The sequence below is a fragment of the Eumetopias jubatus genome, unplaced genomic scaffold (assembly GCF_037043125.1).
Source record: "Eumetopias jubatus isolate StellerSeaLion01/CBP00866 unplaced genomic scaffold, mEumJub1_p1.0 scaffold_17, whole genome shotgun sequence".
Classification (NCBI taxonomy): Eukaryota; Metazoa; Chordata; class Mammalia; order Carnivora; family Otariidae; genus Eumetopias; species Eumetopias jubatus.
Window position 1 is genome coordinate 38,192,740 of NW_028274823.1, and position 128,669 is coordinate 38,321,408.

Here is a 128,669-nt window from a genome sequence, read left to right on the forward strand (position 1 = left end):
AAGTGTTTTCCTGAGTTCCGTGAGCCGTTCTAGCAAGTTATCAAACCTGAGGAGGGGGTTGGGGGAACCCCAGTTTCTAGCTGATCGGTCAGGAGTACAGGTGACCCAGAACTTGAGATGGCATCTGGAGTGGGGGCAGTCTTGCAGACTATGCCCTTTAACTTGTGGGATCTGATGCTGACTCTGGGTTGATAGTGTCAGAATTGAAATGTGGACCTGCCATTGTGGAGGATTGTTGGAGAGTTTGAGAATCAGAGAATATTTTCTCATGTATAAGCCACTGCAATCTCTTTTGGACTTCAGGAATTGCCAGCAGGTTCTGAGATATGTTGAAGTCCAGATTCATCATACCTACTCATCATGATTTTGTAATATTCGAGCCCATCAACCTTTGATTTCTTTGCCTGTTGAAGAAGAGTCCTATTTTTAAATTCCTCTTCCTATGAAGACCCTTCATGTCTTGAGACACTGTAGTCATCTACCTCTGACCCTTCTGAAATTGTTGTCTTTTTCTTGGTTTTCAGATGAACAGAGCTGTAGCATTATGGATGCTGATGTTTGATAAAGGGGAATTATATTTTTTAGTTTGTTCCTATTTCCCCTTGATGATGACCAGCAATTATATTGACTCTCTTGATCATAGGAGCGCATTGAACTGAACCTTTCTAGTCAACAATAACTTTTACACCAATGACTAGTCAACAATTACTTTTACACCTTTTTTTCATCATTTCTGAAATAATAAACCTTATTATATGCTCACCTGTTTACATACATGCAATCCAATGTTGACTCAAAAGGAAATATATATCTGAATGATTAATATCATTTTCCTCTTAAAAGCAGCCACAGTAGGAATTTTTAAGGTCAACCTATCACTGTTCACAATATTTTGGAGCCACGTTTTTTGAAACTACTTTAAACCATTAGGATATTCTTTTGAATATCATCCACAGTGGCTATTCACTCTAAGAAAGTGACTGTGATTTTTGGGAACACCAAACATTCACTGGGAGCCACGTCTGGAGTGTGATATTGATGATCACATTGAGCAGTACTGTTTTGGTCAAAATAGTGTGTCTGTAAAAGGATGGGCCTGGTTTCTTTATTTAAATGAAAACAATACCAAGATTAATTTTAAGGGTTTTTTTGACAATGATAATGCCTCTGATATTAATATGCCCACATTTTCTAGAGATGACTATTTAAAAGTAAAAAGCACAATCATTCTTTCTTTCCTCATGAAAGACTCCTTCTGTGAGGCTGTACAGTATCCATGCTGACAGGGATGAAAGCCACACCCTAGTCACTTTTCTGACATGTCCATTTTCATTTTGACTCTTGTCACATCAGAGCTTCTACTTATCCTGATACTGTGCAGAATAATCTCAACCAGACCTTGCTGTCTCTGGGTAAAGCCTGTATCTTGGTTCCCCGTGAGCTCTCTGTGTCCTAGGCCGTAGCCTTCCTCCTTATTTCTTTTATAAGAGGGAGGTGGTCCTTTGGGAATCCATACTGCTCAGAGAAGAAGCATCTCTGGATTTCTAAGGCATCTGGTGGGAAACTGTCACTCTGGTCGGTTGGTTGGTACTCCTATCTGAGGCATATGCATTACAGTGACCAAATTAATTAAAACTAGATTATTTTATTTTATTATTTTTAAAGATATTTATTTATTTATTTATTTATTTATTTATTTATTTATTTATTTGACAGACAGAGAGAGTGCACAAGGAGGGGGAGTGGCAGAGGGAGAAGCAGGCTCCCCGAGGAGCAGAGAGCCCGATGTGGGGCTCGATCCCAAGGCCCCAGGATCATGACCAGAGCGGAAGGCAGCCACCTTACTGACTGAGCCACCCAGGTGTCCCAAAGCTAGATTATTTTAAAACTTCACTGAACCCGTCCCACAGTCTATCAGTTTGAGGGAGAGAGGGTTTCACTGCTAAGCTCTTATTAGCACTTCCATAGGCACAGAATCAATTCGGGAAGGAAAGTGAAATTCTGCTAACCAAAATCATGGTACCATGATGCCGAGCTCCACCAACAATGAAGAGCAGGTACCCAGATCCTCTTCTGAAAGACCACCACGTATGTGAGTCCCTGACCACAGTGCCTGGCCCGTAGATCAATGCTCACAAAACAGTAGTTGTTGCTATTATGATGATATTCATCTACAGAATTAAAATGTTGAGTTGTCTTTTTCTGCCCCACCGTTCTGGGCATTTCCTTTAAATACCCAGTTAGTCAAATGTTATTTCCCCTTAGAGAAGCCTGGTTGCCTTGCCTAGGACGGCCATGCTCGTTAGGAGGAATCTGACCCTTTGTACAGATCGCACAGAGCCCATGGCCTCCTTCCCAGCCAGCCGTGAAGGGGGTCCGTGGTGGCCCCCACCAGCTGTCCGAAGCACTGCCCACTGGCAGTAAAAGAGTCGGCACATCACCCCGTTCTTCCAGATTTCATCCTTGAGTGCCTTTTGCCCTGCAGGGGTCGATTCGCTACCAGCAAGCACACACATCTCTTCTGGAACACTGTGTATTTACTGTTTTCTGACCTAGGACCTTTGACCTACCAACTGCAAAAGTAACTTTTCCTCAGAGTCACATTATCCATATGAGAAGCAAAGCTGAGGAAAAGAGAGATAAGGGATCAAGGAGGCCTCTGTTTCCGTAACACTCATTTCCTTTTCTCTCTGTTTTTAGACTTGTTTCTACCTACGTCATGTCACAGTCACATAATTTACATATGTAAATCACAAATTGCATTTGACTCTGGCTTTGACAATTTTTCTTCCCCAGAAATGATTTTTCTTTTGAATCCTGAGCCTCCTTCTTTGACTGAGGTGAGGGGATGCCCATTTCTCAGTCTTTGTGGACTTTTTCTTTTTTCATATATAGAAGGAAACCGTATGGGGCTCTTACATGCAACCCCAGACACTCCTCGTTGCCAGGCCGTGAGGGGCTGCCCACCAGCCCTGCAAGACACGCATCATCCATCTTTGGAGACCCAAACAGCTCCTTAAGAACTCTTTCAGCTGATGGCCACAAATGCTAGAGATTTCAGCCTCTGCTCTGGTTTACTTAATAAAATGACTCCAAGCTTTTGAATTTTCTGGGTGTTTTCTTTATTTTTTTTATCTTTCTCTCTGTTCTTTATTTCTTTTTGTCTAGGTCATCTCTATTGCTCCTAGACCCATAGCAATGATCTCACCCTTGGTTACAGATCTGTCTGTGATACCATCCCCCCTGCCCTGCACTGTGACTACTGCTTATCATTGGTGGGCCTGAAACCCATAGCTTGTTCATGTAGAATGCACGGTAAAAATACACTGGCCTTTGGAATGTGGACTTCAGCCAATCATCAGCCTTTTTTTGCTGTTCGTAATTGGCTGTGTTTTTAAGAAATGAGAAGTCCAATAAATTGAATTTATATTATTTGACACTCAATTCTCAGTGAGAAATATTGGTTTAACACATGAGTGATTAAGTAGACACAAAGCTATAATTTTCAATCTTATAGATGATTGTTTTGTTGAAATCAAAATGTTTATTTTCTCTGTTCAGATTATTCTTGTTCCAAGATTCTAAAACTATCCAGTATAACTCAAGCCTTTATTTATTCTTATCCTGAAGACGTTAATTCCTTTTCCCCTTGCCCCCAGTGAGGACAATTTTGTCATAGTCAGCATTCTCTCAAAAAGTTTGTCAGGGGTGCCTGGGTGGCTCAGTTATTAAGCGTCTGCCTTCGGCTCAGGTCATGGTCCCAGGGTCCTGGGATCGAGCCCCACATCGGGCTCCCTGCTCCACGGGAAGCCTGCTTCTCCCTCTCCCACTCCCCCTGCTTGTGTTCCCTCTCTTGCTATGTCTCTCTCTGTCAAATAAATAAATAAAATCTTAAAAAGTTTATCAAAGAAGAGGGAATGATATTCTCATGTGAACCTAAAATGCCATATGAATGTCACATTCTCATTCCACCCAGTACAATTGTCCTAAGGTGGACTTTTTCATTCCCTGTTACTTACCCATAAAATATTACAACACTTTCTAAGAGGAAAACAAACTTGAAAATTGTAGTAAAAGACCATGCTGGAATAAATATCTTTATTTTACGCGCACACACACACACACACACACACACACACACACACACACTGTACCACACATATATGAAGAAAAAACAATAAAAACTAAATCCTGTCAATTGAATCTTTCTTTAGACAACCTTAAAATATGATTAGAAAGGTTTTCTTTCCATAGGTAGATTTCTTGTTTTCGCCCTGTTAGGAAGAAAAGACATGAGGGGTGGCCTTTAATTCATGTGTGAGGAGTGGTCCCAAAGCAAAGCCTCCTCAAAATCTTGACAAGTTGGAATAAAGACAGCAAGCATGACAAATATATTCAATGTGAAATGTCACCTCTGTCAACTACATAAGAAAGCCTGTATAAACTGATGGAAAATGGAAAAAAACCGCAAGTCCACACTTAGTTGCAAGTCTGTAAAAATGATTTTATTACTTTTTATAAGAATTCTTGAATCCTCCAAGAAATTCAGAAAAGAGCATTCATAATCCTACTTTCTTCACACAACTGCCTTCTATTTTTGTGCATTGCTTTCTCATCTTGTCTTTATGCATATGTATTTTCTGTAGTTGCACTCATAGCGCATACATTTTGTGTTCTGATTGTGAGTTAGCCCAGCATCAGTGTGGATTTGGTGCCGCTAGAGTCCTCATGACCATCCCTGGGAAGGGTTTTGTTGGAATCCATGGCTGGGATGTGCCATCCGTGTATCTCTTAGGAAAAGTCATCAAAAGGGAAGAGAATGTGGATACAGATATTCGGTGCACAGATAATTGCCTGCAAAGAATTTCGGTGTGCATTTCAGTGTGCACTGCAAAGAAGTGAAAATTGGTTTAAATGGTCAAAAACCATGGTATTTCTTGGAAGTTTTCTTTGTCATTTTCTCTGCCACTCTCTGCCCATTATTGACCTCTTTTGTATTGTCTCTAGATCATAAGAAAAAGTTGACATAGCAATATAAAGTCATTGGGTGTCTCCTGGCCTTTTTTCCCTTTGGTTGCTCTAGGAAGAGAAATATGGGTGCTTTCGTCTATGATGAAGATATTCATTTATTAATAATTTGATAATCGTGTCACTGTTTGAACTAGTAGCTGGCATAAGTTTAACTTAGGTAAGCATGGTTTTGAGTGTGGACTGTGTTAATACAAGAATCTTTAAATAGGAGGGAGGTGCTTTTACATATACTTTGCCCTTTACTCCTCATGAAAGCCCTATTAGAGAGGAACTATGAGCTCAGATGTCCACGGCAGGAGTCTGGGATTCAGAAAGCTAGGCCGTGAGTCAAGGTCATTCATCCAGTGGTTGTCTGAGCTGAGTTTCCAAGCCAGACATGTCTGAGCCACCACAAGTGCACTGTTGTGTGTGCTTAACAACGTAATGCAGTGTTCATACTTGTGGCAGGTTTTTTTTAAAGATTTTTATTTATTCATTTGTCAGAGAGAAAGGGAGCCCAAGCAGGGGGAACAGCAGGCAGAGGGAGAAGCAGGCTCCCCACTGAGCAAGGAGCCCGACATGGGGCTTGGTCCCAGGACCCTGGGATCATGACCTGAGCCAAAGGCAGATGCTTAACTGACTGAGCCACCCAGGCACCCCTCTTTTTTCTTTTAAAAATTTTTTTCTAGCTGGGTTATGTTACTATTTACAACAGCATCATGGCTTAAGGGCCTCTTGTTTTTTTTTTTAATACTTTATTTATTTATTTGACAGAGACACAGCGAGAGAGGGAATAGAAGCAGCATGAGAGGGAGAGGGAGAAGCAGGCTTCCTGCTGAGCAAGGAGCCCGATGTGGGGCCCGATGTGGGGCCCGATGTGGGGCCCGATCCCAGGACCCTGGGATCATGACCTGAGCCGAAGGCAGATGCTTAAAGGCTGAGCCACCCAGGCGCCCCTTAAGGGCCTCTTGTAAGCCTCCTTCTCAGAGAATTCCCCTCTCAGAACATTTTTCATACCCAGCCTCCGAACATACATACTGCTCCAGCGTGAAGTCCCTGGACAGGGAAATGTGATGTCTTCTTTTGCAGTTTATAAAGTTTTACCTGATATAACTGTTACTCTCCCATGCTACCTCGATATAAAAAATTATAATAATCATAGAATATTGAAATCTTAAATTCTTCACCCCTCTCCTAATGTTCACAGAGGCAGTCTATAACAACGAGAGTGATAATAGCTAACATTTATTTGAATGCTTGTGCTGTGGGGAGATCCTATGCTTCGTGATATAATATGGATTACCTCACTTCATTTTCCAGATAACTCCACAAGGCAGGAATGGGGATTTGAAAAGATCAATAAAAAACACTCATCTTTTCCCTAAGTTCAAAACCAATGTAGAGGCAGAAACAGGTATCCAACCAATGAAGATCAAAATGCCACCTTCAGTGCTTATGATACTGAGAATTGGGGAATGAGGCTTAGGACTACCAGCCAAGGAGGATTGCAATACTCTCCCCATAAAAAATACAGATTTACCTAATCACAATCCCTGCCACCCCCAAACAACCACAGGCTGACTTGCAAGGGCACCTGCCCCTATTTCATCTGTAGCATGGAAGACCTGAGAAGGATGAGCCTTCTCTACTAACAGGCAGATCCCAAGTTGGTGGGGGAGGGGGGTAACACAAGGAAGAGAAGGGCTGAACTGACCAAAAGTGCAGCCATATCTGTTTCTCCCAAAGTCACAAATCAGATAACCGCTTTCCTCCTATGGAGAAGCGTCAGCGAGGAGGGCAAGGAAGGCCAGCGGTGCCACATCTACCAAGGTGCCCGACACATGGAATCAATGCAAAGGAGGTCTTTGTCTCCAGGTGGAGGTATTGTCCACGGGTCTGTCCTGCAGATAAGGGAACCGAGGCACTGAGACACTCAATAAGAGCTTGCAGTTTGTGAGTAGCAGAGAAGTCTAAACAGGGTCACTGTCAGGGACGGATGGAGCTGGGCCCGCTGTGGCAGGCTCTGACTCGGGTCAGGTACAAGACAAAGGGAAATTAAAGCGGGAAAGCGGATATGAGAGGCACATGAGCGGAAGTGGTAAGAGTTGGCCTCGCTTGTTATGAGACCTGGGGAATTATCAAGGGGACTCAAGAGTGTTCTAGTATGCCTAGTTGGAAATGCTAAAAGCATTACACACACACACACACACACACACACACACACACACACACACATTTTGTTTCCAGGGGAGAAGAGCCTGTGCTTTTTTTTGGACATGTGAGTTTGAGGCACCTTGTAGGCTCTTGGAAACTTGAGGAAGGTTGGCAGCAGAAATACAGGTGTTGGCATTGTCCCTTTAAAAGTGATTGCTGCCTGAAATTAAGGGAGCACTAAAGCAAGAGCAGCAAAAGAGGAGGTCAGTGTCACAACTGAGTTTTGTATTTGAAATAAGCCAAAAGATTTGAGTTGGTAACCCTCTTGTGATTTGATCTTGTTCAAAGGCAAGCCCACAATGGCTCAGGAATTGACTTCATCTTTCAACCATAGCCCTGGTGCATGACACAAGCTTGCAGCCCACCTTGGTGTGCAGGATGCTTCCATCTGTCCCTCTATGTCCACTGTCCATCCATTTCTCCCCTGGGAGACTGACATGCAGGAGCTGCAGCTCCTGGGTCCCCCTTGGGTCCAGCCACCGAGAGGACTCAGAAGGCGTCAGGAGTGCGAGGCTGGTGTATTTATTTCCTTGGCTCTTTTACTGTCTGATCCTTGTGGCCTGACTGCTTTCCTTTGCCCAAGATTTTCTACGGTTAACTTTATAGAAGGTTCCAATAGTTGCTCTCTCCCTCTGCCCTTCAGGCCCAGAGGTGGTAATATCTTCCACTGTTCCTAGCCCCAGGGGACTCTACTGACCTTTGTTAGAGTTTATGAACACAGCTCACATCTTTATAAATGCCTTTGTTGAGGTCTCCCCAACTTCCTGGCCCCTACTAGGATAAATAATACACCTAATAAACCAGAAGGAATTTATGTTCTCTAAGGCACTAGCCCTACCCTTAATAAACAGAGGGGAGCTTCTAATCTGTGGGGTCTCTGACCTGGAAAGAGACGAGAGAATTAGTACAGGGTGTGCAAATCCACAGTACATGCAACACCGCCCATGAACAGAATAACATCTTACTCAGTTGTCAGGCTTTGTCAAATGTTTGTAAGTGCCTTAGGGTTTTATAAAATAAAATAAAATGTATTTGAAAATACCATGAAATTCATTTTAACAGATGTCTTTAAATATTTTTTTTCAAAAGATTTTATTTATTTCTCAGAGAGAGAGAGCACGAGCAGGGGGAGCTGCAGGCAGAAGGAGAAGGAGGTTCCTTGCTGAGCAGGGACCCGGATGCGGGACTCGATCCCAGGACCCTGGGATCATGACCTGAGCGGAAGGCAGACACTTAACTGACTGAGCCACCCAGGCGCCCCTTTATATATTTTCTTAATCAACAAATAACACTAAAAACATAACTGTTGCCATGTTTGGCTAAGGAAATATTTTATTTTATTTATTTACTTTTAGGAAATATTTTAAAATGTATAGAGTGAACTCACACGTGAAAAAGTTGGTTGAACACTACTTCCAAAGCTTTTGTTGTGAAAGTTCACCAGCCTTTTCTCTGGGTCCCAAACTAGGAGGGAGTGGAATGACTGGTTCAGTTCTAACTATTTCTATCAGGATGGAGACAAAGACGACTGCCCACATCTTGAAAGAATTTTTGTATAATCATTTCTAAGTTTTTCATTTCCAGAAAGAAATTCCGGTTCTCGGTCTTGCACTAAAGAGTACACCACATTCTCAGCCTTGGCAACACCTTGTCCTTTGTGTGACCTACCATGGCTCAAGCGGTGAGCAGAGTCTACAGAATGCAAAAATAAACATCTCTAAGGGCCTGTGGAATTTGATGGCTTGTGCAGTGTGGGGCAGACAGTGGGCCGAGTGCCAGGCTCTGTAGGTGAGCCCTCCAGCAACCCGCATGCATTTTTAGCCACTCTCTTGGTCACCAGAAAGGCCAAGCCATGATTAGAAGCTTGGGATTTTCAGCCCCGCGTCCCCCTCCCTTTTTCTGAGAGAGGGGAGGCGCTGAAAATGGAGTTAATAACTGATCACGTTTATGTGAGGAAGCCTCCATAAAATCTCAGTCGTGTGGGGCTCGGGGAGCTTCCAGGTTGGTGTACACGTGGAGGTGTGAGGAAAGTGTCATCCCTGGACAGGGCACGGAAGTCCTGTGGCCCTGCTCACATATCTTGCCCTACATGTCTCTGGCATCTAGATGTTCATCTGTATCTTTTATCATAGCCTTTTAGCGTAAACTGGTAAACAGGAGTAAGTGTTTCCCTGAGTTCTGTGAGCCGTTCTAGCAAATTAGTGGAACCCAAGGAAGAGGTCATTGGCACTGCTGAACTATTGTTTGTTGGTCAGAAGCTCAGATGATATCCTTGGCATGTGACTGCTGTCTGAAGGTGGGGGGTGAGGGACGGTCTTCTGGGACTGAGCCCTTAAACTGTGGGATCTGACACTTTCTCTGGGTAGAAGTCAGAATTGAGTTGAATTCTTGGACACCCTGCTGGTGCTCAAGAATGGCTTCTTGGTGTGCAGGGGACTAGAAGTGTCAGACGTGAAGTGTTTTGTGTGAGCAGTAAAGGAGACTCACGGGAGAGAAACACATAGTAGGGAAGAACTGGATTTTCCCTACACAGGAAGGAAAAATCTGAGTTTTTCCTTTACATTGGCAGTGGAGTTATGTTTGCAGGTTTGGCCTGGTCTGGGGGCAGGGCCCGACCATGCTGGTATACTCCGTGAGATATATTCACTTAAGACTCTGTTACCCAGATGCTGGGAAAGCTGGTTAATCTGGTTTGAGAGTGGATAAAAAGAACAAAGAACGGATGGGTAATTTCTTGCCCCCATCCCTCAAGCTCCCCGTACCCCTTCCCCATGTGATTTGAGAAAACGTCCAGAACTCGAGAATTGGGGATGTTCATTCCCTAAATGTCTAGTGAGTGCCTGTTCTCTTCCAGGCCGTGTCTGAGGCACTGAAGCATCAAGGGTCCCCCATTCTTAGGGAGCTCACACTCCAGGCAGATCTGAGTTCTGCCTGCGCTGGCTTTCAAACACTGGTTCTCCACAACGCTGCATAACTCGAGGGGTTAACTTCTAGCTAAGTCAGAAATATCTGACTGGTTGCCTCTCCCATTCCAACAACATAGCGGTAGCCGTGATTACAGAGTGTGGAAAATGTTGTGGTATAGACAGCCAGCACTGTTCTTCAATAAAAGGCTCTCTGTGAATGAACAGAAAGATTCTGTGTGATGCATCTCAAGCCCCAAGCTTCTCTCTGCAGCCAAGAGGCCTCTGATAGAACATATTCTGACCTAATAATTCCATACGCTGTAAGAGTGCAAAATTAGAATTCAAGACTTCTGCAAGCCCACAGAGTTAGACACAAGAATTTATTCACTGAGCCACACCAGCTTTATACCAGACACTGTTCCAGGCGCAGGCATCACTGACTGCATGTTATACTTTTTATCAGAGAGGGCTACAGCCCAGGCCTGTCGCTTCTTCTACGTGCACTTCCAAAGAGGAGAGACAAGAGCTCCATCACTGCAGAGGACGGTAATTGGGGGCAAGCTCCTGGTTTTGAATTGCACCGTCAACAAACTATTAGACGCAGAAGTAAGCATTTTTCTGATGTTGCCTAGAATCAGCAGCTCTGCGGGGTAGCAGCTGGGCAGGGAGGGAAAGAAGGTGCTTTCTATTCTCTGCATCTTACGTGAATCACAGGTTGTACCCTTTTCTCCCTCTCTGTAGACCAAATACCAGATAAATTGCTCTGCTGTTTATTCTAGGTCCTATGTAAAGTATTCCTGTCCCCCAAGTCTCACACCCAGTGTAGGAACTTGGGCAGCTTCATTACTGGAAGTCAGTGTTTCAGTTTAGTGCTCAAAGGTGCCCGACAGACACCCCCAAAATTTCTGGGTGAAGTCAGTAGTTAGTTATTCCCCTGTTACCAGGATCCGTGGGAGGACTAAGCAGAGAGAAGCAGAAAGGAGAGGGGGGAAAAGAAAATCACTAGTTTTTCTTTACTAAGAGCAATATTATTTTTCATAGCACACATGTAATACCATTGAGCAACAAAAATAAATAAATCCATATGCAGTAGAAGGCATCCCTAAGACCCAGAGACTCCAAATGGAAAAAATAGCTGGCTCCCTGGGCCAGAGACTGTGCAAACCCAAGCCGCCAGAGGAGTTTCTTTAACTTCCCTCCACACTGGATCCTTTTCAGATCGTGAGTTCGCCCCAGGCTACAAGTCTGTAAGAACACCACTCCGCTGCTCTGAAGGCTGTGCAGAAAAGTGTTGGAATCCTCCTAGCAGACTTGGAAGATGGCCCTGTGGCGCACATGGTGTCCTCTGTGATTCCCAGCCATTGAAAATATCAATCAACTTGGATAGATTCGATATCTTCCATGGAATGAACATGGTATCTCTCTCTCTCTCTCTCAGGCATTTATAAATTTCTCTTAGCACTGTCTTGTAGTTTTTAGTGGAAAAGTAATGCAAATATTAGGCTAAGTTTATTCCTGGGCATTTCATGGTTTGGGATGCTACCATAAAGTGGTATTTTTAAATTTTAATATGTAATCGCTCGCCACTAATATATAGAAATACATTTGATGGCTACACAAGAAAAAATAACAAATTCCAGTTTATCAAAATTAATAGCTTCTGCTCTTCAGAACATACCACTAAGAAATGAATGGGCAAGCCACAGAATGGGAGAAAATATTTGTAATACATATGTCTACAAAGGACTTGTATTGACAACATACAATGAATTTTTATATCTCAATAAAAAGACAACCCCCCAAAATGTGCATATTTGAATAGACAAAAGAAGATGTATGAATAGTTAATAAGTATATGAAAAAGATGGTGAACATTCTTAGTCATCAGGGAAACACAAATTAAAACTACAATGAAAATCCATTACACGCTGGAGCAACTGGACTTCTAATATATTACTCATAATATTGTGTAGCCATTTTGAAAAATAGTCTGGGAGTTTCTTCTAAAGTTAAATATATCCTTACAATATGACTCAGCAGTTTCATTCCTACATATTTACTCAAGAGAATGAAAACAGGTGTCCACGTAAAGAAACGTATATGGATTGTCACAGAAGCTTTGTTCATAATGGTCTGAAACTGGAAACGACCCTAATGTCCATCAACAGATGAATACATAAATAAATTGCAGTATATCCATAATACAGATTACTATTCAGCAATAAAAAGGAATCTACAGATACACACAACATCCTAGATGAATCTTAAAACATTACCATGAGTGAAAGAATCTGGAAACAAAATGGTCCATATTGTGTGATTCCATTTTTATGGAATTCTTGGCTGACAAAACTAATCTATATTGGATAGAAAGCAAACCAGTGGTAGCGTGGTGCTGAGGTTGGTGGAGATTGACTGCAAAGGAGGATGAGGGAGTATTTGGGGTGAGGAAAATATTCTCTATTTTGGTTGTGGTGGTTGCGGTTATGTGAGTGTATACATTGTCAAAAGTCATCAAAACATAAACTTAAAAAATGGGTGTGTATAAATTATATCTCAATTTTGAAAAGTTTCCAACAGTCTTTGCCAGTTTAAAGTACTTGCTTTCATCTTAGCTCAGTCGTTTTGGATCAATATTTAGTTAAATCCAAGGTTAATCTCTAAGTAAGTGTTGTTTCTCCTTTCTGTGGTGTTTATCCCTCCGTCTCCTTTTGCCTGTCTGGCTTAGGAGCGAACTCATGTGTCCTCATAGTAATGGTGGATGAGGTGGTTGCCATGTAGGTCCCTGAGTTCTCATTGGCCTAAGCAGAGCTTTCCTCAGTATTGGTGTCTAGGCATTCTGCGGGTGACACTCATCTTGCTGGTCTCCAGGTATTGGCTTCTGTCCTCACTGTGTCCTGTAGAAGCCTACCCAGAGAGGAAGGGCGAAAGGTTTTTTAAAAGGAAGAATGATGAGCTGCCTAGGTTTTTCAGGGCTGCACTTCCGATTCTCTTAAGTCTTGACCAGGGGTAGATAAGTGGTATGGTGAAGAATTAGGGAACTACTTTCCCTTTGTGCGGTAGAAACTTCCCCTTCAGCACAAGCCTATGATTCCTTATTTATGGATGAATTTTTTATGGATGGGACTGGTCTTCTTGTTTCTTACAGCAATAAACTTCTTGGCTTAGCCTTAATAAGAGAAGGGGGCCATGAGAGAAAACCAGCTTGCCAACAAAAGGGAATAAATACCTCAAGAGATATTCCAAAAATACTATCTAGAGTATAGGAATATTTTAGAAATGCCTCAAAAATGAGAGAGACTGGCAAATTTCATGATTCTTAAGTAAAAACAAAGAATAGAACCATCAGTTTACTGAGAAGTGCCTGGTTGACCAGGTAACTCACACATGAGGGAAGAGATACCTAATAATCAGTCACCTGGTTTGAAGGATAAACAGTAATTCAACTCCCTGGTTTTGGAGATTAGGAAATGGTAGGAGAGAGGAAGTGATTTGCACAGGGTCATACAACTACGTCGTGACACTTAGACCCAATGGTCTTAATTCTCGCCCTTGATATCTTTCTCCCACATACCTTTATCTGTTTTGTGGCTGCAAAGCAATTTATAAAGAAGGGTACAGCTAAAGGTTAAGGCACTGGAAGTAAAAGGGAATGGAGGGAGGAAAGAGCAAGAAAGATAGTGTTGGGAGCCCTAACAAAACAAGCGGTTCCGAGACCACTGTCAACTTTTCTGTAGCAGCACACTGACTGTAAGAGGTACGTAAGTCTTCTACTGACAGAAGAGATCATTTCAGAAAACTTTACCGAGGACAACATGAAGGATTTGCCCCACAAATGCAGTGCTTTCCTGGAAAGTTATTGACTGTTATCAAGAATTCTTTGCAAATGGTTAGATTTTTTAAAAAGATTTTATTATTTATTTGAGAGAGAGAGAGAGAAAGCATGAGCAGCGGGGAGGGACAGAGTGCAGAGAGAGAAGCAGACTCCCCACTGAACAGGGAGCCTGATCCCAGGACCTTGAGATCATAGACCTGAGCTGAGATCAAGAGTTGGATGCTTAGCCAACTGAGATACCCAGACACCCCAGAAATAATATCACATTTATAGAAAAGTTGTAAGAATAGTACAAAAACTTTTTTAAAGATTTCATTTATTTGAGAGAGAGTGAGAGAGAAAGCACAAATGGGGGGAGGGGCAGAGAGAGAGGGAGAAGCAGACTCCCCACTGAGTGGGTAGCCAACACAGGGCTTGATCTCAGGACCCCACGATCATTACCTGAACCCAAAGCACATGCTTAACCAACTGAGTCACTCAGGCACCCTTGCAAATGGTTAGATTTTTTTAAAGCAAGGAGGATGACGTGAAAATGAGCCTATGTCCTAATTTGTACTATTAAGGAGTAATCTTAGAGGAACATCATGATATAGAGTCTCTCTTGTTCCAAAAAGGTTTTTCTGAAACCAGAATGAGATGCAGAATGCAATTATACTTTAGTGGTTGGATGCCAAAATGAAATAAATTGGAGGCTGATTAGTAAAATGAAGAATCACCTGATGGTAACATGTTTCCTTTGCATGTAGTTTTAGGTATACTATTAACTCAGTAAAGGACTTTTTTCTTATATTTGTGCCATATCAGGGCAGTTAATTATTTATAAGAATGTGCACGCTAATATCCTAGGGGAAGTGCAGGCTGCTCCAAAGTCCCCATGAAACTACGTTAGCCTTCTCTAACCTGTGCGTTTCTTCTGAATACATAGAAATCTATTAACTGACCTGTTTTGAAAGAAACACGAGTGCTTTTTGGGCAGTATACCCTTGTGTTAGCCTGTGGGCTTCCTCCCCCTTTCTTCTGTCATGATCACTCACACGAATGGGTGTTCAAGCTTTACCATTGTTTGTATGGCTTGTTGACAGCAGTGCCCAATAGCCGTTTGGAAATCTGGAGGGTGGATGGGCAAGGGCACTGTCCAAAATCTGCCAGGGTCTCTCATCTCCACCTGTATGTTCATGTAGCATTGCCAGGTGAGTCCCTTCACTCCTCTGGGCTTCAGCTTCATCCTCATGAACGGGAGGAAACAGCGCCCGTCTCTGAGGCTTGTGAGGCTCAAGTGGGCCTGCTCATGAGGAATTATGAATCATGGTACCGTCTACTGATGCTTTCAAAGCTACTTCTCCCCACCCTGGAACCCTGTGAGAATGTTCCCGGTTCTGTGGTTTTACCCAGGTCGACTTTAACTTACAACAGACCTCTGTTCATGGTGCCGTCAGCCCAGCGCTGCTCGGGTGTGTTACTCACCTCGCTCATTTGGATTCTTGCAATTGAATTTTTTTGAGAGATCCACACAAATTGGTTCTTAATTCATAAAATGTGGGAATGCCAAAGAGCAGTTACTCAACTAAAACAAATGAAAATGGAATCATCTGGAGACACAAGAGACAAAGGAAAAGTTGATGATGCTTAAGATTTTTGTAACGAGATGGAACATTTCATTTTGCTGGGGGCTTGTTACGTACATCACGTCCTCTACTGAACAATCATCTAATTTTCACTGTGTTGTTTCAATAAGTGATACGGTTCTTTCTAGTCCTTGAGACACTATACGAAGGAAATGTCTGTGCTCATATTTTCATCACAGGAGTAGGCCTGAACTATCTAAGAAAACTACATACAAAATGGGATACAATTTTGAAAATGATTCCTAACAATTATACCAGCTGTATACCTTTTTGCATCATCTCTGCAACTGTATACCTTTTTTTGCATATCCTTCTATTCTTTGCGATAGTTGCAAATATACAACTTCTACATAAGTTTTACCTAGCTTCTCCTCACAATGTGCACACAGTTTTAGAGACTTCTTTTCACCTTAACATGACATCATAGATGTTTTCCCATATTACAATATTATCTTCTTGTTTATGGTTTTAAAAGATTGAATACTGTTCCATTTGTTCATGTGTCATAACTCTCGAAACACTTCCCAGTTGTTGAGCACTTAAGTTGTCTCTGTTTTATATATTATTCATAATGCAACTATTATTTTCCACCCCTAGTGTCCATCTTCTCTTAAATTGTTTTCTTAGGATAACTTCCCAGCAATGAGATTACTATTCAAAGAGTTTGAAAAACTTTCTAATTCTTGATCTATAGCAGTACATTTCACTGCCTGTTTCAGCATTCTTTTTTTTTTTAAGATTTTATTTATTTGACACACAGGGAAAGAGCACAAGCAGGGGGAGTGGCAGAGGCAGAGGGAGAAGCAGGCTCCCCACTGAGCAGGGATCCCCGTGGGGGACTCAGTCCCAGGACCCTGGGATCATGACCTGAGCCGAAGGCAGACGCTTAACCAACTGAGCCACCCAGCACCCCTGTTTCAGCATTCCTGAACAGCACTGGGCAGCTCTGACTGAGGATGGTCCGGATACTGGACATTTATATGTTGGTGGATTTACAGTCTTCAGTTGGAAAACAGCTTAACCTTGGGGTTATTTTAAAGGAAAAACTATGAAGAGGCTAGAACTAAACCAAGGCAGAGGTTTCTGAGCTTTGGCTGTTTTACTTGTACAATTGATTCTACCATTTCGTGACACTTGGCACCTATTTATGTCTAAGCAGTGAGTTATGTGTGTGTGTGTGTGTGTGTGTGCGCGCGCACGCGCGCACGCGTGCGTGCACATGCATGCAGATGTGGGTAGAACTTTGAAGGCTGGTCACGTTGAAATTGTGAGAGGGAGCGCAAGACGTAAAGCATCCCATGAATGTGCCTCACATCTGGCCGTTCAGGAAACTCTTGACTTACGGTAATGTGGTATCAGCAAAAGTAGAGAAGCTATTGCTTGCAGGGGCCCGTCAGGTGCTGTGTGTGAGTGAGAGCACGGGGTAGGACAGAACAGGAGGTCAGGGACAGGGTGAAGTGGGGAGGACAGGCCTTATCCAGGAATGTGCGTCTCCTTCACTCCCTCTGATAGCTGCCACAAAGGAATGCCTGACCGGGATCTCTAGCACTTACAATTTCTCAGGACAATTGGGAGATTTAAAGTTTTAGGTGTCTTAGTCCATTTAGGCTACTATAACGAAACTACTCTCGACTGAATGGTTTGGATAGCAAACCTTTATTTCTCACAGTTCTGGAGGTTGGGAAGTTCAAGATCAAGGTGCTGGCGGAATTGTATTGGGTGAGAGCCCATCTCCTTTCTCCTAGACAGCCATCTTTATGATGTGTCCTCATGTGGCAGAATAGGTAAAGGAGCTCTCGGGGCCTCTCTTATGAGGCAATGAATCCCATTCACTATCTTTGCTCTGTATTTGCTCTCTGAACTCACAGGCTGCCAGTTTGTTCTGGTGGCCTTAAAGATTGCAAGATTCGACTGTGAGCCTTTTCTTTAAAAAAAAATTGTATTCATGGGGCTCAGTCGGTTGGGCATCTGTCTTTGGCTCGGGTCATGATCTCCAGGTCCTGGGATCAAGCCCCGCATCGGGTTCCCTGCTCGGCAGAGAGCCTGCTTCTCCCTCTCCCTCTGCTTCTCCCCCTGCTTGTGCTCTCTCTCAAATGAATAAATAAAATCCTTAAAAATATTTAAAAATTTTTGTATTCATTTGGCTTGCCCATAATTTACCAAGTGGTACATAGGCTGTGTTCCAAATAATGCATGCTTTGTCATATTTGAAATGATGTTTCATTGAATTAATATTGCCTTGGATTTCGTCTGGTGATCATAATCAAATTATACCAACAACTGAGTAATTTGCTCCATCCAGTGGAAAAAGGATCTGTCAAACTCTTATTTTTGTCTCTCAAACAATTCATCCCTAACTATAATTCAGACGCCTGTTTGACATGCTAAAGAATACTTTAAGAAGCACCTTATATCACAGTTCCTTTGGGGCCAGAATCCAGGATGGCTTAACAGGGTGCTCGGCTCAGCATGTCACAGGCTACGGTCAAAATGTCGGCCAAGCTGTGTTCTCAACTGGAGGCTTACCAGGAAAAAATCTGCTTCCAAGCTCACTTGGGATGTTGTGGAAGAATTTGTTTCCTTTTTGTTGTAGGACTGAGAACTTCCGCTTTTTGCTATCTCCTGGAGGCTGTCCTTGGCTCCCACAAGCTGCCCACAGCCCCTTCCATATGGCCCCCTCCATAGGCAGTGTGCAATATGGCAGCTTGTTCTTCAAGGCCACCAGGAGAGTGAGAGCAAGTTTTCTGGCAAGACTGAGTCTTACATAACATGATATAATAATCGTGAGATTCACGTCCTATCACCTGTGCCCTACTCTGGTTAGTAGCAAGTTGCAGGTCCCACTCACACTCAAGGGGAGGGATTATATACAGTCAAGAACAACAGGAGGCACGGGTGGCTCAGCTGGTTGAGCATCTGCCTTCAGCTCAGGTCATGATCTCGGGGTCCTGGGATCAAGCCCCACATCGGGCTCCTTGCTCAGCGGGGAGTCTGCTTCTCCTTCTCCCTCTGCCCCACCTCCTCCCACTTGTGCATGCTCTCTCTCTCTCTCTCTCTCTGTCAAATAAATAAATAAATAAATCTTTAAAAAACAAAGAACAACAGGATGCGGGATAGGAGTGCCTTAGAGTCTGCCCACTGTAAGAATTCCCGGTGCCCTGAAATACCGCCTGGCCCCTAGTAGGCACTCAGTAAGTGTTGGTAGTTGAATGAATTAATGTTGCAGATATTACTTCTTTGAACCATGTATTGCTAATTTTTTTTGCAAGTCTATGGTTTATCATTTGGTTTTATTTATTACATCTTGTGATATGTAGAAATGTTAAATTTTAATTTAGACAAATCAACCAAAATTTCCTCTGCGTTTGTTATATTACATCTGGGTTTGTACATTTACGTCTCAGGGAGTCCTTCTTTTATCTAGATATCAGATAAATATTTGCCTATATTTTCACCTAGATTTTTAATGATTTTTTTTTTTTTTGCATTTAACACTGACCTATCTAGAAGGTTAAGAACTAGAGGGAGAGTTGTAACATGATATAGTGAGTAATCCTTTTATCTCCACCAATCTCTGCTACCTTATTTAGTTATATTGAATTATTATGGACTTGCTGCTGGGCTCTCTATTCTGGTTCATTTATTTGTCATTCTCTTCTTGCCTTAATTACACACTTAAAAAATAATAGCATTGAAGAAAAAATTTTATAAAAATAAAAATTATAGCATTGCTAGTCAGAAATGCCAAAGAAGTTACTATCAGACTCATTTGGTGTTATAAGTAGGACATGGTCTAAACTGTGGTAACAGAGAGACTCCAAAACATGGAGGCTCAAATAAAACAGAAGCTTTTTGGTATTTTGTGTCATGGTGTAGAGGTCTGTGAAGTCCAGAGCTGGAGAGGCAGCCCTTCTCCACCGTCATGTGGGGACCCAGGCTCCTTCTACCCTGTAGCTCTGCCAGCCCCCAGGGAGCCATCCTGGTCGCTGTGGGTGAAGCTGTCTCACCCCTACAACCATGCTCGTCTATGGGAAAGGGGGTGGTGGAAGTCCTAGGAAAGTGCCTTTGCCTTTGAGCTCATGAACTAGAAATGGTGCATCGCTTTTTCCTCCATCCCTTTTATTTAGACTAACTCTACCACAAGAGAAGCCACATCTACCTTCAAGAGAAGCTAGGAAATATGGTATCAAACTGGGTGGACATGGATTTGGCTAAATTTGGGGAGGATCTCTTAATAAAAAGAGGAAGAATGGGTACCAAGAACAACTAATGGTCTTTGCCTCAGTCCAGCATTCATAGTTACAAATAATCATATTTAACAGGAAAGTAATGATCATTTTTGTCAAGTGAAAAATCAACCTTTGGGTATGAAAATAAAATATAAATATATCCTAATTTTTGGTTTTAGATGGCCAATAACCTATGTGCCAGGTAACATTCCATGCCAATCTTGAATGCCAAGAGGAAGTCACTGGACAGCAAACCTCTTCCAGGATCAGAACTGGGCTATTGGAGTAACCCGAGAAAGAAGAAAAAATAACTGAAGCCATGGGAAAAGGAACTAGAGTTCGGTCTACCTCTCCTCCCGATGGAGGCTGGGGCTGGATGATCGTGGCTGGCTGTTTCCTTGTTACCATCTGCACCCGGGCAGTCACCAGGTAGGTGGGATTCTCTTCTTCATTGATTGAGATGATCTGGCTTGTCTTTTCTTCTAAGTCTGCTTCATTCTATTTCTGAACCTGTCATTGTGAAAATATCTGTGTGTGTGCATGGTGTGCGTGTGTGTGTGTGTGTGTGTGTGTGTGTGTGTGTGTGTTCCTTTGTTTGGATGTCTCTTTCTTTGCCAGGAATGGGATTTTCTGACACTTGCAAGTCCTGGATAGTGGTGTCTTTTGTAGTATCTGGCACAGAAACCTGGAGCATTAGGGCATTTTTAGACTAAATGTTATGGCTGTTTCAGCCATTTGTTTTCATAAACAGCTCATCCCAGAAAAGAAAAATACATAAGGTCCAAACAATCCATGAAAACCTCTTGACTCACCAGATACTGAGCCGTTGGAAGCTTCAAACCTAGAATTTAAATTCTTCTGCTTCATTTTACACTTGGCCGTGGTGCTGGAGGCTAAGTTCTAGATTGAAGGAAAGTAACAGTAGAAGTACATGCTTCTCTCATTCTCACTTGTTCATTTCTCCTCTCTTTCTCTTATCCAAGGGTGTAGTGTTGAATATGCTTAAGTTACACCTGTATATGTTGGGACTCATTCATCTCATCTTTATATTTGGAATAAGTGCATGCTTGAGATCTGCCTGTGCTGGCTCTTTCTTGTGCATGTGCTTTCATTCAAGTAGAACTCCTTGTTGCTCTTTTCTGACAATGCACCTTCAGCAGTGAAACAAAGTAATTTGCCCTAAAAGTTTTATTTGATGACATCCTTAATAAAAGCATCGGTGTTTCCCCCCATAACAATATATAATGCAGGAAAGAAGTAGGATATTTGTTTTTACTACAATAAAGGTTGGTTGATTATGTATCATTTAAAAAATTATAGATTCATTTAAAATGATGTGATTGGTATTGAGTCTGAATTTTCTTCCATCTATATCATGGATCTTGTGTTCTGAGTGTGAGGAGTCTGAGAGTTAAAAAGGAATCTCTTGGTTTTTACATGTGGAAGCTTCCATCATTTCCATGATGGGAAAGTTCTGGAAGTGAGTTCAGCGCTTTATAAGGAGGGCTCAGGTCGATATCTTTCGGGTAGTGGAGTCTTCATGACGCCATTTAGGCAGAAGAGGCTTATTTACGCCCGTGTCATAGATTAGGACCTTGGTGTTCAGAAAGGTTAAGTGGCTTACCTATAGTTTTGGTCTGCTGGGACAGAACTGGACTGGATTTCTAGTCTTTTTTTTTTTAACTTCTTATCTTGTGTATTTGCCATTGTATGTGCACACATAATCCATCGACTCCTTCCAGCACAAACCAGGTGTTTTCCTATCCTTCGATTTCTCATACGCACACCATACTTCTGCCTGATCTTCCATATGTGTGTGTATATCCACACCCATGTCCTTTCTTGGTGCCTTTGCATTTCGAGAAGTGACTTTGCTTCAATATTCACCCTCATTCTGCTCCAAGATGTAGGCACTTTGAGGAAGCTCCGTGGTCAGTTCCTTGCCCCCTCAAACACTCTGCACCTTCTCCTCTCAAACAGCACAGTCTTACCAGACATAGGTTTTTTCAAATTGCCTTGATGATGGCATCTTTGTCTTAAGGTAAGCTACTTCCTAATCTCCATAGGGTTGTCACATCCAGTAATGAGAAGTCATGGTGCCGGGGGGCAGTTGCTTCTAAATTCTTCTTACAGAGGCTCTCTACTCTCCCTGTCCTGTTGCTAACTAGTCATGAGAGTGGTCACTCTCAATTCATGTACAGACAACTACACATTAAGGCTGGGAGATATGTGGATTCTTTGAGTGTTGTCCTCTGGAACTATGGAAATAACTTGGGGTAGGTGTCTGTAGAAAACTGAGGACTTACAGCAAAGACACTAATTTATTGATGTTCTTTAATGCTCGTTTAGCATCTTGTGCAGCTTGTCTTGTTTGGCAGGACACTGAATCTCAGTTTTTTCTCAGTCACAGTGGATTTGCCAGTGGAACCCGTGACTATCACCAAGGGCTGAAAGTCTTGCATTTTTTTTTAGGTTGTACCCTTAAGTTTTCAACTTCAATTTAATAGAAATCAGGCTCACTAATATATAACTATACATTCGCTGAGGACAAGGCTCTATCTAGGCGCTTTCAAAAACACAAAGATGTTGGAACACCATCCCATAGACTCAGGCACAAATAACTGAAATACAAATCAAAATGTGCTAAATATACTTCAGGTAAAAACAGAGTGTAAAATAACACTGGTGAGAGAGGGGTTCACTCTGATGGGCAGTTCAGAGCAGGCTTTCTAGAGAAGTTGTCCCTGGAGTGAAGTCTTGAAGGATGGGTAGCATTTGGGCAGGAAGAAATGACAAGAGAAAGAGGTTTCCAGCTGCATCAGGTCCATGCACTTCATCTGCTACTCACTTTGTGATCACAGTGGGCAGCCCCTGTTCCTGACCTGCTACAGGTTTAGCTGGAAACCAGGAGAGGGTTGTGGCTGGTGGTGAAGACCTATTAAAAGACGTTAATGGGAGAGGCTGAGAGGGGCATAGCTCAGCAGAATTAAGCTGGGAGGAGAAAAGTGTGAAGACACAGCCAGCATTGGAACTCAATGTCATGAACACGCAGCAGCCAAGAGGACTGGCGATCGGGCCAAGGAAAGCAACCGCAAGGGTGATTTGTCAATGCAGAGGATCAGTGCCTGTTATGCAATTAAGTCTTTTTTGTTTCCTATTTAAACTGTATACTTAAAAATTAAACCATACGGGGGCGGGGAGGGAGGAACCTAGGTCGCTCAGCTGATTAAGCATCTGCCTTTGGCGCAGGTCATGATCTCGGGGTCCAGGGAATAAGGCTCTGAGCTCAGCGGGGAGTCTCCTTGTCCCTCTCCCTCCCCCTCTGCTCATCCCCTGGCTCTCTTTCTCTCTCTCCCTCTTTCTAAAATCAATGAATAAACCTTTTTTCTTAAAGATTTTATTCATTCATTTGACAGAGACAAAGCGAGAGAAGGAACACAAGCAGGGGGAGTGGGAGAGGGAGAAGCAGGCTTCCCGCTGCTCAGGGAGCCCACAGCGGGGCTCGATCCCAGGACCCCGGGATCGTGACCTGAGCCGAAGGCAGATGCTTAACGACTGAGCCACCCAGGTGCTCTAAAGCTTAAAAAAAAATTAAACTATACATCCAGATGGTAAAAATTTGAATACAGAGATGCATAAAATAGTCTTTTTCTCCTCACTTCCTGAATGCCAGTTTCACTGCCCAAAGTTAACCTTGTTAATAGTTTCTTCAGACCTGCCCCCCCAAAAGTTTTAAGGACTTATATCCATATATAAAGCATATTCTTTTCATATTATACATACTGTTTTGAACTATGTTTTGCTTAATAATATCTCTTGGAAATTTTCCGTATCAGCACATACAGTTCTACCTCACTGAAAAATAACTGCTTAAAATTCCATCACAAGGATGTGAGCATAATTTATTTAACACATTTTTATTGAAGGACTTTTGTATCATTCCCTGGTTTTTGCTTTACGAACAATGCTACCGTCATGACCCAGGCTACTTTAAAATGATATTTCAGCTCTTGCCTTATAACTGATGATGCTGCCTTACATGTGAAATTTACATAGAGCTTAAATTGTCCAGGCTATTAAAGCTGTCCTTCTTATTTCTTTTCTCTCTCTGTTCGTTAATGTGTGTTGATTACTTATTTTTTTCTTCAAGATATCTTATTAGCAAACACATTCTCTATTTTAAGAATCATGTTTCAAAAAAAAAGAATCATGTTTCATTGTGAAATTATATGACATTCTATTTGTAAACTGACAGCTTGAGTTGGAGTTGACTTGAAAAGCAATAGTTGATTTAAATGTTCAAAGAAAGCCTCCAGCTATAAGACCTATTATTTGCAATAGATTTCTACAGTCCTGTGGGATTGGGGAACTCTTAACAACAGCTGAATTCCTGTTAGTAATAGCTAATATTAGCTGAGTCCTTGCTCTGTGCTGGTTAATATTGTTCCAAGCACTCTTCATTCATTAAATCATTTAGTCCTTGGAAAAACACAGAGAGGTCGAATAATGTGCCAAAGTCACATGGTTTTCCTGAAGCCAACATTGCACTGTATGTTAACTAACTAAAATTTAAATAAAAATCAGAAGAAAACTGTACAAATAATACACATTGGCTTTAATAAGAAAAATTAAAGAGCTGCAAAAACAAAAAATAAAACAAGTCACATGGTGAGTGAGTAGTAATTCTTTTAACTATTAGGCTACACTGTCCAGTGGATCACTTCCTGCATTGATGTAGTGGACAACTTCATCCATCAGAGGAAAGTCTTGACCAAATACCAGATGTTGTCAGCATCCAGCTCTTCAGAAGCCAAAGAAGAATTTTATAGCAGAGTGGCAAGGTGGAGACAGTAGGCATGTTGGCCCCTTGAGAGAAAGTGTCTTTGAGAATGTTATTTCATACCAGATGACACTTGGGTGATATTTTGTGGGGGTTTTTTAAGATTTTATTTATTTATTTGAGAGAGAGAGTGATGGAGAGAGAAAGCACAAGCTGGGGAAGGGGCGGAGGGCGAGGGAGGAGCAAACTCCCCACTGAACAGAGAGTGGGACTCCATCCCAGGACCCTGAGATCATGACCTGAGCTGAAGACAGACACTTAACCAACTGAGCCATCCAGGCGCCCCAATATTTTTTTCCTCATTCTTAGGAATAGAGCCTATCAACCCCTGAAGGATGTTAGGAGTTGTTTGCTACTGCAGCCTGATTTAATGCATGGCTGATCCAGTTATGTTTATCAAACTGCTTATTTCATAGATGGGGAAGCATTATCAAAATTCTCAGTTACTCAGTGTGAGGATCAGAGATCAGGACCCAGCTTTCCTGACATGCCAGATGCACAAATTTTCCAAAGGACAATAAAAATTATTTCTGGAATGAAAAGCCCATGTGCTCCCGGTAACATTTGTTTTCTTTAAGGCCGCACCTATGTTTAGAAGCCATAAATCACGAAGCTTTACCATTTGAAAATTACTTTCCCTTTTGAGAACAAATAAGAAGTTACACAGTATTCTTCCCATATTTTATGAAAGTCACGGTGCATCAGAAACATGTTTGTGGTCACTAAATTTTACCTCTGGCAAACCAGCTGACATGTTTAGATAAGAATCTCAGGTGTTATTTTTGAATTTTACTTACCTAACATTTGACTGATAGGACTAGTCAAGTCAGTTAAGAAAACCCTCAAGCAGAAAACAAAACAGCAATAAAACAAGATAACAAAAAAACCACAAGAGACAAACAGAGTCACACAAATATTAAATCCCTCAGAATGATTTAGTGATGAGAAGAGACTCTGATTTACAATCCCAAAGTGTCATCATCATCTGGGACCCTTTCTTCTTAGGCTGCTTCTTCTCCAGCTTCTGCATTTCCCTCCTACTAATTCGTCATACGAACTCAGATTCTTCACATCTCTACTCTACCTTTTCTACCTGCACCTTCCTGGGTAGCCACCATCCAGTCTTCCTCCTCTCTTTCCCTCTTTTATGTCCCTGAAGTTGCTACTCAACCTTTTTTACTTCCTCAGCTTCCAGTCACTTCTTTACCAGTGCTAATCCTTCCTTCCTTCTTTCTTTCCTTCCTTCAATACCTCGAAACTTGAACAATATTTAATGAGTGCCCAGTACATGAAAGGGGGTGTACTGGGTATTTGGGATTAAGTGCAAGACAAGACAGACATGGCCTTTGCTGTCACAGAGCAGCAGTCTAGTGGAGAATGCAAACACATGCAAAGGGGACTGCTATATGCCTGTCATGTGGTAAGTGCCTCGCATGTCGTGTAAACATTTAAAAGAGGCATCAAACCCAGACTCAGGTAGTCAGGGAAGCCTTCCTGGAGGAGTTGACTGTTATCTTGAGACTAAAAGAATGAGGGAGGCTGAGAGAGCATCCTAGAAAAGAAGACAAATTTTGATGCTCAGAGGTGTGAAAGGGTACGGGTGGTGTGTTGAGAGTCATGGAAAGCATTCAATCTGACTGAGGTGAGTAATGCATAGTGGTGGGGGGCCGGGGGAGACACTAAGAAGGGCCAGCTCATGCAGGATCTCAGAAGTCGTGTTAAAAAGTTTGAAGCATCAGAATATATTTCGTGTTCCAGTAACTCTGACCATTGAGTGTAAAATGTACCCAAGGCAGCCATGTGGGTTCAGGGAGAATAGTTGGGAGGGTTTGGGCTGCAGTCCAGGAGAGAGGTATTGGCATGAATTATGAATGATAAGGGGAATGCAGAGATGTGGAGGCATTTGAGAGATATGTATAAAGTAGAATAAGTAAAACTTGACCATAGAGTAGATTCTCAGCCAGGCTGGTTTTGGTTTCCAAGGGACATTTGTCAATGTTTGGAGGCATTTGGGGTAGAGGCCAGGGATGCCACTAAACACTATATGATGCACAGGACAATGACTAAAATGTCAACAGTACTTGCACTGAGATGCCTGGGCTAAGGATGACTTAACAATTTTGATAATGAGGCTATATCCAAGAGGCACCTGAGTGGCTCAGTCAGTTGAGTTTCCAACTCTTGATTTTGGCTCAGATCATGATCTCAGGGTGTGGGATCGAGCCCTGCATTGGGCTCTACACTCAGCAGAGTCTGCTTGGGTTTCTGTCTCCTTCCCTCTGCCTATCCCTCCTGCCCCCCCTCACGCACACGCTCTCTCTCTCTCGCTCGCTCTCTAGGTAAATAAATAAAATCTTTTTTAAAAAATGAGGCTATATCCAAGAAGTTATTATTCTCTTTAATTGAAGTCCTTATGGTTAGGAGAAAATAATAGACTTTTTAGTGCTGGTCAGGCAATCTTTAAGATGTTAAGAAACAGGGCGCCTGGGTGGCTCAGTTGGTTAAGCGACTGCCTTCGGCTCAGGTCATGATCCTGGAGTCCCGGGATTGAGTCCCGCGTCGGGCTCCCTGCTCAGCAGGGAGTCTGCTTCTACCTCTGACCCTTTTCCCTCTCGTGCTCTCTATCTCTCATCCTCTCTCTCCCAAATAAATAAATAAATAAATAAATAAATCTTTAAAAAAAAAAAAAGATGTTAAGAAACATGGGGAGTCTGGGTGGCTGTCAGGTAAGTATCTGACTCTTGATTTTGGCTCAGGTCATGATCTCAGGGTAATGAAAATGAGCCCCACATAGGGCTCCATGCTCAGTGGGGAGTCTGCTTGAGATTCTCTCCCTCCACCCCACCCCCTCAGATGCCCTCTCTCTCTCAGATAAATACATCTTTTACAAAAAAGATTTTACGAAACATCACAGAGTTTTTTGTTGCTGTTGCACTGAATTAAACCTAGATTGAGGCTGTTGCAGTTAATTCATGCTTTTAAAAAAGCTCTGCAATATTTTAATTAAATTGAAATGCAAATAATCAGCCCAGTAATTTATGTCACTATTCCCCATATCATTGCCCATGACTGTGTTGCAGTGCTCCAAACTCTGATATAATGATTCATCTAGCATCAGATCCACTGCAGCATGTTGTCTGGCTTCTTAAATCAGTGGATGCAGAAGGGCTTCTTTTTATACCCCATGACAGATATCACCTACGGTACTCAGGGCGGGAAATGAGAACAGGGCTGTGGTGAACACAGAGGTGCGCCTCTCATACAGCCTCAGCAGCAGCGTGTCCATCAGCAGACCACCTGCGGCTGTCAGTCCCCGCGGGCTCCCCCTCACCCATGGGAGGGCCACCTCTCCCGAGAGTACGCCTTTCCAGGGACACCCACATACCGGGTTGGATCGAGGGAGATGCACAGAGCCTCCGGGATTGGGGAGGATTTGTCGGTCCTGCATCACAACTTAGCCTCTCCCTCTGCCTCATCCGGCTTCCATCCGCTCCTTCCACAAGTGTGGGCTACTCTGTACTCTGTGCATCAGACTCCAGTCCAGTGTTTGCTAGGACTTAGTACTTAGTACCCCATACTGCCCCCTTTCCCTTTCCCATCCCCAGGACCCGCAACATAACTGCAGGGCCCAGTGCAAAATGAAAATGCAGATCCCTTTGTTCAAAAGGTAAGAAAATAGTGCTGTTAAAAGTGCTGAAGTAGAGGGGCGCCTAGGTGGCTCAGTCGTTAAGGATCTGCCTTCAGCTCAGGTCATGATCCCAGGGTCCTGGGATTGAGCCCCGCATCGAGCCCCGCATCGAGCCCCGCATCGGGCTCCCAGCTCAGCAGGAAACGTGCTTCTGCCTCTCCCACTCCCCCTGCTTGTGTTCCTGTTCTCGTTGTGTGTCTCTATCAAATAAATAAATAAAATCTTTAAAAAAAAAAGGTGCTGGGTGCCTGGGTGGCTCAGTTGGTTAAGCGACTGCCTTCAGCTCAGGTCATGATCCCGGAGTCCTGGGATCAAGTCCCATGTCGGGCTCCCTGCTCAGCGGGGAGTCTGCTTCTCCCTCTGACTCTACCCCCTCTTGGGCTCTCTCCCTCACTCTCTCTCTTTCGCAAATAAATAAATAAAATCTTTAAAAAAAAGGAAAACCTTTTAAAAAATAAAAATTAAAATTAAAAAAAAGTGCTGAAGTAGAAAGTTTTTCCTTTCTTCATTGGTCTCCCTCAATTTTTCATGGAGTTCTTAATTTGCTATTCAAAGTTGTTCTTAGGAAAGAAAAATGGAAATATTAATTCGCTAGCATGAATTTACCATTCAGCTTTATATCCTGCCATACTATTTTTGAACGCAAATGTGAGTATTTAACTCCTGTGTGGAATCACTGGAGCTCGTGCCTGCATATGTAGTTCATTTTCACCAGAATAGGGGGAACCCTGCACAAAAAACTCTACTGATTTTATTTCACTTCTTGATGCATGTACTTTCTCCCCCCCCCCCAATTTTTATTTAAATTCTAGTTAGTTAATATGCAGTGCAATGTTGGTTTCAGGAGTAAAACTCAGTGATTCATCACTTACATACAACACCCCGTGCTCATCACAAGTGCCCTCCTTTTTGGGGGGGGGGGAAGAAGCAATTTTATTTTAATTTCATGCTTGAAATTCACGTATGTACATTAAGTACTATGTAAACTTGAATTTAGGATAGCATTATTTGACTTGAGCAATATCAATACCTCATCTAAGTTTACTTGGAGAAATACAACTTGGCCATTCTGCTTTAAAATGTCAAAAAGCTGCCAAATTAGAATAGGGCACTTAGAAATTTTAAATTGACTCGCCCGTACACATTTGTAATTTACTGTTGGGTTAGCTGTTATACTTAGGTAAAACATGGTATCAACAAGGTATTTTCTTAGAGCACCATTGCCTTCTTTCTGTATTTGAAGCAAGTTTTGGTTTGAAAAAAGCATGGCCTCTCTACCCCCACACTGACTCAGTGACAGATGTAACTTTCCCTATGCTCGCTCTGAGTCTCACCAAACTCCCACACATTGTGAGTCTACCAGAGTTTGTGTCTCTAATAGTACATGTGTCGATGGAAAGGCAAAGAATCGCAAACACACATTGTGTATCTCTTCTGGTCGTGTGCATGCCCCATCGTTCCTTTGGACTTTGCTTATAAACACAAATTCAAAGATAAAATTGTTAGGAATTTTAAGACCACGACAGCTGAAATTCTATACTTCTAAGTACCAGATTCTGTGCAAATGCAGAGGATGCACACTGGTAAAGCTGGACCTGCCTGACACAGTTGTCCTGGTTATACCTGATTCTCTTCCTTCTTCTTTTTCTCCATCACCCACCTTCATATCCAGCAGCAACTGGAGAGGGGAGGAAGAGTGAAATAACAGGTTACCGTGGGCGGCTGAAGCATGATGAGTTAGACTGTGGTCCTCCCTAAAGAGACTGATGACCTCCTATCTCATCCCCATCAAGGCCTGATTCACCCTTGCTGTCACCGAGTACTGAAACCTCCTGCCCTGAGTTAGGAAACTTGCTGATCTGTATGACATTCATTTCAAGTTGTATAGTGGTACAGACTCTCACTCCTGAATTGCTTATGTCTTTTTTCCCTAAGAAATGAACAATTTTTCCACATAAAGTTTCTCTGTCTCTGTATGTCTGTCTCTCTCTCTAGAGTGATCATTTCTAATCTCACCATTCACATATAATGACAGAGTACTTTTGGTTTATATGCTTTGGCCTTTTTCTATTTATATGAACTATGTTTTTTTAATCAAAATAAGCCTTATTATATAAACTACTTTGTAACTTACTTTTTTACTTAACATTGTATTATGAATTTATTCTCAAATCAATACATATCAAATCATCCTTTCTAACACTTAAAATATTTCATTTTATTGATAAGTCAAATTTATTTAGCCAGTCCCTTATTGATGGGCAAATAGGTTCGTTAGGATATTTGGCTATTACAAATAGTTCTCCAGCATACATCCTTTTATGTGTGTCTATTATTGCTATTATTATCATCATTTGATTATTACCTTTTGTTAAAACCTAGAACTGAAATTGCTGGGTGATGTATAACTCTTAATTGTCAAATTTTAACTTGTATAACAACCTCTTAGAAGTTACAGCTGTTAGGAAAATATTAAGATAAATGAGAACCCATGTTTTTGACCTGCCATCATTTCCATAAAACCTTTCCTACAGCAGTGATCCTCATATCCACTTGGCTTCAGAAGCCCTTCCAGTGCATGAACATTGGTTTTATCCTTTAGATGGCCCAACAGCTTCTGACTTCCCACTTACTATGGTCTGACAATGTACCACTGAAAACCAGTTAAAGTCGACGGAGATTCAAACAGCTGACCCAGAATTTGAAGCTGTGGTTTAGATCCATGTTCATTCATTTTTTTTTTTGTATAAAATGCTTGCATTGTATTTTTCAGATGTATTTCAATTTTTTTTGTGGAGTTCCAGACATACTTCACTCAGGATTATGCACAAACGGCTTGGATCCATTCCATTGTAGATTGTGTGACCATGCTCTGTGGTGAGTATCACTTACCAGGGATAGACTCGTTACTCTTGAACTGTACATGACAATGACCTTCCACTGCTTCTGCTCACCAATTTTTTTTCTGAGTAGGAAGGCTTTGCTAAAAATTGGCTAAGACTATTGCTTCTCGGCCTTTTGGCTAAGATCAAGTATAAAAATTGGCTAAGACTATATAAAAAGAAAAGACCGATCCTACTTTTAGCCAAACCCAACCAGACATGCTCTTGGAATTAATGGTCTTGGCTGATGGCAGATGGAACAGGTAGTTAATACTCCCAAAAAGACACATACTATTTGGTTCTCCCATAATGAGCTAGGGTGTTGGGCATCACAGGACTCCTCCTGATTTGGGAAGCAGTTAACCCTACAGTATGTGCTTGGCTTCCCTGTTCTAAATGCTATGGTCCCCTCATTCTCCAGTCATGTAAACAGTCATTGGATAGCACTGTGAGCCATTTCTATGCAGTCTCCTTAAACGAGTGCCAACAATATGTGCATCACATCTCAAGGCTTGTTTTCATTCTGTTCACTTCCCAAACATTCAAAATTTGGCTCATGGATTTCATTTTTCATGCATAAACCTTCATTCTTTGGAAAGTATGAGGGGAGGTAGGATGGTGCAGTCCTGAGAGAAGCACACTCACCATGGCTATAATTTCATTCAAGAAACCCCAAGGGTACAAATAGGGTGTATAGAGTAGTCTCAAAACTCATGGACTCTCTCAATCCCCCTATATAGTAGAGGAAAACTAACCTTGAGATTTTTCTTTTTGGAACATTTTAAACCAGTTATTATATTAATATCTTAGAGAGTTTCTGAGATTGGGATCAAGTTGAAATGATCTATTTGCAGTCTAGGCCCATTTAATCATTTAATTTAGATGAGTCCTTAGTATTAAAAAAAACACTGTTATCTCTTCAGGCCATGTCTTGGTGGCAAAAGGGAAATACTATATTATTCAATAACTCATAAATAAATCAACTGATTCATATTTATTTTTTAGAAAAAATGTACATACTCAGGAATCCGTTGAATTGCGCTGAAATGTATTTCCTTTGTTGGGAGGAGTTTGAGAGCAAGTCTGGGACTAAAAGCAGGTTTCATGAGAAGGCTAAGTTGACTCTGGCTACTGATAACACTGGAAGGTCTTAAGGGATCAAAAAATAATATCTTTGTGTTTTCTAGTCTTTTTCTTTTTTAATCAGTTAGACAGTCACTTTGTTTTCAGGGTCACATTATTAGTCACAGCCTTTGTATGAACATGCCAAGTGGGTGAGCCATGTTTATCCTTTTCAGGGGACACAGGTGACTCATTTCCCTCACTGTTATCTTTTGGAGAATATTTATAATCCCCAGAAGAGGAATAAATGCCCTTCGGTGACCAACATGATCACAGTGACTGTGTGATAAAGCAGGGTCATGTTAGATGTAGCATTTTTAAATTCAAGGACTTGAGGCCATGTGAGGAGTCAGGCCTGTTGTATCCAATTATCCTGTACCCACTTGCTCACCCGGCAACATTAGTTGAGTTCAGGAGATAGACAAAAGCCTGCAGAGTCATATAGAGGACACTTACTGGGGGCCCTTTGCCCTCTGATAAACAGAGAAGTAAACATTTTTCATTGAGTTTGGCCTAAATTTTGTTACTTTCCGATAGAATTATATATATTCTCAGGAGGTTCGCTCCTTCCTGTTTTCCAGAGGTTATATATACAGCCAGCCACTGTGTTAACTAGACAGAAGACATCAGGCTGATGACTGGTTCTATCACGTACATTTGAGTCAGGTCCCAGTTTCAACCTGATCAATACAAAATTATACTCCACAGATACCCAGAGAACTTGCTCTTCTGATCTTGTTACTAGGAGTACTGGTATCAGCATGTTCCATAGAAAGAATTCACATACTTTCCCCACCCACCCCCCCGCCATCAGTCTGGGAGGCCCAAGGAGACAGAGTAAGAGGGTGAAATAACCCTGCACTTGGTGTCAGGTACCCCAAGCGGTACTTCTTGGCGATCTTGGACATGTCATATTCCCCTGAACTTCAATTTCTCCTCAGTCTGTCCCAGCTTTACTTAATATTCTATAAGCCTGGCAGTCGGCACAGTTCTGACACATCGTTAAACCATAAGCGGAGTGAGGCCAACCAAAATATCACCATGGACGTGAAGCATTTGTTTTGATTTCTCATCCCCAGGGTTTCCTAAAGCCTGAAACCAGTGCCAGATTATGAAATTTGTCTGTGGTCTCTTTCCCTGGCCTTCCCTGCATAACGCTGCTGGCCACCCACTTTCCTTCCCCACCAGCTGTCATAATTATTGCTAACGGTACATGATCAATACCATATAAAACATACAAGGCACATCCCCCCAATGGAGGTGATCCTCCCAAGGCAAGCAATAAGTAATTTAAATAAGGAGCTGATTCACTGTTTAAAAAGCACCCCAGAGCCCTGGGATTATGACTGTAATAGAATGGAGAAGTGGAAGGGGCAGCGAAATGCAAGTCAGCGGACTCTATCCTAATTCCAGCTTTGCTACCTGTTCTCTGTGTGACCGCAGGCAAGTCATTTCCTTTCTCCTTAGTTTCCAAATCCGTAGAGTGAGCAGGACGGGCTTGATGCTGTAAATCAAGCTTCCTTCTCAGCTCTGTCAGTGCAACAGCACAGTTTTTTTCACAGTGCCCTCAAGGTGCTTCTATTGAACCTATTTATTATTGCTTTTGAAGCTCCGCTTGGGAGTGTTGTCAGTAACCACTTATCCTGTCAAGTGGGAATCATGCTGGGTGGCTTGCTTGCATCTACTGGTCTCATCCTGGGCTCATTTGCCACCAGTCTGAAGCATCTCTACCTCACTCTGGGAGTTCTTACAGGTAAGGGCACTTTGTACCCCTTGTCTCACCCCACCCCATTCAGGTTTTGTCAAGCACATCAACAGAATCATAATCCATAAAATATTCACCTCATTAGATGCATCATTTAGCTGACCTAGCTTATGCCTACCTACCTAGCAGTTAAAAGAGCTGGAAATACAATTGGTTATACTGCTGTAATAAAAATGTATCACCGCTTGAATTCGGCCACAGGATAGTAGTAACTGCTAGCTTTCCCTCTGGCAGCTGTGTATGGCTGAGATTCTGTACTCAGAAGCAATGAGATATTAGCCAAGGCAACATACATTTTCAGCCGTGATCATTCTCCCAACATCTTTGCCAATACATAAAAATACTATCTGTGGTCAACCTGAGTTGCCCCGGCTTTATAGTAATGATCACTGTCCAATAAATGGGGGTTTATAATTTTAAAAAGACAGCCCCTTATTGTGAATATTCTTATGTTGTACATTCTTTCTCAACGTTATGGAAGTATACTTTAGAGAATTATAATGAACCCTGTGGGAAGAGAAGTAATCTATGTGCATTCCATAAATCACACCCTAAGGGGACTTCTTAGCATCAAGGTGGGATCGGTTGGTGGCAATGGAGTGGTAATTTGCCCCATCACTCAGAGGGATGTGGAGTAGTGCTAACCTGCAGTCTGGGCACCATTCCATAGGGGTAGCATGATCTGGTCAATAAAGAACATAATCTCGTAGTGATTTTATGAATCTGACTCTGCTAGCAAAGAAAAGGTATCTGTCCCATGTAACCCAAAGGGTCCAAATGCTAGGGTGTCCAGTCATCCCAGTTTACCAAGGAGTGCCCTGGTCTTAGCACTGAAAGTCTCTCATCTGGGAAGCTTATCAGTCCAGGCAAATCAGGATCATTGGTCACCCTGCAGTACAGATGGAAACAGGAGCTGACGGTGGTTCTGTTTTTCCCTTTAGATGCCACGAATCCCAGGTTTTACACCCTTTAGATTTTCTTGACTTAAATAGAAGCTGAAAATCTTTAAGAGGCTTTCTGCTGACTTTAAGGCATATTTTCAGGTTAGTTTGTGTGTATGCTATGTTCATATATAAAGTTGGCACGAAGTTTCCCAATTATGTGAAATTACCCTGGAACTTTAATGGGGCCATATGTGCTATTTAAACCCAAATTCCAGAGTGGTCCAGATGATCAGAGTTGTGTTTTCGTAGGCAGTGAAGAGTTGAGGTAATTCTCTGGATAATTTAAGATAAAAAGAGGTGCTGGTGGGGAGAGTAAGTTTCTTAGGTCAGCAGTATCCTGATATTCTAGCTAATTCAAATTCAGTTTGTGTAATAATTTTTAAGTTCTTCATTTCATTTTAAGAAGTCCTATTTTTTAAGGGTTTCTTCCCAAGAAGAAAGTCATATATATGCTATATTTTCCCAACTGTGGATGACTGGTTGGGGGAGACTCATCTTCAGCTTGGGGTAGAAAATAGTTTTAAAAGGGTTTGACAGATGGCCAGATTCTCCTTCATCCAAATAACTGAGATGTTTTCTTTCACCGGCTGTTCACAGAGCACCAGCACTCATAGCCTTCTCTCTATCCTCCAGGTCTTGGGTTTGCACTGTGTTACTCTCCAGCGATTGCAATGGTCGGCAAGTATTTCAGCAGACGGAAAGCCCTGGCTTATGGGATCGCCATGTCCGGAAGCGGCATTGGCACCTTCATTCTGGCTCCTGTGGTTCAGCTCCTTATTGAACAGTTTTCCTGGCGGGGAGCCTTACTCATCCTTGGGGGCTTCGTTCTGAATCTCTGTGTTTGCGGTGCCTTGATGCGGCCTATTACTCTGAAAGAGGACCAGACAACTCCAGAGCAGAACCACATCAGTAGAACTGAGAAACAAGACTTTAAGCGAGTGTCTCCCTGTTCCACTTTGACTAAAAAATGGGTGCACACCTGCCTCTGTTGCTCTTTGCAGCAGGAATACAGCTTTTTACTGATGTCAGACTTTGTGGTATTAGCCATCTCTGTTCTCTTTATGGCTTATGGCTGCAGTCCCCTCTTTGTGTACTTGGTACCTTACGCTCTGAGTGTCGGAGTGAGCCACCAGCAAGCTGCTTTCCTTATGTCCATACTTGGGGTGATTGACATTATTGGCAATATCACATTTGGATGGCTAACTGACAGAAGGTAAAATCCATTGAGATCCCAGCTGGTTCCCTCACCAGGGGGCTCTGAGCTTTGAGTCCCCCTCATCCCCTTAACCCTGTAGAAAACCTACTTTGGAGTGATGTTAACAAGTTTTCAGTATCTGAAAGCAACTCCCTTGCTGGTTCTTCTAGTCAGAGGTTGGCAAACTTTTTCTGTAAAAGGGATAGATAGTTAACATTTTTGGCTCTGTGGGTCATGTGATCACCGTCATTCAACTCTGCTGTTGTGGCACAAACCAGCTGTAGACAATATGCAGACCAATGCGAGTGCTTATGTGCAGGTAGGACTTTATTTATGGATACTGAAATTTTAATTTCTCATATAACTTTTACATATCAAAATAATCTGGTTCTTTTGATTTTTTTCCAACCACTCAAAAATAGAAAACCATTCTTAGTTCATAGGTAGTGCAAAAAACAGGTGGTGGGCTGGATTTGGCCAGAGTTTGCCGACCTCTGTTCTAGATGGTTTAGGATGGTGGGTAGGTCTAAGTTGCAGAAACCTGTGGTAACTACAAGTTCTGGGGACAGATTTAATTCCACCCCAAGTCAAGTCAGTGCTCAGGCTGGGTGTTGTGGTTTTAGTTATTTTTTAATGACCGCAGAGACTGGCTGGCAATGGAGAGAGGAGCAGAATTCAGTCCAGGCAGGAAGATCAGGGGCAGTAATAGTACATTATCTGTAGGCACATATTTGTGTTTGACAAAACAAATAGCAAATACTTTCATTATAATTTTAGGCTTAGAAATTACAGTTATCAGAAATCTACCAAATAGTTTCTTCAGCTAATGCTTATTGTTAGGATTGAAGAGAGCAAGGTACTCATCTTCTCCTAAATGGACTCTTCACACTTGAGCTATGACCCGGGAGAGCAATCATCCTGTGGCTTCTTCATATTATGTCTTTGGGAATTAATCAGGGTTCCAGTGCCATTCTCCAGTGCTATGAATATTTAAAATTAATTCCAAAAATGCAATGGTTAAGGAAAAGAGCGGAGAGCAGGGGTATCTTTCTTGACAATCAACTCAACAAGAAGTAGCCCAGTGTAGGTTTGATAGAGGCATATCTAGTCAGAGATATACAAGACCTAAGTACTTGTGCTGACTCTGCCTCTTATTATCCCTGTGACCTAGGGAAAATCACTAACCCTCAGATCCTTAAGGGTCTTCATCTGCAAAACAGGCCAGTGCCCTATTTTTCTATTAACCTCTTAGCATTTTGTGAGACTCAAAGGAGACGGTAGGTTGAAAACTGTTTGTAAAGCATAAACTGCTGGTGCTGATATTATACTGAGTCTTTGAAATAATGATGGTATCAGTGCCATTTGCTATCAATGATGAGTTTGGAGCTATAGAGGGAAAGTGGAATGGAAGTACCACCAGGGAGGGCTCAAAATAAGACTTAGTCCTAGTATAAGACCTTCATAATCTCTGGCAAATCATTTTAATGTCTTCATATTCTAGCTTTTCCCTTATATACCTTGGGGTTTTGAGCATATATGATGTACCAGATACCAGTGGATGACCTATCTGAAAGCATCCAATAGACTGCTAGAAAATTAGTTAGTCTCCTGATACTGTACATGTTATTTTATAACTATCCTTAGGGTAACCCTACAAGATAGGTAACATTCCCATTTTATAGCTAAAGAAATTGAGATTAGAGGTAAGCAGTTAGTAGGTGATAGAGCTAGATTCAAACTTCCATCTTTCTAACTTCAGAGCGTATATTATTTTCTGCCACACCGTGTTTCCTGGGAAGATGAATTCTTGTGTTTTCATATACCAGAAGAAAGATAGGCAGACAACATAAATAATGCACCATGGGAAGCCTCTATGAGTAATGGCAATGCTTATTGCTTATTGTGGCCATGGTTCTAAAGCTCTTTGATAGAACCCGCGCATACTGCACTCATTCTTGATCTTCAAATCCACAGGTGCCTGAAGAATTACCGGTATGTCTGCTACCTCTTTGCCGTGGGACTAGATGGGCTCTGCTATCTCTGCCTCCCAATGCTTCGAAGTCTTCCCCTGCTCGTGCCTTTCTCTTGTACCTTTGGCTACTTCGATGGTGCCTATGTGACTCTGATCCCCGTAGTGACTGCAGAAATAGTGGGGACCACTTCTTTGTCTTCAGCGCTCGGTGTGGTATACTTCCTTCATGCAGTGCCATACCTGGTGAGCCCACCCATCGCAGGTAGGTTTCCAGAGAGATCCCCCAATCATTGCTTCTGTTTTTCATACTGATGTGAAAACAGTGAACTCACACATAGACAATGAGGATTGGAAGTTAAGTTGGGAAGAGTGAAAGAGAAAGGGATTCAAGAGCCATCAAAAAATCATGGTCTTACTTATATCCTGGTTTTATCATTTTCTTCCAGCCAATGGGGACCTTAGCCTACTTGGCAAGAAAAAGTCCGAAATTAGGGTCCTGATTCCATTCCACACTAATGATGGGAGCAATGGAATGGAGCAGCTGTTCAAAACTTATAAATAAGTCAGGCACACGCAGAGGGAAGTCTGGAGGAAGTACAGGATTCCACTTGGGGATAGTAGGTAGGGAGGCTGAAATGGTAAGCGAATGTGTCATAGTCAGTGTCTTGAGGGCCAGGCAAAGAAGGCACACGGGCCCTATATTCTTCAGAGACTATGGATAGTATTATAGTTTTTGTGCAAAGGGGTAATATGGCAAAGAGTATATCTTAGAAAATGGAACCTAGCAATTGATCTGGTACTTTAGGGGAGAAGCATTTAGGATTCCATTCTAATAGTTCAGGAGCAAACTGATAAAGTCCTGAACTAGGGCCGCTTCAGCAAAATGGAAATGAGCTCTGGGGGCAAAGAGGAAGTTTTGGAAAAAATATCAACTGAATTTAGCATGTGGGGGTGAAGGAGGGGAAAATGCAAAGATAACCTAGAAAATAATGGCATGGTTGGAAGAAATATGGAAGTTGGAAAAAGTACCTTTGCCAGAAAAAATAATGAATTAAAAGTTTAGAAATGTTCAGATATCTGAAATACCTAATAAAATGTCCAACAGAGCTGTTTAAGGATGAAATCTGAGCTTTAGAGTGAGGCCAGATTTGGATTTAAAGATTTGGGGATCATCAGATAAAGCATCTAGAATGTTTGGTAAACTGTCAAACACTATAGAAATTGAAAGCGTGATTAAACAAGTAATTTGACAACCATTTATTGTTTGTGTGCATCAACATTACTTTTGGTGCTACTATAGCAGCAAACAGGTCAGAGTCCCTCCCTCCTTCTTAGAGTATGTGGTCTAGACCAGTGTCTCTCAAAATGGAGGTCCTGGGACCCCCCTGCATCAAAACCCCCTGGGGCCCTTGTTACAAAATGCAGATTCCTTGATCTTCCCTTGTCGATCTGAATCTTTCCAGGAATGTACATTCTGAACCAGCCTTCTTGTGATGCTCATGCACACTAAAAATGGAGAATAATTGGTTCTTTTTTTGTTTAAGATTTCATTTATTTGTTTGAGAGAGAGTGCGCGAGCCCAAGAGCAGGGTGAAGGGCAGAGGGAGAAGCAGACTCCCCACTGAGCAGGGAACCCGATGCAGGGCTTGATCCTACGACTCCTGGATCATGACCTGAGCCAAAGGCAGCCCCTTAACTGACTGAGCCACCCAGGTGCCCTGAGAATAATTGGTTCTGATTATTACCTGCCTAAACTAAAACCAAGAGAGTGAAGGTCCCTGAAGATAGGAAAAAAAGAAATGAGCCAAACATTTGCTTAGAGGAAAGGAAGGGAATTTTTGAAGAAGGCAGGATTTCTTCTTTAGCTGATGTTGTAAATAAACAGTTTAGAATTCTAGTGATTGCTAAAGCAGCAAACTAGGGGAAACTGTGGTTGCTTTGTGGTTGTGGATAAAAAATCCTGGTCAGTTTAAATTCGGTAATATAGGACTACATGTTTAGTGCTTCATTTTGGGAAACTGCCCCCAAAACGTCCCCACATTCTTCCTCAATAGCCAATTTTTGTGTTTACCAACCTTTAGGAGCAGTGTAATTCTCTAATTCTGTTAAAAAGTCATAGTGCATCAATGAAATTGGGATTCCTGGATCTTTTTTCAAGCCATGGCCTTACTTTGGCAAATCAGACATTGTACCTGTTGCCAGGCATTGGAGGATTAGGGTGTGAGGTTCTTACCGTAATACTTCTCTTATTTAATTACCTTTAAAATGACAACTCTCTATTCAGTCTCTTCTGTTTGGTGCTACAGAAATGCATAAGTAAGTCACACAATAGTTAAAATATTTCAGAATAGTTTGGATTGCAGGAAACTTTGTGGGGCTTATGACAATTTCTCCATACCATTTTTGACGAATTGAAGTGGATGAAAGGAAAAAATCATATACTTTTCCATGGATTTAAGTTTAGAGGAATTTTTTAAAGGATTTATTTTATTTATTTGAGAGAGAGAGAGAGAGAGAGAAAGTAGGGGGAGGGGGAGGGGGACAGAATCTTCAAGCAGACTCCTCACTGAGTGCAGAGCCTGATGTGGGGCTTGATCTCATGACCCTGAGATTGTGACCTAAGCCGAAACCAAGAGTCGGATGTTCAACCAACTGAGCCACCCAGGCACCCCAATTTAGAGGAGTTTTTAAAAAACTTTTTAATCCCAACATAATTGCCTACCAAGGTCTAATTTGACCCCGTTGATTTTCTGATCATTGTGGCCTATGTTTTGCATATCATATGCCCTGGTTCTCCTCAAAATTTAGAGCTGGAATAGCTGTTGAGATTAATTTGTTGCAAGAAGAAATAAAGAGGGGAAAGGCCATGATTGCAAAATGATACCTAGTGAAGTTTTACATCGGCAACTTCTACAATGGCCCGAGGTTCTGATTTTCAAACTGCAGCAGGTGCAGAGACTGTTTCCAACTGAAAATTTGAATTCTGCTTTATCCAGAAGCATGTTATATTACTCCAGAGAGACAGTACATGGGTACTGGGAATACTGCTAACATTCAGGACAATTATACTCTCTTGACAGCAGACATAAATATCCCAACATCAGTACTTTGAAAGACACTATTTTTAGCTTTTCTTCCACATTTGCTGGTATTGATAATAATATTGGTTGTGTGATTACTAAGAACAGGACACTTGTCCAAGTACTTTACAGAACAACAATCCATTTTAGGAGTTTTCCTAGGAAACAATGCGTTTTTCAGTTGCTGCACAACATTTTTAGATCTGCTTTTTGTGTCAAAATTACAATGGTGGCACTGGCAATCTATTGTTTATTAGCCTTAGAAATTATTAGATTTGGGAGTCGGTACGTAAGTGGATTTTCCACTCAACAATGTAATTTTGCTGTTGCTTGTTACAGGACGGCTTGTTGACATGACTGGGAGCTATACCGCGGCATTTCTTCTCTGTGGGTTTTCAATGATACTGAGCTCTGTGTTGCTTGGCTTCGCTAGACTTGTAAAGAAGATGAGAAAAACCCAGCTGTGGTTCCTTGCCAAAGAATCTGACCCTAAGCTGCAGCTATGGACCAATGGATCGGTGGCTTACTCTGTAGCAAGAGAGTTAGATCACAAAGATGAGCAATCTGTGGCTCTAACAGTGCCTCGTTACAGCCCCACACGGCCAGTGGCTTGAGCCTGGGAATCTTCAGGGCTGAGAGAGGGGGCACCATGGGATTGTACATGTCTCAGAAGCGTTTAATTTTGGCAGAAGCATTGCCTTCCAAGGAAATTATTATTATTGTTTTATTAACATGTTTATAGGGGAAAATAGCAACAAAGCAAGCAGGACTGGCTCAGAGTTTCCTCATTTGGGATTTGTACTCACAATTGAACTATCTTTCAGGCAATGAGCATTGCTCTATGGAGAATGTTAGGACACTGCTGCTATAATTAGCTGTTAATTAGGGGTAATTTCAAAGCAGGACCAAAGCAGATGACATTGGGAAGCTTTGTTGCAAACTCTCTGCCCCTCCATCTTACTCCCTCAGAATGTAAACAGAAACAGTGACATGTAGATTTGTTTACTTTATGCTTTTCTGGAGAAAGGGGTCTGTATTAATCACTGCCTTTTGAGAAATCTAAAGCATTCTTCCACAACTCCATGTAAAACCCTAATGAGAAACTCCACTATGAGAAAGGTTTGGCATCTTCACCTTCCAACTCCACTGAAAGCTTTCTTCCTAAGGCTGAGCCCCTCCCCTCTGATCAGGCACTCACTGCTGTTCCTATCACATATAATGCTGAATTTAACCGAATACACCAAGTCACAAGTGTGATTTCTAAATCTTACCTGAAATGTTAATACCAACACTTCCTTCTCTTTTTTTTTCATTAGAAACAAAGCTTTTATTTGAATTGTATACACATTCCTGCTAGGAACTGAAAAATGTTGGCAGTATTCCAACTGGGCAGGAATTGAATTCTTGAATCAGCAGGTCTCTGATGGGAGTTTTCTTTTCAGATCAGACATTTAGGTTCATCATTACCCAAAACAGAACTTGGGAGGTTAGCCTGAAAAATATTCTAAAGGTGAGATTCCTTTCTCCCTGTGTTAATTCTTGTTCCAGTGTCCACTGCTCTTGATCTCTTTATGGATAATCATTAGAAACTTGATGGGCCTCTTCAGCTGAGTGAGAAGGCTTCAGGGGTTCAGCTCAGCATCAGAGCACTCTCATTAATTAGAGCTTTGGTCAGGGGAGAGAGAAGAGAAGGTTAAGAAGACTAATGGTGTGATACTTTACAGTTCATAGAACTCTCTCACATACCTACACTCATTGGATTAGAATAGTTTACTCATTCTCAAGTACTCTGTTTTCCTATAGTTTGGAATAATTTCTGACTTTCCAGAGGGAGAACATGGGAGAGAAGAGAAAGGCCAGATCCCCCAGCTTGTCTCCAGCCACTTTAAATCTGCAGAATGATAGCGCTGCATCCCCAAATCATGTCATACCTATAAATTAGAAGCAAATTACACAATTGAAAGGGGATTTTAACTATTGAAAAATTTTAAATCTGAACCTCAAAGAAATATTTTGACCCCGAAAGCCATTTAACCCACTGTCCCCTCAAGAGGCCTCACAAACACCAGCACTGAAGAAGATCCTGGGTTGACTAAGCATGTATAACAAGAGTCTTTGCCTATAACTGGATTATTTCATAAAGTTACATATTAATACATTGCTTTCAGAATGAAATACTGACTTGATTTAATGGAAGAAAGCTGTAGTATTTCATAGTTCTTTTCCAAAGATAAATTTGAATGTTGCCTGTTACCTTTTTACTTAGTTTAAGACTTTAGTTTAAACCCATTTACTTTGTCACTTGCAATTTTAAAACAATATTTGGAAAATATCTGTAAAAAGTCAAAGTTAAAAATGAACTTATGTGTGTTTGGAACAGCACTTTACACTGAATGTCATTTCTTGAATCTTCAAGCCTAAAGATTTTTTGAAATATAGTTATAAATATTCTTATACATATTTTTCCTAGTGATCACAGTAAAATTTTGTTTATCCAGCTCTGCAATATAATTTCTCTAAAGTATTATAAGTATTCATGAAAAATGGGTATAGAAACCAGAGCTTTTAAAAATTTATATAAAATATTTTGGATATTTTTACTTTATACATGCATAAATTTATATTTTACTTTCCCTTTTGGAGCAGCATTTTTAGAAAACCAGCAGGGAAAATGTAGATCTTAGAGTCTACCATTGTCAACTTCACAAAATTTTACTGTTAAGGTTCCATGTGCCTCTACTGTTTATTTCAAAAGGGAGGAATTTGTAAGAATGATGCATTTTGCAGAATCAAGAACAAAATTGTGGTGTGATGATTCTACATCTTAAATATTACTTTATATCACTGCAAGTTCTACTTTGAAATTGACTGACTAGAAAAGCAAAGAAACTAATTTCTATAGATACATTGTACCATTGGGCCTTTTTTTCAGATTGTGATTTTACTAATAGATCAGATATTTATGCTAATATTTTCTTATTTCAAAAGCATTATAATAAAGTGAGTTTATATTTGTGTTTGGAAAAACATTTTTCCCTGTACAGGGGGTTTGGATTGAATGGTGAGTGGGCTTGTCTGAATTATGCTAAAATGTAGCTAGCATACAAAGATGTGGTAAACAGGGGCGCCTGGGTGGCTCAGATGGTTAAGCATCTGCCTTCGGCTCAGGTCATGATCTCCAGGTCCTGGGATCGAGCCCCGTAAGCGGGCTCCCTGCTCCACGGAGAGTCTGCTTCTCCCTCTCCCTCTCCCTCTGCTTCTCCCCCTCCCTCTCCCTCTGCTTCTCCCCCTGCTTGTCTCTCTCTCTCTCTGTCAAATGAATAAATAAAATCTTTAAAAAAAATAAACAAAGATGTGGTAAACAATCAAATAATTTACAAAAGCCAAACCCATTCATTGAATACTTCCAATGTATTAGCTACTGTGCTAAGCACTTCCTATGCACTGTCTTATTTAATTCCCATAATAACCTATATTATCACCATTTGATAGATGTGAAAACTGGGGCACCTTCCCTTTGTGCCTACTTGGGTTTTCTTTTTATGTGGGTTCAAAAAACCATTTGGAAACTGGCCCTCCTTTGGGAAGATAACATCCTTTGGATTATGATTTACTCTCCCAATTCGTGTAGATGGAAAGATTCTAGAACAGAGATTTCCAAGAATTTTCCCAAGAGTTTGGTCCTATCAAGACCACTACTTCCGGGCTAAGTGATTTAATTTGCTGTTTATTGATCCAGGCCTCTCTTTGGGAGCATTTATGCATGTGTAGCAGAGAGAAGGTTGGGAAGCATACTTTGTCCCAAAAGAGAGTTCTATCTTCTGCATTACCAGAATCATGTTTTCTCAGTCAGGAGTTGAATTCTTCCTTAAGTGCCTGCACCATTGCCCAGTCATGACAAAGATAGTCATGTCTATCTGGTACTCACCTTCCTGGTCTCAATGGGTCTAATTCTGAAACTGTTTATTGTACTGAAGTAGTGTGAACTCAAGGTAGATATCTGTGTTTCTTGTCTCATACTTCAAAGTTCGAATCTTTATTTTTTTCTGACTCCACCAAACAATAAATTTTTAAAGATTTTTTAAAGGATTTTATGTATTTATTTAAGAGAGAGAGAGAGCACAAGTGGGGAGGGGGGCAAAGGGAGAAGGAGAAGCAGACTCTCCACTGAGCAGGGAGCCCAACGCGGGGCTGGATCCCAGGACCTCGGGATCACGACCTGAGCTTGAAGGCGGACACTTAACCGACTGAGTCCCCAGGCGCCCCAAACAATAGATTTTTATACCTGTTTCCAGAGCAGCTTCCAGTGAGACATGCCTGGGGTTTTGTCCCATAACACAGAGAAATATTTGGTAGAGGGATCTGGAAATGCTAAACACAGTAAAAAGACTGACATTTAAAACATTTTATTATGGAAATTTTCAAACATGTACAAAAATAGAACAGTAAAATGAACTTGACATAACCATCCCATAGCATCTACAATTATCTGCCCTTTACCCTCCCCCATGATGAAGCTGTTTGAAATATATCAACATGCTGACAGGACATGTCTTCCTTCAGCTGTCAAGGAATAACTGAACCTGGCAAGAATAATTTATTCATGCAAGCAGAGGGTATGGGTGGTTGGTATCACCTGTTAATGAACCACATCATTACGAAGCTGATTGGGTCCCCTTTCTTTCTGGACTTTGGGTGTCTGAATTACAGGTTAAAACTCTTCTTCTCTCCCCAGCCCTGATGTGATCTATCTTCCTGTAGCTTAAGGAAGTGTCAAATAAGTGAAAAGTGCTTTTAATTTTAGAAAAGAGTTGTGATTATTACATTCATTATTATTCTTAATTATTTAACCATCAGAGGCCTCTGAGGAGTCTGGACGTAGGACTGATCTAAAATTAAATAAAAAGCATTTTATTTTTAAGGAGTTAATGTGTGATCAACTTAAGATTTGAATTGACATTAAAAAGCATTAAAGTTAACATTTTAAAATATGATCCTTTCAGTTTTCCCATAAAATTGTTTCTTTTGTGATGGTAAGTTAGGTTTTTTTCCCACTGACACAATGATGGAAGAATTAGAGGCCCCAGTCCTAGCAATGGTGAAGACATATTCTCGGTCCCAGAGAGCTTGTTTCTACAACTGGGTCCTGAGCAGAGTCGGTGTGGTTCAGGGTGGGGAAGAAGATAGGAATGAGGGAAAGGGGTATGTGGTTACCTGAGATTCCAGCAGACTCTGAAAGCCTCTGGGTCTACATTTGCCAATCCCTGCTCAAGCAGAGGGAAGAATTTGGACATCTGACTCTGGTTTCAAAGTTCAACAGGGGAGAGGAGAGCCTATTTTAGAATCACAAGTTACAGGTCTGGTATGAGCATTCAGTACTGGAATATGGTCTACAAGGGCAAGCAGGGTGTAGCCCCTGCCTAACTTCCAAACCTCACGTTGGGCTGCACTCTTGTTGCCCGCTATACTGCAGTGCCCTTCTCTATAGGTTCCCCAGGTCATTTTGATCCTTCAGTGTGCTCATTTCTCAACTTTTGGGGCACAGTTTAAATGTCACTTTCTAGAAAGCCCATCTTTAACCACTGCCCCATCTAAACTATGTATCCCCACTATCACCACCCACATTACAATCTCATAACACTCTGTTTTTTTCCTTTAAAGAATATATTTTAATTATAATTAATATTCACTTGTGTGTTTATTTTAAGATGTCATCTCCTCCACAAAACCACAAGATTTCTGAGGCTAGGGATCATACTGACTGACTACTCACCAGTCAGTCCAGTGCCTAAAATATAGTAGGCACTCAATAAATAACTTGGTGAGTAAATGAATAAAAAAAAGAATGAATAGAAAAACTGCTAATGAGAATTGTAACACAGCAGGACTGGGGCTGATTGAAGGGTTAGGTCTGCTTGAAGTTGCTCTTGCACCCAGAATGGATACAATGTGTTAGATATTTACAATTTGTGAGTCTAAATAAGACACCTGGTGAGAAGTGTCCCATGAATAGTAGGAGCTCCAGAGCACTGAGTATCATGGGACAGGTTTGGAAAAGCAAATAAAGGTAGCAAAGAGAAGAGTTGGTAGAAATACAGGAAATAACTAAAACTTTTGATTGAGGCCTGAAAGTAAAAATGATATGACTGTGTTCAACCCAAACAGGCTTAATTAGAAAGCTCTGTTTTATTCAAATTGAGTAGAAGGCCTAGGGGTGGGGGCTTACACAAGGAGCCCTGGGACATTAGGAAAAGGTGGAGCACCTGTGCCTCACGCATGACAAGATGGGATTTCAGGTACAGGTACCGCACAAGCTGCTTTTCCTTTACAGGAAAACTACACCCCTATTTGGTCAGGAGCTGAAATCCCTGCCTGGAGTCTTTTGCACAGTGCTGTGGCTGGCCTCAAACTGAAAATTACTGAAAATTAGCATGCTGGCAAACATTTTTCAGAGTTGGTGAGAGGGTTTAATCAATTAATGACTATTAAGCACCTCATCAGAATCTGATATCGTGTTTTTATGGTAGGAAATTAAAAATACAGAGAGCACACCTTCCATGAATTCAAGTTAATTGCCTAATTGGTAAATGGAAACCATCACCATGAGAACAATACCATGAAGTTGTTAAATGCTGACCTGAAGCTAGGGGCACTGCATACTATGGAGGTTAGGAGAGGAAGAATTCTTTAAGTGCTGGAGAAATTTGAGGCCATTCCAAGGAACTCAGGTACTGGGCTGAATGGGCTGGAATCATCCTGTACTCTTTTTAGGGTAAGAAGCTGGGAGTAGGGGAAAGGGATGTGAGGCAGCCACTTTATGTGGCTACCTGAGGTTCCAGCAGATACCCAAGGCCAATGGAGCACTAAACACTAGTTAACACAAATAAATGTTCTGATGAGGGGATCCATAAGGGTGTTTGGGACTTTGGATATTGCTGAGATTTGGGGTTGCATTTGGTGTCTCTAAATTGAAAACAGAAATTTTCAGGGAATGGGGCTATACTTCAATATTTACTTCTCAACTCTAAAAGGGAACCATTTAGGGGTGCCTGGCTGGCTCAGTTGGAAGAGCATGCAAACTTTTGATCTTGGGTTGTGAGTTTGAGCCCCACGTTGGGTGTAGAGATTAAATAAATAAAAATTTTAAAAAAACAAAAAAAGAATCATTTGTGAGTTTTCTCTCTTAAAGAGTCCAGAGCTTCAGGAAGTTTTGTTTTGTTTTGCTTTGTTTTAAATTGACGTGTTATACAGCACTGCCATCTGCTGGAATTAGTGAGACCACCTCCCAAAATTTGGTGACGACTCCAATTATAGTTCAATTGGACAAGGCCAGTCTTAGAATAAAAATGGAAGTTTGTTGTTTCCTTCTCTTCCAGCCCCCCGTGGTTTCAAAGCACCTTTTAACCCCAGTATCAAAGGCAGTTAATGAGGACAACTAGTTCTTTTTCATAATTCCTTCTGGGAGTTTTGGGACCCTATGTAAAACAGTGTTGGGTGACCTATGATTGTAGAATGTCTGAGCTTGGTGTGATCCTCTGTAGCATTGTCCTACAGTCTCTGTAAAGATTGGTCCTATCTTCCCTCATTCCAAATTTTAATACTATTTCGAAAATGCTGTATGGTGGTCAAATGTTAGATTCTAGAACCAAACATCTAGGGTTTGAGTCCCTTTTCCACTTCTTAGCTATGTGATCTTGGGCTTACTTAATTTCTCCAAATTTCGGTTTATTCATATGCAAAGGAAAGAATAAAACTGATTATAGGGATTTTGTGTGGATTTTGTAAGTTTAATACATAAAATGTACTTAGAACAGTACCTGCTACGTAGTGTATTCTGTGTAGGAGTTAGCTATGGTTATTCATATGTCACCAGCATCTACAGATGTCGCTAAATTAGCATTCCCTTTTCCTTAGGGCTTTGCTCCAAACTGCTGGTTAGAGATATGAAGAGAGGGAACTCCTCTATAGGCTGACTTCTGAACTCTTGCATGTTCATCTCTTTCTTTCTTTACCTTCACCCCCTTTTACCCTGGTTGTAGGAGTGTAAGCAGCTTAGACAGAAATGGCTTTTTTTGAGGGAAAGGCCACTGTGTTGTCTTCAGTGTTCAAGTGACACCAATCCATGCTTGTCCTTCAGAGTTTATCCGTGAGGCACATCTGTCCTCTCATGAGATATGGCTTTCCCAAAGCTTACACATCTCACCTTCATTATTTCATTGTTTATTCTGCCTAGGTGCCACCTTGAAAGGAGATCTTGAGAATTCTAGTTCATCACTTATAGAGACTTCTAGGTTCAGAGCAAATATGGGAATACATACGTGGCATTTCTGTGCATGTTTCTAGCAATTAGGTGCTGTTTTTTAATTCACTTATAGTGAAATACAACAAAATGCTTAATGAAAAATTTATTTTAGTAAATATGAAACTACCAGAGAAAGTGGGAGTTTTGTTTGGGGTCAGATGAGGTGTATATGACTTAATCACAGGAAAAGAGGAAGCTACAGAGAAGAAAGCACATCTCAGTGATTCAGAGAACCTTGGCTAAGAAGAGAATTGGAGAGACACAAGAATCTTCCTCCTGGGAGAGAAGTCGGGAAGAGGAGAGGAGGAAGTGTCAGAGCAGAAAGCTACATGATAAAAGGTTGGCCATTAAATATAAAATAGCTCTGGGGCGCCTGGGTGGCTCAGTCGTTAAGCATCTGCCTTCAGCTCAGGTCATGATCCCAGAGTCCTGGGGTCAGGCTCCCTGCTCGGCGGGAAGCCTGCTTCCCCCTCTCCCGCTCCCCCTGCTTGTGTTTCCTTTCTCGCTGTCTCTCTCTCTATCAAATAAATAAAATCTTAAAAAAAAAAACTTATTAGGGAAACATCTGTGAGAGAAAATGGACTGGAGCAAAGAGAGGCTCGGAAAGCCATGAGATTCAAGTCTGACTCCAAGTGCAGGAGAGAGAGAAGGAGAAAAGTTGGATGGAAGCATCTTAGAATTCAGTATAGTATTTTTTTAAGTTTTTATTTTTAAGTAATCTTTATAACCCAACATGAGGCTCAAACTTACGACCCTGAAGTTGAGTCACATGCTCCACCGACTGAGCCAGCCAGGTGCCCAAAAGTACAGTATAGTTTTAAGTAAAATTTGGCAAGGCTGATGGGGAATCCTTGAGCCTAGGTCACCTGTCAAAGGAGTTGTACATCTCCCAGGTCAGGGCCTGAGTTAGTGTCCCTGCCATGCTGGGAAGAAGGGCCTCAATGCAAATGCAATGATGGACGTTAGTATATAGCAGATGGGACCCTCCGACAATATAATCCTTGTAGCTGGGGATTATAGGGTTATAATAGTATTGTCCATGAACTACTCAAAGGAGACTATTCTAACTGTCAAGGCCAAATTGATTCTCATTTCTTATAATCCACCGATTATACAAAATCATGCTAAATTTTAATTTGTTTTATATTTTTTATATTATTTTTTAAGATCTTAAGATTTTATTTATTATTTATTTGAGAGAATGAGATAGAGAGAGAGAGAGCATGAGAGGGGGTAGGGTCTGAGGGAGACGCAGACTCCCCGCTGAGCAGGGAGCCTGATGCAGGACTCCACCCCGGGACTCCAGGATCATGACCTGAGCCGAAGGCAGTCACTTAAGCAACTGAGCCACCCAGGCGCCTTTAATCTCAACAACAAACACATTCCATAAAAGAACCATCCTTGGGCCTGCTTGTGTTGTGGTTGATGTCATTTAGGCATAGTCACATCATGGCCAAACTGTCAATTAAAGTTTAATTGGTATAGGAATATTACTGATTATAGGTAGAAGTTGTCAAACAGTGAAGAGTACTGCTGAACCAGGAGCAAGGAGAAGAAATTATAGTCCATAAAATAGATAGGAGATCTTAAGTGACGTCACCAATCTGGGTCCCAACTTTCTTATTGATATATTTGGTTAGAGCAGGGTCCTCCTGGTTCTAAAGTTCTGGGGGTCTATGCAGTTTTTCTTGAACCGAGCTAATTTGCATCTTGGACTTTTAGAAAAAAATACTGACTGCTTATGTTGTCCTTGAAAGTCGAGCAGATATCATGTAATCAACTGCTAAGATCAGCTCTGCACCCAGAGAGGACAGAAAATATGTTTAAAAGGTCCATTACTCTGAAGCCAGTTTTCCTGCCGGCTGATCCACTTGTTGAAAGGGTTTATCTCAGCTTTTGTGAGGCTGGGAGCATAGCTTCAGTGCTGAACAAAATAGCTTCCAAGAGGCTGTGAAAGAGGCACTTCTGTTTTCTTGAAGGGGCAAATTACCTGAAGGGCAATCACAACTACTTTCTGAGCATATTTTTTGGTTTGTCTATTAGGCAAAGAAATAAACTCAGGCCTGATATCCTAGCCTTTATCAGGCCATATGATGAGTTTATCTAACTAGTCTGATTTGGACCCATTTCACAGGTTTTGAGTCAATTGGTAAGGCGGGCTTTCAGAGGTGGGGGCAGGATACTATGCAGTCCAATTCAGGCAACTTTTGTTAGACTTATTACATACCAAGTATTGTGTTACATACTGAGATTCAAATAAAAACAAGATACTTGAGGAATTTAGAATCCCCTTACTTAAGCCTATTAGCCTAATTTTATTCTCTGTTTATATTTTCCATGTCGTAGACGAAAGGCTCTCAAACTTTGCAGCACAATAGTTTCACCTAGGGAACTTAAAAATCATAATGTTGGGTGCCTAGGTGGCTCAGTTGGTTAAGCATCTAACTTCGGCTTGGGTCATGATCTCAGGGTCCTGGGATCAAGCCCTGAGTTGGGCCCACATGGAGTCTGCTTGTCCCTCTCCCAGTCCCTATCTCTCTGTCTCTCCCCCGCTCATGCTCGGTCTCTCTTTCTCTCAAGTAAATAAGTAAAACCTTTTTTTAAAAAAATCGTAATGCCAATTTCGTCAGCCTCTGAGGTGGGACCCAGACACCAGTGTTTTTTTTAACTTCTCAGGTGATTCCAATGTGTAGCCAAATCTGAGGAGCAATGTTGTAGACTCTTACCTGAAGAACAGCAACATCGTTATTAACTTGGGAGCTTGTTTAAAGTGCAGAATCTCGGGGCTTCTGTGAAATCTACAGAATCAGAACCTACCTGTTAACAAGATTCCCAAGCGATTTACATGCACATTGAAGTTTGACAAGTGTTGTGGTAGGCCATGTTTCCCAAAGACTTGTTCTGTGTATAAGGCGGCTCTTGTCTGCAGATTTCTAAAAACAAGTTAGTTGAGACAAATAATCTTTTCTGACTATCCTGACTATCTGAATGGCCCCTGAATGTGAGAGTTTTATGAATTAGGTGGCAAATGTTGGAGTTACTATGTACTTTAAGGTAAAGGAACAGGGTGGCTATCTATAGTTCATACTGAGGTCCCAGAGAAAGGCCATGTGAGAAAGGCAGATCCTTTCACCCAGAGAAAGGCAAGATCCTTCCCAAATCTGATTCACCATTCTTGCTTTTTCCTTCAGTTATTTCCCCTAACCTCTTTATTTGGAGAGCTTGCACATAACAGATTGAGAATTCTGTGTCTAAATTTGGACTGTTGTTAACATTCACCTAACACACAGTTCCCCTGAGGATTTCTACTTGCAAATGGAATGCATAGGGTATAGAACAACAAGGCCACCCACCAATGGTATTATAGGCTCTAACAGTCATTTCCCTACCCCGCTAATCCTCAGAATTACTCTGGGTGTTTTATAAATATGTAAATTTCCAGACTTCACCCCTAGAGGTTCTGGCTTAGTAGGTCTGTGATGAGACCTGGGAATTTGGTTTTTAAAGAGCTTAACCAGTGACTCTAATTTAGGATTAGGGTTGTGAACCACTGATACAATGGAGAGAGAGTGGACTATAAATTAGGTCAGATTTGGTTTTAAATCCTAGTCCCACCACATAGTAGCTTTGTAGTCATGTGATTTTCAGAATGTTACTTAACTTCTCTGAGCCTAGTTAACTTCTCTGAAGCCTAACTTCATTTGCAGTGCTGAGATGTTTAAATAAGGTGACACACTGAAGTACCTAATATAGGGAATGCAAAGCAGTATTTTTACATGGGCCTTTGCCATCACAGAATACACATATATATATAGGCTGACCACATGGGTTATCTGGTTTAGTCCTTCAATGTCCAGATCTTTCCATACCTATTTTTATCCTCTCTTCTGTCACCTTGAATTTGAACTAGTCCTGTTCAATGCCTGGAGACCTCACAGCAGCTGGTTAATAAGCTGGTAATGGCTTTTTCAGGGGTTGCTCAGCTTTACTGGATGTAGGTCATTATTTCAGTTAACACAATCATCTTTGGTACTTCAGACACATTCATAGGCCATAATGCCTCTGGTTGTTTTATTTTCTGAAGTTGTCTGAATTACAGTCAGTAGCCATCACTACAATGGGAGTATGTCTTCTTCCCTCCCCCCATCTTCTATACACCCGGCTGCTCTCTATGATGCTAAGGTGGAGAGCAGATCTGAAGGAATAAAAAAGAGGAGTAAGAGAACTAGACTAAGGAGACACAGCACCTGAAATCCCAACAAAAAAGTTTACCAGGGGCTTCACTGTTAAGAATGACTCTAGCTCCTTTTTAAAGTATTTTACTTGCTAAGGAGAGCTGTATGGAGTGGCGGAAAAAGGTAATTTGAATCTATATACCCTTGGTGTTTAGGCTGTCAGTATCCAACACCAGTTTGCTTGATAATTTCACCACTGCACCTTACAATCCTTGTGCTTCCAGGGAAGTCGATTTTCTCCCTATTCCTCGATTTTGGGGCCAGCTATGTGTATCAAGCCTAACTAACGAGCATAACTTCCTCCCTGGCTGTGATGACTGATTGGAGAATGGCATGCAACCTCAGGTGGTCCCATCAGACAGCAAACTTGGACTTCTTATGTGGCTGGAGGGGCAGAAATGTTCTTTTCCACTACATTGGGACAAGAGTATATGTGGCAGCTATCTTAGTATCACAAAGATGGAGCTTTCTCAGAATGGAGCCAAATTTGATCAGAGCTCAGTAGAGAGTGATTATGTCTTGGTCACACTGCTTAAACAAGATTAGATCTTGCTTAAAAACAAGATTTATGGGGCGCCTGGGTGGCTCAGTCAGTTAAGTGTCTGCCTTCGGCTCAGGTCACAATCCTGGATCCCTGGGATTGAGCCTGGCATCAGGCCCCCTGCTCAGTGGGGAGCCTGCTTCTCCCTCTCCCTCTGCCTCTCCTCTCTACTTGTTCTCTCAAAAAATATATAAATAAATAAAATCTTAAAAAAAACAAAAAAACCCCCAAGATTTATTTTTGTTACTATTATAAAGACAAGTTAGGTGTTTCCATTATTTGTGGTGTTATTTGCAATGATTAGCCTTTTATATACAAAGTTTTTCTCAACTTCTTTAAGAGGTACGGGTTATCTGAATTGAAGTGCTGAATGCTACCAAGTGACATAAAACACTTTCAAAAGCCAAATGCTCAGGTATAGGATGTGGAAAAAATGCCTTAAAATGGCATGTGTGGAAGAACCAACACATGGGTAGATACCAAGAAGAGATTTTGATTTTGGCTACATTAGTATAAGTATAGTTTATAGAAAAAAGAAAGGATCATTCTATCATAGTCCTAAAACCTCACTTTGGGTATTAAGTTAACCTCTCAGCAAAAACCACTAGCCAAGGATAAAGACAATTTGGAGAGAACTAAAATTGACCATGATGGAGATGGGGATGGGGTGAAAGATAATAGCATGTTTAACTTAAAGAATTCTTAGGGGACATAGAGCAATTTTCTTCAAATACTTTTAAGACATGTATAGTAGACATTTGGTTTTTGGCTACTCAATATCACTTGATATGTATCAGCCACTGATACATATTTTGTGACTCACTTATCCCTTCAAATTTATCCGAAACTAGTACTGCCTCTGGATTATTAAATTACAACAGCCATAACATTCCCATTTTTGCTTAGGTCAGTTTGAGCTGGGTTTTCTAACATCTGCAACTAAGAGTTCTGTTACAAAATGTCACCTCTCACAAGGATTAGATCTTTAAGGTCCCTAAAGACAGCCCAAAATGTGTAAACTTCAGGCCAAAAGTCTTCAGTTAAATGGAAGGAACAAATTTCTAAGAAGGACTATCTGAAAATGAAATTATCATTTAGGAAGATAATTCAAGGTCTATGTTTTGATGGTTAATTGATAAAGGACTCTGAGGTCTTTTTTAAACCCAAGACCATGAAATTATCTCTAAATAATTTTAAATTTTAGGAAGGCAAGCACAATTAGTGACAAAATTTGCAGTTATTATAAATAGTAATTTTAGTTCAGTATTTACTATAGAGTATTTTTCATATGCTGATTTTATACTTTTTTGGTATTTATGACTTCTTATATATTGGTCTATGTTATAATATCTAGTGAATTTTAAAGTCAATAGACTTTAAAGTCTAAATATTTAAGTAGAGGCTTATAGCTGTATTGTTGTTTTGATATCATAACTGTATTATGTTGCATGTGAATTTCCTACTTGGGAACACAACCTTAATTACATTATTCCCAATAGGGGAAAACGACTTGCTGCAAAATAAAATATTTGCTGCAAAATGTGACAAATGCTTCTACTGACTGATAGGTCAGGACTTCAGTCCTGAATTTCTGAAATACTTAAGTAAAAATTATTCCCTTCCCCATTCTTCCTTCTTGAAGAAACAAATGAAATGAGCAAAATAAACAAAAACAGCAGGGACTTAAGTAAAACAAACATTTTTAAAATTTAATTTATGAAATACATTGCAGTAGGATGTATGTTTGAATATGCATAGAAAAAATATCTAGAAGGATACATATTAAATTGTTAACAGGTTACCATGGGGGTGTAGAATTAGGGAAGGGTGAGGGGGATGCTCTTTTAAACTCATATGCTTCTGTTATGTTTGAAATTTTACAATGAGAATTCATTACTTTTATAATAATCACAATCATAATAGAAAAATTTTTTTTAAAAAGTAGCAAAAAGTAAAAAACACACAAACATGTATAGTTTTAAGAGCTACATTAGAGGTATGGAGAATTAAATCACATGGCACACTTTTCCACTAATACTGTGGTGGTAAATATAATTGTGTAGTACATAATCAAAGAAACATTAGAGAAGCTACTTTTAGCAACATCCCAATTAAAAATGTCCCCTGGGATAAGAGCCCTTAAACAGTGACCCTTCAAGACGGATATTGAAACTGAAAGCAGGGCTTAACTATTCCTGTAGGATCTATAGGAAAACATGTCAATCTGAAAACTTTAGACAAAAGAAAAAGCTTCACAGAAGTAACTTTGGAATACTAAAGGCCAGAAACTGGGAGTACGAAAACAATCCAGTTGTTTTCAAAAACAAACACCAAATCATAGAAATCTTGGTAATCTAGGGACATAGGTTAGGGATATCTATTTTACCCATTTGTTTATCATTTCTCCCAATTTCTCAACTGGGTTTTCTACCTCAATGAGTTTAACCTAAACATACTGGAATTTTAATGGGAAGGAATAAAATTAATTTCATCTAGATTAGTTTAGGTTCTTCTTGTTATAAAAGAACCAGAGAAACATCAGACATGGGGTTTTCCATTATTCTTTTTTTTCCTCACAACTATTTCTAGCTACTTAATGAACATTTTGGGAGATAATACTTGTGATTTCTCATGGGTCCCTTAAGTTCTGTATTTGAAGAAATCTTTTTTTTTCCTATTCTAGTTTTTTCTCCTTTTATTGAAGTCACCACAGATGACAAGCTTTTTATTATGAACTTTTTTCTTTCAACAAAGAGGATTCTTTAGGTGACTATCAGGTTGATGGTTAAATATTCTCATCAAAGTTAAAACATCTGTAACTGGAAGGGTCCATCTTTTGCAAGCTACATAGTTAAGAGCTTAACTAATATAATTTTGCATTCCTGAAAGAGCATTCCTGACCTAGCTGTCAGGGTTTATGCAGAATTATACTATGTGAGTAATATGGAAAATTTGACAAAATTTAATTGAAAATTATTATAAATGGCAGAGATAAAGAGTATAAAGTCATAATGGCCATACTATTTTTAAAAGTTACAATAGCTGAAATGTTTATTTCTCAATGGATTATATTAATTTTAAAAAAAAGAAAACAGCAAAAGATTCATCATTATGTATATATGAAGTATTTAGCATGATACTTGGTACATAACCATTCAAAAAATGGGCTCTATAATGAACAATGAATTAAAATAAACAAAAAAAATATAATGACCCAAAATGGAGAGGAAAGCTTAGAACTAATTTCCTAGAGTATGTGTTTAAATAGAAAGTCGAAGCTCACAGAGAGCAGTAAGGAATTCTTCATTTTCTGGGTCTACCTTTTGGGCCCTCTCATAGTACTCAGCAGCTTGCCTCTTTTCTCCTTCCAGCTTGTAAACAAACCCTAGGGCACTTAAACTCTGCACATCTGAAGCATTGTGGCCGAGTCTCTTGACAGCCAATTTTTTCAGAGCACTTGTCAATTTGGTGCGTAGGGATGACCGGTCTTTGACCTTTAAGGCTTCCAAATAATGGTGGATAGCAGTACTTTCTGATTTACGGTGAAATTCCTGAAAGCGGCCATAGTGATAATGGATCTGATGTTTGTGATCATCAGTTATGTTCTCCAGACGAAGAGCTTTCTGGAAAACGTCTTCAGCATTGCTATACTGGCCTCCCTCAGCATACATGTTGGCCAGATCCGTGTAGGCAAATGCAAACATAGAGTCCTTTTCCACAGCTGCTTTGAAATGAAAGATAGCAGATGTAATCAGCTCATCAACTTTCAGTTTATCCTTTCCTTTAGGTCTGTTGCGTGTGACCTTCTTGATTTGGATCATTTGTGCCCTATAGCAAAGTCCCATCTGGTGATGCAGGAAAGAAGAGGTTGGTGTCACCTCCAAGGCCTTTTTCAAAAGTTCCAGAGCTTTGTCCCAGGAATTTTTTCTCCTGTAGAATTTGGCTGCATAACGAAGGACATATGGTTGGGATGATATCTGGTCCAGGATTTCTTCAATATACCTTTCCCCTTCAGCTTCTGCATGTACATCTTGAAGCTTTAGTGCCAGAAAAACCTTAATGTAGGAGTTATCTGGGTTCAAGGTAACAGCTTTCCTCAGAGGGCCCAGGGAAAAGCTCTTTATAGACCCTTCTCTGTCAGAATCATCCAGCCGATACACTGTGATGGCATAGCCGATGTTAAATTCTGGATTATCAGGTTCAGCTTCCAAAGCCTTCTCAAAAGCCACTTTAGCCTTTTGGTAATACTTTCCTCCAAATTTCAAGAGTGCCCACCCTTTTTCACAGTCAATCTCAGGACGCTCCAACTTGTAGTTAGAAGGACTGGACAATTTCTTGCAAACATTCCCTATCTTGTCTATATACTTCTGAGATTCTTTGAGCTGGTCCAGGTGATAATATACCCAGGCATAGTTTCCCCAAGTGACCAGACTTCGTATTTCCTCTTTGTCTGAGTGTTCTTGATGGATTATTTCTTCTGCTTGTTCCAGGCACTCTAGAGCATCTTTATTTTGGCCTTTCAGGTGTTTCACATAGGCCAATAAGTTATAAAGAGTGAGTCTGGATTTTGTAGTAAGAAATTCAAGCTGTTGACCAATTGTATCTTCCACATCAAACAGATCAATGTCTTCCTTAAGTAAATTCCATGTAAAGTGACATTCTAACTCCAACAGAATGGCCTTCAAGGAGTCCTTAGGAATTTCACTGTCAAAGATAAAATCCCTTTTAATTTTGAAGAAATGAAGGAAATAATCAATCTTTAAATCTTAATATACCGTTTTTTGTTTAACAACAATTCTACCTTTTATTTGATCTTACAGTTCAAGCACTAGTCGCTATATCTTTATACTGGTTTCCTTGGTGTAGAGTTAAATTCTAGAAATATTCTCACTACTTATTGCAAAAGCAGTTCTGGAGAGATGACAGGGTTCTCTATGTCACAGGATATCTATTTCCTTTTGGTAGTCACTAACCCACAAGTACCTCCAATTTTTACAGAGGGGAATTTAAAATGTTTTATTTACTTGCCTTGAAAATTAAGAATAATATACACACAGTCAATAATTAATACAAAAATTCCATTTCTATATTATGAGTAGGAAGGGAGACAAGAGGTGAGAAATAAGAAAAAGGAGTACATTGAAGAAGACACAGAAGCCACACCAATATATCATTTTTGCAGAGGAAGAAAGGAAGGGAAAGAAGAGAGGGAGGAAGGGAGAGAGAGGAAGAAAGAAAAGAAGAAAACCTCACAGAGAAAAGACATAGAAACAGATAGTAACTGGCGCCTGGGTGGCTCAGTCGGTTAAGCAGCTGCCTTCGGCTCAGGTCATGATCCCAGGGTCCTGGGATAGAGCCCCATGTCGGACTATCTGCTCAGAGGACAGCTTGCTTCTCCCTCTCCCTCTGTCTGCTGCTCTGCCTACCTGTGCTCTCTGTCAAATAAATAAATAAAATCTTTAAAAAAAAAACAAAGAAATGGATAGTAACTGGTATACCAAGAGATGGGGAAAAGCATTAAGTCTGAGATAGATAAAAGGAGAGTAACAAATTTCCAGAGATGGAGAAAAGGCACAAGGAAATTTAGTAAGCTTAACAGATTTGATATAAGTGCCACATCCTTCTGACCTCTGGGGTTGTGGGCAACAATGGCTAATGCCTATTATTACTTTATCATTGCTCTTAAAATTCACTTCACAAATATTTGTTGAGCTCCCTTTGTGCAAGGCACAGTGTAATCTCTGCAGGGCACACTGGAAACACTATCTCTGAAACTAGGAAGATAAAGGGGGAAGGAAGGGCAAGGAAATATTTATTCATTACTGAGACCATTTTACGTGCAAGATCTTCTAAATAATCCTGGGTATGTAACTGTGAACAAGACACAGCCCTGCTTATACAGAGCTTATAAGTAAACAATTACAATTGAGCAGAAAGTTCCATGGAAGTGACCCAGGAAGTGTACATAGTCCAGTGCTGTGGACATCTGTGGTTTTTACTCGGTGAGGACCCCTTCTTTTGGTTTCCATTTCTGGAACATCCTCTCCCTCTACTCTCAGTCTATGCGATTTGAAATGGACTATCTACCGCTTAGTCTGGGAAGGCACATGATATTCTAGCCATTCCCTGGTCCCATTGATTTATTCAGAGATAATCCAATTAAAACATATTTTTTGCTGAAACGGGACTTTGATGGAATGATCTCCCTTCCTTCTAAAAATTTTAAGTTGGTAGAATATAACCTTGGGTTTGCTGGTGGCCAGCAAACTTGGGAGAGTCTGCCTGCCTAAGACTCTAATAGAGAGGAAAGCAGAGCTTAGGAAGAAAGATAAACTGTTCACGATAGTGACTAAACAGTCTTGCCTGGATCACCTTGTCTACCCCTGGACTTCTATTTACTTAAAGAAATAACCTCTCTCTGTGTGTGCCTGCTTAAGCCACTCTAAATTAGGTTTCTAATGTCTCCAACTGACATAATCCTAATTAACATTCCCGGTTTTATTTTTTTTTTTTTGCTGATAGTGGTAGTGTGGCAGTCAAGAAAGACTTTCTCAGGTGTGCCTGGGTGGCTCGGTTAAGCATCTGCCTCTGGCCCAGGACGTGATCCCGGGATCCTGGGATCGAGCCCCACGCTGGGATCCCTGCTCAGTGGGGGAGCCTGCTTCTCCCTCTCCCTCTGTCCCTCCACCCTGCTTGTGTTCTCTCTCGTTCTCAAATAAAATCTTAAAAAAAAAAAGACTTTCTCAATCTATGATTAACCATAATTAAGAAATGTACAGAAAAAAATTCCTTAAGTCTTCTCTCAAAGAGGAAAATGCCCTAGTTATGGGATAAACAGTATACAGAGCATGTGTGTGTGAATGTGTGTTTATTTCCCTTTCTGATGCACATAAAGCCCCCCACACCCTTGTATGTAAAATATAAATATATAGTTGTATAAATGTTTATGGGAACTATAGTAATAGGGCCATCAAAACATTTATTGACCACCTCATGTCATATATGCCAAGCAATATCCTAGTTGTACTGGATATAGTAGTGAACAAATTAGAAAATGGCTCTTTCTTCATGGCAATTCCATTCTGGAAGAGGAAGGAACAAAAGGAGTTGATGGAAAACAAATATGTAAACAAATCAGTATGAAAACAAATAGACAACATAATTCCAGGTAGTAGTAAATGTTAAGGAAAAAAAATCAGAGTAATGGGATTAAGGGCGGTGGTGGTTGGGGAGGTACTTTAGTTATAATTATGAAGGGATAGCTTTTGTAGAAAGGGGCAATTGAAGTAAGATCTCAACAATGAAATGGAGGGAATCATAAAAGATCTGAGGCAAAATGGTCTAAGCCACTGCTTCTCAACCAGGGTGCTTTTGCCCCCTAGGGGATATTTGGTAATGTCTGGAGATAATTTTGGTTGTCACCACTGGAGGAATGCTACTAACGTCTACTGGGTAAGGCCAGGGATGCTGCTAAATATCCTACAATGCTTGGAGAGGTGGAGGGGTGGGAGGGACGGGGTGGCTGGGTGACAGACATTGGGGAGGGTATGTGCTATGGTGAGCGCTGTAAATTGTGCAAGACTGTTGAATCACAGATCTGTACCTCTGAAACAAATAATGCAATATATGTTAAGAAAAAAAAAGAAGATAGCAGGAAGGGAAGAATGAAGGGGAGTAAATCGGAGGGGGAGACGAACCATGAGAGATGATGGACTCTGAAAAACAAACTGAGGGTTCTAGAGGGGAGGGGGGCGGGGGGATGGGTTAGCCTGGTGATGGGTATTGAGGAGGGCACGTTCTGCGTGGAGCACTGGGTGTTATGCACAAACAATGAATCATGGAATACTACATCAAAAACTAATGATGTAATGTATGGTGATTAACATAAGAATAAAAAATTTAAAGTATTAAATATCCTACAGTGCACAGGTCAGTCCCAACAACAATGAATTATCCAGCCAGAAATGTCAATAATGTTGAGACTGAGGAATCCTGGTTTGGGCTGAGAGGCCAGTGAGTGCAGAGGCCCTGATGTGAGAACAAACTTGGTGTGTTCAGGGGACAAAAGGAAGAAAAGTGTGGCTGAAGCAGAGTAAAGAGGAATAGCAGAAGATGAGGTGTAGTAGTAGGCAGGGACAGATGATGCAGGGTTTGGAAGTCCATGATAAGGAACATAAATTTTACCCTAATTGCAATGGGAAACCACTGGGGGAAACTTTTTAAGTAGGAAAATGATAATGTTTGATATAAGTTTTTAAAAATTCCCTCTGGCTGCTGTGAGGAGAATGGACAATCAAGGGTCAAAAGAGGAAGTTTGGAAACTGAAGGGGAAACTATTTGTTCAAGATTTACTGAGAGGTACATTGTAGAGGGCACTGTTCTAAGTGTTGGAATACAGCAATGAACAAAACAGAAAAAACAACCTGATTTCATGTAGCTTATATTCTAGTAGGGCAGTGGGGTGTGCCAAAAAAAGATCAAAAAAACAAATGAAAATATAGAGTATGTGAGATGGTTATAAAGACAAAAATAAAGCAGAAAGGGGGAGAAAAATGGGAAGTTGGCAGGGGGTTTGAGAGGTGGTTAAAATATAAAGAGCATGGCCAGAGCAAATCTCCCTGAAAGAGACATGAAAGCAGCTGTTAAGGAAATCCAAGGAGAGATGATGCAAGCTTACCCTGTGGTTGTAGTGGAGGGTTGGTGAGGACTGGATTGGTTACATTTGAGGCAGAGCTGACAGGTCTTTCTGATGGATTAGGTGTGGGGAGGGCCATGAGGAAAAGAGAGAATCCAGGATGATTCCTATGCTTTCGACTTGAGGGAATGGATAAATCAAGAGGCTTATTTGGAAATGTTAATTTTGAGATGTCTATTACACATTCAAGTGAAGATGCCAAGTATGAAGTTGGATATTAATGAATACAATACTGGGGATGAGGAGGAATGAAGTTAGAACTAAGGATATAAAATCGGGAGTGACAGACATGCAGATGGACTTTAAAACCACAAGATCTAGAATTAAATTACCTAAGGAGTGAGCACAGAGAAGGTTAAAAACTATGCTGTAAGACATTCCCAAGTCAAGTAGACTAGAAGGACCAGAAAGGAGGCAAAGAAAGAATAATCAGTGAGGGATCTGGAAAACTAAGTATCAATGAAAGCCTAAGGAAGAAAATATTTCAAGAAAGAGAGATGAATATTCAATGTGTAAAATGATTCTAAGAGACTGAGTAATTGAGGACAGAGAAGAGATCACTGTTTTGGCAGGAGTAAAGCTGTGAGGACTGTGATAAGTGTTTCACTAGAAAGGTAGGGATGAAAACATTACCAGAGGGTGCCTGGGTGGCTCAGTGGGTTAAGTGTCTGCCTTTGGCTCAGGTCATGATCTTGGGTCCTGGAATCAAGCCCTAAGGTGGGCTCCCTGCTCCACGGGGAGTCTCCTTCTCATTCTCTCTCTGCCCGCCCCCCCCCCTCCACGCTGCGCTTTCTTTCTCTAATAAATAAATAAAATCTTAAAAAAAAAACACCAAAAAACCAACAAAAAAAACATTACTGGGGTGGGCTGAGGGGATAATGTGAGGTAAAGAAGTAGATATGAGGAATAGAGGCCACTCTCTCAAGGAATTTTACTATGAAGGAAATAGAGAAATAGAGCTATATCTGGAGGAAGGCTGAGGGAAATGTCAAAATAATTTTTAACCACATATTTTCAATAACCTAATGATATGCCAGTAGGAATGTTCCAGTAGTAAGGGAGAAAATGATGCTTGTGGAAGAGAGGCCGGGATAACTATAAGATGGAACATGAAGATGAAGTGAAACTATATATTGTTAATATTCAAATCTTTATCTCCAGCTTCAAACTCCTAATCATGGTTGCTATGCCCATGTCATCCAGCCCATGTCTACTTCTCTAGCCTCATTTTGTACAACTTTCCTTTCACTTCCTACACTCCAGCCATACAGGCCTTTAAAAAAATTGTTATTTCTTCTGCCAGGTATGTATCTACCTCAGGGCATCTGCATGGGCTTTTTATTCTCTCATTTTGTGAACTCTCCTAGGGCTTACTTATTCTCACAATTCTGCTCTTGGCTCAAATGTCAGCTCTTCAAAGAGGTGTACCCCTGACCACCTTAGCTAAAGCTGTACCCTACCTTGCCAGTCATCCTAAAGTCTAGTCTATCACATTTCCCTTTCTGTATAGCACTAACATCAATATTTGGTGGGAGTTGGGAAGGAGGAGAAGAGTGCTTTAAGTCAAATAGTAGATTGATGTTTTAAACTGAATCAGACAGAGTTTTTTAGCAACTGGAAAGGGGCTGTCCTAATAGCCAAAAGTGACAAAAGTCACAGAACTGAATTAACTGCACAATGAGTAGTAGTGATTTAAAAAAAAAGCATTTCATATTTATAACCTTATCCAATGTATCTAATCTCTGATCTAATCTCTGATCTATCCCCTGAATTCCAGACTTAATGAATTTTTATTTTTTTAAAGATTTTATTTATTTATTTGACAGAGAGACAGCAAGAGAGGAAACACAAGCAGGGGGAATGGGTGAGGGGGAAGCAGGCTTCCCACGGAGCAGGGAGCCTGATGTGGGGCTCGATCCCAGGATCCTGGGATCATGACCTGAGCCGAAGGCAGACACTTAACGACTGAGCCACCCAGGCGCCCCGACTTAATGAATTTTTAGCTCACACCTTCAGTTAGAAGTTCAATTGGCATCTCAAATAAACATATGCAATCCAGAAATCTGGATTCCTTGAGCTTGTTCCTCCCTCAGTCTTTTTTGGCACTTCTTAGTTCCACAGGCCACATAATCCAGGAGTAATCTGATTCTTCTTCTCTCAACCTCTCATCCAATCCAATTGGAAGTCCTGTTAATCTAACACCCAGATAAATCTCAAATCCATCCACTTTCCTCCATTTCTATTGCTGTTTTACTAGTTTAAACCACAATTATCTTTCCTTTGAGCTGGGGTGAAAATCTGGGCTCCCAGCTTTGGCTCTTGATCCCCTCAGAGTCCTACTAAACTTTTGAAAATGTACACCAGATGATGTCAGTCTCCTGCTTAAAATCTCCCAATGGCTTCCCAACACCCTTAGATATTAATCCAGCTCTTGCCACATCCCACAAGTTCCTAAAGAACTTGGCCTTATCTATCTGTCCAATCTTTTCTCCTCCTACTCTCCTCTTCATTCAGTGTTTTGGACATACTGACTTTCCTATCTTGAACATATCAAGTTCAAGGACTTTAAACCTGTTGTTTTTACTCTGGGAATGTTCTCCTAAATCTTGGCATGACTAGCTCTTTCCTGTAACTCAGCTCCAACATTCTCTACCCAGGAGGCCACCCACAACAGAAATATCTAAAATAGCCCCCTCCATTCTAGGTCACGCTCTTTTTTTTAATAAAGATTTTATTTATTTATTTATTTATTTATTTATTTATTTGAGAGAGTGAGAATGAGAGAGAGAGAGAGCACATGAGAGGGGGGAGAGTCAGAGGGAGAAGCAGACTCCCCGCCGAGCAGTGAGTCCGAGTTCCGGGACTCCAGGATCATGACCTGAGCCGAAGGCAATTGCCCAACCAACTGAGCCACCCAGGCGCCCTAGGTCACTTTCTTAGGCCATTACATTATTTTCCTTGTAGCTCTTAATACTTTCTGAATTGTGTTATTTACTCAATTATCTATTGTTTATCTATTTCCCCCATTTAAATGTAAGCCCCATAAGAACAGGGAGCTTGTTCTGATTTTATATTTTTCAACACTGTCTCCCTAGCACTGTGTCCCTAGCACTGTGTCCCTGGAATCTATTATTCTAGGCAGTTAATAGAAGCTCAGTAAATAAATATTCATTGAATGAATGCAATTGTATACTGGCAGTTTCTAGCATGTCCAGCCCAGAGGTATAGGCTTAGCGTAAAAAGTACCTGGATTCCAGATGAGGGAATTCTTACTAGTTCTTCACCTCCTGCTAATGGCCCCAAACTTTCTCCCATTTCAGTTTTCCCTACCTCATTTGTCTTTATATCTTCGCACACTCTCTGTCTGGCTTCATGTTTGGATTTTGAAAATAAGTTTTGGACTGTTTCCCATGGTCCTGACTGGGAAGCCTGGTATGACTATCCCTTGGTAGTTGTTCTTTTCTCTGGTGTAACTGCACCAAAATCATGGGCAAGACATCCCCTTAACAGCCTGCCTGGGCTTACCAGCCCCCTGCCCATCCATAGAGTAAAATGAACATCTGTTTCTGTTGCGAAGGTTTACACCAGCCACCTCAAGGACGATGAGGAAGGCTGCCTCAGGTAATATGAATGTGGCTGTGAGAGCTCAAGGGGATATTCAGTCACTGAAGTGCCTTGCCCTGACTCTGTGGAATTTACGCCCAACTGGATGCCACGAGAAGTTTTATTTTTCAAACCTTGCTTAATTTTTAAACTCGGTCTCTGGGAAGCTGGCAGAGAGGCTATTGTGTCTGAAGAGGCAACATTTATCTTTAGGAAATTTGGGGGGTTTTGCCATGAAGAAGCAGTCTTTCATTGTCCCTGGGAGACAGTCCCCAAGTGGAGTCCACCCCTCTTCCAGCCCATCCTGCATACCACACATAGCGCACCCCCCTTTCCTCCCTCATTTCTTCAGGCACCTTCCTGATACCTCCTTCCCTTCTTACAGATGTTAGAAACAAAGCACTTATTAAATTTATTTTTTACTTAAAATAATAATAAACAACATTTGCAAATATTATGTATTAAGCAATCAACTAACCCCACAGTCCTAAGATTTGGAGGTCATTGATTTCTACAGATAAGAAACAGACTCACAGAGTTTAAGCAACTTTGCTTTGGGTCACCCAACTCGTATTCCGAATCAGGATTTAGAAGAAAGGGCTATCTGCTTCAGGAGCCCAACATCTTATCCTCTCATCTCTCAGCTTACTAAGTGCGGACGGTTCACTCATCACGCACAGGGCAGGGTGCCAGCCCCTGGGGATACAAAGCGGGTGAGGAAAGGTCCCCCCCACCACAAGGCACTAAAGGAGACAGAAGGGGACACCCCCCCTCCCCAAATAGCGGACTGGGCCGAATAAGAAACTGGACGCGGTACAAAGGCAGCTCACAAGAAGGGAAGAACTCAGACCCAGAAATCAGAAGGCAAAATGGCAGTAGCCGACCTAGGTGACAACTGCAGGGCTGCGGGCAAACCGTGTCTGCCCACATCGGGGGAATGGCAGCTGCCGTCCCAGGAAGGGGAGGAAGGCGACGGGCCTCAGGAGACCCGTGCCACGTAGGAGCCGCCCGAATGGCCCCGGGGGCGGCCGCCAACCAAACACAGTCGTCGCCGCCGCCGAGAAGAGCCGCTGGGAGGGGACAGGCTCCCGGGTCGCATCGCCTGCCCCCCTCCCCCGCCCCCGGCCGGACAGTCCCGACTGCCGACGCCCAGGAGGGTCGGGGCTCCGGGGAAGCGCGCGCTCGGCCACCTCCCCGCCAGGCCCGACTCCAGACGCCCGGGGCCGAGACAGGGCTCTCGAGGGGCGCCCCCAAACCCGACGCCCGGCTGCCGGGCGCGAGGGGCTCGGCCCCTTGAAGGGCCGCGGCGCTGCGCTGGCAACGGGATAAAAGAAAAACACCGGCTTGAAACAAAGGCCTACGTGGTCTAGGGCCAGAAGCGGGGAAAGCCCTTACCTCATGGTGGTTGGGCGCTGCGGGCAGTCCCCTCGGGCTTTCTCCTCAGGACTGGGATCCCGGCCTGCGGAGCGGCGGGGCGCGCGCACGGGCGGGCTTTTGCGCGTGCGCGGGGAGTGCGGTTGGGCGGTGGGCGCTTCCCGCGGGGCGTCGGCGGCGCGAGGTCGCAGCCCAGGCGTTGGCTTTGTTAAACGCAGGACCAGAGCGGGAAAAGGGAGCTGGAAAGTGAATCTGATCTCGGACTAGGCGGAGTCCAGCTCCAGGAAACGGAAACTTCTACAAGAGCTGAGTGGGGCCCCGGCCCGGCTGAGAAGCTCCCCCGGGGGGGGGGGGGGGGGGGCGTGCACGTTTACAGAGCTCTGGGTGGTTCTGTTTGGAATTTGCAGCTGGCCCTCTGGACTCTGGCCCGGGCTCTCACCTGTCTCGCTAAGCCTGCGTGGCGCTCGAGCAACTTCATTTATTTATTTTTAAATAAAACGACAGGAGATTGTTCAGCGTTATTTTTGTTGTAAGGGTGGCAGCGATGCTCTTTCCAGCTTTCTGCATCCTAAGCTGAAACTGAAGTCCTTGCTTCCCGTCTTCATTGAAAAAACAGGTACAGTGCTATACACTGGTGCCATTATTTCCGTTGCGTAAATTTAAGGAAATTTTGGAGTCAAAATGTATATACATTTTAAAAGTTGATAGGTATTGCCGAATGGCTTTGAAAAGAGGTTGATACACTTCCACTCACAGTTGTGTGAGAGTGCTTGTCTTCTGTGCCCTTGCCAACCGTACTCACCATAATAAGATTCTAGTAAAGATGGGGGTGGTATTGGGAAGCTAAGCAGAAAATGCCAAATAGCAATAAACCTCGATTTTTGTTCCTCTTGAATTCAATCATTCATTCATTCAACAAACTATATTGGACAACTGCTAAGAACCAGACATTGTTCAAGGCACTGTCAATATAGTAATGATGAAAACAGACAGAGGACCTACTTTTATGGAGTGAGTTATCTTCTAGTATGGGAGATAAAAATAATAAAGAACAAATGAAACATTATCAGATGGTGCTATGGAGAAAAAGCACAGAGAGGCTTGGAGTGCAGTGTGTTTTTTGCTAGTATAAATCTGTTGGTGGGGCGCCTGGGTGGCTCAGTTGGTTGGGTGACTGCCTTCGACTCAGGTCATGATCCTGGAGTCCCGAGATTGAGTCCCGCATCAGGCTTCCTGCTCAGCGAGGGGCCTGCTTCTCCCTCTGACCCTCCCCCGTCTCATGTACTCTCTCTCTCTCATTCTCACTCTCTCAAATAAATAAATAAATCTTAAAACAAAAAAATCTGTTGGTAATAGCTGAATAGCTGGTTTCACTGAGAAAGTGGCAACTGAGCAAAAATCTGAAGTGGGTGAAGGAGTGAGCACTGTAGATATGAAGCTAGGGAAGAAAGTTCCAGCATGGGAAACAATAAGTGCAAACCCCTGGAGGTGGAGCATACTTGGCATGCATGGATGGTGTGGTTGGAATGGGAAGAGCAGGGGAAAAGTCCTAAGATTTGAGATCTGAGAGGTAATGTGGTGGGCCTAAAGGCTATCGTAATGTTTTTCTGAAGTGGGAAGCCACATTTTAAAAAATGTACTGAATGGTTTAGTGTGGGGAGAAAAATAAACCCAGAATTTCCTCCTTACTAAGGCTTTAAAAAATTTGATAGTGCTCCAGCGTTTGAAAAAATTTCCAGTGTGTTTATCATGTTTTTTCTTCCTTGTTCCCACTTCTTTCCCTTTCTTTCTCTTAGCTGTATCTGGGCCAAGAGATTGTCTTTGCTTATTCAGGTTTAAATGAATAACAACTAAGCAATCAGAGGTAAACAAAGGAAAAAGAAATCCTGGTTATCTACTTATATTGTTAAGAATTCAAATTCAGAAAGACAAAAACTATCTGTAAAGAATTTAAAGAATATACATTTTCAGGATTGAGGAAACGAAGACCTGTTGAGTGGGTGTTGAACATGTTGAAATCATTAGATGAAATTTATATATCAATCTTTCTTTTCACAGAAAGTTGGATTGAGTGCGTTCTTGGGAAAATCAGTAGTGCATTGTCTTTTGAATTTATTCTTTTTAAAAAATATTTATTTATTTGACAGAGCGCACACAAGAGAGCGCACAAGCAGGGGGAGTGGTAGGCAGAGGGAGAGGGAGAAGCAGGCTTTCTGCCAAGCGGGGAGCCTAATGCGGGGCTCATTCCCAGGACCATGGGATCATGACCTGAGCTGAAGGGCAGACACTTAACCAACTGAGCCACCTAGGCACCCCTTGAATTTATTCTTATCAAGATGTAAAACACAGCAACTAGAGAAAAAGGAAATAGAAAGTGAAACAGGCAACTGATCTAAAATCTGCTTGAGAAACCAAAACTTAAGTAATAACTCCTCTAAGAAATAGATGTAAGGCAGAGTTTCTCAAACTTGGCAACTATTGACGTTTGGCAACTATCCACAACTGGGTAATTCTTTGTTGTGGGAAGCTGACTAGTGATGTTTAAGAGGCATCCTTATTTATAACCACTAGATGTCAGCAGCACCCTGCAGTTGTGACAAAAAAAAAATTTGTTGGCGAAAGTAACTTTTTTTTTTTTTTTTTGCTCTAAGGCCCCAAATCCTCTCCCCTGTTATGCCCCTCCCCCAGGAATCACTGCTATAAATAATACCCTCATGTATATACCTAATTTATTTGAGTTAGTTTTCAGAGCACAGCCTGAAAGACACAGGAGGTGGACTTCAGGTGGGAAAGGAATGGTTGAACACAGATAAAGGGCAGTTGGGGATGGTACTGGAGTTCGGGAGGAGACCTGCGTGAAAGGGTGGATATCAAGGGGAATGTCCCAGAAGGCCTGCTCCCTTCAGCATGGACTCCAGAGTGGAGGTGGCTATATCACATTTGGCCTGGCTGGGGACAAGCTACAGAGCTGTGGACTCAGACTGAGGGTGAGTCATTCAAGCTGGGCAGTCTACAGGTAGGGGCCCTTAGTCCCAATGCAGTTCCAGTTCTCACTTCATAATAGGAATGGAGACATTGGTGGCTAGGGTGATCTCCAAAGAGCTGGAGCCTGCAGTAGCGTGTAGACCGCAATTAGCAAAGACCTGGGCTGGAGTACTTAACAATAGTGAATGGCAGGCGCTGTGGCTTGGCCAGATTTAGGGGCACTTGGAGAAATTCTGGAGTGGGGGTAACTAAGGACACCAATGAGGTCCTGTCAGTTACTTGCATGGGAGTAACAAGCTCATGCAGTTCAGCTGTCAGTTTAAAGAGACCACTTGTTAATGCCTGGAGATATTCATGTGTAAGGCTGGCAATAGCATTTTTTTTTAAAGATTTTATTTATTTATTTATTTAGAGAGAGCACGTGAGTGGGGGGAGGAGCAGAGGGAGAGAGAGAGATCCCACTCTGGAGCCCAGCATGGGGCTGGATCCCACGACCCCAAGATCATGACCCAGGCCGAAATTAAGAGTTGGGCATTTAACTGACTAAACCATCCAAGCACCTCTGGCAGTAGCATTTTCAATACTAAAGAGCATCTGTTTTCCTAGATTTGCTGGTTGTTGTCGTTCTCTGCAGACATCCAAGCTGTCCCACACTATAGCGTTACTGAGCCTTGAGAAGTGCAGAGATCTCTCCCAGAGTAGGGAGGGATGGGATAGAGAGATGGTATTGGGTTATAAGACACTAAAGGAACTGTAATCTCTGGAGATTGTCAAACACACCTCACACCGAACATATCACATAATCCAGGGATTTATTTTGTATCAATGAACTCTGCTTTCTGGGTGCAAGTGATGTATAGCAATACCTGGGAAGAGTTGCCTAATAAAGAATTGACTAATTATCCAACAATTATGTACCTTCAATATTTCTCACTCTGGGAGAGTTGGCAGTGGTTAAACTCATTTTAGTGCTGCACAGCATGCTTCTCCAAACACAAGCACTAAAATATCATTCTTGTTAAATATAATAGATCTCTTGTTTTAGTGATAAAGAAGTTGGGAAGATGGCTTCTACCTGACTCTGATGCCTGCCCTCAATGATATAAAGTTTGCTTCCCTGCAATTTCTGTAGAATTCCAGTAGAAATCCAAAACCCTACCAGATATTTCTGTTAATTCCTTGGGGATTTATAATCTTGTAGATTAGGGATCCCTAACAGGGAATGTAGGGAGCTTCTAGAAGCTGGAAAATGTACAAAAAGGATTGTCCCCTAGAGCCTCTGGAGACAGTCTGGCTCTGCCAGCACCTTGATTTCAGTCCAGTGAAACCTGTTTCAGACTTCTGACCTCCAGAACTGTAAGATGATAAATTTGTATGATTTTAGACTGCCAAGTTTGTGGTAATTAGTTATAGCCACAATAAGAAATTAATACAATCTCCCCCAAATCAAATACAAAAATGAAAAAACAGTAACATTGTTTCTTTATTTTTTTCCTTTTAAAAATATTGCTTGGTGTGCAATGTCTTTTAATAAAATGTCATAATCAAAGGTGACTGCTACTGATGGTCTCTCAGATCATATAGCAACCTTCTCATGTTTCTTGATCAGTACCAGCAAATGACTGAATTCATAGTGCTTCAGCGAAATGACATAAAACAAGAGAAATGCTTGGAACAGTTCGACAAATTAAATTCCAAGCTTCTTTTTTGAGAAAGCTAACTTTTAATTGACTACATACTTGTTTTACTGTTTTTCTCACTGGATTATAAGCTGCACAAGGTCTGGGGAAAATGCTTTCTTCACTGAAGTTAATTACCTCAGTTAACTTGATGTAGACCACATCTGTCCATTCCTAGTTCCTAGAAGAATGTGCTGGCCCTCCTGACATCTTATGACCACAATATCATTTAGATCCATTTATTCATTTCCAAACCCAACAAATCAAGATTACCTAAATAACAAGAATCCCACTCCCTAAGTATACTGTAATTATAGAAGTAGGTAGTAAAACTCTCTAAGCAAAATGTGAGCACAGAAATGGAGAGTAGAACTACCTAAGGGAACAAAGGAAAGGGGACCGTGGCCGGGCTGACCCACTATGGGAGCCTATGTTCACTTAAAGGGAAGAGGGGCTATTAGACAAACCTTGTTCTACATGGAGGTAAGCAAACCTAAGGCATTAGAGAGAACCTCTTAGGCCAGTTCCCTTGACAGAATTACCTGATGGTAGGGGATTCCTCAGACATATACCATCTCACTTATTATAGGGCTATGTGCTCTGCGTTGTACAAGAGGGTAAAGCTCCATCCCAGAACAATCCTTATTGCCAGATATGGGACCAATGAGACATTTTTTCCTGAGAGTCCCCTCACTCCTCCCGAGCTTGGGCACAGTAAGAAATATTAAGACATTTCACCTTCATTGCTTTTGTGCACACAAGACACAGTGGCAAAGAGCACGTGGAATCACACTGTCTGGTTTTAATATTGGACTTTGCCACTTACTAGCTGTGTAATCATGGGCTGGTTGGTTCACCATTTTTTTTTTTTTTAGTTTATTTATTTATTTATTTTTAGTAATCTCCACACCCAACGTGGGGCTCCGTGTGGCATTATAATTCATTGAGAAAAACATTAGTAAAGAACTGGTACTGGGGCGCCTGGGTGGCTCAGTCATTAAGCATCTGCCTTCAGCTCAGATCATGATCCCAGGGTCCTGGGATGGAGCCCCACATAGGGCTCCCTGCTGCACAGGAAAACTGCTTCTCCCTCTCCCACTCCCCCTGCTTGTGTTCCCTCTCGCTGTGTCTCTCTCTGTCAAATAAATAAATAAAATATTTTAAAAATAAATAAATAAAAAATAAAAGCTTTATTAAAGAAAAAAAAAGAACTATGAGTCCAATATCAGAATTCTAGGACCAGTTCTATGTTTGACAATCTAGATGAGTCAAACTCTATGAGTTGCCTTATCAGTTAAATAAAAGGATTCGGCTTGCAGCCCTGGCTGCAAACTAGTAAATTCCTTGGGAATCTTTAAAAACAAACAAGCAAAAAAACCAAACCAAACAAAACAAAACAGAGAAACTGACACCTGAGCTAATCTCTAGTCCAGTGAATCAGAATCTCTGGTAGTGAGGCCTGGGCATCAGAATTATCAGTAATTAAAAGAAAGAAAAAAACCACAAGGTAATTTTATTGTGTAATCATGATTTTTTTTTAAAAAGATTTTATTTATTTTTTATTTGACAGAGAGAGAGACACACACAGCGAGAGAGGGAATACAAGCAGGGGGAGTGGAGGAGGGAGAAGCAGGCTTCCCATGGAGCAGGGAGCCCGATGTGGGGCTCGATGTGGGGCTCGATGTGGGGCTCGATGTGGGGCTCGATGTGGGGCTCGATCCCAGGACCCTGGGATCATGACCTGAGCCGAAGGCAGACGCTTAACGGTTGAGCCACCCAGGCGCCCCTGTAATCATGTTTAAAACCACTGCACTAGGGGCGCCTGAGTGGCATAATCGGTTAGGAGTCTGACTCTTGGTTTTGGCTCAGGTCATGATCTCACGGTGGTGAGATAGAGCCCTGCATCAGGCTCTGGGCTCAGGGAGGTGCCTGCCTGAGATTCTTTCTCTCCTTGTCCCCCTCGCCCTGGGACTACCAAACCAGATCTGTATGTCAAGTCACAGTAATCCTGCAGAAGAAGATGAGAGGGACTATGTGTCTGTGAAAGTGCCGGCTGACCACCAACTTGATATTCTAGAAATAAGAACTTTTATAATAGGTACCCAATATTTGGTATATGTCTTTAGTGTCTGCTCAACTATGAATTTGTTTCAGGTGTTTTGGTAGTTGTACCTCCTGACGGTCATCAGTTGTTCAATGGCCTGTAGGTGATATCTAGTCCCTTACTTTTCCAAAGCCAGGCAAATACCATCTGGGGACAGACCAGACTCGGAGAACCGGAGGTGCAGAGCTACATCATACCCATTTCCTCTCAGGGGGTTGGCTGATCAGGTACCCTATTTGGTGCCAAAACTGGAAGCAAAACTGGATGTTCTTCAGCAGGTGAAGGGCTAAATAAACTGTGATACATCCATACAATGGAGTATTATTCAGCAGTTAAAACAAATGAGCTATCAAGCCATAAGGACATGAAGGAACATTAAATGCATATTGCTACATGAAAGACACATCTAAAGAGACTACATATTATATAATTCCAAGTATAAGACATTCCGGAGAAGGCCAAATTATAGAAATAATATTAACAGATCAGTCCTTGTCGGAGGTTTAGGGGGAATGGTATAGGGTGAGCACAGGATACTTTTAGGACAGTGAAACTCTTCTTATGATACTATAATGGTAGATACCTAATATTATGTATAATACAAAGATGAACTGTACTCTGAACTCTGAACTTTAATTAGGAATAATATATCAATATTGATTCATCAATGGGAACTAATAGACCATACAAATGCAAGATGTTAGTGTAACAGCCCAGCAGCTGGTCTTAAGGGTTGACTTGCTTCAAGTTAACACACTCCTTACTTGGTGACCTAAGTCCCTTGATCTGCAACAGACTGATTTACTTTCTTTGAGATTTGCAGACCACTGGCCTTGAGGAGTGAAGGACCAGAACTTGCCCAGGCCACAGAAGCCAGCAAGTCTGTTTGAAGCAGTCTCGGCTTTCTGATTAGCCTGGCAATTTTTTTTAGCAAAATGTTTTTCATTTTTTTGGTCACACAAGTGATTTTACTGACCTCCCTTTGTATATCTGTAGATGTTGCCTTCCTTTTCAGAAAGAACAGAGTACTCCTGCACATCACGGAACAAGAACCAGACCCCCCTCACACAATTCCCTGGCACTAAGATAACTTTTGTAGCTGGTATCGTGGAGTCTGCACATAATCAAGTATTGTTGCAGGCCACTGCACTCCCTTTGCTGATTAACTACCCTATACCCCTTAAGAGACCCCTAAGCCGGACAGAACCCTTGGAGTTGGCTTTTAAACAAGAGTCCACCTCTGTCTCAGGTTGCCAGCTTCCCTGAATAAAGCTCAAATTCCTTTCCAATCAAAAACTTGTCTCTTGAGTAATGGCCTTTCCAGGGACTGGCAGCCGAATTTGGGTTCCGTAACATTACTAATAGGGAAACTGTAGGAGGGGTGAGGGTGTGGAAGAGGCAGGTATATTAGAACTTTGTACTTTCTGTGCATTTTTCCTATAAGCCTTCAAGTGCTCTAAAAATAAAGTTTATTGAGTGAAAAAGAAAAAAACTCTTGCAGTAAGGGAGGTGACTACTGCAATGGGAGAGGGTGACTCTGGCCTTAGGGAAACAGCTCTGATCTTAAGAGCTACAAATGTCTGAAAGATTAGTCACAAAAGTGTGTGTGTGTGTGTGTGTGTGTTTATTTATAAATAGGAAAGAGCTCACAGAGTAGGCAGTTAGACAGGAGCCGGTGATAAATAGGTGACACATTAGAAGCCTGAGGGTACAATATCCTGACTTTGTGGCTTTAACAACCTGGCCTTAGGGCTTCCAGCACTCCAGGGCTGACAGACCCAGAGCTACAGGTGCAGAACATGCCTCTCCTCTTCAATCTCTGCCCCAGGGGTAACCTATAGCTTCATCATAATTTATTTAAACTGTGGTTTCAAGACATCCACCCCCATGGGGGAAGGTGGCCAGGGTAGTTGCAACAAGAACCTTGTAGGGCCAAAACTCCCCCTCCGAAGTGGTAGGAGGAGTCCCTTAGATGATTAGAAACAACCTCTGTTGGAGAGTGTTTTAACTGATGTGCTTTTGGAATATAGTGAGGTTTGGTGGGGTGAGGTCTGGAGCCCACGACCAAGACAGAATTCTTGAGACGCCTTCGGTGCAAAATGGTGGTTTATTAAAGCACAGGGACAGGAGCCATGGGCAGAAAGAGCTGCTGCACCGGGGTTGTGAGGGGTGGCTGGTTATATACTTGGGAGTTGGGGGCTGTAAGGAAAAGGGAGTTTTCAAAAGAACTTTCAAATGCTAAAGAGGATCTACAGGATACAGAAGGCCCTGCCACTGTCAAGCTACGGTTGCTTTTCCCTCTAGCAAGGCATTAGCATTAAGATAGTTGGGAGCGGGCGCCTGGGTGGCTCAGTTGGTTAAGCGACTGCTTTCGGCTCACGTCATGATCCTGGAGTCCCGGGATCAAGTCCCACATCGGGCTCCCTGCTCAGCGGGGAGTCTGCTTCTCCCTCTGACCCTGCCCCCTCTCATGCTATCTCATTCTCTCCCTCAAATAAATAAATAAAATCTTTAAAATAAAAAAAAAAAGATAGTTGGGAGCTTCCTGGAAGAATGTCACACATATGCCACCCAGGAGTTGGGAGGGTGTCAGCCTGTGCTTTGTCCTTAGCTAGCCTTCTGTTCCCTCATCACTATGACCCATAACCTTCTTTTTACGTTATATTGTTTTATGTTTTATCTTTTTATGGATAAAAGAAAAGACATCCTTAACCCCGGTGCAGTTACCACTTCTGGGCCTGCCAACTCTCCCTTCTCCAGAGTGTACTGTCCTTAATAAACTGCTCTGGGCTTGCTACTTTCCTGCTGGCGGTTTTTATTGGAGCGTGGATCCTCACGTAAATCTTTTGTGGGTAATCCAATCGTCAACACCTCCATTTACACAATGTAGACTCTCCCACTGGTAACAGAGCAATGAAAACTAAAGAGAGGGTTCCTGGGTGGCTCAGTCCGTTAGGCGTCTGCCTTCAGCCCAGGTCATGATCCCAGGGTCCTGGGATCAAAGTCCCGCTTCGAGCTCCCTCTTCAGACTGGAGTCTGCTTCTCCCTCTCCCTCTACCTGCCCACTGCTTGTGCTCTCTCTCGGTCTCTCAAGTAAATAAATAAAATCTTAAAAAAAAAAAAGAAAAAACTTAAGAGAGAAACTCATTTTTTTAATGGAGGTGTAGACAAGGCAAGAAGGAACTGGGTGTCAGGAGCAGGGGAGTGGGTGGCAAGATCAGGAAATATCTTTCCTTATTGTCAGCCAAGTTTTGAGAGGGATTGTTTGGCATTCCTATACTTGTTTAAACTTAGGAGTAAGCCAAATTTCAGGGTCCTGTGGGGGGAGAAGAAAAATTTAGTCAAGTAAAATTTACAGATATTTTATTCTGATTGGTCATGGGGACAAATGGTTTGGCTGATCATTTATGAGACAGAATGGGAATGTGGTGGTTTTGTGTCTGGTTTTGTCATAGGTAAACAAGGGGCCTGTGGTAAGTCTTAGTAATATGGAAAAAGGTGGTTCTTTGCCATTTAACAAAAGACCACAAAAGAAATCAAAATAGACAAGTTTATTACTCAAGGCCTTGAAGCCACGTGGGAAGGTCAAGGCAGGCTGCAGGCAGAGAGAGGGAGGCATCACCTGGGGCACAAGCCTTTATTGTGTCTTTGAATAAAATGCTTTAGGGCTCCCAGGGTAAGGCTGGATTGGTCAATTCGAACCAAAAAGCTGGGTTGGGGAGAGGGTGGGGCGGTTGGTAAACACCCCAAAGATACGGGAGCAAAGACTTATGGGAAATGTAGTTTTCACTCTGGTGTTGGACTTCTGGGCTGCTTTTGCGCATGTTCACTTTCACTCCGCATCTGTAAATTGTCTTTCCCCAGGGTACACCTTTGCGTGGGTGGCGCTTCCAGGGTCGCGGAGTCTTTGCACTCCCTAGGGGCCAGTACTACCGGCTAGGGGAGTGGCGGGTGAGTCCCTGAGGGTTGGCAGAGGGCCGACAAGGGTCCGTAGGGCTCAGGGGTGGCGGGGGGACTGTAGAGGGGACCCCGCAGCGGGACCTCTGGCACTTGAGCCTGCCCAGGGCGGATGGGGGTGGCCTCGGCCTGGAGGAGGAAGGGGCAGGCGTCCAGCGTGGGGACCGGGGCGCAGGTCCCGGGAGGTTGCAGAATCCGTGCGCAATGTCGCGGCTCCTGCCAGAGCTCTGTTCAAGTGACTGAGCAACTCTGGGAATGACTTTCAGTTTCCCATTGTTCAGAGTGAGAATAATTTAATACCTGCCTGCGACTGTTGGTTTAATACCAACCTGCGGTGGTTCTGCGCTGTTAACATATATGCTATATATATTTAGATTTTTGTCATCAAGAGGTCTCACTTCCATATTTGAGGTAAGTTGGCTGTTTCCATGTTAAGAGAATAGGAAAACTGAGGCTCAAAGGCAAAGTGATTTACCCAAGATCACACAGCCAGCAGCGGTGGGAATCTAGTTTTTGATCTTTTTTTCTCTCCATCTCATGTTCTTTCTAATAAACTGCCCTGCCTAAAACCCAGCATTGTTATTCATAGCATTGAGCACTGATAGTGTCTTTACAGAATCCAGGAGAATAATTGTGAAGTATATGGGGACTGAATAATTTCTTGGCGCTTGTGTTTATGGGATTTTTTATTATTCTTCAGGCAGCACAGTTTCTGGGCCAGGTCTGCCCTGTCTAGCTTTTGTCTTTGGAGGCCTTCATTTGAGTTTGTAGATGGCCAAGCCCTTGATTTTTGGGGAAAGTATGACCTGAGAGTCAGATTGGGAGTCCTGTTTGAAAGTTCCAACCATGTTTAATTTGTCCCCATGACTCAGGTCCCAGCTCTTTTAAAGAAAAACAGCTCTTGAGGTAAGAAAGAATAGTCCCCAGGAACCTCACCTGGAAGATTACTCCTTGGTCTGAGTGAGACCTCTCACCAGAGCTCCACACAGAGACAGAAGGGTCCCAGGAGAGACTATATCCTAAAACTGACAGGACAAAAGTAATTCTTGGTCCTCCTACAGAATGAGCAATGCTTGGGTGATGTCACCTTAACCAGAAGTCATTGCAGGCTGTCCATTGATCAGCTTTAAGAACTGAAATAAGGCTAGCAGCATGAGCAAAGGGTAGGCGGCACAGCTGGGGGACCTCACCGGAGGCTTGGTGAGGACACAGTTCGGGAAAAGGAATCACCAGCCACAGAAGGAGAAATTGCCCTTCTTGTTCACTCTCATCAGCCACACTCCCTTTACTCTGCGCTTGCTCTACAACCTAGAGCAGTGTATCACTGCTCCTTCTTTTCTGACAGTAAAAAATCAAATAACTAATGTATAGACTTTGAAGATTTTATTTATTCTTTTTAAAGATTTTATTTATTTATTTGACAGAGACAGCGAGAGCAGGAACACAAGCAGGGGGAGTGGGAGAGGGAGAAGCAGGCTTCCCGCTGATCAGGGAGCCCGATGTGGGACTCGATCCTAGGACCCTGGGATCATGACCTGAGCCAAAGGCAGCCGCTTAACGACTGAGCCACCCAGGCGCCCCTAGACTTTGAAGATTTTAAAGTTTTGCCTTTATTTAAGAGGTGAAAAAGAGGACCAAAAGGTAAGTGACTTGTTTAGAGTCACATGATTTATTAGTGGCATGCCCAGAGAACTCCTTGCTGTCCCCCATTAACAAGATCTTTTTGAAAAATCATAACCAAGTTAGAATAAACAAAGTACCCCCATCGCTTTTCAGGGGATGCTGATGAGGGGATGCTAACCCAAGGGCCAAACATTGTTACTAGGCATGCAGAGAAATAAAGGCAATGTCTTCCCTGTATTGTTCTTTGTTTAATTAGTTCTCAGTAATTTTTACTTTTTTTTTGGTCACTAGAGGGGAAGATAAATTCTTAGTAGGAAATTAGTCGGAAATGTTTACATTCATTCAATGAAAAACCGCATTCTAAGCTCTCTGTGAGCAGAGTCAGCATAGACACCGGGTGCTCCTCCACAGGCTCTGTCGTGCCCTTAGAGTTGGAGGGCCCAGCCCACAGGGGCTTTGTATGTAGCTGCTGTGTGTGTGTGAAGCTTGCTAGGCAGGTAAGCCTGAGAACTGCACAGCTCACCTGGTTGCACAGGACCTCATTTTCTTACCTTCTTTCCCAGCTTTATAGTTCTCTTCAGTTTTCCAAGAGCAACAGGAAATGAACGAATCACAGGTGAGTTTATTCCTGCTTTGTTTCACTGTGGATTTTGTGAGGTTTGTAAGGGAACAGAAATTAAAATAGAAAAATAGAAATAGATGAAAATCAACATCAGAGACCCTATAGACTGTCAGGTCAAGAGTTGAGTAAAGTCAGCATATAGATAAATCCTGGTCTTATAAAGTCCCAGAGTTACCAAATTTGAACTGCAAGTTTGCCTTCTAATCTTTCTGACAGCAGAGGAGAACCAGAGAAAAAAAGTCTTTTAGGGCACTAAAACACTGGCACTGCTGTAACAAATTATTAGAGACTGACGGCTTAACAAACACTTATTTCTTATCGTTCTGGAGTCTGGTAACTCCAAGATCAAGATGCCAACCTATTTGGTTCTTAGTGAGGACCCTTATCCAGTTTGCACATGGATCTGTTCTCATTCACATGGTGGGGAGAGAGTAGGTGGCGGGGGGACACAAGTGTTCGGTTCATAACAGAGTTCGAGTACATAATTTTCTAATGGTCTTGCTTGGTCCAGCGGTATAGAATATCTGGAAGAAGGCTGAATGGTCTATGTGTCCTTTAAACAGCCCTGCATAAATATTTCCCTCACCTAGACTGTGGCACTATACATGTGACTGCTACTTAACCCTGCTTACTTGTCAGCACTTGGTGTTGTCAGACTTTAGACTTAGTGCCAATCTAACTTCTGAGAAAAACTCATCATTTTAATTTGCATTTCTGAGATTACTAATGAGCTTGTACATCATATATTTATTGGCTTTTTTAAAAAATATTTATTTATTTGACAGAGAGAGAGCACAAGCAGGGAGAGTGGCAGGTAGAGGGAGAGGGAGAAGCAGGCTTCCCGCTGAGCAGGGAGCCTGATGTGGGACTGATCCCAGGCCCCTGGGATCATGACCTGGGCTGAAGGCAGACGCTTAACGACTGAGCCACCCAGGTGCCCCTATTTATTGGCTTTTCATTGCTTTTGTGAATGACTTCATTTTTAATTTTTCTATATTAATTTTTAAGAATACTTGATATATTTTGGACAGTAATTCTTTATTATATTTGTTGTGAACTTGTTCTCCAACTCTGTCCCTTGACCTTTACCTCTACAGAGCCTTTGGCCTTATTAGAGTTTTATATATATATATTTTTAAAGATTTTATTTATTTATTTGACAGAGAGAGGCACAGCGAGAGAGGGAATACAAGCAGTGGGAGTGGGAGAGGGTTCAGAAGCAGGCTTCCCACTGAGCAGGGAGCCCGATGCGGGGCTCGATCCCAGGACCTGGAATCATGACCTGAGCCAAAGGCAGACGCTTAACGACTGAGCCACCCAGGTGCCCCTAGAGTTTTATATTTTTACTTAGACCAATCTTTTGATCTTTTCCATTTTATTTATTTTTCAATTTAAAATTTTTTCCCTAACTTAAGATAATTTAATATTTAAAATTTTAGTTTGATTAATATTAATACTATTAAAAATATTTAAGCCTTGAACCAATGTGGAAATTGTTATTGTAGATAATAGGAGGAGGGAATCTAGTTTTACCTTTTAACACATGAAGTACCAGTTCTTTTTTTTTTTTTTAAGATTTTTTCATTTATTTGACAAAGAGAGACACAGCGAGAGAGGGAACACAAGCAGGGGGAGTGGGAGAGGGAGAAGCAGGCTTCCTGCGGAGCAGGGAGCCCGGTGCAGGCCTCGATCCTAGGACCCTGGGATCATGACCCGAGCCGAAGGCAGACGCTTAATGACTGAGCCACCCAGGCACCCCAGCACCAGTTCTTTACTAATGTTTTTCTCAATGAATTATAATGCCACAGCTATCCCATATATTACTGTGTCTGCATACATCTGTTTCTGGCCATTCTAATTCATTCCATTAATCCTTAATTCATTCTTCTTTAGGTTCATCTTGTCCTTTCTCACCTTTTTTCTGTCCTACTGGATGAAACCTGGCATCCTTACCTTGTGCCTGGTTTTCAGAGATTACTTAGGAAGTGTTAGCAAACACTGGCATAGTCTCTTTGGGTTTTGGTACACACAAGTTACCCCATTAAGTAAGTTTCTTCCTAAACCTTAAGTTGTAAGTGTCCATTACACTTAGTAGTTTTTCTAGATCCCATAAGGATTGATTTGGTTACTAATTTGATTTCTTAGATGGTATATAGTTTTTTTCAGGTTTTCTGAACTTCTTGGTTCAATTTTGGGCACATTTATTTAAAAAATTGTAACTTTTTTTAAGTTTTCCAATTTCTTTGCATAGGTATGTTTAAAAGACTTGACTTAAAATCTTTAGTGAATGCTAATTTTTTTAGAACTGTGAATGCTAATTTTTTATTCCAATTTTTATCAGTTATTAAATTTCACTTTAATGTAGAAGCTGCTGATTAGAAATGGAAAAACTGTGGTCTGGCTAGTCATATATCTGAAAGCCTAAAATTCTAGCATGTGGATATAGGATTGATATTTTCTTTTTTTTTTAAGATTTTATTTATTTATTTGACAGAAATAGACAGCACAAGTAGGCAGAGCAGCAGGCAGAGGGAGAGGGAGAAGCAGGCTCTCCACTGAGCAGGGAGCCCGACGCGGGGCTCAATCCTAGGACCTTGGGATCATGACCTGAGCCGAAGGCAGGCACTTAACCAACTGAGCCACCCAGGCGCCCCAGGATTGATATTTTCAGATGGTGATAGCATTCTTGAAATGCTTTGCCAGGAGAGGACACAGAGTTGCCGTAGTGATGCCAACCATTAATATATACCAAGCTGTCATGGTTTTATGTATTTTTTTATCTGTGTGTGTGTGTGTGTGTGTGTGTGTGTGTGTGTGTGTGTGTGTGTGTGTTGGGTAATGCATTCACATTGGAAAAGTCAGTACAATACAAACAATATAAATAGAAGTGAATTCACACTCCGATGTCTGTCTTTCACTGCAACCTCCTCTTGTAATTATAGGGAACAAATTTCGTGTATGTGTATTTTCTCCATTTTTTTAAATGCAGAGACAAGTAAATGTGATTTTATAGCTATCTGGGTAGATAGATATAGGTATGTATATAAACTATGTACACGTAAATATGCATTTCTACCTTTTTCTTGTATGTATTTATATGTATATATGTGTGAATACATATATACATGTGTATTAATGCATGTATATATATGTGTGTATATATGTATGTACTTATTTTTAATCCTTCTTAGCCAAAGAATATAAGCATACTGTAAAATAACCTGTTCTTCACCTTAATTTTTGCATTTAAGAATATATACTGGAGATATTTTGAAATTAGTACATAGTAAAATTTATGCAGTTTATTTAAAAATTTTTTTATAGAGATGGAATTCACCTTTTTAAAGTGTTCAGTTCAGGGATGCCTGGCTGGCTCAGTCTGTAGAGTGTAGAGCATGTTAACTCTTGATCTCAGGGTTGTGAGTTTGAACCCCACATTGGGTGTAGAGATTACTTAAAAATAAAACCAGAAGGAAGGGAGGGAAGGAAGGAGGGAGGGAAGAAGGAGAAAGAGTTCAGTTCAGTGGTTTTTAGTATTTTCACATAGTGGTGCAGTCATCACCAGTATCTATTTTCAAAACATTTTCATCATCCCAAAACAAAGACACCATACCCATTAGTAGTTACTTTCCTATTTTGCCTCAACTCCAGGCAACCACTGATTGACTTTTTGTCTGTATAGATTTGCCCATCATGGATATTTCGTATAATCTGAGGTCTTTTGTGTCTGGTGTCTTTGACAGCATAATGTTTTCAATATTCATCCTTACTGTAGCATGTATTAGTACTTTTTTTTTTTAATGGCTCTCTTATGTTATACAGATATATCACATTTGGTTTATCCATTATTTTGGACATTTGTGTTTTTCCCACCTTTTGTCTATTATGAATAAAGCTGCTTTGAACATTTATAGACAAGGTTTTGCATGAACATACGATTTTATTTTATTTTATTTTTTATTTTTTTGAACATATGATTTTAGTGCTGTGAGTATATGCTTAGGAGTGGGAGTGGAGTTGCTGGGTCATATGGTAAGTTTATATTTAACTTTTTGAGGAACTACCAAACTGTTCGCTAGAGGGGCTGCATAATTCTGCATTCTAACCAGCAATATATAATATAAGCATTCCAATTTCTCTACATCCTTGACTCCCTTGTTAGTGTTCATCTTCTTTATGATAGCCATTTTAGTGGGTATGGAATGGGATATCATTGTGGTTTTGATTTGATTTTCCTGGATGATTAAAGTTGTTGAACATCTTTACATGCACCTCTTGGCCATTAGTATATCTTCTTGTGAGAAATGGCTATTCAAATTCTTTGCCCATTTTTAATCGGTTTATTTTTTTATCATTGAGTTATGAGAGTTCTTTATATAAACTGGATACAGACTGTTGTCAGATACATAATTTATAAATATTTTTTCCTATTCTGTGGATTATCTTTTCACCTTCTTGGTAATTTTTTTTTTTTTAAGATTTTATATGCCCATTTGAGAGCTCAAGAGAGAGCTAAAGAGAGAGCACAAGCGGTGGGGAGGGGCAGAGAGAGAGGGAGAAGCAGACTCCCCGTCAAGCAGGCAGCCTGTCATGGGGCCTGATCCCAAGACCCTGAGATCATGACCCGAGCCGAAGGCAGACACTTAACCAACTGAGCCACCCAGGTGCCTCTTGGTAATGTTTTTTGAGGCACAAAAATTATAATTTTATTGATGTCCAATTTATCTTTTCTTTAGTTGCTCATGCTTTAAGTGTCATACCTATGAACCATTGCCTAATCCAAAATCTTGATTCAACCTTGTGTTTTCTTCAAAGTAACAATTTTTGTCTTAAAGTCTCTTTTACTTGATATTAATATAGGCCTTTCTAGCTGTCTTTTGGTGACGTGTTGAGCAGAACACTAGGCACAAGTTACCGATGCTGGGGAAGACTGACCATGTTGGAGATAGCAAACACCGTCACTATACCAGCCTGTAGGAATAGAAGTTTAAATACTTATGCCCACTGCATCTTGGTATCAGAGTCACCAAGGAAAACACAACAGAGACAAGCACTGGATGGAATAATGCTTTTACACAGAGAAGAGATAGAGCAAGATAAGTTCTGATAATATGCCACTGGTCCCCAAAGCTAGTCGGTGCCCCCAGCAGCTGACACAGGGCGGTTGGCCTATGCACCCTCCTCTTATGCCACAACAGGAATCCAACCCCACTATTGTGGAGTCCAGAATACTGAAAGCTGAGGTGGTGCCAGAGGTGCATTTATTACATGCTTAATCAGAAAGAAGGAACACTTAAATACAAGATACTCCCACAAGGCAAATGGTTTGTACAGGCTGTGTGGTCTCTTTATCTCTTTGTAAGGAAGTGTTCCATGCCCAAGGCTCGTTCTTATGTAGCTGAGTGGGGGTTGAAAGACTACACACCTGAGACTGTCTTGCTCATCAGTTTTCATGGTGTATCTTTGTCCATCCTTTTATTTTCTGTTTATGTCCTTAGATCTCAAGTGAGTCTGTCAGACCCTGTTTACCAGGATCACGTTTTTGTTTTGTTTTTATCCAGTATGATATCCACTATATGTCTTTTAATTAGTGTTTGATCAATTTATATTTAGTGTAATTGCTGACAGAGTAGGATTTAGGCCTGCCGTTTTCTTATTTGTGTTCTAGATCGTTTTGTTCCTCTGTTCCTCCATTACTGCCTTTTCTGTTCAATGGATATTTTTTAATGTACCATTTTAATTCCCTTGTCATTTCTTTTGCTGTATTTAGTTATTTTCTTGATGGTTGTCCTGGGAATAACAATTAACATCTTAATTTTTGACAATCAAGTTTGGAATAATATCAACTTAATTTCAATAGCATATAAAAATTTTACTTCTGTATAGCTCTATTCATTCCCTTACTCTCCCTTTGTATTTTTATTGCCATACAGATTATATCTTCATGTATTTTGTGGCACCAACACATTTCTATTTTTTCTTTACAAAGTGTCTTTTAAATCGGGTAGGAGAAAAAAAAGAATTACAGATAAAAAATACATTTATACTCTTTTACTTAGATAGTATTACCTTTACCAGTGCTCTTTGTTTCTTTGTGTGGATTTGTGGTACTGTCTAATGTCCTTTCATTTCAGCCTGAACAACTCCCTGTAGTATTTTTTGTGAGATGAACGTGGTAGCAATGAATTCTCGCAGTTTTTGTTAATCTGTGGATGTTTTAATATGTCTTTCATTTTTCAAGGATAGTTTGGGCTGACAGTCTTTTTCAGCACTTTAAATATGTCCTTCCTACTGCCTTCTTGCCTCTGTGGTCTCTAAAGCAAAATGACCTGTTAGTCTTACTGAAAATCCATTGTACACAATGAGTTGCTTTGGTCTTGTTGCTTCCAAGACCCTGTCTTTGACCATTAACAGTTTATGATGTGTGTAGTTAATTGATTTTTTTGGGTCTTACTTGTAGTTTGTTCAGCTTTGTGGATGTGCAGGTTCCTACCTTCTATCAAGTTTGGGAAGATTTTGGCCACTGTTTCTTCAGCTGTTGTTTCTTCTTCCTCTTTTCTCTTTCTGGGTCTCCCATTAATGCATATGTTCATACACTTGATGTCCCACAGATCTCTGAGGCTCTGCTCAACTCTTCATTTTTTCTTTCTGTTATTCAGACTAGATAAATTCAGTTGACCTGTCTGTCTTCCATCCAGTTTGTTGGTTATTTCTTCTGCCACCTCAAATCTGTTGTTGCGCCCTTCTAATTTCTAATTTCCAGTTACTGTATTTTAACTCTAGAAATATCTTTATGGGTTTTTTAAAAATAATTTTTAACTCTTTATTGGTATTGTCTACATAGAAGGACATTGTTCTCATACTTTTCTGTAGTTCTTTAGATGTGGTTGCCTTTAGTCGTTTAAACACATTTAAAATAATTGATTTAAAGTCTTTGTCTAGCAAGTCTAATATCTGTACTTCCTTAGGACAATTTGTATCAATTGGTTTTTTTCCCTATTGTATCAGACATAATTTCTTGTTTCTTTGTCTTGTAATTTTTGTTGAAAACTGTGTATTTTAAATAGTATTTGGTGGCTTTCAGAGTCTCTCCTCCCTATTGTTCATTGTTATTGCTGTCATTGTTATGTTGCTTAGTGCGGTTTCTAAACTGATTATGTAAAGTTCTATTCTTTATCATGTGCAGCCACTGAAATCTCTACTCAGTAGGTTAGTCAGCTAATGATTTACCAGATTTTCTCAAATGCCTGGAGTTAATAAGTCTCCTTGTCTGTGCCCAGGGCTCTCCGTGCATTGTTGGCACCTATCTTCAACACTCAGACATGCTGTGGACAACTCTGCCATAGTCTTTACTTCCTACATGTACCAAAGCTTCAAGGTCAGCTGAGGATAAGAGCTTAGGATCTTCTTAGATCTTTCCTGAGCATGTGCATACCCCTGGGCATTCATGTGGCTTTCTAGATTCCCAGGAATATGTTGAAGCTTTCAAAGCTCCTGTGGGCATCTAATTACTTGCTTTTCCCTTTTCAGCTTTTAAATTAGCCTCTCCAAGTTGCCTGCTCCAACTGTTATTTTTATCACTGCAGGCAGCTGTGAAGTTAATCATTTTCCTCTAATTCTTTTCCAAGCATGTTGCCTAAGGAAAAGGCTGTTTGTACTGTGGAAGCTCCAAGTTAGCTTAAAGACAGTAGAGTCTTCCAGGGAACGATCAGACAGGTAAATAATGACATTTCTCTGGGAATGAGGCTTTGAAAGAACTCCATCCCTATTCTGCTCTTTCTGGTGGCTGCCTGGTTGCTGCTTTTCATTGTGATTACAAGCTGCTCATTTTCAAGGCTCCTGTGGAGCTGGATTGTAAAGGATAGAAATGAAGCAAGTAAGGGCGCCTGGGTGGCTCAGTTGGTTAAGCAACTGCCTTCAGCTCAGGTCATGATCCTGGAGTCCCGGGATCGAGTCCCGCATCGGGCTTCCTGCTTGGCGGGGAGTCTGCTTCTCCCTCTGCCCCTCCCACCTCTCATGTGGTGTCTCTCTCTCTCTCATTCTCTCTGTCTCGAATAAATAAATAAAATCTTTAAAAAAAAAAAAAGAAATGAAGCAAGTAAAAATGCCACAAATCTCACCTCAGCCGTGTTTGGTGAAACTAAATGTTTATTGAATAAATGCTCCCTGGATTTATGCAAGCGTTTGGATAGTTTCAGACTTCTAAAAAGTTGATTCTTACAATTTTTGCTAGTTTTCCTAATTATTTTATGGAGGAATTTATGGAAGTCTTTACTCTGCTTCTTATTACTTTTGCTCCTCATTGTGTATAGGTGCATGGTTTCTGTTGTGTGCATTTGTCATTGATTATTTAACCAGTTCTCTGTTGAAGGACACTTGTTTACGTTCTTTTGCTGTTACTAACAGTGTTTCATTGAATAACCTTATTTATGTAAACCTAATTTCTTATGTGTGAATCTTAAGGAAAAGTTTTCTAGAATTAGAATAATGGAGTCATAGGTCGAAACTAGGCCATTTCTTAATTTTCATAGATACTGCAAAATTGCCCTGAACAGTGATGCATCATTTTGCACTTTTGCTGGAAATTAGTTTGTATCCCTTAGTTCTTTAACTGTTAATTGAGCATTGCTTTTTGCCAGACAGTATTTTATGTGTTCAGGATACTGTCAGTGGTATGCTGGTAAATGTTTAACAACTAGTTCTCTTAGGAGAATCCCACCCTCTGATGTGTAGTGTTTTCTGATTTCTGGAGTGTTAATGCACCCACCGTAGCCAGTTTTAGGCTACCAACCTGACAGTACTGAACATGGAGCTGGGGAGAGATATACATACCAACCCTTTTAAGCTGGTATGAGCTAGTTCCAGCAATCACTGGACCCGGCCATGAATAATGTTGACTAAAAATAACCCTGTTTGGGGCGCCTGAGTAGCTCAGTCGGTTAAGTGTCTGCCATCGGCTCAGGTCATGATCCCAGTGTTCTGGGATCCAGCCCTGCATCAGGCTCTCTGCTCAGCAGGGAGTCTGCTTCTCTCTCTGCCCCCAGCCCCCCATGCACTCTCTCTCTTTCTCTCTCAAATAAATAAAATCTTAAAAAATAATAAAAATAAAAATAACCCTGTTTTCCTAGAGGAGAGGGCAAAAGGCAATAAACATCATAACTAAGTAAATTATATACTTATACATATATATATAGCCTATTATTAGAAAATAAGTGGTAGAAATATCAAGTAGGATAAGGCACATGGGAAATTGCAGGGTTATTAAATAGGATAGGCTGGGTGGAACTAACAAGGAGGTGACATTTAAACAATAACAATAAGTGAAGTAGAGCAGTGGTTCTCAAACTTTAGTAGGTATCAGAATTACCTGGAGGGCTTGTTAAAACACAGATTGTGGGTCCCATTCTTAGATTTCCTGACTCAGTATGTATGGAGTGGGGCCCAAGAATTTCCTTGTCTTTGAAGTTTCCATGTGGTGCTGATGCTTCTAGTCCAGGGACCATCCTTGCCAAACTACTAGAGTAATGCATCCCAGAAGGTTGTGTCAGTCCCAACCTGTTGATAGTGATGCTATTGGCTAGGAATGCCTGAGGCACTCTTCTGGCCCGTGTTCCTTGAAGTGAGCCCCCGACAGACATTTCCCTGACCAAAGCCAGTGTCGTGGCTAGACCAGCCTTCATGCTTGTGATTGCAGGATGCACTTCAAAAACCATCAGGAAACTTTGAGGAACAAGATTTATTACTCACAAGTCCTAGAAGGTACACTGCATGCCCAGGGGTCACACAGTAGTGAGGTCACAGGTAGAGAAGAAAATAGACCTGGGGCTCTGCCTTTATTACAGTCCAAGGGTGAAGTGTCTAAGGTCTTGTGGGTTTACTCCTTATTAGCTAATTTAAATCATAAGAGCAGAAACTAGGGCACAGGAGAGAGAAGCTCAGTCACTAAGACTGTCAGTTGTCTACCTTGCCCAGGGCTTTCTGAAAGAGGGTACTTCACAGGTGGAGGCAGCCTAATTCCTTATTTGGTTGTTTTGTTAGCAGCTGTGTTATACAGCTAACAATAGGTTTAATCAGGATGGATATTCTTTTGAAATGGATGCCTCAGCAATCAAAAGCTTAGTGTCAGGCACTTACACAACACAGAGGGAACACATAGCACAGAGATGCTGTTTTGTTCAAGGAGCACTAAGGAGGCTGGTTGAGCTGGCATAGAAGAGTGAGGAAGAGTATAGTAAGGAATGAAGTTAGAGTTGATAGACCAAGTCATGTGGCACAGTGGAAGGCTTTATAAGGACTTGGGCTTTTGCTCTGAGTCAGATGGGAACCATTGCAAGTTGTAGAGCAAAAAAGTGGTGTGATCTAAGTTATGTTTCTGAGAATCACTGGTTTCAGTGTTAAGAAAAGATATTATAGGCAAGAAGGCAAGGTGGAAGCAGGAGTCTTTTGCAGTAATTTTGGCACAAGTGGTCAATTACACATGTGTTTTGAATGCAGTGCATATATATGCATATGCATACGTATATTTACATATACACATATACATATGGTTGGAGACATACAAAAATAAATAGAGATGTCTGTGCATGCAAGGGTTAGTATTCATACAGTATTTCCAAGCTCTGTCTATAGAAGGCCTAGAAGTGCTAATATCCCTATAACAGTGAGCGCATTTCATACCAATATCTTGGTTTCTAAATACCATTCTCCAATAAAAAGAACCAGTGTTTCTCGGAGAAGTGATTGGTTCAGGACTGAGACAGAAAGGTACAGATAATCCTAGTCCACCTTGTGGTGTCAGAAAGGAAGGAAGTACTCCAAAAAAGGATAAGCTCATGTTGAAAGGGCATAAGAGCCAACCTGCAGAAACTAAAAAGAAATGGCCAAAGCTTGAACAATGTGAGCAAGAAGATAAATAACAATTGTATTTAATTATAGCCCATAGAAAAAATAAATATCCATAAGTCCATCCTGATGTTTTTATTCAATTATTTACTTATTTTTCTTTTTTTAATTTAAATTCAGTTAGCAAACATATAGTACATCATTAGTTTTTGATGTAGAGTTCAGTGATTCATTAGTTGCATATAACACCCAGTGTTCATCACATCACGTGCCCTCTTAAAGCCCATCACCCGGTTACCCCATCCCCACCCGCCTCCCTTTCCCTCTCTGATTTCCCATTCAGTTTTCCCTCCCTTCCCCTAAGATGCTCTGCACTATTCCTTATGTTCCACATATGAGTGAAACCATATGATAATTGTCTTTCTCTGCTTGACTTATTTCACTTAACATAATAACCCTCCAGTTCCATCCATGTCGATGTAAATGGTAGGTATTCATCCTTTCTGATGGCTGAGTAATATTCCATTGTATGTATGGACCACATCTTCTTTATCCATTTATCTGTTGAAGGACATCTTAGCTCTTTCCACAGTTTGTCTATTGTGGACATTGCTGCTATGAACATTGGGGTGCAGAAGTCCCTTCTTTTCACTACATCTGTATTTATTTTTCTTAAATATTTTATTTATTTATTTGACAGAGAGAGACACAGCAAGAAAGGGAACACAAGTGGGGGGAGTGGGAGAAGGAGAAGCAGGGCTTGCCGTGAAGCAGAGAGCCTGATGCAGGGCTTGATCCCAGGACCCTGGGATCATGACCTGAGCCGAAGGCAGACACTTAACAACTGAGCTACCCAGGCACCCCACTACATCTGTATCTTTGGGATAAATACCCAGTATGGCAATTGCTGGGTCATAGGGTAGCTCTATTTTTAACTTCTTGAGGAACCTCCATACTGTTTTCCAGAGTGGTTGCACCAGCTTGCATTCCCACCAACAGCGTAAGAGGGTTCCCCTTTCTCCACATCCTCACCAATATTTGTTGTTCTCAGTCTTGTTAATTTTAGCCATTCTAACTGGTGTAAGGTGGTATCTCATTGTGGTTTCGATTTGTATTTCCCTGATGGCAAGTGATGTGGAGCATATTTTCATGTGTCTGTTGGCCATTTGTATGTCTTCTTTGGTTTTTTTTAAAGATCTATTTATTTATTTATTTATTTGACAGAGAGAGAGACACAGCGAGAGAGGGAACACAAGCAGAGGGAGTGGGAGAGGGAGAAGCAGGCTTTCCCCTGAGGAGGGAGCCCAGTGCAGGGCTCGATCCCAGGACCCTGGGATCATGACCTGAGCCGAAGGCAGATGCTCAACGACTGAGCCACCCAGGCGCCCCTGTATGTCTTCTTTGGAGAAGTGCCTTTTCATGTCTTCTGCCCATTTCTTAACTGGATTATTTGTTTTTTGGGTGTGGAGTTTAATAAGTTCTTTATAGATATTGGATACCAGCCCTTTATCTGTAATGTCATTTGCAAATATCTTCTCCCATTCTGTGGGTTGCCTCTTAGTTTTGTTGACTGTTTCCTTTGCTGTGCAGAAGCTTTTGATCTTGATGAAGTCCTAAAAGTTCATGTTTGCTTTTGTTTCCCTTGCCTTTAGAGATGTGTCTTGAAAGAAATTGCTGTGGCCTACGTCAAAGAGGTTACTGCCTATGTTCTCCTCTAGGATTTTGATGGATTCCTGTCTCACTTTTAGGTCTTTCATCCATTTTGAGTTTCTTTGTGTATGGTGTAAGAGAATGGTCCAGTTTCATTCTTCTGCATGTGGCTGTATAATTTTCCCAGCACCATTTATTGAAGAGACTGTCTTTTTTCCATTAGATATTCTTCCTGCTTTGTCGATGATTAATTGACCATAGAGTTGAGCCATATCTGAGCTCTCTGTTCTGTTCCATTGATCTATGTGTCTGTTTTTGTGCCAGTATCATACTGTCTTGATGATCACAGCTTTGTAATACAGCTTGAAGTCAGGCATTGTGATGCCCCCAGCTTTGGTTTTCTTTTTCAACATTCCTGTGGCTATTCGGGGTCTTTTCTGGTTCCATACAAATTTTAGGATTGTTTGTTCCAGCTCTTTGAAAAATGTCGATGGTATTTTGATAGGGATTGCATTGAATGTGTAGATTGCTCTGGACAGCATAGACATTTTAACAATGTTTATTCTTCCAATCTATGAGCATGGAATGTTTTTCCATCTCTGTGTCTGCCTCAATTAATTTCATAAGTGTTCTGTAGTTTCTAGAGTAAAGATCCTTTACCTCTTTTTTTTTAAAGTTTTTATTTATTAATCTTGACAGAGAGAGAGGGAGCAAGAGAGGGAACACAAGCAGGCGGAGTGGGAGAGGGAGAAGCAGGCTTCCCACTGAGCAGAGAGCCCGACATGGGGCTCGATCCCAGGACCCTAGGATCATGACCTGAGCCAAAGGCAGATGCTTAATGACTGAGCCACCCAGGAGCCCCGATTCTTTACCTCTTTAGTTAGGTTTATTTCTAGGTATCTTACGGATTTTGGTGCGATTGTAAATGGGATCGATTCCTTAATTTCTCTTTCTTCAGTTACATTGTTAGTGTATAGAAATGCAATTGATTTCTGTGCATTGATTTTGTTTTGTTTTTAAGATTTTATTTATTTATTTGACACATAGATAGAGAGAGCACAGGCAGGGGTAGCTGCAGACAGAGGGAGAGGGAGAAGCAGGCTCTCTGCTGAGCAAGGAGCCTGAGGTGGGGCTCAATCCCAGGACCCTGAGATCATGACCTGAGCTGAAGGCAGACGTTTAACCAACTGAGCCACCAAGGTGCCCCTCTGTGCATTGATTTTGTATCCTGCCACATTGCTGAATTGCTATATGAGTTCTAGTAATTTGGGGGTGGAGTCTTTTGGGTTTTCCACATAAAGTATCATGTCATCTGCGAAGAGAGAGAGTTTGACTTCTTCTTTGCCAATTTGAATGCCTTTTATTTCTCTTTGTTGTCTGATTGCTGAGGCTAGCTCTTCTACTATGATGTTGAACAACAGTGGTGAGAGTGGGCATCCCTTTCGTGTTCCTGACCTTAAGGGAAAATCTCACAGTTTTTCCCCATTGAGAATATTCACTATGGGCTTTTCATAGATAGCTTTTATGATATTGAGGTATGTTCCCTCTATCCTTATACTTTGAAGAGTTTTAATCAAGAAAGGATGCTGTAGGGGCACCTGGGTGGCTCAGACGGTTGGGCGGCTGCCTTCAGCTCGGGTTGTGGTCCCGGGGTCCTGGGATCGAGCCCCACATCGGGCTCCCTGCCTGGCAGGGGGCCTGCTTCTCCCTCTCCCCACCCCCTGCTTGTGCTCTCTCCCTCTCATAAATAAAAATTAAAAAAAAAAGATGCTGTATTTTGTCAAATGCTGCTTTTTCTGCATCATTTGAGAGGATCATATGGTTCTTGTCTTTTCTTTTATTAATGTGCTCTATCATGTTGATTGATTTCTGAATGTTGAACCACCCTTGCATCTCAGGAATAGATCCCACCTGTTCCTGATGAATAATCCTTTTAATATACTGTTGGGGGTGCCTGGGTGGCTCAGTTGGTTAAGCGACTGCCTTTGGCTCAGGTCATGATCCCGGAGTCCTGGGATCGAGTCCCACATTGGGCTCCTGGCTCAGCGGGGAGCCTGCTTCTCCCTCTGACCCTCTCCCATCTCATGCTGTTTCTCTCTCTCTCTCTCAAATAAATAAATAAAATCTTAAATATATATATGTGTGTGTATATATATATATATATATATATATATATACACACACACACTGTTGGATCCTATTGGCTAGGATCTTGTTGAGTATTTTTGCATCCACGTTCATCAGGGATATTGGTCTGTAATTCTCTTTTTGATGGGGTCTGTGTCTGGTTTTGGGATCAGCATAATGCTGGCCTCATAGAGCAAGTTTGGAAGTTTTCCTTCCATTTCTATTTTTTGAAACAGCTTCAGTAGAATCGGTATTATTTCTTCTTTAATCGTTTGGTAGAATTCCCTTGGGATGCCATCTGGCCCTGGACTCTTGTTTTTTGGGCAGTTTTTGATTACTGCTTCAGTTTCCTTACTGGTTATTGGTCTGTTCACATTGTCTGTTTCTTCCTGTTTCAGTCTTCGTAGTTTGTAAGTTTCCAGGAATGCATCCATTTCCTCCGGATTGCTTAATTTGTTGACATATAGTTGCTGGTAATAATTTCTAATAATTGTTTCTATTTCCTTGGTGTTAGTCATGATCTCTACACTTTCGTTCATGATTGATTTGGGTCCTTTCCCTTTTCTTTTGGATAAGTCTGGGCAGAGGTTTATCAATCTTATTAATTCTTTCAAAGAATCAGCTTCTAGTTTCGTTGATCTATTCTACTGTTTTCTGGTTTATATCTCATTGATATCTGCTCTAATCTTTATTATTTCTCTTCTCCTGCTTGGTTTGTTTTATGTGCTGTTTTTTCTCCACTCCTTTAGGTGGAGGGTTAGCTTGTGCATTTGGGATTTTTCTAATTTTTTGAAAGAGGCTTGGATGGCTATGTATTTCCCTCTTAGGACTGTCTTTGCAGTGTCCCATAGGTTTTGGACTGATGTCTTTTCATTCTCATTAGTTTCAATGAATTGTTTAAGTTCTTTAATTTCCTGGTTGGCCCAATCAGTCTTTAGCAGGCTGCTCTTTAATTTCCAATTGTTTGAGTTTCTTCCAAATTTCTTCTTGTGGTTGAGTTTCAGTTTCAAAGCATTGTGGTCTGAAAATATGCAGGGAATAACCTCAGTCTTTTGGTATCGATCGAGACCTGATTTGTGACCCAGTATGTGATCTATTCTGTAGAAAGTTCCATGTGCACTCGAGAAGAATGAGTATTCTGTTGTTTTAGGATGGAACGTTCTGTATATATCTACGAAGTCCATCTGGTCCAATGTGTCATCCAAAACTCTTGTTTCTTTGTGGATCTTCTACTTAGATGATCTGTCCATTGCTGTGAGTGGAGTGTTGAGGTCTGCTATTAATGTATTATTATCAATATGTTTCTTTATTTTGGTTATTAATTGGTTTATATAATTGGCTGCTCCCATGTTGGGGGCATAGATATTTACGATTGTTAGATCTTCTTGTTGGATAGACCCTTTAAGTATGATATAGTGTCCCTCTACATCTCTTACTCTGGTCTTTGGTTTAAAATCTAATGTGTCTGATATGAGGATTCCTACCTCAGCCTTCTTTTGAGGTCCATTATCGTGGTAAATGGTTCTCCATCCCCTCACTTTCAATCTGGAGGTGTCTTTAGATTCAAAATGAGTCTCTTGTAGATAGCATATGGATGTGTCCTGCTTTTTATCCAATCTGAAACCCTGTCTTTTCATGGGAGCATTCAACCCACTTACATTCAGAGTAACTATTGAAAGATATGAATTTAGTGCCGTTGTATTGCCTGTAAAGTCCCTGTTTCTGTAGCTTGGCACTGTTTCTGGTCTTTCTGACTCTTGGGTTCTCTCTTCAGTTACAGAACCCCCCTAAGTATTTCTTGCAGGGCTGGCTTGTCGGTCACATATTCTTTCAGTTTCTTCCTGTCCTGAAAGCTCTTTATCTCTCCATCCATTCTGAATGACAGCCTTGCTGGATAAAGTATTCTTGGCTGCATGTTCTTTTCATTCAGTACCCTGAATATGTCTTGCCAGCCCTTTATGGCTTGTCAGGTTTCTGTGGACAGGTCTGATGTTCCTCCCGCCATATGTAAGGAACCTCCTCTCCCTGGCTATTCTCAGGACAGTTTCTTTGGCTGTAAAATTTGCAGGCTTCACTATTATATGTCAGGGTGTTGATCTATTTTTATTGATTTGGGGAGGGGTCCTCTCTGCCTGTTGAACTTGAATGCTTGTTTCCTTCCCCAGATTAGGGACGTTCTTAGCTATGATTTGCTCAACTATACCTTTTAGCCCTCTCTCTCTCTCCACCCCCTCGGGGATCCCAATAATTCTGACATTGGAACATTTCATGGCATCATTAATCTCTCCAGTCCTTTTTTCATGTGCTACTAGCACGCTATCTCTATTTTCCTCAACTTCCTTCCTTTCCATCAGCTTATCTTCTAGATCACTAATTCTTTCTTCTGCCTCATTTACCCTGGCTGTTAGAATATCCAGTTTAGACTGCATCTCATTCATAGCATTTTTTAGTTCGGCCTGATTAGATCTCATTTCTGCTCTTAGAGATTCTATATTGTCACTAATGCTTTTTTCAAGCCTTGCTATTGACTGTATGATTGCCATCCTGAATTCTAACTCTAACATCTTGCTTATATGCATATCCATTAGTTCTGTGGCAGAAGACATTGTCTCTGGTTCTTTTCTTTGTTGAGAGTTCCTCCTCCTAGTCATTCTGTCAGGGGATGGTTGAGTGAATGAGCAGTGTCCAAAATATCAACCACGACCCAAGCAAGATGCACCCTAGCAAAATCTGGAGTGGTCAGAAGCCACCACTGAAAAAACAAAGCCAAAATGTAACACAAGAATAAAATTAAACAATGTAAAAGTTTTAAAGAAGGGGGGCTATAATCTCTCAGTGTGGACAAAGCAAGGTGTTTCAGTTGTTCCTGGGTGTATTTTGGTCTCTGTGTTAGAGGACACTATGTCCCAAAATTACAAGGAAAGTAAAACTCGTATATATATAATTTTTATTGTTATGTTAATCACCATACATTACATCATTAGTTTTGGATGTAGTGTTCCATGATTCATTGTTTGTGCATAACACCCAGTGCGCCACACAGAACGTGCCCTCTTTAATACCCATCACCAGGCTAACCCATCTCCCCACCCCCCACCCCCCTCCCCTCTAGAACCCTCAGTTTGTTTTTCAGAGTCCATCGTCTCTCATGGTTGGTCTTCCCCTCCGATTTTCCCCCTTCATTCTTCCCCTCCTGCTGTCTTCTTCTTCTTTTTTTTTCTTAACATATATTGCATTATTTGTTTCAGAGGTACAGGTCTGTGATTCAACAGTCTTGCACAATTCACAGCGCTCACCATAGCACATACCCTCCCCAATGTCTATCACCCAGCCACCCCATCCCTCCCACCCCCCCCCACCACTCCAGCAACCCTCAGTTTGTTTCCTGAGATTAAGAATTCCTCCTATCAGTGAGGTCATATGATACATGTCTTTCTCTGATTGACTTATTTCACTCAGCATAACACCCTCCAGTTCCATCCACGTCATTGCAAATGGCAAGATCTCATTCCTTTTGATGGCTGCATAATATTCCATTGTGTATATATACCACATCTTCTTTATCCATTCATCTGTCGTATATATATAAAGGTAAAATTGAGTAGAATGAAAAAAGGCAAGCATATAGGTATAAAAAAATATAGGTTTGAAAAAAATACAAGATAAAAAGCAACTATGGAAAATAAGTTGATATAATAAACATCTAGTTGAAATGAGAAGGTAAAAAGAAAAAAAAACACAAAAAGCATATGAAAAAAAATAAAGAATTTTATCTGAAAAATAAACAAGTCATGAGGCCACACCTGGAGCTCAGTTTACAATTTTCCCCTGGCATTGGGATTTTACAGTCTTATGGGATCCATAGGATTGTCGTCCACCTGTTCCTCCAGCCTGTCTTCTGGGGGTGGGGCCTGCTGCAGTAACCCTGTCTGTGTGGAATTGCCCCAGCCTGTCAGTGGAAAACAGGCTTCTGTGTGGCTTCTGTTCCTTGGGGACTTTTCGCACCTCTTCAGAGGATCAGAGCAAAAATGGCCACAGCCAAACCTCTGGCCCAGAGCAGAAAATTTGCAGTCTGCCCTCTTTAATAAACCCTCCAGGACAGTCCTCACTTCTGCAAGTGCCGCTGAAAACTGCAGCCTCCCATGGTGTGCACCCACAGCAACTCTCTCAGAGGTCGTCCCAGGGGCCCAGGAGTGCCACTGCCCTTTTTGATTCTTTTTTTTTTTAAGATTTTATTTATTTATTTGACAGTGAGAAACAGACAGAGAGAGCACAGCAGGGGGAGCAGCAGAGGGAGAGGGAGAAGCAGACTCTCTCTGCTGAGACCCTGAGATCATGACCTGCACCTAAGGCAGATGCTTTCATGACTGAGCCACCCAGGCACCCTTTGTGATTCTAAAACCATAAAGCAGCCGTGGGCTCGTGCACACACCTGAAGCTCCTGGGCCATGTCTGGGTACTGCTCTAAACCCTTTCAAGGCTGGGGCTACTGCTCTGTGAGTTTTTGCCTGGTTGCGGGCCAGGTTCCAGATTTTTCAGGCCATTTATCGACAAGCCCAGCACATGGTTTATGGCGATCTGGGCTGAGAGTCCCTCCTGGGTTCGCTGACCATAACCTCCTTCCTGGCTCTACTGCTTGAGCACTCTACCAGTTCTTCACCCCCTTTAGCTCTGCGGCTCCTTCTATCCCAAGACCACAATGTCCTACCTAGAATTCTGCCTTTTCATTTCCAGAGCCCGTTTCAGAGAGGGATGGCTCTCACTAGAGCAGATTTCTAAGGGTTCCGATTTTGTGCTCCAGTGTTATATCACTTTCCAGGAGCCAGCTTATGGAGGCTACCTCCCCCTTCTGGTTATCTTCTGATATCTCCCCTCAGGTTCACGACCGCATGTCATACCTTGCAAAAAGCAGTCACTTTTCTGCTTGTAGAGACCCAGATATGTATTCTTACATCTCAGGCTGATTTTGTGGGCATTCAAAATGGTTTGATAGATATCCAGCTAAATTCAGGGGACCAGTTGAAACGGGGTCCCCTACTCCTCTGCCATCTTGTCTCCTCCCCTGTCTCATTCATAGCATTTTTAAGTTGGCCTGATTAGATCTCATTTCTGCCCTTAGAGATTCTGGTCATTTATGCTTTTTTCAAGCCTAGCTATTAACTTTATAATTGCTATCCTGAATTCTGTCTCTGACATCTTATATCCATATCGATTACCTCTGTGGCAGAGAACCTTGCCTCTGGTTCTTTTGTTGTGAATTCCTCCTAATCATTTTGCCCAGAGAAGGATGGGTGAACAACTGAGCAGAGTCCAAAATATCAACCATGACCGAAGCAAAATACACCTAGAAAAATCCAAAGTGGTTGGAAGCCACCACAGAAAAGCAAACAAAACCAAAACCAAACAAAATAATAACAAAGGGAGGGGGGGAGATACAAATGTAGTGATCTGGAGGGGCATGTGCGCCCCAATGTTTATAGCAGCAATGTCCACAATAGCCAAACTATGGAAAGAGCCTAGATGTCCATCAACAGATGAATGGATAAAGATGTGGTGTGTGTATACACACACACACACACACACACACACACACACACACACATAATGGAATATTATGCAGCTATCAAAAATGAAATCTTGCCATTTGCAATGACATGGATGGAACTAGAGGGTATTATGCTAAGCAAAATAAGTCAATCAGAGAAAGACAGTTATCATATGATTTCACTGATATGAGGAATTTGAGAAACAAGACAGAGGATCATAGGGTAAGGAAGGGAAAATGAAACAAGTTGAAACCAGAGAGGGAGACAGACCATAAGAGACTCAATCTCAGGAAACAAACTGAGGGTTGCTGGAATGAAGGGGGGTGGGAGGGATGGGGTAGCTGGATGATGGACACTGGGGAGGGTATATGCTATGGTGAGCACTGTGAATTGTGTAAGAATGATGAATCACAGATCTGTACCCCTGGAACAAATAATACATTATATGTTAAAAAAAAGGGGGGGGGAAGAGAGACTATAATCTCACAAGGTGGACAAAGTAGGGTGGTCCACTTGTTCCTGAATGAGTTTTGGTCTGTGTGTTAGAAGACACTACATCACAAAATTGCAAAGAAAGCAAAACTTATATATATATATATATATATATATATATATATATATATATATATAAGTAAAATTGAATAGAGTGAAAAAGGACTAAAATGAAGCATATATCTATACAATGTAGGTATAAGAAATAAAAGTTAAAAAGCAACTTAAAAACCTAAGTTGGTAAAATAAGATTCTAGTTGAAATAGGAAAAAGGCTAAAAAAAAAGGAAATGGAAAATTCTAGACTGAAAGATAAACGAGTCATGAGAAAATACCTGGAGCTCAGTATACTATTTTCCCCTGGTGCTGGAGCTTTACAGTCTTGTGGGATCCATTAAGTTGTGGTCCACCTGTTCTTCCACTCTGTCTTCTGGGGGAGGAGCCTGCTGTGCTGCTTCTCAGGTGTCTTTGCCTGGCTGGTGTTGCCCCACCCCTTGTCACGGGGCTGGGCTCAGTGAAAGCGGGACCTGTGTGGCTTTTATTCTCTGGAGGCTTTTCGCACTTCTTCAGAGGATCAGAGGAAAAATGGTGTACCCAGATCTCGGGCCCCCAAGTGAAAGATCGTTCCCCCCCCCTTTTCAATAAGCCCTCTGTAGGTGCCTCTGAAAAGGGGAAGAGGGAAAGGTGGAAAGTCTTACACTCATCTGACACTAGGCAGATGGATGAGAAATTGCCTTGTAGCAGTCTCTTATAAGACAGGCATAAAAACTGTCTCGTGGCAGCTCCTTGCCTGTCTAGGATGGTACAAAATGTACAAGGAAGAAACCATTGAATGATTACATGGTATATCTGGTTGAACTACCTCCTCTTTTTGTCCCATCCTAGACAGGCTTATCTCCCCTTGCTTTAAAAGGAACTGTAGGATGTTCCACCAAGACTCAAGAGATGTACCAGCTTATTAGTGTGTTGTGGCAGAGCCATTTTTTTTTTACAACTGTACCCCAACCTTTCATGTTAACGGCTAAGATTTTTTTTTTGAAGCATAGGATATCCCATCATAAACCTTAATTAATTGTACCCATCCTTTCTATTTGTCTTAGACAACCTTAGATGAACGTGATTACAACTGAGCATCAGCAGGATGCTCAATCCCACTTGGAGGGAGGACTGTAGCTATGTTCCCCATCCAGATCCAAGCCAGGTAAATATGTTGCAGATACCATTGAGATTAACTGTGAAGAGCTGCTTCTCTCTTAGGTGGGAGATTGATTTTTTTACTTCCCGTGTTTGAGAATCCAGCTGAAGCAGTCACACAGACTTTGTCTTGTCTGGCCAGCAGGAAATCCTGGATGGTGTGATTGTTCATCACCACTCACACTAGAAAGTTTATTCTTAGTTATAGTGACCTCTTCAGGGTCATTGGTCAGGATCCAGATCTTTGTCTAAAAGTTGGGATTATAATGTGAGGAAGATTTGTAGGAGGGATGCTACTTTCTGATGTGTACAAAGGAACAGTTATTAGGTTTTTATCAGCACAGTCAGGCTGAAGGTGACCAATCCAGCAATAAATTTCAGAGCCATATCTATGGTCTAGGATAAGTATACAGGGAGTTCTTTTTCTCCTTAAGCAATATGGGGACTACAGGGTATCAGCAATAATATAAGGCTGAGGGGACTCATGCTTGTATGGAAAATTAAGCTTGTTTTGTCATCTTGGGTGGGGGTCATCCACTTCTAAAATTTTCAGGTCTCAGTTGAAGGACACCCAGTAGAATAGAATCCAGTAGTTAAGTTGAGGGCAGTGGTGATAGTCTGATAGGACAGTCCAGCCCAGGTGTTCAGCAGATGAGAGCCAAGGGAATTTAATAGCCCTCCCACCAATCCTGGCCTCCTAGAGTCTAAGGTGTTTCTTCCCCGGCAGCTGGGGTTTTACCTGTATGACCATGTGATCAGTATAACCAATCCCTGAAACAACTACCTCCTCTTTTTGTCTCATCCTTAATAATTTTCAACCCATACTGTTCAACCAGATATACCATGTAATCGTGCAGTGGTTTCTTCCTTGTACCATCCTAGAACATATCGTTTCCCTGCGTTACCATCAATATTCAGAGCTTCTCAGATGCAGCAGGTATAACCAGGTGGTAAAAGAGGTACCAGGTTGGACTCTCCCACCATCAGCTCTTCTTTACCACCATAAGTTCCTACAGTCCAGTTTCTCAGAGGTAGATAAGAGCAAACTACGAGCGAGAAGGGTTATTTATGTGGTTTGGGTCTCATACAGTTAGTGTGCCTCTTCTTTCGCCATATCCCAACCTCATAATTTATCCAGTAGGGAGGCATCCATTTGGAAAATTGCCAGAGTGAGAGCGCATACTTTCTGTTTAAGTGTGTGCTTCACTGGGAGTATTAGCTGTCTACTTAGCTTTTTAGGTTCTCCTTTAATAGTACGTTTTATCTTTTAATGCTTCCTGGGTATGATATGAACTTAGCTTTTTGGGTTCTCCTTTAATAGTACATTTTATCTTTTAATGCTTCCTGGGTATGATATGAAGTATATGTCCAGTGAATGCTGCAGAGAGTTGCCTACTGCTAAGTACTCTTGGCAACAGAGATGGCATTATTCTTTGACAGGATGTGTTTGGGAACTAAAGGGTGTAATATAGTCTACTTAGGAACTCTTGAATAGTATGGCCTGCATCTGCTGTGTGAATAAGAATTGCTGTGCCATACCTGAATAGTCAATGCCCGGAGGTACCCTCAAAAGGAAGGTAGAGAGTCTGGATAGTCTGTCTGCCAGGACCCGTCAGGTCTGGTGCCCCAGGCTGTGTGCCCTGGAGTTCCTTTGCCATTTGTATTAGTTTTCTTGGGCTTCTATAACAAAGTACCACAAATTAGGTAGCTTACACACAGAAATTTATTCTCTCTTCTGGAGGCTAGAAATCCAAAATCAAGGTGTTGGCACAGCCTTGCACTCTCTAAGCCTCTAGGGAAGACTCCTCCCTTGCCTCTTCCAAGCTCCTGGTAGTTGCTGACAGTCATTAGCATTCCTTGGCTTGTAGATGCATCACTCCTGTCTCTATCTCCATGATCACATGGTGTGTGTCTAAATTTCCTTCTTATAAGGACACCAGTCATTGGATTAGGGCCCACTCTAGTCCAGTATGACCTCCTCTTAACTTGATTACATCTGCAAAGATCCTGTTTCCAAATCAGGTCACATTCACAGGTACTGTGTGTTAGCTCTTAAACATATCTTTTTGGAGGAACACAGTTCAACCCATAACAGTCTGCCCTCTGACCCCCCCAAAATTCATGTCCTTCCTATGCAAAATATATTCACCAAGTCCCAACACACCCCCCAATTCTTAATTTATTCCAGCCTTAACTCTAAGTCCAAAATCTCATCTAAATATAATAATTCAAAAAGTCCCCAATCCCAAATTCTAAATCATCTAAATCAGAAATCAGTGAGATTCTAGGTATAGGCTGTTCTGGGGCATAATTATTCTCTGTCCACAGACCTGTAAAACTTGAAAACAAATTGTTCACAAAATACAATGATAGGGGTCATGTGGCTAGAGGGAAGGCCACATTTGGTGGAGAGTGGGGGAGAGTGGGAGGGGACTCAAGACCCTCATAGGTTGACTACATTAAACCTTTGATGGTTTGTCAGTGATGCCTCACTGCTATTGACATTTTCATGTTTGGCTTTTCCAGCCTTTGAAACTAAACCATATCATGTTTTATGAAATGGACATTCCACACACCCAAGTGGCTGTAACTGATACTGCTAAATGTATTGTAAAAATTGATATTTTAAGTATGTGTGATGCTTTCCTTAATTGTAAGGAATGTTAGGACAGAGGTACTGGGACAAGTGCCCAGCGAGGCTCTCCCAGCCCAGCCATGTAGTATCAGTAAAGCCCATGGGGGGATGGATTAACATCCTGATAAAGAGCTGGTAGAGATAGGGGTACTTAACTATTTACAAGGCTCTACGGTGTGCTCTCGCACTTGGGTCGATCAGTCCTAATAAGCCTCTTGAGCTGCAAATGTCAGTGACCGACCACTATGCACACTAGAGCACCAGTCAGGCATCAGCCAAACTTCCCACCTTCATGAAGGTGGACATTTAACTCTGTAGATGTGGCTTTCTCAGAGGTTGGAGTCTGTGCCAGCACCTTATGCTTCTTGGGGGTGTTGGAACACTAAAGTCCCTGAAGAGGCCTGGACTTCGATGATGAACAGATTAGCTAATTTAAAGGCTGGTAGTGCACTGAGCCACTATGGCTTGTGTATCCACAGAGGAAACTGTTACAAACCTTATATGCAAAATAAAATTCCACCAATGGTCCAAGTTGTAGGCTGTGGTGCTTGTCCAGTAAAACACTCCCCCAAAATACATCTTGCTACATTTTCACTGACTCATGAGCAATAGCCAACAGGATGGCATGGTGCTTCAAGTACCTAGCAGCAGGATCAAGTCCTAAGCCCCTGGGGGGTCACACATTGTGATAACAGATTGTATAGGATCCCTTACTCCTGTTGTCGCCCATGTGGACTCCGGTGGAAAAGGACCCTTTGACAATGAACATCACTGAAACCAAGAGATGTTAGTTTAGGCTGATCAGACCTGAGCCATCCAGATAAGACCATAGACCTCTGGATATACCATGACACAGGATGTGCGTCTATATTCCAGTATTGAGACCAAAATCAAAGCTTAGTGATTCAGCCTAGGGAAGCCTGACAAATGTGCCTAGAGTGCCAATTCCACAGTTGAATGGTGTACTAGTTTCCTAGGGCTGCCTTAATAGAGCACCACAACTTGTGTGGCTTAAAACAACAGGCATGTATTGTCTCCCAGGTCTGAAATTATACCGGAACCAAACCAGTGTTCATCTGTCCCATACACAACAAGCCAGTAAAGATTGACACTGAGCTTCGGCAGTGAAGAAAGATAAGCTATTTATTGGTATGGTGCGTCCCAAGAGAATGGGGAGCTAATGCTCAAAGTCTCAAACTTACAGGTGATGCCTTCTAAGGGCAAAATTTGGGGGAGGGGTTTCCTGAGAAGGTGGATGCTATTGATTGGAGGCCTAGGAAGTAATGTTAACAGATGATATTTACTTCTGGTGCCACTTCATCTGGTCCCACAGAGGTCTGTTCTATCTCAGGAGGCTTGGAATCTGAAAAATATCTTTATATATGTTAGAGATTTCATTAGGTACACCTGGTGATTATGTGTTTAGGAGAGTGCTAATCAGCTGCTTGTATCTGCTTGTGTGTGCATAAGCTAGTGGGTTTGCTTTCCTTCACGTTCCTTTGAATGATACAAGCATTCCTATCTCTTGGTCCTGGATCTGTGTGTTCCCTGGCTGGTCCAGCTGTGCCTGGGAACAATATGACCCCTAGTGTTCATTATTTCATCCGAACTAACAAGATGGATGCCCGCTTCAAAAAAGGTGTCAACAGGGTTGTTTCCTATTAGAGGTTCTAAGAGGGACTCTGTTCCATGCTTCTCTCCTAACTCCTGATGGTTTTTGGCAGTCTCTGACACCAATTGGCTTGTAGCCATATCCCTCCAATCTGTCTCCACATTCACAAGGCATTCTCCCATGCCTCTGTTTCCTCTGTTTGCTCGTAAGGACACCAGCCATCGGAGCCCACCCTAATCCAGTATGACTTCATTTTAACTTAACTAATAACATCTGCAAAGACCCTATTCAAAAATAGTCACAATCTGAGGCTCTTAATGGACATGAATTTGGAGGCAAGGAGATCCTATTCTACTATTCTACTCAGGCCAAAATGAACCACTTTATATTGTAACCATATAATTCACGGTTCCCTAGTGGTCCCTGACATGTTCTTTACAGCTTACTCTTTCATAATTCCTTCAGCAACCTCGCATCACACTGCATCGTTTTGCAATGCCCTGCGGGCCATAAAGAACCAGGCCCAGCAAGCCCCTGGGAGAAGCCCTGAGAGCACCTCTGTCCTCCATGGGAAACTCTTCAGACGAGGCGTGGTGCCAGGGCTTATGGGAAACGTAGTCCTACGTTTCCTCGTCTCACACGGCGCAGGTTCAGGGAAAGGGTCTTCCAGGTTCCCCGAGGCTTGTTGTGCGCATGTGTAACTTCGGTCTCCAGGTGTTTTCCGCGGGTTTCCCCGCCCGGCGGAGGAAGTCCTGGAGCGATGCGGCGGCCCTGGCGCTGCGCGAGTAGGGGCGGTGGGTGAGCCCAGGCGGGATGGGCGAGCGCCCGCGGGGGCGGCGGTGGGGAGCGGGCCAGCCGAAGGCGGGTGGGGGCGGCCTCGGGGAGGGACGGCCGGGCCGGGCGCCTCTGTCCTGCGGGGGCCGGCGTCGGCGGGGCTGCGGGAAGGGGCCTGAGCTCTGGATCCAGGTGGAGCCGGGTCTAAGTTGATTACTGCTGGCAAGATGACGGAGATGCGTGAGAGTAGGTTTCTTCATCTGTAAAACAAGATTATTCGCTACGTGGGGTTCTGAGGATTAAAATTTTTTACACGTTTTTAAAATAGCATTTTCAGTTTTAACGTTCGGAGCAGAGCTTAGTTAATATTAGCTGTTAAGGTTTTTGGAAGATATTTTTCTTTTTCGTTGGCTAAATTTTATTTAATCCTAATAACGGCCTTTAATGTAACTGTTTTCTGTCTTGGCAGACAAGACGACTGAGGCTCAGAGGGCTCAAGTGAAATACGCAAGGTCTCACAGTTCTGGTAGACAACCCTGTCGAAAACCATGGTATTTCTCACAGCACCTTCTTTAGGGCCCAAGGAAACAACCCCAAAGTGTGTGAGCACTGAATCTCACCTTGTGGTCATGTATTTTGGGATTTCTTGGCGTGTCAGAACCCTTGGATCAGACTGCATAACTTACTGCACTGTCCAACTTTCAGCATCCTCAGTGGCCTTAGAGTTTAGGCAGATAAGTTCTGTGAGATTTGGATCTCTGAAACAAACTTCTAAATAAATGATTTTGTCTTTTAAGCCTAGGTTCCAGCTCCCTTGGAAGAAAGCAGCTTTTATGAAGTAAGAAGGAGGAAGCCCCAAGAACAGGAATCTCACCTTGAAGGTCACTCCTCGGACCTCAGACTTCTCAACCACAGCTTTAGAGCAGAGGCAGGATACTGCTAGAAAGGAGCAGGTGCTGGGTTTGCATAGCCTGCAGTAGCAGTTCTTTATTGTGCTTAGAATGAGCATTGCCTCACTGTCACCGCATCCAGAGGGCCTCACCATGATGAAAGGTCTGGACCAAGCTTCAGGAAATATAGGTGAGTGGGACACTTAGTGGTGGGTGAGGGGCAGGCTGTGTGGAAAAAATTCATTAGAGGTTTCATGTCTGCATGGTCTGCAGGGAGAGATCCCTAGGCACAACTGAAGAAATTCTGTCTCCAGCCTTTAATAAACATGTCCGGACTTCAGCCTCCACCCACTTTTTCTAGATTTTGAGCTGCTCTTCTATGTCCCTCTAGGGGTATGCTGCCACTCCATCTACCCTGATTTTATAGAGGCATAGAATAGGGTCATCTGTGTCTGCTTAATTTCAGAGCTGAGAAACCTTGACTCTGAGTGTATAAGTAGCCTGCCCAGAGTCACCGAGTTTGTTAGAGGCAGTGCCAGGACCGGAAAACTATCCACGAGGTAAGTCACCCACCAGGTTCTATCGCAGCTTAGTTAGAAACAGTTTTTAAAGTAGGCCTGTCCATAAAGCAACCTCATCTTTTTCTGCAGAGTGATTTCTCTCTTAAGGGTAAGCAACTCAGTAGGAATGTAGGTAAACAAATATCCTGAGTATTTTTCCTACAACATTGATAGTGAAAAATAAAGATTTGTCTTTTGATATCTTTGTTAAATTAGTACTGGATTGGTTCTAAAAGAAAAATGAAATTTTTAAATCATTAAGAAATAAACCCAGTGAAAAATTGTTCAACCAGGCTCTACAGTTCCTGTCAGAGTCACACATGTGAATTCTCCCTGCACATGGTTCTTGCTAATTCTCGGGGGCCAAAGAACTTTTTCCTACAGGGTAACATTTGACCGTCTGGTGGGCATGGGGTTTTAGGAGCTGAATCTCAAAAGTCTATAGCAGCCAAATCTCACATGACCTACTGTTTTCTTCTCCCATAGCTGTACATTCAGCCTTCTCTGTACTTTCCCAAAAGGAACAGAAAAAGAACAAATCCCAGGTGAGCTGTTTTTCATTTCTCACACTGTTTCCCATTGCATAAAACAGTGAAGATAAAAATGATAAAAGCTGTCAAGGAATACATAGAGTTAACAGATCGAAAACAAGGAAAGGTCAGCATGTTAATTATGTGGAGATAATTATAATTGTTTTTCCATTAGTGTATATATTATACATTATATTATGTAGCAGTAATTTTTATAATAATAATTATTGCAAATTTATCTTTGATACTCTGTCCAAAAGGGAAATGCTTTGCCTTGACCATAAAAATAAAAGTAATTCTTCACGGAACACAAAGATTTCCTGGCCTGAAGTTTGAAAAAATTCTTTGTCTTCCTGAAAATAAGGTAGACAATCTGAATTAACAAGTCTGAGATGAATGCTGCCCATCATCTTCACTTCTGATTGTTCTTTAGTGAGTGCAGAGAGGAGAAGGCCAAAGCATAACTTAGTTGATTCAAGCTGATGATTTTTTTTTTAAAGATTTTATTTATTTATTTGGCAGATACAGAGAGAGAACAAGTAGGCAGAGAGGCAGGCAGAGGGAGAGGGAGAAGCAGGCTCCCCACTGAGCAGGGAGCCCGATGCGGGGCTCGATCCCAGGACCCTGGGACCATGACCTGAGCCCAAGGCAGCCGCTTAACCAACTGAGCCACCCAGGCGCCCCCTGATGATTTTTTTTAAAGATGTATTTATTTATTTGAGAAGGGAGGGGCAGAGGAGAGAATCTCAAGCAGACTCCCACTGAGCATGAAGCCCCCCCGTGGAGCTCTGTCTCACGACCCTGAGGTCATGACCTGAGCCAAAACGAAGAGTCAGACACTTAACTGACTGAGCCACCCAGGTGCCCCTCAGGTTGATGATTTCTTTTGTCTACTTTACAGTATTGTCTTTTTCCTGTTGTTGCCTTTTAGCAAAGCTTATCCTCATGTGATTATCTTTGGTCTGTTACAATTCTTACCTTATTATTTCTTGATTGATTTTATATTCTGTGGATTTTTAACTGTTTCACAGGTTGCACAACCACTCAATTTGAAATTCAAACGCTGAATGTTGTGCTTGTTTAAGTGAGAGCTATTGCTGGTCAGATATATTCTTACTGAGCAAAGCAAATTGTTGATTTTCTGTATGGTTTTTGCAAAGAGTTGGTATATTCCTTTCCTGTGGATACTATAACAAGTTACCACAGATTTAGTAGCTTAAAACAACAGAAATTTATTCTTTCAGTTCTGGAGGCTAGAAGTCTGAAATCAAGGTGTTGTCAGGGATGTGCTCCTGCTTAAGCTTCTAGAGGAGATTCCATCCCCCATCTCTTTCATCTTCTGGTGGCTTTTGGGAGAGAGGCAGGAGATAGAATGGAGAAAAAAACGAAGATGAAGAAAAATAAATATTTTGTAAGCCCTGTATCAGTGTTCCCCAGAGAAACAGAACCAATAGGATGTGTGTGTGTGTGTGTGTGTGTGTATGTGCAGATAGCATATAATATAGACACACATAAATACACATATGTATACGTTGGTTTTATGGAATTGGCGCATGTGATTGTGGGGCCTGGCAAATCTAACCAGCACACTGGAAACTCAGGACATAATGCTGCAGTCTTGAGGCAGAATTCCTTCTTTTGGGGGAAACATTAGTTTTTGCTCATAAAGGCCTTCAACTGTTTGGATGAGGCCCACCCACATTATTGAGGGTAATCTACTTAAAGTCAACCCATTGTAGATATTAACCACATCTATAAGATACCTTCATAGCAACACTTAGATAAGTGTTTTGTGAAATAACTGGATACTGTAGCCTATCAAGTTGACACATAAAACTAACCATTACCAGTCCTATGAGAAGATAACAGTGATCTGTTGTGTTGTATGTATGTGTTGTATGTATACATATATATGGGGTGTATGTGTGAGTAAATGCATATATACATATATAAATATATACATATTTTATGATCATGTGACTAGTAAACAGTACTTGGCTGAATTGTTTTTATGCATGACATGAGATTTCCTTTTATATTGGGTATTTAACTCATTCACAATTATTGTGCTCACTGATGGTGTTTAGTTTTAGTTCCTCCGTCTTTATTTGTATTTTTATTTATCCCATCTTCTCTCCTTTCTTTAATTTTTCTCTGTCGATTATATTTCTCCCTTCCAGTGTTTTGAAAATTCTGTATTTTTTTCCTTTGTTTCTCCTGGAAACAGTTAACATAGGTTTATATTTGTATTTTTTCCATCAACATAAAGAACTTTTACTTTCTAGACCTGACCTGATCTTTTGCATATTTTACTGTCCCTTCCTCCCACATCTCATGTTTTATAGAAGTGATTAGAATTGTTTTTTAATTTTTTTCATTATTTTTTTTAAAGATTTTTATTTATTTACTTGAGAGGGAGTGAGAACGAGAGAGATCTCAGAGGGAGAGAGAGAAGCAGACTTGCTGCTGAGCAGGGAGCCTGATGTAGGGCTCGATCCCAGGATCCTGGGAACATGACCTGAGCTGAAGGTGACACTTAACCAGCTGAGCCACCCAGGTGCCCCAGAATTGTTTTTTAATATAAATTTTTAAAAATCTTTTATTTAAGTTATCTGGTTATTCTCTGTAATTTCCAAGGTATTTGGATTAAAATGTCTACAGATAAGAGGTCAGTGAGCTAACACCTTGATCTTGGACTTCCAGCCTCCAGAACTGTGAGAAAATAAATTTCTTTTGTTTAAGCCATCCAGTGTGTGGTAGTTCGTTATGGGAGCCTTAGCAAACTAATAACACATGGTAATTATATTTTTAATTCTTTGAGGACACACCATACTCTTTTCCATAGTGGCTGCACCATTTACATTCCCACCAACGTGCACAAGAGTTCGTTTTTCCACAGCTTCACCAACGCTTTTATTTTGTTTGCTAATGGGTGTGAGGTGAAGTAACGTTCTTTTGAGTACTGTTACTCTCCATTGTCTTTAAAAACAGTCGTTTCCTATTTTGGAATCATAATAATTACATAGTTTTGTTTTCTTCTTACTCACTTTTTCACTTCATCTGGTGCATGTCTTTTGTGTTACCCATTCTTAAATTTCTAGTGAACCTTCATTGTCCGTCTACATTTATATGTGAAGATTTGGTTTGATTCATATAGGTAGCTATTGTGAGTTTATTCAGAAATACAGAATGCTGTTCCTTTATCTGTTTTCTCTCCTCAGTAAAAGAACTGACTTCAAGGATTTATAAAGGGAATTGTTGGAAAGATATAACCTGGTGAATTTCCTTTCAGGTTATCAGCAGGGAGTATATAGGCAACTTTAAGGGACTATTGATTTTTGAAGTGGACATTTCCCATACTGTGGATTTACACCATCATGATCTATCTCATCAAAGACCTGCCTTAAAACAAAACCAGTATCCATTTTCTTTCTGGCTGACTTGGCCATTGCTAGAGCCCCTGAAGCATTTACCTAAAACATTTTTTTTAATCTGGTTTATCCTTAAACTATCAGCTGTGTTTATACAGACTGACAAATGCCCAGGGTGGTCTGACACTCCTTCAGTTAATTCCTCAGCCAATCAGTCAGCGCACTATCCGCTTTGAGCTTAGATGATGGCTATATATACTATATACTGAATGCATGCAGACACATGCGTGCCACCCATAGGCAGTTCTCACTTTGCACTGTCGTGTGGGGCTATAAAAATGGGCACATACGCTGAAACCATGCAAAGCAATCTTAATCATGGGGGAAAGTGGTAGTTCTGTGATCTTTAAATATCTTTAAAAATATTTGTCAAAACATTAAAAATGTGTATAAAAATGAAAAAATACTATAATATTTAGTACTAAGTACCTCTTCATTAAGATCCTTTGGATGTAGATTTAGAGTGTCTCAAATGGAGGCAGTTTCAACATTCCTACAGTCAGGTATTTCTTCTAAAACCCCATTTATATTTGATTTGAATTTCACTTCTAATGTGATCACTTTTCATTTCTTTGTTGCTCTTTCATCTTTGTTGGCCAGTTCCCTTTTGCAAACCGTTCAACTATTTTTGCAAAATGCCATATTGCCAGGAGACAAGGAGGGAACATGTGTTTTGTTGTTTGTGTGTGGACTGAGTAACAGATGTGCAGTGATCAGTCACTGGTGGACTTTGAAAAAAAAATGACATGGTTGATAATCATTCATGATGTTTGTTATTTATGTAGTGATTTGTGGATTGAAGAGCAAGCAGCAAAGCTTATACTTTATGTGATTACTCAGAGTTACCATAGTAACTGAAATCTGACAGTGTTGTGGGGGGACTGTTGTTACTTAACTAAATAAATTGTAACTGAAATTTGTGCATGTCAGGACCATACAAAGTGTGGACTACCTGTAGAGACATTCAGACATATCTATATATTGCCACAGATTTGTGCCAATTTGATGCTTAAAAGTTTTTCTCTCTTAAAAGGGTGAGTCATCAAATACTTTGGAGAAGTCTTGTCTAAATGAACAATGCCAAAATTACCAGATTACGGCATTTTATAGCTTTAAAGCTCCAAATTCAGTTCTCTCTTAATCTTATGCTATTATTTAATCCAGTTTGCATCCATACTAGATTGTAAGCTTCCTGAAAGTAGAAACAGTGTTTTTTATGTATTTTAATATCCACAGAAACTAGGACACTTTCATGTATATAACATATCTTATGCTTGTGTGTATTTGTGTGTGTTGTGTTTTTTTTTAAGATTTTATTTATTTGTCAGAGAAAGAGAGAGTGCACAAGCAGGGGGAGTGACAGGCAGAGGGAGAAGCAAGCTCCCCACCGAGCAGGGAGCCCTCTGTGGGACTCAATCCTAGGACCCTGGGATCATGACCTGAGCCGAAGGCAGACGCTTAGCCGACTGAGCCACCCAGGCATCCCTGTATGTGTTTTTTTTTATTATTATTATTATTATTTTATATTTCTCTTTCTCCCTCTACATATAAAACAAAACAGGGACTATGGTAAGTCTCCTCTATAAACTTTTTCCAATAAACTCAATAGTAAACATGGTGAAGGATTGCTTCCTAAATATATTTCTGTCATACAGTTTTGAGCACTTCTGATTGATCAGATATGTGTGTTACAGGGATCAATTTCATTTGAGGATGTGACTGTGAACTTTACCCAGGAGGAGTGGGGTCAACTGGACCCTGATCAGAGGACCTTGTACAGGGATGTGATGTTGGAGAACTATAGCATCTTCATCTCACTGGGTAAGGAAAACTTTTCCTGAGTAACATCAGCATGTCGTTTTGTTGTTATCAAAGCATGTGGATTTTTTTTTTCTTTTAATTTATTTGACAGAGAAAGAGACAGAGAGGGAACACAGCAGGGGGAGTGGGAGAGGGCAAAGCCGGCTTCCCACCAAGCAGGGAGCTCCATGTGGGGCTCGATCCCAGGACCCTGGGATCATGACTTGAGCTGAAGGCAGACACTTAACGACTGAGCCACCCAGGTGCCCAAAAGCATGTGGATCTTTTGTAGAGTTTAATGATACTTAGGTTTGGACACCAGGAATATTGTTTTCTCACTTCCCCACTGAAAGATTCCAGTGGGTTCCTTCACTGTGCAGCTCCTGAAGCTGGACCTTGGTTTTTCTTCTGAGTTCCTAAAGCCAAGCAGCTTTTCCTGTGTCCTTTATCATTTTTCATTATCAGGGCATTGCATTACCAAACCAGAGGAGATCTTGAAGTTAGAGCAAGAAGGCACCATGGGTGTTAGAGAAAGAATTTGCAAGCTGGTATTACCCTGATGAGTAATCCAGAGGAAGTTAGATCCCAGGTGGTTGTTTCAAGTATGTGCATCTTTGGAGTGTTTTTAAGAAGCTCTGTTTGGAAGTGACTAAGGATGCTTAGCCTGCATACCTAAATTCACCAAAGATACACTCTCACACATATATGTTCTTTTTTTCAGTTGGCTTTTTAAGAGTTTACTCCTTTTTATTCGTACCTTGAAATTCATTCCCATGTCATATTAATATTTTATGTTGGTTAGTCTCCTTCCTCTAGCATTCTCAGCTTCATATTCCCTTCATTTTCAAGGACTTCTTTTGTTTTCAGGAATTAATTAGTTTAACCAGTATTAATTGAGCACTTGCTCCATGCTGGTCATGTTTTAAGTGAAAGAGATAGAGCAGTGGTGAAATAAATCCCTTGATCTCATGGAATTTGTATTAGCAGGAGAGAGGTGCAGGAAGCTGATTGCCATGAGAGTTGAGAGTAGAAGCAAGGAGACCAGTTAGGAAAAACGACACCCCATAGACTAGGTTTGAGGTAGTAGAGTGTGCAAAGTAATGGAATTCAGGCTATCTTTCAAAGGTAGGATTAACAAAATCAGCACCTAGATTCTAATTCATTCTCTCTGAACACTTTAATTCCTTGGGTAGTTTTTTGGAACAACAATCTTGTCTACCTGTTTTCCATGTCACATTTACTTATATAATTTTTTTATTGAGTACATCTTACTGTGAATTCCACTCATTGTGATTCATCCACTCTTACTGAATCCTTTATTTTCTATTCTTTGTTTATTTTACCCCTTATGTCCATTTTGAAATATATATTTGTGAAGGACCAAATAAATATGTGTGTGTTCATTGCCAATTTTACTTTCCTCTCTTCCACCATAATAGCTTTGTTTGATTGGTTGGTTTGTTGTCACCTCTTTCCCCCAGCTCCTCAGAAAAGTAGAGGGAATGGAAAATGCTGATTTGGTATTACTTTTATCTTAAAAGACAGTCTCTGAAACCAAAGAGTTGGGTGTATAAGGGGTATTTGTGTATTAGCCCAATTTTATTAGAAGTAGTTTCAGATTCATAAGGTATGTTTTTCTTATTTCTAGAAGAACTGAAAGTTGATGGCATAATAGAGAGCAAAGAAAACCAAGACAGACATTATGGCAAGATGATTACAGAGAAAGAGAATGTATTAAGGAAAACGTTTAATCTGTACATAGACTCTATTCCTTCCAGAAAAATGTCCAGTAAATATAATCTAGATCGAGTCAGTTTAGAAGATATGTCGGAGTTAACCACTAATAATAAAAACTACTCAGGAAAGAAATCCGATGATGCCAATGGGTACAAGAAATTACTTCCTGATATTAATCATGAGAAAACTCATACTAGAGAGAAGTTTAATGAATTTAATAAAAATGAGGGCATCTTCTATCATAATGAGGATTTTATTCAGCAACAAAAGATTCACACTGTGGAGCAACTGCCTGAATATAATGAATGCATTAAAACCTTCCACAATAATGCCCTCTTCTTTACACATAAGAGAACTCAGACAGGAGAGAAATTATGTGATTATAATAAATGTGAGAAAACTTTCAGGGGTGAGTCAAACCACATGCTACGTCAGATGATTTACTCAAGGAAGAATCAGTATAAATTTAATGAATGTGGGGAAAGCTGTGATAAGTCAGCCCTTTGGAAGAAACGTCCTAGAATTCACATGGGTGAAGAGTGTGAGAAATACCATGAGTGTGATGTATGTGGGAAAACCTTCCTCCGGAAGTCAAACCTCACAATACATCACAGAATACACACAGGAGAAAAACCCTATAAATGTAATGAATGTGGGAAATCCTTTTACCAGAAATCAACCCTCACTGTACATCAAAGAACTCATACAGGAGAGAGACCCTATGAATGTGCTAAATGTGGGAAAAAATTCTACCAGAACTCAGCCCTCCATCAACATCAAAGAACACACACAGGGGAGAAGCCTTACAAATGTAGTGAATGTGGAAAATCTTTCTCCCAAAAGTCAGACCTGACTGTGCATCAGAGCTCTCACACAGGGGAAAAACCTTATAAATGTAACAAATGTGACAAGTCTTTTAGTATAAAGTCAAAACTCACTGTACACCAGAGAATACACTCAGGGGAGAAGCCCTATGAATGTAGCAACTGTGGGAAAATGTATCATATGAAGTCAACCCTCATTAAACATCAAAGACTTCACACAGGGCAGAAGATATATGAATGCGGTGAATGTAGGAAGACCTTCTGTGGGAAGTCAGTTCTCCTTAAGCATCAGAGAACTCATACAGGGGAGAAACCTTATGAATGTGTAGAATGTAGGAAAACCTTTTCTGAGAAGTCAACCCTCAGTAAACATCGGAGAATTCATACCGGGGAGAAACCCTTTGAATGTAACAAATGCGGGAAGTCATTCTGCCAAAAGTCACAACTCATTGAACATCAGAGAATTCATACAGGGGAGAAGCCCTTTGAATGTAAAGAATGTAGGAGAACATTTTGTCAGAGGGCATCCCTCAATGTACATCAGAGAACACACACAGGAGAGAGGCCCTATGAATGTAACGAATGTGGAAAATGTTTTTATGATAGTTCGACCCTCACTAAACATAAGAGGATTCATTCAGGGGAGAAACCCTATAAATGTAATGAATGTGGGAAGACCTTCAGCCACAAAGCAACTCTCACCACACATCAGAAAATACACAGAAGAGAAACACTGTAAAGATGGATGGTGAAACACCGTCTTGCTGTAACTCAGAACTGTTGGCCTGACAGAAAGTATACCCAAGGAGGTAACCCTATGGTTGTAATGAATGTGGGAAGTCCTACCAGAAGTCAGCCTTCAATTTACATCATAGAACTCTCACAGGGGACATCCCTGGCAGTGTTTTTACCAAACTGGGCACAGAGCAAGTCTTTATTTCTCTGCAGCTTTTTGCATTCAGGTGGGATGATGTGCATGAGATCTGGCCAATGGGCTGTCAGTATAATGTAATTCACTTCTGGTATGACACATAATGGCCTCCATGGCAATTCTTTGTATTCTGTGTTCTCTACGGAGTAGGATGTAGAATGCCTTCTGATGAGAGGTCAGCACTCACTGTGTTGGTGAACTCACACAAGAGTAGAAATCTCTTGTCAACATTTTTTTTTTTTAAGATTTTATTTATTTGACAGAGAAAGACAGCAGAAGAGGGAACACAAGCAGGGGGAGTGGGAGAGGGAGAAGCAGGCCCCCCACTGAGCAGGGAGCCTGACATGCGGCTCGATCCCAGGACCCTGGGATCATGACCTGAGCTGAAGGCAGATGCTTAACGACTGAGCCACCCAGGCACCCCTCTGTCAACATCTTGATGTTTAGAAATCTAATTCACAAATGAAACTTACTGTAACTGGAGAAATCAGAGTTAAGAAATCTTGATATTGCAACAAATTTAAAAAAGCCTTTACAAAAAGGTATTCTCTCATTGAACCTCAGGTAAACTAATAGACTAAAACTGTATAAGCACATGGTTTCTGAAAGCTTTCAATAAAACATTTCAGAGAATTATTACCGAGGGAAACAATTTAGAAAATACAGAAATTTTTTTCTTTAGAAAAAATTTTTAAGTTGTAACAGGAAATACAGAGGCCAAGTATATATTTTTCACATTTAGCACAACTCTGAATTTAAGAAAGCTGTCATGAATAGTAAGCTCATTGTACTTACCACCATAAAATGTGTTCATTAAGAAAACAACCCCATCTCTGAATATCCTGAAATGTTTACTTGGGGAACCTAAGTAGGTTTGAATGTGCCAAACCCAACTTAGATGTAACCTGGGAACTATGTGTATAGTAACGTTCTTTACCTTTACTTCTAGTATTGGCAACCATGATATGTATGGTGCAAGTGTTGGCAAACATTTTCTGTAAAAGGCCATATAGTAAATACTTTAACCTTACAGGCTACATGTGCTTTTTGTCACTTTTTTTTTTTTTACAACCTGTTAAAAATGTAAAAAAAAAATCATTCTTAGCTCATGGGCCATTGAAAAACAGACTTGGCCAGATTTAGTTTGTGGACCATAGTTTGTGGACCCCTGATATAGTGGTTAAAAGCATGGACTCTGGAACTATACGTGCTAGGCTTAAGTCCCAGTTCTGCTGCACATTAGCTATGTGGCCTGGGACAAATCCCTTAACATTTGTTCCTCAGTTTCCTTTTTTGCAAAATGATGATATTGACATTACCACATGGAGTTCTAGTAAGGACTAGGTAAGTTCCTGAATATAAAGTACTAAACCACTGTATAGAATGCTACACGTGTCAGCTGTTATATGACTGGCAACAGATTTGTTGGAGCTTTTACAGGCTTTTGATTACCTACTCAACAGCTGTTCCTCACTCCATGCCAGTAGAAGATTCAGGAAATGAATGATGATCTAATTTTTTTCCAGCTTATTGAGGCATAATTGACAAAATTGTAAAATATTTAAAGTGTATAATGTAGTAATTTATACATTGTAAAAGGATTCCCCCATCAAGTTAATTAAGGCAACTGTCACCTCATATATTTACCAGCCCCAGCCCCCCTTTTTGGTGAGAACATTTATTTGGTGAGAACATTTCTACTCAGCAAATTTCAGTTATATAATACAGTGTTACTAACTTCAGTTACCATATTATACATTAGCTCCTCATGCTCTAACCTAATTTTGAAAAATGTATCCTGATTAATGATTTATTTGAAATAAGCATCTGACCCAGCTCTGGCCAGTGAAAAACTCTGAAGAATATTCAGTGAAATATGGGAAAACAGGATTTCCCAGTGGTTAACAAACATTTGATTTAAAAAAAAAAAAAAAGCCCTTTGATTTTGCTGGATTTCTATGTCTGGTTGTGATATCTGATTGTAGTTTTTGATCCTAAGGTAGTATCTGAGGATGGCAGAACACAAACCTGGAAAGAGGTTGAGTCAACAGCGTCTTTTGAGCAGGTGAATCAACCAACCCTGGAGCTTCTTTATATGAGATAGTATTTTTTTCTAATTATACTAGTTGAGTTGGGATTTTCTGTTTCTTAGAGCTGAAAGTGGTTTAAACAACTTACAGATAGACCTTTTTGAAGAGGTATTAATTCAGAAATACATTTATAAGCCTGCGGAGAGGACATTTTCTCATGAGAAACTGATTCAGGGGTGGCTGTTTTTCAGCCCTGTAAATCTCCATATAGTGAGCCCAACCATTAGAAATAAAGCTATTTGTTACTTTAGCATATGAAACAAGTGTCTAATTCATTGAGCTTTCGTTGCATCTGTACAAGAAAAGCACTTAGAAAATCATTACCTCATGTATGCCTTACATTTAAAATATGTGAAATAAACATTAAGTTAAATTGTCCATTGATCTGTCTCTGTGTTACTGCTTGATTAGATAAGGTATGAGATAAGGATCTAATGTTTTCCCAAATGAATAATCAGTTCTCAACACCGTGTGATTGAAGTTTGAAGTACCATCTTTATCAGGTGCTAAATTACCATTTGTAGGGAGTATTTTTATAGCTCAGGACTTCATCCCTGTATTTTCTTTAGTAACCAGCTTGCCTTCATGAAATAGGAGCTGGTAGATCTCCTGAAGATTCCACATCCTCTTGGCTTCACATTCCTGGGAAGGACATTTGATCCAAATGGGCCAATAAGAGCCCTACGTGGGATTTTTGTAAAAGGAAAACATGTTTTGTGGTTGGTGACCTGGGACTTCTAGCAGCCATGAGAAGGTGTCTGCGTGAAGAAAAATAGTTAACATGTAGAAACATTTAAGAGAGAATCTTGATGTTGCACAAGGTCAATCAGTGCTTGACTCCCTTGTTCTATATATTCCATAGGTACACACTGTCATGTTTTTCTGGTTTCATTATTAAGCCAACAAATGTTGACATTCTCTGTACCATGATCAGTTTCTGATTTCTGTTTCACTAAATTCTTTGTTTATGCTCATGCCAAAGGTAATGTTTTAATTAGTATGGCTTTTTAATGCTTTTTATTATAGAGTAAGTCCTTTCACCCATAATTATACAATTAATCTTCAGCAAAGGAGGAAAGAATGTGCAATGGGAAAAAGACAGGCTTTGTTGAAGTAAGAGTTAGGTATAATTTTATGTAAAATCAAATTCACCATTTTAAAAGTGTACTGTTTTGAGTTTTTACAAATATATGCCATTGTGTAACTACCATCATGCTCAGCCACTGGCAGCCACTGATCTGTTTCTGCCCCTACAGTTTTACCTTTTCTAAAAGGTCATGTAAATGGAATCATGGGTTATATAATCTTTTATGTCTATATAAATGCTTTTGAGATTCATCCATGTTATTGCATGCATCAATAGTTTGTTACTTTTTATTGCTGAGTAATAGTCCATTGTATGGCTGTGCCACAGCCTGTTTATCCATTCACCCGTTGAAGGTCATTTGACTTATTTTCAACTTCTGTTATGAATAAGCCTCTTATGAACATTCCATAGAAGTCTTTGTGGACACAGATTTTCATTTATCTTGTGTAAATACCTATGAGTAGTGGCATTGGATCATATGATAAGTGTATGTTCAGTATTTGCTTATTATTTCATTCCAATTTCTCTCATTAAAAAAAAAGTTATGGAAGCCCTGTGTACTGGTTAGGATTAATTAAAAAGATCACACATGAATATCCTAGTAAGAATTTTGAACTTTAAGATCAGAAGTTTCCAAACAAAATCAGTCACTTAGAAGGAATAATGAATCATGATGATGTTTGCTTTTTCAAAATCAGTAGGAATATTACAACATTTAAAGATATTTGACAGAAATGGACTATATGTGAATGACTCAGTATCTGTTCAAAAGTGCCTGTGGGAAGGGAAAAGAAAAGACTTGGAAAGTGTACTTTAAAAATGTAAATTTCAGAGGGAATTTCTGAGTAAACATATAGAGCCCAATTAAGTTATATCAAAAACACTAATGGGGAAATTGCAAGAGAAAATCTAGTAAAAATTATAAATTTCAAAGGATGATACTAATGATTGCATTATATTGGTAATGTAAGTGTTAAATGATTTATGAATAGGATTTACTCTAAGGAATATGTATTAGGCAGGATTTTTTTTTTTAAAGATTTTTTATTTATTTATTCGAGAGAGAGAATGAGAGACAGAGAACACGAGAGGGAAGAGGGTCAGAGGGAGAAGCAGACTCCCTGCTGAGCAGGGAGCCTGATGTGGGACTCGATCCCGGAACTCCAGGATCATGACCTGAGCTGAAGGCAGTTGCTTAACCAACTGAGCCACCCAGGCGCCCCTAGGCAGGATTTTTGTTGCATGAGGCTCCTTTGAGCAGAAGAAGAGCTTAGTCTACAGACAGGGGAAATTGGAATAAATACTGTGGTGTTGCATTGTTACCAACATGAATTTATGCATAGTTTCTAATATTAATAGATAAATATACAGAAGTGCACATATGGAAGTATACAAACCCACGTTTCTTAGCTCTGTCCACTAGAGATGGCACAGTAGCAGCAAAAAGACAGTAGAAATAGACATAGCTAGTTCCTACATTTTCATTTCTAAACACCATTCTTCACTAAAAGGAACCAGAGTTCTTAGAGAAATAGCTGATTCCAGGAGTGGTTCGGGGAAATTACATGATGAGCCCGGAACATTTCTTGTGTGAGAAAGAAATGATAAAGAATAATGGGACCACATCAAAAGGACATGGCTTAAAAACAAAGGGACTTCCACTGGCAGATTCTGGGACAATGTAAGAATTGAAATAATTGTACAACATTGAGCAAAATAGGAATCCAGGAGTCTATACTAATATAAATGGATAAATGGGGAAACGAACATGTTTTTCCTTACAGAATAATATCAATAAATGTAGAAGGAAATAATAGAACTGAGAAATTACCATTTGGTTATCACAGTAATGATGACTTTGGGCAAGTATCAGTGGATACTAAAAAACTAGTGGATGAAAATGGATGAAGAATCATATGGTCTCAAAGTATCTCCCTACAAAATAAAGGGTGAAAAAAATAGAATAACGTGGTAGACACCCTCTTAAGCAATCAAAGTTAACCCTATCGGTAATGGTTTAATCAACATCATGGGCCACCTCTAAGCCACATCATGTCTACCTGAATGGATTCAGTGAGAAAATTCAACATTTCAGTGACAATTCAACCAATGGGTAACATGGGTCTAGTCATTAGAAAATACCAGGCTGGGGGTGGAGGAAGATGGCGGAGGAGTAGGAGACCTGGATTTCGTCTGGTCTCAGGAATTCAGCTGAATAGTGATCAAACCATTCTGAACACCTACGAACTCAACAGGAGATCGAAGATAAGAATAGTAACAACACTCTGAACAGAAAAGCGACCACTTTCTGGAAGGTAGGACGTGCAGAGAAGTGAATCCGAGGCGATATTCGGGAGGATAGACGGCGGGGGAGGGGGCCTCCGTCGGCCGCTTCTGGCAAGTGATAGAGCCGCGGAGCACAAAATCGGACCTTTTAGAAGCCGGCTCCGCTGAGAGACGTCACTCCAGTGGCTAAGCTGGGGGTGGAACCCTCCTGGGACAGTGTGGTCTCAGGACCCTCGGGGTCACAGAAAGACCAGGGATGTCTGAGTGCGGCAGAGCTCCCAGAGATCGGAGCAGGGAAGCTGGCTGCAGAGACGGAGCCGAGGCGCGGGCTCTCAGCTCGGGGTGGCCATAAACTGTGATCCGCGGCCCAGTCGGGCCACTGCTCCTCCAGCAGGGACCCAACAAGCGGCAGATCCGGGGAGACGCCCCTTCCTCCCCCGGGAGGAGCGGTGCGGGAGCGCACCGCAGGGATCTGCTGGGTTTGGAGACTCCACACGGGGTCGGGTGCCAGAGATAGAAACGATCGGTCACAGGCCGGGTGAGCAGGGAGTGCGGCCGGAGACCGGGGAGATGGGAGTGACTGCTTTTCTCTGGGGGCACACTGAGGAGCGGGGCCCCGAGTTCTCAGCTCCTCTGGGCAGAGATTGGGAGGCCACCATTTTCACCCTGGTCCTCCAAAGCTATACCAAGAGCTTGCAGGGAACAAAAGCTCCTGAGAGCAAACCCGAGCAGCTTGCTCATCCCGGACTGACAAGGGCGGGGCAATTCCGCCTCTGGCAAAGACATTTGGGAACCACGGCAACAGGCCCCTCCCCCAGAAGATCAGCACGAACAGCCAGCCAAGACCAAGTTTACCGATCAAGGAGAACGGGAGAACTCCAGGGCTAGGGGAATACTGCACATAGAATTCATGGCTTTTTTACCATAATTCATTAGTTTTTCAAAGTTAATTTTTTTAACTATTTTTTGGATTTTTCTTTTTCCCTTTTTCAAACAACACCTTATCAATCCCTTTTTAAAAAAAAAAACTTTTTATTTTTCATTTTTAGGGTCATATTTTTTTCCCTTCATAGTAGTTACCCTTATTTTTGGCATATATATATAAGTTGTTCTCTCTTTAAAATTTTGAGATACAATTTCTTCTAACAGATCAAAATATACCCTAAATCACTAGTGTATGGCTTTGTTCTATTCTCCTGCCTGATCACATTCTCTCCCTTTTTTTTTCTTTTTTTCTTTTTTCTTTTTCAATCTTCCTTCTTTTTAAAAAATAACTTCTTATCAATTCCTTTTATAAAATCTTTTATAACTTTCATCTTTACAGTCATCTTCCCTCCCTTCATTGTATCAACCCTTATTTTGTACATATATAAGTCTTTCTTCCTTTAAAATTTTAGCAGGCACTTTCTTCTAACAGACCAAAATATGCCCAAAAGCTAGTGTGTGGCACTGATCTATGCACTAGCCTGATCATATTTGATCATACTCTGTTTTGTTTTGTTTTGTTCTGTTTTTGTTTGTTTTTATCTTTTTCTTTTCCCTTTTTTTCCCTCTTCTTTCTTTCCCTTTCTTGTCCCCTGGTTTCAGGTCTTTTCTGATTTGTATAGAGTATACTTGCTGGAGACGTTGTTAACCTGTTAGCATTCTGTTGTCTCATTCATCTGTTCTCCTCTGGACAAAATGACAAGACGAAAAAAATCACCTCAGCAAAAAGAACAAGAGGTAGTACCGTCTGCCAGGGACCTACTCAATACTGACATTAGTACGATGTTGGACCTAGAGTTCAGAATCATGACTTTAAAGATACTAGCTGGGCTTGAAAAAAGCGTGGAAGTTATCAGAGAAACCCTTTCTGGAGAAATAAAAGAACTAAAATCTAACCAAGTCGAAATCAAAAAGGCTATTAATGAGGTGCAATCAAAAATGGGGGCACTACTGCTAGGGTAAATGAGGCAGAAGAATCAGTGATATAGAAGACCAAGTGATGGAAAATAAAGAGGCTGAGAAAAAGAGAAACAACTACAGGATCACAAGGGCAGAATTCGAGAGATAAGCGATACGATAAGACGAAACAACATTAGAATAATTGGGATCCCAGAAGAAGAAGAAAGAGAGAGAGGGGCAGAAGGTATATTGGAGCAAATAATAGCAGAGAACTTCCCTCATGTGGGGAAGGAAACAGGCATCAAAATCCAGGAGGCACAGAGAACCCCTCTCAAAATCAATAAAAATAGGTCAACACCCCAACATCTAATAGTAAAACTTACGAGTCTCAGAGACAAAGAGAAAATCCTGAAAGCAGCTTGGGAGAAGAGATCTGTAACCTCCAATGGTAGAAACATTAGATTGGCAACAGACCTATCCACAGAGACCTGGCAGGCCAGAAAGGACTGGCATGATATCTTCAGAGCACTAAACGAGAAAAATATGCAGCCAAGAATACTATATCCAGCTAGGCTGTCATTGAAAATAGGAGAGATAAAAAGCTTCCAGGACAAACAAAAACTAAAGGAATTTGCAAACACAAAACCAGCCCTACAAGAAATATTGAAGGAGGTCCTCTAAGCAAAAAGAGAGCCTAAAAGCAGTGTAGATTAGAAAAGAACACAGACAATATACAGTAACAGTCACCTTACAGGCAATACAATGGCACTAAATTCATACCTTTCAATAGTTACCCTGAATGTAAATGGGCTAAATGCCCCAATCAAAAGACACAGCCTATCAGATTGGATTAAAAAACAAGACCCATCCATATGCTGTCTGCAAGAGACTCATTGTAGACCGAAAGACACCCCCAGATTGAAAGTGAGTGGGTGGAAAACCATTTACCATGCTAATGGACACCAAAAGAAAGCTGGGGTGGCAATCCTTATATCAGACAAATTAGATCTTAAAACAAAGACTGTAATAAGAGATGAAGAAGGACATTATATCCTACTTAAAGGGTCTATCCAACAAAAAGATCTGACAATTGTAAATATCTATGCCCCGAACATGGGAGCGGCCAATTATATAAGGCAATTAATAACAAAAGCAAAGAAACACATTGACAATAATACAATAATAGTGGGGGACTGTAACACCCCCCCTCACTGAAATGGACAGATCATCTAAGCAAAAGATCAACAAGGAAATAAAGACTTTAAATGACACACTGGACCAAATGGACTTCACAGACATATTCAGAACATTCCCTCCCAAAGCAACGGAATACACATTCTTCTCTAGTGCCCATGGAACATTCTCCAGAATTGATCACATCCTAGGTCACAAATCAGGTCTCAACCGGTACCAAAAGATTGGGATCATTCCCTCCATATTTTCAGACCACAATGCTTTGAAACTAGAACTCAATCACAAGAGGAACGTCAGAAAGAACTCAAATACATGGAGGCTAAAGAGCATCCTACTGAAGAATGAATGGGTCATCCAGGAAATTAAAGAATTAAAAAATTCATGGAAACCAATGAAAATGAAAACACAACTGTTCAAAATCTTCAGGATACAGCAAAGGCAGTCCTGAGAGGAAAGTATATAGCAATACAAGCCTTTCTCAAGAAACAAAAAAGGTCTCAAATACACAACCTAACCCTACACCTAAAAGAGCTAGAGAAAAAACAGCAAATAAAGCCTAAACCCAGCAGGAGAAGAGAAATAATAAAGATCAGAGCAGAAATCAACGAACTAGAAACCAAAAGAACAGGAGAACAGATCAACGAAACTAGGAGCTGGTTCTTTGAAAGAATTAACAAGATTGATAAACCCCTGGCCAGACTGATCAAAAAGAAAAGAGAAATGACCCAAATCAACAAGATCATGAATGAAAGAGGAGAGATCACAACCAACACCAAAGAAATACAAACAATTATAAGAACATATAATGAGCAACCCTATGCCAGCAAATTAGATAACCTGGAAGAAATGGATGCATTCCTAGAGATGTATCAACTACCAAAATTGAACCAGGAAGAAATAGAAAACCTGAACAGACCTATAACCACTAAGGAAATTGAAACAGTCATCAAAAATCTCCCAACAAACAAAAGCCCAGGGCCAGATGGCTTCCCAGGGGAATTCTACCAAACATTTAAAGAAGAATTAATACCTATTCTGAAACTGTTCCAAAAATAGAAATGGAAGGAAAACTTCCAAACTCATTTTATGCGGCCACCATTACCTTGATCCCAACACCAGACAAAGACCCCATCAAAAAGGAGAATTCTAGACCAATATCCTTGATGAACATGGATGCAAAAATTCTCACCAAAATACTAGCCAATAGGATCCAACAGTACATTAAAAGGATTATTCACCATGACCAAGTGGGATTTATCCCTGGGCTGCAAGGATGGTTCAACATCTGCAAATCAATCAACGTGATACAATACATTAACAAAAGAAAGAACAAGAATCATATGATCCTCTCAATAGATGCAGAAAAAGCATTTGACAAAGTACAGCATCCTTTCTTGATCAAAACTCTTCAGAGTATAGGCATAGAGGGTACATACCTCAATATCATAAATCTATGAAAAACCTACAGCGAATATCATTCTCAATGGGGAAAAGCTGAGAGCTTTTCCCCTAAGGTCAGGAACGCAG

At 41.2% G+C, this 128,669-nt stretch overlaps 3 protein-coding genes across 3 annotated transcripts; 2 read left to right on the forward strand and 1 right to left on the reverse strand.

Moving 5' to 3' along the window:
* The first annotated feature begins 20,044 nt into the window (after positions 1–20,044).
* On the forward strand, positions 20,045–41,921 carry SLC16A12 (solute carrier family 16 member 12). The gene is made up of 6 exons (XM_028098664.2): positions 20,045–20,248; positions 31,121–31,224; positions 33,961–34,104; positions 35,694–36,273; positions 38,230–38,489; positions 41,647–41,921. Exons 1-6 carry the CDS (start codon positions 20,139–20,141, stop codon positions 41,919–41,921), a joined length of 1,473 nt encoding a protein of 490 aa, XP_027954465.1. The 5' UTR covers positions 20,045–20,138.
* A 14,152-nt stretch (positions 41,922–56,073) lies between these two features.
* IFIT5 (interferon induced protein with tetratricopeptide repeats 5) lies at positions 56,074–68,330 on the reverse strand. Its single transcript, XM_028098942.2, has 2 exons — positions 68,079–68,330; positions 56,074–59,089 (listed from the first exon to the last, which is right to left on the reverse strand). Exons 1-2 carry the CDS (start codon positions 68,081–68,083, stop codon positions 57,646–57,648), a joined length of 1,449 nt encoding a protein of 482 aa, XP_027954743.1. The 5' UTR covers positions 68,084–68,330; the 3' UTR covers positions 56,074–57,645.
* Positions 68,331–78,689: 10,359 nt separating this feature from the next.
* LOC114205255 (uncharacterized) lies at positions 78,690–121,069 on the forward strand. Its single transcript, XM_028098612.2, is given in 9 exon segments — positions 78,690–78,776; positions 80,207–80,423; positions 80,969–81,021; positions 102,784–102,884; positions 108,696–108,978; positions 109,835–109,893; positions 115,004–115,130; positions 116,758–118,307; positions 118,309–121,069. Coding segments are annotated over 5 exon segments (1,929 nt in total). The 5' UTR covers positions 78,690–78,776; positions 80,207–80,423; positions 80,969–81,021; positions 102,784–102,884; positions 108,696–108,899; the 3' UTR covers positions 118,423–121,069.
* Positions 121,070–128,669: the final 7,600 nt, after the last annotated feature.

Bases quoted from the DNA above. Each gene is read 5' to 3' on its own strand.
- SLC16A12 (XM_028098664.2), top strand. From the start codon at position 20,139: ATGGGAAAAGGAACTAGAGTTCGGTCTACCTCTCCTCCCGATGGAGGC. The intron at 31,225-33,960 runs GTGAGTATCACT...TTGCTTTTGAAG, and splicing joins TTGTGTGACCATGCTCTGTG to CTCCGCTTGGGAGTGTTGTC. The intron at 36,274-38,229 runs GTAAAATCCATT...TCAAATCCACAG, and splicing joins GGATGGCTAACTGACAGAAG to GTGCCTGAAGAATTACCGGT.